The sequence below is a fragment of the Triticum aestivum genome, chromosome 3D (assembly GCF_018294505.1).
Source record: "Triticum aestivum cultivar Chinese Spring chromosome 3D, IWGSC CS RefSeq v2.1, whole genome shotgun sequence".
Taxonomy (NCBI): domain Eukaryota; kingdom Viridiplantae; phylum Streptophyta; class Magnoliopsida; order Poales; family Poaceae; genus Triticum; species Triticum aestivum.
Genome location: NC_057802.1, coordinates 186,802,882 through 186,947,060, shown reverse-complemented (window position 1 = coordinate 186,947,060; position 144,179 = coordinate 186,802,882).

Sequence of the window (144,179 nt, the reverse complement as noted above, 5' to 3'; positions counted from 1 at the left end):
ATGAGTACATACCTTGACAAGTTTTTGAAGTAGTTCAAAATGGAACAGTCAAAGAAGGAGTTCTTGCCTGTGTTGCAAGGTGTGAAGTTGAGTAAAGACTCAAAACCTGACCACGGCATAAAATAGAAAGAGAATGAAAAGTCATTCCCTATGCCTCGGTCATAGGTTCTATAAAGTATGCTATGCTGTGTACCAGACCTATTGTATACCTCATCATGAGTTTGGCAAGAGGGCACAATAGTGATCCAGGAGTGGATCACTGAACAGCGGTCAAAATTATCCTTAGTGGAATAAGGAAATGTTTCTCGGTTATGGAGGTGACAAAGAGTTCGTCGTAAAGAGTTACGTCGATGCAAGCTTTGACACCGATCTGGATGACTCTAAGTCTCGATCTAGATACATATTGAAAGTGGGCGCGATTAGCTAGAGTAGCTCTGTGTAGAGCATTGTAGACATAGAAAATTTGCAAAATACATACGGCTCTGAATGTGGCAGACCCGTTGACTAAACTTCTCTCACAAGCAAAACATGATCACTCTTTGGGTGTTAATCACATAGCGATGTGAACTAGATTATTGACTCTAGTAAACCTTTCAGGTATTAGTCACATGGAGATGTGAACTAATCACATAAAGATGTGAACTATTGGTGTGAAATCATATGACGATGTGAACTAGATTATTGACTCTAGTGCAAGTGGGAGACTGAAGGAAATATGCCCTAGAGGCAATAATAAAGTTGTTATTTATATTTCCTTATATTGATAAATGTTTATTATTCATGCTAGAATTGTATTAACCAAAAACTTAGTACATGTGTGAATACATAGACAAACAGAGTGTCACTAGTATGCCTCTACTTGACTAGCTCGTTAATCAAAGATGGTTAAGTTTCCTAGCCATAGACATGAGTTGTCATTTGATGAACGGGATCACATCATTAGAGAATGATGTGATTGACATGACCCATCCGTAGCTTAGCACTATGATCATTTCGTTTATTGTTATTGCTTTCTTCATGACTTATACGTGTTCCTATGACTATGAGATTATGCAACTCCCGAATACCGGAGGAACACTTAGTGTGCTATCAAACATCACAACATAACTGGGTGATTATAAAGATGCTCTACAGGTGTCTCTGATGGTGTTTGTTGAGTTGGCATAGATTGAGATTAGGATTTGTCACTCCGATTGTCGGAGAGGTTTCTCTGGGCCCTCTCGGTAATGCTCATCAATATGAGCCTTGCAAGCAATGTGAATAATGAGTTAGTTGCGGAATGATGCATTACAGAATGAGTAAAGAGACTTTCCGGTAACGAGATTGAACTAGGTATGATGATACCGACGATCAAATCTCGGGCAAGTAACATACCGATGACAAAGGGAACAACGTATGTTGTTGTGCGGTTTGACCGATAAAGATCTTCATAGAATATGTAGGATCCAATATAAGCATCCATGTTTAGTTGTTGGTTATTGACCGGAGAAGTGTCTCGGTCATGTCTACATAGTTCTCGAACCCGTAGGGTCCGCACGCTTAACGTTCGATGACAATTGGTATTATGAGTTTATGTGATTTGATGTACCGAAGGTTGTTCAGACTCCCGGATGAGATCACAGACATGACGAGGAGTCTCGAAATGGTCGAGAAATAAAGATTTATATATTGGACCATGTTGTTCGGACACCGGAAGTGTTCCAGAGAGTTTCGGATAAAACTGCAGTGCCGGAGGGTTACCGGACCCCCCCCCCCCGGGAAGTTAATGGGCCACCATGGGACTTAGAGGAGAGAGGGCCGGCCAGGAGGTGGCGCGCGCGCCCCAGTCCGAATTGGACAAGGGGTGGTGGCGGCGCCCCCTCCTTCCTTCTCTCCCCTTCCTCCTTCCTCCCGCTCCTTGTTGGTAGGAAAGGGGGGAACCTACTCCTAGTCGGAGTAGGATTCCCCCCCCCCCCCGGGCGCGCCCCTTGAGGCCGGCCGGCCCCCTCCTCCCCTCCTTTGTATACGGGGGAGGAGGGCACCCCATGGACACACAAGTTATTCTCTTAGCCGTGTGCGGTGGCCCCTCCATAGTTTTCCACCTCGGTCATATTGTCGTAGTGCTTAGGCGAAGCCCTGCGTTGGTAACTTCATCATCACCGTCACCACGCCATCGTGCTGACGAAACTCTCCCTCGGACTCAGCTGGATCTAGAGTTCGAGGGGCGTCACCGAGTTGAACGTGTGCAGATCGCGGAGGTGCCGCGCGTTTGGTACTTGATCGGTTGGATCGTGAAGACGTTCGACTACATCAACCGCGTTACTAAACGCTTCCACTTTCGGTCTACAAGGGTACATGGACACACTCTCCCGTCTCGTTGCTATGCATCTCCTAGATAGATCTTGCGTGATCGTTGGAATTTTTTTGAAATACTGCGTTCCCCAACAGTTTTGTGATGGGTTCGATCTTACGGTGCTTGATCCCAGTGACAGAAGGGGAACCGACACGTATGTATCGTTGCTATTAAGGATAACAAGATGGGGTATATTTCTACATAAATAGATCTTGTCTACATCATTCTTATTGCATTCTTATTGCATTACTCCGTTTCTCCATGAACTTAATACACTAGATGCATGCTGGATAGCAGTCGATGTGTGGAGTAAGAGTAGTAGATGTAGGTAGGAGTCGATCTATTTATCTTGGACGTGATGCCTATATAATGATCATTGCCTAGATATCGTCATGATTATTTGAAGTTCTATAAATTGCCCAGCAGTAATTCGTTTACCCACCGTTTGCTATTTTTCTCGAGAGAAGCCACTAGAGAAATCTACGACCCTCGGGTCTCTTCTTTATTATATTTGCCTTCACGATCTATTTTTATTTTCTTTTATTTTCAGATCTATTAAACCAAAAATAAAAAAATACCTTGCTGCAATTTATTCTTATTTATTTTATCTCGCGTTCCCGCGAGATCTAATTATCCAATCTATCATATTTTTATCCCGTTTTCTTGCCAATTTCTGGCGCCATTGCCCGAAAGGAATTGACAACCCCTTTAATACGTCGGGTTGCAAGTATTTGTTATTTGTGTGCAGGTGCTATTCACGTAGTGTTGCGTGGTTCTCCTACTGGTTCGATAACCTTGGTATCATCACTGAGGGAAATACCTACCGTTGCTGTGCTGCATCATCCCTTCCTCTTTGGGGAAATACCGACGTAGTTCAAGCAAACATCACCTCCGCAATTTCAGGGAGTCCCTCATGACGTCATAACGAATTTTGTGCATATCTACTTATCTCGGAAACCGAGGCGCCTTCTGCTCCAAAAGTTACTGCACCCCCTCGATTTTCACACCTGCCATTTACTATTGCCTTTTCCTTATAAACACGGGGTCCTCCTTTTCACTTTTACTTCGTCCCCTCTGCTTCTTCTTCTTCCTCCTCTTGAAGCCTCCTGCGACCGGAGCTCCGCCGCGCCCGTCGACCTTCATCAGCCACCTTGCCCGGGATCACAGCACCACCCCACCTTCGCCGGAGTTAGGCGGTGCATCTCCACCCTATGCTACCACAGCCATGTACTCAAATCTCCCCTTCTCATATTCACATTAGCCCTTCTGAGTTCATAGAGTTCGTCGGTGTTCATCTGTACTTCTCGGTCCTATCTGGAGTTAGATCTTGTAGTTTCTCCGAGATGCCATAGAAATACTGCGGTAGAAGATTCAAGATTAACCTTGCATCTAAATACACTTATATCTTTGCTAAAATCAACGAACAGTTTACCCATTGCTTCTGCCGATGTCCTTAGGTTTAGCAATTATTTTCCTTTTTTGAACCGTCTGTAGATCCATAATTGCAAGTACTTTGGTAGAAACTTGTTATTCCACACTTAGCAAAAACTCAGCAACCTTTAACTTGTTAACTCGCCTTCGTATCTTGGGTGTCTTACCAACGTATTGTAACTCACCTGATCTTTTAGAAACTGCATTTGTTTCTAAATCGGTTCACCATTTAGTGCTACTTATCCATTATGTTGTCTTGTTCATATAACTAAAGTGACGAATCATTATTTCTTAAGTAACCCACCATTTATATTTCCGTAGTCTTCCATCTTATTTAGGTGGCTCAATATGTCAAAAACTACCATTTGCAATTGGGTGCCTTCCCACGTCTCCGAACTCATCTTTAAGGATTATCAAGCTCAAGGTTTTCTGCCGGCTCAGGAAGAGATTGGTTCCCGAGCCGGCCAAGGAGACGACGTTCCTCGACCTGGACAAGGAGAATTCATGGTTTTTGTAGACCATCTCCTTAGAGGCTTCTCTTCGCCCGGGTACAAATTCTTTCGGGACGTCTTAAACTATTTTAACCTTCATCCTCAAGATCTGGGGCCGAACTCCATATCCAACATCTGCCACTTTCAAATCTTATGTGAAGTGTATCTGTAAATAGAGCCTACTGTTGCCCTTTTCAAGGAATACTTCTATATGAACAGTCAAACAGAGTGTGCAAACGACCCGAGCCTAGAATTCGGCGGGATTTCCATCCAGAGACGCAGAGACAGTTGTTTTCCTCCAGCTACCTTACCAAGATATCCTAAGGGATGGATCAAGACTTGGTTTTATTGCAAGAACACCTTCCCAGCTAATGAGAACCCCTTATCGGGTTACAGAGAGGACTGCCTTCCCATGGACTTGGATCTCCTAAGCTGGATCATTGCTAAAGAGCATGCTGAAGCTGCTCCAGTCTACCCAAAACTCAGGGCCTTGCCGGCTAATGGTTTAACAGGGGTTGATCTAACCCGATGCTCGGTTGCATGGAGGATTCTCCCTTTAAGCCCTCAACCCAGCTTAATGTGTGAATATTCAGGCAACTCAACCGACCCTCACGGTACAGCTCTGATGACTTAACCACTAAGGAAGTCAACAAAATTGTAAAGACTCTGCTCGGGGAGACTCAGGAAAACTGCAATAAGACAGGGCTGCTATCGTTCTCCAAGCTTAACCCAGCGCCTCTAGTAACCACACTTTTCTTTCCGGCTTGCAAATCCTTACTTTACTCAGCACTTCATTTTCTGACCTTTCTCAACCATGCAGGCTGACTCTCCTTATGGAATAAGAAGAGGAAAACTCGGGTGGCCAAATCTAAGACCACACTGGCGTGGAAGAAGAATAAACGAGCTGATGTGAATGAGTCGGCAACCGCGGGCGAGTCACCGGAGGCCGACGAACAGTCAAAGGTAGAACTTGACTCCCTTGGTTGTCTCTTTATCGAACTAGCTCACACCTCTTACTCTCAGGGTGACGTCGCAACAATCCTAGCTGAGGATACTGAGATAATTTCCATCTCTTCCGGCTCAGAATCCTTGCCTCCAAAGAAGATAAGGCGGGTCATCCGGAAAGTAAGCTTTGCTCATCCAGATGCTCATTTAGACCCGAACTTTATTTTGAAGAAAACTCGGCATGAGTCGAGGCGCCAAACTCGGAGTGGCGGCTCTAGAGATCTGGTGGCTGGGTTAACTCATGAACCCTCCACTAGTGCAGCGAGCTCCTAAACAAACGGTTTTAACCCTCTCCGCTATGGCATTTGGAACCGTCGCCAAGTGAGTGTGGGCGATAGGGGGGTCCTTCCCACACGACCCAGAAACCATCGGGGATATGCCCTTCTGGCCCACACGTTCGGCAAAATGAGGTCGTGTGCGATTGGCGAGTGCTCAAATATGAAAATACATACAGTAGAGCTAAAAAATACGATTATATGGTGAAATTGTTTCCGGTCGCAAGTACATCCCACACAGTCAGTCCCTGCTAAATGTTTCCGTTCGTATGTACATCCCACACAGTGGCTCCAAGGAAAACGTTTCCGTTCACATGTACATCACACACAATTTTTCCCGTTAAATCGTTTGCGTTATTGAATGTATCACACATGGTCCGTAGAAGAAATTGTGTGGCAAAGGCTACCATCACACACAAGTTTTATGTGGTAAACGTTTGCGCAATGTGGCCTAACACAAACAGTTTTCAAGAGAAAGTCGTGTGTGATTGTTCATTGATTCAACACGGTTTATTCCTAGAAACTGTGTGCATTGCCTGAGGTCATCGCCCACGGTATTTTTTCAACAACCGTTTGCAATAGCAAAACCCAATTAGCAGGCTAATTCACCATTAGCAGGCTAATTATCTGATTATTCATAATCCATTTATTAATCTAATTGACATTTCATATTAAGCACACAATATATTTCATTTTCATAATTAAAATACATCAGAGTACAACATCATATAGCTTCAGCACTCAGCTACCAAATTACACAACTACACCAGGACCAAGTTTCACATGCAACATCTATAACCTTTCGAAATTAGCATCATAGACGATACATAGACAGATGTATCTCATCTGGAAAACTGATGAAGCAGAAGGCAAATATTGAGCCTTCATTGATGTTGAAGGTGATGCGGAGCATCCCTCGACCATCACCATGGACGTCACACCACCACCGCAAGCACCGAGAGGACCAGTGACAAGAGCACGTGCACGCGCCATCGAGAACGAGGTGAACTCCTTCCTCTTTGATCTCCACTCAAATTCATTCGAGAGTTGGGTCCTACCTCAAACGGAAGTATCGTGCATGATTAGGTATCAAGGTGTTGATCATGGAGAGGCTAGCATGAAGACCCGAGCACCTACGGACGAGAAGAAGGAGGAAAGGAGCGAGAAGGATGAAGGAGAAGAGGCACTGGACACTCCGGGTGCCCGGGCACTTTGGCCCCGGAGGCCCGGCCCATCCCTGGCGCTGCTCCTAGCCGGCCTCGGGTGCCCGGCCTACAGCCCCGGTGCCCGGCCTCACTTGGCCCAGCCGTGGCCCAGGCCACCCCCGGGTGCCCGGCCCTGAGGCCCCGGGTGCCCGGCCCCCCTCCAGGCCACAGGCCGCCGGCCCGGGTGCCTGCTACCTCTTGATCACTGCGTTGGTTTTCCCTTGAAGAGGAAAGGGTGATGCAGTAAAGTAGCGTAAGTATTTCCCTCAGTTTTTGAGAACCAAGGTATCAATCCAGTAGGAGATCACGCACGAGTCCCTCGCACCTACACAAACAAATAAGAACCTCGCAACCAACGTGATAAAGGGATTGTCAATCCCTCAACGGTCACTTACGAGAGCGAGATCTGGTAGATATGATAAGATAATATTTTTGATATTTTTATGATAAAGAGAAATAAATATGCAAAGTAAAATAAAAGGCAAAAGCAATAACTAAGTGTTGGAAGATTAATATGATGGAAAATAGACCCGGGGGCCATAGGTTTCACTAGTGGCTTCTCTCAAGAGCATAAGTATTACGGTGGGTGAACAAATTACTGTCGAGCAATTGATAGAATTGAGCATAGTTATGAGAATATGTAGGTATGATCATGTATATAGGAATCACGTCCGTGACAAGTAGACCGACTCCTGCCTGCATCTACTACTATTACTCCACACATCGACCGCTATCCAGCATGCATCTAGAGTATTAAGTTCATAAGAACAGAGTAATGCTTTAAGTAAGATGACATGATGTAGAGGGATAAAGTCATGCAATATGATATAAACCCCATCTTTTTATCCTCGATGGCAACAATACAATACGTGCCTTGCTGCCCCCGCTGTCACTGGGAAAGGACACCGCAAGATTGAACCCAAAGCTAAGCACTTCTCCCATTGCAAGAAAGATCAATCTAGTAGGCCAAACCAAACTGATAATTCGAAGAGACTTGCAAAGATAACCATCATACATAAAAGAATTCAGAGAAGATTCAAATATTATTCATAGATAATCTTGATCATAAACCACAATTCATCGGTCTCAACAAACACACCACAAAAGAAGATTACATCGAATAGATCTCCACGAGAATCGTGGAGAACTTTGTATTGAGATCCAAAGAGAGATAAGAAGCCATCTAGCTAATAACTATGGACCCGAAGGTCTGAGGTAAACTACTCACACATCATCGGAGAGGCTATGGTGTTTATGTAGAAGCCCTCTGTGATCAATGCCCCCTCCGGCGGAGCGCCGGAAAAGGCCCCAAGATGGGATCTCACGGGTACAGAAGGTTGTGGCGGTGGAATAGGTTTTTGGCTCCATATCTGATAGTTTGGGGGTATGTAGGTATATATAGGAGGAAGAAGTACGTCGGTGGAGCAACGTGGGCCCCATGAGGGTGGAGGGCGCGCCCAGGGGGGTAGACGCGCCCCCTGCCTCGTGCTCTCCTGGTTGATTTCCTGACGTAGACTCCAAGTCCTCTAGATCACGTTTGTTCCGAAAATCATGTTCCCGAAGGTTTCATTCCGTTTGGACTCCGTTTGATTATCTTTTTCCGCGAAACACTAAAATAGGCAAAAAAAACAGCAATTTGGGCTGGGCCTCCTGTTAATAGGTTAGTCCCAAAAATAATATAAAAGTGTGTAATAAAGCCCATTAAACATCCAAAACAGAATATAATAGAGCATGGAAAAATAAAAAATTATAGATACGTTGGAGACGTATCAGTGCCCGCACCGTCGGCCCCGGGCGCCCGGCCCCCTCGCCTGGATGCCACCAACCACCCCCGGGTGCCCGGGCTGTCAACCCCCGGGTGCCCGGCCACCTGCTACCACCTCCCGGGTGGAGGCCCTGACCAGTCCGGGTGCCCGGCCAATCTTGCCCCGGGTGCCCGGACGCCTCCGCGTGCCTGCGTGCACTTTTGGGCAATTGACCCTTGTATCCCCCTCTTCCCTCTATTTCGTCCCTAGACTATATATACCCCTTCCCTAGCTCATTAGAGGGGATACCAAAGTATATGAGAGACATTAGAGAGCTTTGCTCCTTGTACCCACTCCTCTAGGAGATCAAGACCTCCTAGGAGAAGATCCCTAGTGGATATCAAGCCCCCATCTTGGGAAGGATCCCCATCATAGGATCATCAAGACCTCTCTCCTCATAGGATTGGGATGAACTAGTACCTTGTATCTTTCCTTTGTTGTCCTTGAATCATTGTGACCTCTTGTGTGTCCTTGGATCTAGCATATGTGTGATTGGATCTAGTCAATTTGAGTGTTTTCCCTCTCTTGTGTTCTTCGTGTTCTTGGGGATTTCACCTCCAATTCGTGAAAGATATCCATCTAGAGTTCCACCCAAAAATATCTTGGCATCATGAGCCATGGTTTCTCATGAAATTGGAGCCCCCCTTCTTGTTCTCTAGCCTAATTTTGTTGTGTTCTTCCCCAATTTCGAAAATTCCCCACCAAAAATAGCCCCAATTTTTTTTGTGATTTGTTGGTTTGATGAGGTTTTGTTGGATTTGATCCATGGAGTTGCTTTGTTTCAAGTGGATCTAGAATTCCCCCATCCATCTGCACCTTTCCCTCCACGAAATCCACCAATTTCTTGCATCTTCCCACGAATTTCCGCCCAAATCCGTCACCCCCGGGTACCCGGACCTCAAACCCTGGGCACCCGGACCCCCCGTGCATCCCCGCTGACCACCCCGGGTGCCCATACCCCGAACCCCCGGGCACCCGCACCCCCGGGCTGTTTGCCCAGGACCACCCCGGGTGCCCGCACCCCGACCACCGGGCACCCGCACCACCCCGAATCAGCCCAACACCATCACAGTTTCGGCCATAACTTTCGCTCCCGGGGTCCGATTTTGACGTTCTTTAGCTCATTGAGTAGCTATTGACATCCCCCATCCATCTAGATAGGTTTCAAAACCATTTCACTCCATCAAAATGTTGTCATTTTGGCATCTTTGCCTAGGCCATCCACCATATCATTCGCAAAACCACCATCTCTTTCCGCAACATAACCCATTTTGATCCATATAGCATTTGTGGTTGCTTGAGAGGTGACTTGAGTCTCCTAAGGCGTTTCGGCTACTTAGGGACGGTTATTTCTTCATCAACCATCACCACCTCTTCTGCATTGCTAACTCCGGAGCCACCAATGCATTCCGCTACCACTATTTGACATTTTCCTTTGAGATTTTGAGTTTGCGGTTTTTTTTCGTTTCCTAGGGTGTTTCGGCTAACTAGGAACGGTTCGACATCGACAACACCGCCACTCACCTTCGACAAGGATTCGATATTGACCACTTCACCATTTTGACACCCTAACCGTAAGCAAGAATGGTAACCTCTATATCATCTTGGTATCGTGGTATCCCATCATTGTACATTCTTGCCATTACATTGTTAACCCCTTAGCCCATCTTGCGTCACTTGCCTATCGAGACTAGCCATTGAGTATTGCTGGCAATGTTACTTGTGCACATTAGTCATCCATACCTTCCATTGCATACATACCATATCATCTTGGTATCATCATATCATCCCTTATGTCACAAGATTGTTCCCGCATATACAAAAGTGCTATCTTGGTTTGTGCTTTTCGCATAGTGGCCATACAAAAAAAACAAAAAAATAAGCTTTTAAGCAAAAAGAAAGCAAAGAAGCTTGTAAGCAAGAGCCATAGCATCACCACATTGCATACCATACTACCATATTGAGCATCTTCGATCATCTTGTGCGAAACACCGGAACATCATACATATATAGCATACTTGGGATAGAAAGTGGATACATTTTGCATCTTATAGGTTGTGCACAAGTGTCGTATCCGCATATTGAGAAATCGTACTAGCGTCTCTCTAGAGTTGTGCAACACGAGCGTTTTCTGTGGATTCCACATTTTGTGCTCATTCCTTGGTTGCATGACCCCATTTATCTATCCGTGTGTGTTTCCGTGTGCCACATATTGCTATTGGTCTACTTGTTTTACTTGCGAATTTGTGAATCTTTTCCAACATTACTGACTCTTGCTAACATTTTGCATCGAATTTTTGTGCCATTATCCTCACCAAGCTCCACCATAGGCCTTACTTGTGTAGGCGTGAGAATTGACAAGATCCGGTACCAATTGTGCTATTTCCTTGATACATTATTCAGTGATCATTGATCCATCTTCAACATTGGAAAGGTACATTTGGTCTAGTTCTTTCCTTTCTTCCACTCACATTTTCACGAATCTTGTGATGGATGGGCAAGGCATTTCATCTTCGGTCTTCCACGACAAGGACGGCGCGAACAACTACATCACCAAAATCCCATCTTCGGACTACAACTAGCAACGCGAGGCATTGAGCGACTCACCGTCGACATTCACCGACGCGAAGCACGGACAAGGGACTACATCGACACCAGGTTGGATGCACAATTGGATGACATCCGACACGTGTGGGCCAACTACAATTCTTCTTCCTCTTCGTCATCTTCAAGGCGGAGACGCTCAAGTCGCAAGTCTTAGGAGCGGCCACAAGATGCAAGTACCACGCGGCACCGTCAAGAAAACCTTCATGAGCACAAGAGAAGACCGCGCGACAAGAACCAACAAGACGGAGCTACGACTGCTACCACGACTACTTTGGCATCTTCACCAAGTGTTATCAAGGCATCTTCGCCTTTGGACGTACGGCATCTTCGCCTACTTCCCACGAGTACGCCTACTTCGACATCATCAAGTCCAAGGCGATCACCTACGAGCGAGGGCGACACTTCCATCTTCAGAAGCCCCTCATGGAAGATGGCCAAGCATGGGAACTTCCCTTCGGTCATGGAGACGAGCTACGAGGTGCCACATCACATGGACCTCATACAAGACAGCGACAAGACGGTCGAGCAAGGGCCATCCCCTTCGACCACGGCGACATATGATGACTTGAGTGACTTGTGCCACCATATTGAGAGTGCGAGTGACTTCACCACTAGCCCCATATATGATGAGTTGCCACAATTCCCATGTGAGGAGAGCCACAAACCCCCACCACTTGAGTGAGATGAGTGACTCCACCATATGTGACGTTGAGTGCACCTATTTTGAGGGAGTGAGTGAACCACCACATAGAGAGAGTGAGGTAGTTGATAGGGCATGTGAGGCCATTTGGATTTCTAACAACTTAACCTCCACCTCTATTGTGTCTTCTCATTTGGTGCTAGGTCACATATATGATGACGCGCCTATCCGCGACGACTTCGTCCTTCCTATGGACAAGACGATGGCCATGGTGGAATATGATGCACCCCCCACATGGTTCCATCAAGTTGATGAAGATGGCCATGACTTGGTCTTCGACACCTCACCTACAACACATGAGTGATGCTCCAAAGGTAACATAGGTGATGGTGCTTCTCTTGTCCCACTAGTGGACTATCTCACCAATGATTGCTTGCATGATGTTGATCCATCTATTCCCATGCTTCATGCTAGTGCGTTTTCCTCATGTCATGACTTACCACTTTATGGTGAATATGATGATGAGCATGTTGAATTGCCTAGTTGTGATGCTATGCTCCATAGGATATCATGTGAAAATTCTTTTGGTCACATCATATTTGACAATCCTTTGAACTTGTCATATGCTATGAGTGAGATCTCCCATATTGCATCATTTCAATCTCAACATAGTAACTATGCATGCCCCATTAAAATATATCCCATTTGCACTTATGGAATAGATGAAGAGATGATGATCATTGGCTTTTGTTTTTCATGCGATGATATTGTCATGCTTCCTTTACATGATTTGCACAATTTATCTACTATGCCATGCCATGATCACATTTTTCCAAATATGCATTGTTTTGGATGTTGTCAATATTCTCCATGTGATGTTTCCATTAATGCTCATGAGGAGACCCCCATAGTTTCCTCATACATATTAGGAGATTTGGATGCATTCCATACTTTGCATGATCCCAGTACTTGTGTGCACCATATGCTCCCCATGAATAAACATGCTAGTGATGTGCCATATACTTGCATTCTCAATTTGTGTCCCCATCGTGTCATACATAACAACTACTCTTTCATGATGGATGACATGTTCATATACCATGTTTCCAATTTCTTTGAGCGATGCTTATCTTGTGCTAACTCTCACGAGCACATACACATCATGATGGATGATGTGTACCTTTACCACGAGCACAATTTCTTTGGTTTGTGCCTCTTTTGTGTAGGTACACATGAATACTTGTCAACCTCGCAATCCCACGACTTGACAAAACGAGCCCTAGAGAGCAATGATGACTTGGGATCCCATGGATTGTCTTTCCCACCGCTCTCTTCACGCAAATACTTCGCGCATTTCTTCTACACGGCACTCACTTGGCTATGGGTTATTGTCCATTACATATTATATGCCCATATTGCCATGTTCACTTTGCATGATATGCTCTTCCCTATGCCTTTGCCATGCATTTGTGACCCATGCTTAGCACTACACATGATGATTGATTCTCGTACTTGTATGTGTATTTGCAAACTTGGTGGAGATATTGCTTGTTATTGCCATGTTCTACCTATGACCCATTTCTATGATGATACTATGATCTTGCTTTGTGTTCGTGCTCGCGATATGTCATGTGCTTTTCCTATATCTATTATTTGCTCACATGACATGATTGCCATGATTTCCTCTAGTGTGTTGCATCTTCGCTCCACTAGTGTGCACGACTTGATTTCTATGCTTTCTCATGTTGCATCCAATTCTTGGATTACTTGCGCCTACCATATGTTTGGTTGCAACAATGTCATTACTTCGCATATGCCATGTCCCATTGCTTGTCACTTGCTTGACTTGATTGCCTCACACATGATGAACAATTGCTCTTTCCATTGTGTTGAGTGCCACACTATTTTCACTATACCATGTGCACATTATGCTCGGATTGTCTTGCACTTACCCCATGTGTTTAGACATCTCCTCTTATTCAGTGTTGTGAATGACTCTTATGCCTACCATAGACCATTCATTGAGAGTCTTATGCATGTTTGCTATGACATTGAGGTAGATGCTTAATTCTTGTCACACATATTTGCATGTCTACCTCACATTTACATGTTTGTTTCCATGACGACCTTGATTGTGCTCAATTTATGTGCTTTCATGCCATGTCACAATCCTTTGTTACACCATATATTATGCTTGATGACGACACTTGTTTGGTGAATCACCTCTTGAATGCTTGGTTTTGCACTAACGCTAACCACATTTGTTTTTCCAAGTGATTGTCGTCCTTACTCCTTTTGAAGGAATCACAAGACGGTGCGACATTGGAGAGTGCCCATTTCGAGCTTCAAGATGACAAGTGCGTGGTGGTCGTCCACTTGTACACGACGACGCCCTCTCTTTCCCATGGTGATGAAGATCATGATCCGTGGACGGATCTCTCCCAAGGGGGGAGATGATGCGGAACATCCCTCGACTATCACCATGGACGTCACACCACCACCGCAAGCACCGAGAGGACCAATGACAAGAGCACGTGCACGTGCCATCGAGAACGAGGTGAACTCCTTCCTCTTCGATCTCCACTCAAATTCATTCGAGAGTTGGGTCCTACCTCAAGCGGAAGTATCATGCATGATTAGGTATCAAGGTGTTGATGATGGAGAGGCTAGCACGAAGATCCGAGCACCTACGGACGAGAAGAAGGAGGAAAGGAGTGAGAAGGATGAAGGAGAAGAGGCACTGGACAATCCGGGTGATCGGGCACTTTGGCCCCGGAGGCCCGGCCCCTCCCTGGCGCTGCTCCCAGCCAGCCCCGGGTGCCCGGCCTACAGCCCCAGGTGCTCGGCCTCACTTGGCCCAGCCACGGCCCAGGCCACCCCTGGGTGCCCGGCCCTGAGGCCCCGGGTGCCGGCCCCCCTCCAGGCCACAGGCCGCTGGCCCGAGTGCCCGCTCCCTCGGCCCCGGGCGCCCGGCCCCCTCGCTTGGACGCCACCAGCCACCCCCGGGTGCCCGGGCTGTCAACCCCCGCGTGCCCGGCCACCTCCTACCACCTCCCGGGTGGAGGCCCTGACTAGTCCGGGTGCCCGGCCAATCTTGCCCCGGGTGCCCGGACCCCTCTGCATGCCTGCGTGCACTTTTGGGCAATTGACCCTTGTATCCCCCTCTTCCCTCTATTTCATCCCTAGACTATATATACCCCTTCCCTAGCTCATTAGAGGGGATAGCAAAGTATATGAGAGACATTAGAGAGATTTGCTCCTTGTACCCACTCCTCTAGGAGATCAAGACCTCCTAGCAGAAGATCCCTAGTGGATATCACGCCCCCATCTTCGGAAGGATCCCCATCATAGGATCATCAAGACCTCTGTCCACATAGGATTGGGATGAACTAGTACCTTGTATCTTTCCTTTGTTGTCCTTGAATCATTGTGACCTCTTGTGTGTTCTTGGATCTAGCATATGTGTGATTTGATCTAGTCAATTTGAGTGTTTTCCCTCTCTTGTGTTCTTCGTGTTCTTGGGGATTTCACCTCCAATTCGTGAAAGATCTCCATCTAGGGTTCCACCCTACAACAAAAGGTCTTTATAACTTTAGGCCAGTGCCTGTGGATGATTGACCGTCCATCCTTCGTCCTCTACAGGAATACTTCAATATTGAACCGTGGGTGTTGTATGAATACCTTCCCCGCCTCCTGACCATACAGGTGGTTTGAGAGGTAATCATCAGTGAACTTCTTTGGAAAGGCCTGAAAACAAGGATGTGCATAAATATCTTCTCTATATTGAAAATGGGGCAAAAGAATAAAAAAGGCAAGGTATAATAGTTAGTACCATCCTGTAGTGAACTGATGCCTTCTTCATTGTGCTAACAAAGATCTTGTTGTTCTTTGTCGCTAAAATCTTTATCCTAACAATCTTTCTGAGTTTCTTGACTTGACTGATATTCATGGACAACTCATTTCCCCATATGCAAAAAGGGTCAAACAGTGGGTCAAAACCTTTGACAACAGGACCTACATGTGCAAGACCAAATTGTAAAAAACCTAAATATTAGAATGGTTCCTGCAATTGCACAATAATGTGCTATTACACAACGGACCATGCACGTGCTAACCTCGATTGTAAACCTCAGTGCTTCCCATTGTTTCCCTACAACACATATAAGGTAGTTAGTCATCAGGTTAAGTAAGGTTTCGCATGCTATCAGTAAAATATGTTGATGAAAAATAAGCACATTGCAGATTCATCAGATTAATTCGAGCCACATAGAAAACCCATTTATCCAAACCAAGCATGATTAAGAACTAGGAAATATAGCACTTGCATATGTTTCTCATGTATTAAGTGCAGCCAAATTCGATTTATTCCTCACATGCACAACAATACAAAATTCTACCTACAACAATTGGACATCGCATTGCAGAATTGAACCAAGCAGTTAACTAAACACCACAACAAATGAACTAAACATTAACTGAGCACCACATTGCACAATATAACATACTCCTAATAGAAGATCAGACAGTTAACCAAACAGTTAACTATAGCCAATTGTAGCAATTGTATTTGTTTCTCATGTATTTACTACAACCAAATTCAATTTATTCCTCACATGGTATACATCAACAGAATGCACCCACAACTATTGAACATCGCATTGCAGAATTGAACCAAACAGTTAACTAAACACCACAACACAAATGAATCGAATGTTAACTAAGCACCACATTGCACAATGTATAACCAAACCAAGGATGCTTGACAACTTGGAAATATAGCAATTGTATTCGTTTCTCATGTATTTTATAAAGATAAATTCGATTTATTTCTCACATGGAAGACAATACAAAATTGCACCCTGAAGAATTGAACATCACATTTGCAGAATTGAACCAAACAGTTAACTGAAGACGACAACTAATTAACAAAACAGTTAATAAGTGAGCACCACACAGCACGACATATAGAACATATACACTAGAGCAACAGATTACATGGTAAAATTAGATGGCACAATTCACTAGAATTTGTGAAGGAAAGGCAAGAGCAGCACACGCAACGGGTAAACCAAGCATGCTTAATCGGCATAGCTAGCAAATGGCAAGGTGCTCCTTCAAGATCTGGGAGTCGGCACGAATGGCAGCCATCGCGACCTCATCCGCGCGTGCGGCCGTGATTTGCTTCTCCGCTGCCAAATGCTCCTGGAGGTCCTGGCTATACTGCGTGCACCATGGCTTAGGCCGGCGCTTATTTGGTGGAGGGTCGGTGATTTGGGTGGAAGGTGTCGCGCTCGCGCCGGCGGTTGGGGCATGTGGGATGTGGAAGGAGGAGGAGGATGGGGGTCGGGTGTGGATTACCTGCTTGGATAGGCGAGGCCGAGGAGCGTGAAGGATGGTCGCCGGCGAGGAGGCGGCGGCGCTGCAAGCAATGAGTGAAGGTTTCAACTTGGAAGGGAAGGCGGAAATAGGGGAAATGTGGCTTTTGGTAAGGGGGAGGGGCGGGGAGGTAGATATTTCCGCGGAAGCCGAAAATTTGGAATCGCTTCAGCCAAAAAACTGGCGTGCAAAGTGTCATCAGACACGGTCCCTTATTCAGAACTGTGTACGATATGTGAACATCACAAATGATTCAGATAGCTTAACCCGTGTGTGTTGAGTTTGAATGTCAAAAATTTTGGTTCGAATTTCCCTGGTTACAGTGGTCATCCACGTCATTGCATAATTTGGGTACACAAAGGAGACTAACTTCTTAATCGAGCAAGTTCAGCAATTAAACAGAGCTAGCTGACCTAAACATTACTCCAACAAATTAAAGATTGATGCTCTTAATTCAACAAAACAAAGAGTACTACTACAGCTAGTGCTCGTCGATCTCCGCCGCCGCCTCCATGTCCAGCTCACGCCCAACGGTCTCCTGGGGAAGGGGCTCCATGACATCAATTGCACCATACTCGGCAAGCATCTCGCCATCCGCGTCCGCCATATCTTTGGAATAGGACGCCATGAGCTGGGCGTGGGCGGCCGCGATCTGGGCTCTGGCGGGCTCCGTTGTGGCAAGGTATGCCGCGCAGGAACGAACGGCTGCTCAAACTCACTCGTCGATTGCCAGCTCTTCGGCCGTGGGTTGCCGACCGTTGTCGGAGAAGCTTCGTTCGATTTGTGCGGTGACCGCCATGAGCTGGGCGTGGACGGCCTCAACATGGTAGTAGGCGGCCTCCATCAGGGCTAAGGCCGCCGCTGCGGAACGGACAACTGTTGTGCCGCTCTCACCAGTTGCTATCCCTGAGGCAGATGCTGCTGCCGCCGCCTGAGAAGCAACAGCGGCCGTTTGGGATGCCTTCGCCGCCCAGACGCAGACTGCGGTCGCCCTCACGAAGCTTGTTAGCACGCGCCTGGCAGCTGCGGCCGCACTCTCGCCGGAGTGGGCCGCCGAAGTTGCCCTCACGACGTGGGTTCACGTCCCCATCTTTCACCGGTGACGAATGAATAGTGAAATGATATTTGGGGAGTGTGCTAGTGTGCTTGACACGCCGGCTGTGGAGTGTAGCTGACGCACCTTCTCTCGTAAGCCACAGGCGTACTATACACCGAAGGTGCTCCTAGATATTTTGTGCTGCATCTCACACGGTTGGTGATAATAAATTGTGTGTGATCTACTTGATTTATCGTCTTGATTTGAATTATGTAATGGGGTCACAACTACAAAGGATGGTGTTTGAATTGTTAGAACTTTTATCTGCAGCGAACATGCAACGATAGGTGTGTCGTCAAAAAATTTGGAATTATTCAGGGTTCGTTTGGACGTTTTTATATATTAACTTGGTTTTGTAGGAATTTCAGGTGCATAATTATAATTTCAACTATATGCACATGCTCTAGTGCATATAAACGGTTGAAAAATCAAATATGTGTCCTTGATTGCATGCTTAGGTCCCATGCAAGAAATGGGAATGAATGTCACACACCCTGCCGCCATCACTCGGCCGCAAACATTGAGATACCTGGTTTTTAAATTCTAGTAAATCTAAAACTCGTTTGAAATTCATGAAACTTGGCATGCTATCATGGAGCGGCATCAACATGCCGTGGTAACAAATTTGTCCCATTCGGGGTAGGTTTGGGTATAAGCTTCTCACAACAAGCGTGATGGTTTCGGTAGGGAACGTGCCACCTTTGGGGACAAAACGATATCTGTTGCCTCTTATTGCTTTCAAAAAAATTAGAGTGTCAACATAGAACAATAGGAGTGTTGTGTTCAATTTTGGAATTTTTTGGGGTTCGTTTGGACATTTTTATACATTAACTGGGTTTTCCAGGCATTTTATGCGCATAATTCAAATTTGAACTACATGCACATGCTCCAGTGCATATAAACTGGTTGAAAAATCAAATATGTGTCCTTGGTTGCATGCTTAGGTCCCATGCAAGAAATGGGAATGAATGACACACACCCTACCACCATCACTCGGCCGCAAACATTGAGATACCTGGTTTTTAAATTCTAGTAAATCCAAAACTCGTTTGAAATTCATGAAACTTGGCATGCTATCGTGGAGCGGCATCAACATGCCGTGGTAAAAAAATTATCTCATTTGGGCCAGGTTTGGGTACAAGCTTCTCACAACAAGCGTGATGGTTTCGGTAGGGAACGTGCCACCTTTGGGGACGAAACGATATCCGTTGCCTCTTATTGCTTTCAAAAAAATTAGAGTATCAACATAGAACAACAGGAGTGTTGTGTTCAATTTTGGAATTTTTCGGGGTTTGTTTGTACATTTTTATACATTAACTGGGTTTTCCAGGCATTTTATGCGCATAATTCAAATTTGAACTACATGCACATGCTCTAGTGCATATAAATTGGTTGAAAAATCAAATCTGTGTCCTTGGGTGCATGTTTAGGTCCCATGCAAGAAATGGGAATGAATTTCAAACACCAGGGCATCGTTGATTGCCGGCAAAACATTGAGATGCCTGGTTTTTAAATTCTAGTAAATCCAAAACTCGTCTGAAATTCATGAAATTTGGCATGTTATAATGGAGCGGCATCAACATGCCGTGGTAAAATTTTTGTCCCATTTGGGGTAGGTTTGGGTATATGCTTCTCACAAACCGGAGCTTCTCACAACAAGCATGATGGTTTTCGGTAGGGAACGTCCCACCTTTGGGGACGAAACGATATCCATTGCCTCTTATTGCTTTCAAAATTTTTCTTGTGTCAACATAGAACAACAGGGGTGTTGTGTGAATTTTTGTGATTTTTTGGGGTTTGTTTGGACATTTTTATGCATTAACTGAGTTTTCAATGCATTTATGTGCATAATTCAAATTTGAACTACATGCACATGCTCCAGTGCATATAAATTGGTTGAAAAATGAAATATGTGTCCTTGGATGCATGCTTAGGTCCCATGCAAGAAATGGGAATGAATTTCAAACACCAGGGCACCGTTGATTGCCGGCAAAACATTGAGATGCCTGGTTTTTAAATTCTAGTGAATCCAAAACTCGTCTGAAATTCATGAAACTTGGCATGCTATCATGGAGCGGCATCAACATGCCGTGGTAATTTTTTGTCCCATTTGGGGCAGGTTTGGGTATATGCTTCTCACAAACCGGAGCTTCTCACAACAAGCATGATGGTTTTCGGTAGGGAGCGTCCCACCTTTGGGGACGAAATGATATCCATTGCCTCTTATTGCTTTCAAATTTTTTCTCGTGTCAACATAGAACAACATGGGTGTTGTGTGAATTTTTGTGATTTTTCGGGGTTCGTTTGGACATTTTATGCATTAACTGAGTTTTCAATCCATTTATGTGCATAATTCAAATTTGAACTACATGCACATGCTCTAGTGCATATAAATTGGTTGAAAAAACAAATATGTGTCCTTGGGTGCATGCTTAGGTCCCATGCAAGAAATGGGAATGAATTTCAAACACCAGGGCACCGTTGATTGCCGGCAAAACATTGAGATGCCTGGTTTTTAAATTCTAGTGAATCCATAACTCGGCTGAAATTCATGAAACTTGGCATGCTATCATGGAGCGGCATCAACATGCTGTGGTAAAAATTTTGTCCCATTTGGGGCAGGTTTTGCTATATGCTTCTCACAAACCGGAGCTTCTCACAAGAAGCATGATGGTTTTCGGTAGGGAACGTCCCACCTTGGGGGACGAAACGATATCCATTGCCTCTTATTGCTTTCAAATTTTTTCTCGTGTCAACATAGAACAACAGGGGTGTTGTGTGAATTTTTGTGATTTTTCGGGGTTCGTTTGGACATTTTTATGCATTAACTGAGTTTTCAATGTATTTATGTGCATAATTAAAATTTGAACTACATGCACATGCTCCAGTGCATATAAATTTGTTGAAAAATCAAATCTGTGTCCTTGGGTGCATGCTTAAGTCCCATGCAAGAAATGGGAATGAATTTCAAACACCAGGGCACCGTTGATTGCCGGCAAAACATTGAGATGCCTTGTTTTTAAATTCTAGTAAATCCAAAACTCGTCTGAAATTCATGAAACTTGGCATGCTATCATGGAATGGCACTCGACATACTGTGGTATTTTTCGTGTCCATTTTGAGGGAATGCACACTCGAATAATGACAGCCAACAAAGGCATTTTGAAAAAATAGCTGCAGGGAGGGAGGGGAAAATGCGACGCTGGACTCGCCGGCCATGAGGGTTTTTATAGCAGGCCGGTAAGCATTGGGATTTTGGGGGATTTCGCCGAGTCAGGCGGGAAGCTTGCGCGGGAACCTGCGAGGTTGCGCGGGAACGGGCTCACCGATGATTCATTGGCGCCACCGTTTGGCCAAAAGAACGCCCCCGCGCACTGCGCATGCTTGCGTTGTAAGCCGTCTGCGGCAGCGGGGTGACAAGACGTGCGAGAGGAGGACGAGAGGACACATACACATACAGTTAATAAAAAAACGTTTGTGATTTAATTACCTACTATACCCCCGTCCTGGTTTATAAGTATGATTTAACTAATAAAATGCGAATGCATGTCGCCAAAGATTATGTCGTTGGAGTCGTATTTGAACATAGTTTCCAGCTATAGAATTTTTGTAACATGCATTAACACTTTTTTGGTTAAATTTAATGTTATATACCAGCAAGCATTTGCCTGCAACACACACAGCGTATTCCATCACAAACAGCTCGGATGGATCAACTGTATGCCACGTATCCCACATGCAACTCTAATCTAATTCGTGCTTGATGTCTCCGACATCGCTCGCACAGTTCGTCTTATTTGCCACGTATCACTGTGTCGTCCTCTGCTCGTGTCCCTAGGCAAGCTCTGCTCACCGTAAGGCGTAGCAGCGCGCTGTGCTCGCCGTTAGGCGCCACAGCACGCTCTGTCGCGTCCATTGGCGCGCTCTGCTCGCGTCCGTCGGTGCGCTCCGCTTGTGGACAACTTTTCCTCGCGCGTTCAACTGCTATATGCATACATATATATGGTTGCTCGCTGTTGAGGCGACCGCGGAGCGCTCTGCTCGCGTCCCTCCACACGCGCTCTGCCAGCGGTTGGGCATGTGCACAATCACGTCGAGGGCCCCATATGCATGCGGTTGTGCCGCGCACGTTGCCACACGATGCAGTTACGTGCGGCACGATGGAGTTACGCGCTGCAAATTAGAACTGCCATCAGGGCCTGCCGATATTCCTGGCCGTTCGGCTTCGCCTTTAATTCCTGCGGCCATTATAACCTTAGTCTCTTCAACCTTTCGATCGCGCCCCACAACACAACAAGCACACCCACGACGACACATAGAGAGGGGATGTCCAGCGGCGCTCAAATGGAGTTCAGCGAGCATAGAGTGGAGACCCACGCGAGGGAGAAAGATATCTTGGTGGTGTACACCATCGACCCGACCGTGGTGGACGACTACATCAACAGCGTTGAGCAGTTGCTTGCTGGAGACAAGTACAAGGTGGTCGGCATCGACCTCCAGTACACCGCCGGTTGTCCCAGCATAGATCAGAAGGTTGCCGTCGCCCAGTTGTGTGTGTGCCATCATGTCCTCATCTACCACTACTGCATGGCCATAGAGCCTTGCGACCGTTTCAACAGGTTTGTCAACAACACTGACTACAAGTTCGCCACGGTGGAAACAACCAACGATGTAAAAGCGCTCAGTGTTACGGGCTTGGCTTGCAAGAGCCTTGTCGAAATCCGTGACCGCTACAGGGTCTGGGGCAGCACGAAGGACTCCCTGGTCGAACTCGCCTCGGCCATCATTGCCCCTACTATGAAAAGATGAAGCAGGATGCCCGGAGAACAAGTCCCGTATCCTGGCACGAGGCCTAGATGCGGAAACTGGATGAACCTCACCTCAAGTTTGCGGCCAAGAGCGTGTACACATGCTACGAGATGCACAGGTGGATCGTTGACATGAGGAAGTGCCTCATTACCCAAATCAACGAGCCCGGATCGAGCCACAAGCAGAGCAAGCATCACAAGAAGTAGATGATGATCAGATGATCAGATGATCGTTTATGCTAGTTAATCATGCATGTAATATATAGTTTACTTTATTGGTGTGTGTAAATGTCATGTGTGTAGTAGCCACCTATGTAATTATGCATGTAATAGTTTACTTTGGTGTGTGCAAATGCCATGGTTGTAGTAGCCACGTATGTAAGTGGATGTTTAATTTGGTTATGCAAGCATGTCCTTATAAGTGTGTGTGTGTGTGTGTGTGTGTTGTTGTTCTGTATGAAATCCCATCGCACAACACACATGTCTTATTAGCAGCAACCGTCTATGTTATTATCGGTATTCACACATATTTCTGATTACAGACCTGTTTGCCGTGTATCACACACATCTTGTTCATTTGAACCGTTTCTGTTCTCACGTGTCAACGCAAATAGTTCATCCGAGTGAACCGCATGCCGTATATCGCACACACCTTCATCTGGCTGCCCTTTTCTTTGGTGTTGCCTAATCACAAACTGTTCATCCGAGTGAAGCGTATGCTATATATCACACACGCCTTCATCTGGCTGCCCATTTCTTTTGTTCCTCCTCACCGCAAACAGTTAATTGAACTGAACCGTATGTCCTTCATCGCACACGCAACTAAAACATGAACCATGTTTGATGCATCATCGCAAACGTTTTATACATTTCTGACGGTTTTCATACAGCACGGTTTGCGATTATTGCATCGCACACAATTTCTCGAAGGGTATCTGATCGTAGTGTCGCGTTAGCAGCATCCTGCAGTAGTGCTCTACTCGCAAGCGGCGTAACGAGGTGCCACATAGTCCAACTCCTTCTTTACCCAAAGTCATCCTTGTCAGGCAGCCACTTAATCCTTCTGATTCCAATTATTAGGAGTCGCCATCGTCTTCAGGAGACTCGTCCTCTACACAGCTGTCAGCTTTAGTTATAAATCCAGGAGACCCGCCCCCACATATTGAAGCAACGACTTGTGAAGCCATGGATATTGATGCTAACCTGGCGGACAATCTTAATCTGCCGAGTCCCATTCTTTCCTCAAGCCCTGTCAGAGCGACTGACGAGATCCCTTCTCATGAGAAGAATAATGAGGATATTGCTATCACCGGGGCGGGTTATAAGGCTCCATAAACCTCCCACGTGCTAACTAAGCACACAGCCAAGGAGGAAATTCCCTTAATTGAGAAGGGTAAGTCAAAACTAGAACTGCCAAATTATGAGGACTTTAGTGCTGATGAATTGCATGTGGGCTATTTAAGCCGCCTGTCTACAAGCCGAGATATGGAGGCCAGCCTGGTTAATATGATGAAGAAGAAGTATGAGGTATGCTCAACCGTCTCTTAATGCAATATGTATCCTTGTGTATCCCCCAAGTCTTAACCATAGGAAATATTGAATTTGTTTAAGACTTAGAGATAAATCTGTAGAGTCTGAAGTATATCCCCCAAGGGTCGGGTTATCATGCGAATGATAAGCCGGTTCTTTTAAATAACTCCTTAGTAAAAGAAATGCCATGTAGCCCCCAAGGGGAGACTCATATTCATGAGATGAGTCTGGTCTTTCAATATTAATATACTTTGAAGAATTGACCTGCAGCCCCCAAGGGTCGGCTCATACTAATGAGATGAGCCGGGTCATCTTGTATTCATTAAGATAGAAAAATGATATGCATTAGCCCCCAAGTGCCAAGTATATTGCTTGTAATCTGCTTGGGACTTCTCTATTGAACTTGAATTGATATAGCCCCCAGGCGCCGGGTTTAATATTATCGCCGGCTTAAGTCAGCATATGTTAACTGTATTATCTCATTATGCAGGAAGCTTTAAGCATAGCCGAGTCAAATGTGACCGGCTTGAGAAAGGATATTGAAGCTGAACAAGCCCTACATACCAAGGTAGAGTCAAGCCTGCAATCTTATTTAGAACAGCTGGAGAAAATCAAGGCGGATTTTGAGATGGCGAAAAAAATCTTTTGAGACAGACAAAGCCACCTAGGTCCAACGAACATAAACCACCGAGAAACAATTGGCTCTAGTTATTGAAGAACTGGCCGGGTAGAAGCATCATATAACCCAAATGACCCAAGCCATATTTGGTAAGCCATCCATCAAGCTTGAAAAAGAAACATTAACTCGCCAGGCGATTTATCCATAACTCACCTCGCGACTCATATATGTCAACTTCCTATGTAGGCGATAGAACTCGCGGCCTTCAGGACATCGTCATGAAGCTGAAAGTTGTATACTCTGTTACGGAGCAGTTTTACACTGGAAGCATGCGGACTTTGAAGGCCGTAATGGGTGAAAAGGACTTGCCACAGTTTATAAAGGATGTGTTGAAGAGGCTGTCAACCATCCCAAAACAAGTCGAAGAAATGAAGAAATCAGACGCCCGATCCGGAGCCACCACCGCCCTGAGCCGGGCTATGGCGTATTCGCCAGAGCTAGATCTGTTAGAACTGGTTGGCGGATTCCTGGAATATAAAGATGATGGGTCTTCATTTTCACAGGAGGACTACACCTGTTGCGTGAAGGAATCATGAGTATTGGCGAGTCAGCTTGTTGAAAATATGGAGCTAAAAAATATCAGCCACCTTACGATGCCAATAACACGAGAGTTGCAGCGCCCATCCTGATATCATGTGCTTTAACTCTGCAATGGCGGAAGAACCTTTTTCCCCTGATGTTAATCCATCTCCTATCCTTCATGATGAAGCCATATTCAAGGCTTTAACGGATGTGGACTGGACTCTGAACAAGTCTCAGATCTGAGAAGCAGAAGAGCCGGTGCAGCATAACCCGAAGGCGTCAACCACTGGGGCCATCAAGGGTTGCAAGAGTAGTTTTAGCTTGCAAAAAACTTTGAATTCTCTAGGCTCGGCTGTAGCCATGTAATAGTTGTAGCAAAACACTTGTTTGCTCTTGTCGTGCCTTCGCGCGCGCTAGCTTTTGTGCGAACACGTATGACCCGGTGGGTTAATAAATGCTTGGACTAATGCATGCTATGTGACCCGCCTTGGGCGTCTTATGCTTAAATATCCAATAGCCATTGCTTGATATCTATGCTTGATAAGTCGCCTGTAGCAACCTGTAAATGCAGAGACTTCTAATATCTGCAAAAAAAATCACAAAGTTATAATTGGTGTGAAATAATCCGGTGAGTTATGTACGGGCAACTTATAGTCGTAATAAACATATATAAAAACACAAAGCTAAATTGATAATTTGGCGACTCATGGTCTTGCTTCGGTGAAGCTGGCATGATAACCTTGCGTTATCCTTGTTTTCCGTAAGCCGGTTCTCACATGACGTAAGTCGCCATTTTAACTTTGACAAGTTTAGGGTCATAAAGATTGACTGTCAAGTATCTGGCAGTTTATAAGTACAGCGACTCACGGTAAAAAAAAGGCCAATACTCATCACAAGCAACCCGGAGTTTTATGACCCGAAGATATATAGTCATTGCCATAATGTGATGAAGAGCAACATATTCCTGTAGATACAGAATGAAAATTGATATATATATACACTTAATAAACAATAAGTTGGCTTTCAAGGCTCGACAAAAAGACCGGCTTTCGAGGCTCAAGTCTTGCTTCAATGAAGCTTGGCATGATAGCCTTGGTTTACCCTTGCTTTCCGTAAGCCGGCTCTCACATGACTTAATACATTGTTTTAACTTCAACAAGTTCAGGGTCATAAAGATTAACATGTCAAGAGTATGGTGGGTCATCTTTTTGAGGTAGCATCAAGCATACAGGTAGGTTTAACCAATAGTGTGGCGTTTTTGCTGGGTCAAGAGGGTGAGATAGCTAAACTCGGTGAGTTGGAAGCCCCCAAGTGACCTTATGATCAATTAATGAAAGACTCATGGACAATATAGGAGATGAAACGATAGAGGCCTCGAGTTTTGGGAGTGCCGACTTTATTACGTTGATCATATAAGATATGTACGTACAATGATTGGAGCCAGTGGCTCAAGTATAGTAAGGCCGAAGATGAGCAATGTTCTAGGGCATGTTTGTCTCCTCCTCAGAGGTACGTGATACGTCTCTGATACGTCTCCAACGTATCTATAATTTATGAAGTATTCATGTTGTTTTATTATCATTCTTGGATGTTTTACAATCATTTTATAGCAACTTTATATCATTTTTGGGACTAACCTATTGACCCAGTGCCCAGTGCCAATTGCTTGTTTTTTACATCGCAGGAAATCAATATCAAACAGAGTCCAAACACCGCGAAACTTTTTCTGGAATTTTAATGGACCAGAAGACTCCCGATGGGCAAGAGCAGCACCTGGGGGTGCCCGGGGGTGGGCACAACCCACCAGGGCACGCCTGGGGGCCCAGGCACGCCTAGGTGGGTCGTGCCCACCTCGGTGGCCTCCCGCACCCCCTCTTTGCCCTATAAATTCCCAAATATTCCAAAAACCCTAGGGGTAAACCTAGATCAGAAGTTCTGCCGCTGCAAGGCGCAGTACATCAGTTTCCTCTTTGGTGCTAAAGAGGCAAGCGCAAACGCGGAGTCCCGAGGAATCAGCCAAAGGTTTCCATTTCCATGCAACAAGACCAAGACCGCCAGGACGGCAGGACGGAGGTCATCGCCGAGCCCACCACGGCGTCACGACTAGAAGCTTTGCAGGCGCAGACCACCTTTCATCAGGATAAGATGTACTAGTTTTCTCCCTTCAAATTTGGCCATTGTGGGATCCCTTCCTGCCTTCATTTTGGGGGAAGAGGACCAAGGACACTATAAATATAGCCTAGCCACCACCATAGAGGGGGATCAGATCCATTCCTCCCTCACCAGCTCACACCGACACAAGAACACACCTCCTGAGGTTGTTCTCCCACTATACTAGTTCATCCTCTGCCCACCTCGAGGCTAATCCACCACCAAGCAGGAGTAGGGTTTTACACCGCAAGGTGCTCCGAACCTGGGTAAATTGCCTTGTCCCATTTCCTTCTTGTCCATCGAGCTAGGCCGTGAGATTGGTGAGTTTGCAGACTAGGGAGGTTGAGTTCTTCGCACGCACCCTAGAGTTCGAATCTATCCAGGGTCTGCGGAGCCCCGAATCCGACATTTGGCACGCCAGGTAGGGGTGCGTCGGAGCCTCTCTTCCTCCGGTCAATCCGCTCCCGTTTTGCCATTTCCACGGCCGATGCTCGTCAATTTTGTGATGAGCGCCGGGCCGCCCTCGCTGCCCCCGTCGCCCAGACAGTGTCTGTAGGCGACGGTGCTCCCCGTCGTTCCCCATCACGTGCGGCCAACGCTGCCACTGGCCCCGCGGCCCATGAGTAGCAGGCTTCGTCGATGCAGCCTTCTGTGCAGTGTGACGGGCGCACCGCCACTCCGTCTCTAACTCTGGCGGCTACTTCATCTTCTCATGCTCGTCGTGGGGCGGCGAACGCACAGGCTGCGCTGCTCATGGCGTGCGAGCTCCTGCGCTATCGCTCGACTGACGGCCTTTACCAGGACTGGCTAGACCGCATCACCGAGCTCGTCAGCGCCACCGAAGAGGCCCCTCCACTGCCCCGTTCGCTTCCTCCCCCACCGCCTCTCGCGGGCGACGTGGCCCACGGTGCACCTCCTCCACCTCCCAGACAAGACGTCGTCCTCGAGCCAAGGCGTGAGGCTCAATGGCGCGACCCGCCGCGCAGGGCGCCGATGCGCGACGAGGAAAGCTGCCAGGTGGTGCAGCGGCCGCAAGGAGAGGCGTGTGCGCTCCCAGCATCGCCATGTCAAGACCGCGTGCCGCCCGAGCCGGTGGTGCGCGAGCGCCAAGATCAGGCTCCACCCCCACGGCGGGCTCCCGTGACCACGGCGGGATGTGGCGCTTTCACTCCGGAGCTGCGCCGCGTCGTATGGCCAGGGAAATTCAAGCCCGACCTGCCTCCACACTACAACGGCACCCCCGACCTTGCCGAGTTCCTGCAGCTCTACGAGTTGAGCATCGAGGTGGCCAGTGGCGATGAGAAGGTGATGGCGAACTGGTTCCCCATAGCCCTCAAGGACGGCGCGCGCTCGTGGCTCCTAAACCTCCCCGCGGGATCGATCTCCTCCTGGGATGAGATGCGAGAGCGTTTCGTCGCCAACTTCTAGGGCACCCACGACTGCCCACCAGCTGCGGGTGACCTACAGCGCATCAAGCAGCAGCCAGGAGAGACCTTGCACAAATACATCCAGCGCTTCAACACCGTTCGCCTCGAGATCACCAAGGTGTCGGATGAGGCCATCATCTCGACGTTCACCGATGGAGTCCGCGACATCAAGATGAAGGAGGAGCTCGCCATACACGAGGACCTATGCACGGCCCTGGAGATGTTCAACATGGCAACCAAGTGTGCGAGAGCTGAGGAAGGTCGCCTCTCTCTCCTGGAGCTTCCGAAGGTTGACCCAGAAGACAAGAAAGCCAAGGCCAAGGATGTGAAGTGCAAGGGGCCGGTTGTGCTCGCGACCGAACCAGAGATGAAGCGCGGCAGCGACCACCCGGAGTCATCCAAGGGCAGCCGTCCGTTCTACGTTGTCCACAATGTGCACAACCACAACACCAATGACTACCAAGAGCTCAGGGCCATCCGTGACGGGTGCATTGGTCGCCGCCCCGAGCGCAATGACCGAGGATATGGCCATGGATGAGGCCGAGGCGGAGGACGCTGGGACAACCGTGACCACCGCCAGGACTGGCGCGATCAGCATCGTGAGGACAGCTAGCAGGGCCAACCTCGCGAGGATCCCTGGATGGATCAGCCTCATGAGAATCGTGCTCAGGGCAACGCTGGCCTCCCTCCGCTGCCGCCACCGCCGAGAAGGAATGATGACCACCACCAAGACGACGGGGCTGGGGGCTTCCAACAGCCTCGTGCCATCACTTGCATCCTAGGCGGCGCTCAGGCCCCTGCCTCTCATTTCATCTTCAAGCAGTTTGCTCATGAGGTGAACGCGGCTTTCCCCAAGCTCGAGGCAACGCGTCCGCTTAGGTGGTCCAAGTACACCATCACCTTCTACTCTGCTGACCAGCTCAAGTGCATGGCCACTGCGGGCGCCCTCCCGATGCTCTTCTCGCCCACCATCAGCAACGTCCTCGTCACCAAGACACTCGCCGATGGCGGCGCGGGGCTCAATGTTCTCTCCATCGATACGTTCAACGGACTCCATGTGCCCTACAACCAGCTTCCGCCTACCAATCCCTTCTCAGGAGTGACCGACAGCTCCACCACACCGATAGGGTAGATCCGCCTCCCTGTCACCTACGCCAAGCGCGACAACTACCATACTGAGCTCATCGACTTCGATGTCGCCCACACTCGCCTCCCATATAATGCCATCCTTGGGTATCCGGCCCTGGCCAAGTTCATGGCCGCTACTCATCATGGCTACAACATCGTCAAGATGCTAGGGAGATGCGGCATCATCACGGTTGCTTGCGATGAGAAGGACGCGGTGTGCTCTCTCGAGCGCACCTACCAGGCGGCGGCGGTCGAGGACCCAGATGATGAGGGCGTTGTCTACCCTCCTGAGGCCATCCCCAAGAAGAAGATGCAGCTGCTCCGCCTAGGATCTCAGAAGGGTGGGACGCCCGATGGCAGCGCCTCAGGACCCGCGCCCATCGACGGGGCGCCTTCCCCTCTCGCATAGGAAGGCGCGCCAAGTGCCCCTCTCAGGCTGGGCTCGGGGGCTCTCCTATGGAGGGCCACCGACCTGGCCGACGTCACGAGGGAGGCACTCGGTCACCATGTGGAGGCGTGCTTCAACGCGCGCTTCCGTGAGGAGGGCGCAGGGCGCGAGGCGCCAGGCGCTCAAGAGTTCATCACCAAGGCAACTGAGGAGCTTCAGGAGGCAAGAGCCATGCGTGGCAAGTGTCGCCCCGCACCACCCGGCGCAGCTCACGCCCCCGATGAGGGCAGCGAGCTGCGCGCCTACGTCAAAATCCCAAGGCTTAACAGGGCCGCATCTCAGGAGCTCTTCTGGCCGTCCCATGTCGGCCGGTGCGAGGGCCCCCCTCACAGCTATGTTCGCATGCCCGGTTTGCTGAACAGGGCTTCCATGCACCAGCGCCACATGCGGGACGTCCTGGCAGCTCATGAGGCTAGGCACCATGCGGTCCTATCGGAGGTGGCGCCGGACCCTCACGAGCCTCCCGGACCTCCAGAGCCTCACGAGGTTGAGGACCTGGGCGACTCGTGAGGACCGACTTCTGCAGCACGCATCTTCAGCTACTTCAACACTTCTTCAGCAAGTGTGCCAGGTGACCCTTTTTGTTTGCTCAGTTGGGGGCGCCCCTCGGGCTGCATCATACCCAAGCCATGTGGGTCCATCCTTGCGGCATGTATCGTTCTTTGCATCTATTAGAACTGGCTTTACCCTCTTCCATGAGTTGCTTTATGATTATCACATGCCTGTTCGGTGCTTCATCGCCCTTCGCGGCCTCCGAGCGTTGCTCACCCGCCACTTGCTCATCCCACAACGGGGTCTACACATGCTGGCACGGCGCTTGTGCTCGGGTCCGTCCCTACTACGTTGACAAATTTGAGAGATCGAGCTCTGGCTCGCGGCCTGCCCTGGCATGTCACCTCACCAGATCCTCAGTGCCTTCATCTTCTTGCGGAAAGATCAGCGGCAGGTCAGCAAGCGCGATTATGTGTTATGTTCTCCTCCTCAAACTAACTCATAGGAACCTCCGGAGCTTAAGTAGGAGCGGCCCCGCAGACCACCCCCTTTTCACGCAATTCGCTTGCACGTTAAAGGGGGGCTCCTGATCATCGCGCCTCAAGAGCTCCTACTGGCTCTCAAGCCCTCGCCCCTGGCCTTGACCACGGCATCGCGACCTGGCATACCAGCGGCGACCGAGCCTTGCTCGAGGGCCGAGACCAGAGGACGTAGAGCACCTAGATAAGCGAGAAAAGGGGGGACCGGCGTGAGCCCTACCTAGAAGCGCCACCGCTAAGACACGGACTGGTGCCACGCAAGGGAATCACCACGAGCTCGCCAAGATAAGTCACCCATACATATCAGCGTGAACCTCACGACCCAGTATTTTGACTCTCGTGATCTCACTTGGGCAAAGCCGCTTTCCTTTTCGGCCTTCAGGGAGCTGCTTGCATGCTAAAGGGGACCTCCTGAGCATAGCGCCTCAGGGGCTCTCACCAGACCTCGGGCCGCTCACCTCCTGGCCTTGACCATGGCATCGCGACCTGGCATACCAGCGATGGCAGAAGCCTGCCTCGGGAGTAGATCCTGTCAGCGTAGATCACTAAGCTACCGCAAGAACGAAAAGGAGCGTTGTGCTGAAGTGAGATACACAGTTGCAATGCCGAACTAGGAAGGATAACATTGAATCAAAAGCATTACAGTTTCTTACATACCCCCATGGGGCTCGTCACAATTCCGCGCAGGGAATACAAAAGGGGGACCTGGAAGAACCGTGGCCGAAGGGCGTCACCAACGACGCCAGACGAACGCCGCTGCCGCGCTGCGGGCGCGGCGAGAGCTCGGCGGCACGTAGTTGTTGTCGTTGGACTCCAGAGAATCGCTAGGCTCAGGAGAGTTGCTGGATCCCAGGGAGTCGCCGCTGCTGCTGGAGGAGCTGCCGGCAAGGCCAAGGGCAAGTTCAGCACCCTTCGTCGCGCCGCGTGGATCACCGCTTCCGGAGCAGCACTCAAAGCGCCGGTCGTCTTCGTCAAAGACCTTGAAGAACAGCGTGGAGGCTCCGTCGTACTCGAAGTGGATGGCGAGGGCCCCCTTCGGACAGCAGGCGCGGGCAATCTCGCCCCATCCTCGAGTCATGAAGATGTTGCCTGGGGGGACGACCTCGACCTCCGCCTCCGTGGCTTGGCTATAGCACCCAGCATGTTGCAGCCATAGCTCGGCGGGCCCCCTTGGCGGTATCTACTCAGCGAAGAACCTCGGGAACCGGATGCACATGTGCGGTGGCATTGCCGCCCAAACCACGAACTCGCGCGATGTGCCTTCGGCGTGAGCTCGAGGGCCGGCCGGCCGTGCAGCCTCGGCCTGTCCTCCGCAACCCCAGACCACGCGGCACTGGGCACTGCCACCCTGTTTAGGGCTCTAGGCGCGGGCGTACCTAGGGATCAGGAAGCCAGGCGGAGGCCGTTCATACCAAGGCCGCGTCACCTCCTGCCCCTTGCCGGCGTCACGGGAGCGACCGAGCCTTTTCTTCGGCGGGAGTGGCCCTGCCTCCTCCCGAGGGGTTTTTCCCTTCTTCGCCGTGGAGAACCTCCTTATCGGTGCCATGGGCACTTCGGCAAAGACGACGACATGAAGAAGAAGAAGGAGCACGCAACAAGAAGATGGAGATGAGCAAGGGGGGCTCCGCCCCTCTCCCCATTTATAGCCAGAGGGAGGCCAACCGCCGGCCTCCATGATCCCCGGTAATGATGGTCTTTCTAAATGCAGCAGACTCTTGTCAAGTCAAACGGTTGCTGAGGCTGCATGGGGAAGCGAAGATGCCCATGTCCCATCAAGCGACACGCGTCGACCGAGGCTGCAGGCGGTTGGGGCCCGCGGCGCTTCACCCTTGCCATTTGGCTTCGCCTCGAAGCCAAGTCCGAGCGCGCCTTGGGCCCGAGGGCTACTGTCGGCATTCTGGGAATGGGGGTACCCAGACTTGCCTGCCTGCAGCCCACAACGTGGCTCCATTGACGGCCTACTAAGGCCACCTTCAACATCAACAACTCAAGGCCCTCGCGAGGGGCCAAGTCTCGTGAGATGGACGACGCCAAGACCTCCAAAAGGAGCGGCCTCCTCAGGCTGGCTCCTGAGGAGTGGAGATTTCTATGCAAGCCCTCACCTCGTGAGGTTCAGATGATGCGAGCAATGACGACCGAGGCCAGGCGGGCGCCAGCGAGCGCAGTACAGCAGTTTCCTCTTTGGTGCTAAAGAGGCAAGCGCAGGCGCGGAGTCCTGAGGAATCAGCCAAAGGTTTCAATTTCCATGCAACAAGACCAAGACCACCAGGACGGCAGGATGGAGGTCATCGCCGAGCCCACCACGGCGTCACGACCAGAAGCTTTGCAGGTGCAGACTGATACGTCTCCATCGTATCTACTTTTCCAAACACTTTTGCCCTTGTTTTGGACTCTAACTTGCATAATATGAATGGAACTAACCCGGACTGACGCTGTTTTCAGCAGAATTGCCATGGTGTTATTTTTGTGCAGAAATAAAAGTTCTCGGAATGACCTGAAAATCAACGGAGATTTTTGTTGGAAATAATAAAAAATACTAGTGAAAGAATCAAGGCCAGGGGCCCACACCCTGTCCACGAGGGTGGGGGCGCGCCCCCTGCCTCTTGGGCCCCTTGGAGCTCCACCGACCTCAACTTCAACTATATATATTCACGTTTGGGGAGAAAAAATCAGAGAGAAGGATTCATCGCGTTTTACGATACAGAGCCGCCTCCAAGCCCTAATCTCTCTCGGGAGGGCTGATCTGGAGTCCGTTCGGGGCTCCGAAGAGGGGAATCCGTCACCATCTTCATCATCAACCATCCTCCATCACCAATTTCATGATGCTCACCGCCGTGCGTGAGTAATTCCATCGTAGGCTTGCTGGACGGTGATGGGTTGGATGAGATTTATCATGTAATCGAGTTAGTTTTGTTAGGGTTTGATCCCTAGTATCCACTATGTTCTGAGATTGATGTTGCTATGACTTTGCTATGCTTAATGCTTGTCACTAGGGCCCGAGTGCCATGATTTCAGATCTGAACCTATTATGTTTTCATGAATATATGTGAGTTCTTGATCCTATCTTGCAAGTCTATAGTCACCTATTATGTGTTATGATCCGGCAACCCCGAAGTGAGAATAATCGGGACCACTCCCGGTGATGACCGTAGTTTGAGGAGTTCATGTATTCACTATGTGTTAATGCTTTGGTCCGGTACTCTATTAAAAGGAGGCCTTAATATCCCTTAGTTTCCAATAGGACCCCGTTGCCACGGGAGGGTAGGACAAAAGATGTCATGCAAGTTCTTTTCCATAAGCACGTATGACTATATTCGGAATACATGCCTACATTACATTGATGAACTGGAGCTAGTTCTGTATCACCCTATGTTATAACTGTTGCATGAATAATCGCACCCGGCATAATTCTCCATCACCAATCCAATGCCTACGAGCTTTTCACATATTGTTCTTCGCTTAGTTACTTTACCGTTGCCACTGTTACAATTACTACAAAACTACTATCGTTACTTTTGCCACTGTTACCGTTACTTCCATACTACCTTGCTACTAAACACTTTGCTGGAGATATTAAGTTATCCAGGTGTGGTTGAATTGACAACTCAACTACTAATACTTGAGAATATTCTTTGACTCCCCTTGTGTCGAATCAATAAATTTGGGTTGAATACACTACCCTCGAAAACTGTTGCGATCCCCTATACTTGTGGGTTATCAAGACTATTTTCTGGCGCCGTTGCTGGGGAGCATAGCTCTATTCTTTGAGTCACTTGGGATTGATATCTGCTGGTCACTTTGAGGAACTTGAAAGACAAGAAAACCAAAATTTATCCCTCAACTACGAGGGGAGGTAAGGAACTGCCATCTAGCTCTGCACTTGATTCACCTTCTGTTTTAAGTAAACTTGCGACACCTAAACCTGCTTCTGCTATTAATTCTGATATGTCGCATGTTGTTGATGATGCCACTTCTGCTATGCATGATACTTATGATGAAACTACTTCTATGCTTGATAATACTGTGCCACTAGGTGAATTTCTGGATGAACAACTTGCTAGGGCTAGAGAGAATGAAATAATTGAAACTGATAATATTGATGAAAGTGATGATGAAGATTCTCCCCCTAGATATGAATTGCCTGTTGTGCCTGAGGGTTATGTTATGGATGAAGAAACTGCTAGAGACTTTCTTGCTTGCAATGATAGGAGTGATCTTAAGAAATTATTAGCTAAGCTCAAAGAAAAATCTCTGAATGCTAGAATGAAATACGATCCTGCTTTTGCTACTTCACCTATCTTTATTACTGATAAGGATTATGATTTCTCTGTTGATCCTGAGATAATTACTTTGGTTGAATCTGATCCTTTGTATGGCTATGAATCTGAAACTGTTGTGGCACATCTTACTAAATTAAATGATATAGCCACCCTGTTCACTAATGATGAGAAAACTCGCTATTACTATATCCTTAAATTATTTCCGTTCTCATTAAAGGGTGATGCTAAAACATGGTTTAATTCTCTTGATCCTGGTTGTGTGCGTAGTCCCCAGGATATGATTTACTACTTCTCTGCTAAATATTTCCCCGCTCGTAAGAAACAAGCTGCTTTAAGGGAAATATATAATTTTGTGCAAATTGAAAAAGAGAGTCTCCCACAAGCTTGGGGGAGGCTTCTCCAATTACTTAATGCTTTGCCTAGTCATCCTCTCAAGAAAAATGAAATACTTGATATCTTTTATAATGGACTAACGGATGCTTCCAGAGACCATCTGGATAGTTGTGCTGGTTGTGTTATCAGGGAAAGAACAGTTGATCAAGCTGAAATTCTATTGAATAATATGTTGACGAATGAAAACAACTGGACACTCCCGGAACCAACTCCTAAGCCAACTCCGAAGAAAAGGGGTATTCTATTTCTCAGTCCTGAAGATATGCAAGAGGCAAAGAAATCTATGAAAGAAAAGGGTATTAAAGCTGAAGATGTTAAGAATTTACCTCCTGTTGAAGAAATACATGGCCTTAATTTACCACCTATCAAAGAAATACATGGTCTTGATAACCTGACACAGGTAGTAAAGGTAAATTCTCTCTATGGATATGATAAAACTGAAATCCCGCCTACTAAGTTTGCTAGCCAATGCTTAGATGGGTTTGATAATTTTATGGTTAAGCAAGAAGATTTCAATGCTTATTTTGGTAGACAATTAAAACGCAATGCTTATATGATTGAACACTTGAGTGATTATATGTCTAGAGTTAAAGGTGAACTTAAACTCATTAGTAAACATGCTTCTACGGTTACCACTCAAGTTGAGCAAATACTTAAAGCCCAGAATGATTTTCTCAATGAATTAAACAATAAGAAAAATGATAATGATGTTGGAGTTGTGACTAGAAGGGGTAAAATGTCTCAAGAACCTTTGTATCCTAAGGGCCACCCTAAGAGAATTGAGCAAGATTCTCAGAGAACTAATGTTGATGCACCTAGTCCTTCTAAGAGGAAGAAAAAGAAAAATGATAGGACTTTGCATGCTTCTAGTGAACCTGTTGTTGACACACCTGAGAATCCCAATGATATTTCTATTTCTGATGCTGAAACACAATCTGGTAATGAACATGAACCTAGTGATAATGTTAATGATGATGTTTATGTTGATGCTCAACCTAGCAATGATAATGATGTAGAGATTGAACCTATTGTTGATCTTGATAACCCACAATCAAAGAATCAATGTTATGGTAAGAGAGACTTTGTTGCTAGGAAGCATGGTAAAGAAAGAGAACCATGGGTTCAGAAGCCCATGCCTTTTCCTCCTAAACCATCCAAGAAAAAGGATGATGAGGATTTTGAGCGTTTTGCTGAAATGATTAGACCTATCTTCTTGCGTATGATTTTGACTGATATGCTTAAAATGAATCCTTATGCTAAGTACATGAAAGATATTGTTATAAATAAAAGAAAGGTAACGGGAGCTGAAATTTCCACCATGCTTGCTAATTATACTTTTAAAGGTGGAATACCAAAGAAACTTGGAGATCCAAGGGTCCCTACTATACCATGCTCCATTAAAAGAAACTATGTTAGAACTGCTTTATGTGATCTTGGAGCCGGTGTTAGTGTTATGTCTCTCTCTTTATATCGTAGACTTGATTTGAATAAGTTGACACCTACTGAAATATCTTTGCAAATGGCCGATAAATCAACTGTTATACCTGTCGGTATTTGTGAGGATGTACCTGTTGTGGTTGCAAATGTTACTATTTTAACGGACTTTGTTATTCTTGATATTCCCGAGGGTGATAGTATGTCGATTATCCTTGGTAGACCCTTTTTGAATACTGCAGGGGCTGTTATTGATTGCAACAAAGGCAATGTCACTTTTCATGTTAATGGTAATGAGCATACGGTACACTTTCCGAGGAAACAACCTCAAGTCCACAGTATCAATTCTATTGGAAAAAATTCCATCGATTACTATTGGAGGTTTTGAATTTCCTCTACCTACTATCAAGAAGAAATATGATATTCTTATTGTTGGGGATGTGCATATCCCCGTTGAGGTAACATAGTGTTATTTGAAATTTCTCCGGTTTCATGTTACTCGAAATGAGTTTGTTAAGAAGACCCGATCAACCTTGTTAGTGGATTCCTTTTGATGAGCATGAGATGGATGAAGTTAGAAGGCACAACCTTCTGTACCCTTCTTTTACTTTCTGTTATTCAGATTAAATAAAGCAAAAATAGTATTTTCTGTTAGTTTTCTGAATTATCCATGCAATAAAAAATACCCCGAAAATAAAAGTTCTCCAAATGCCACGAAATTGAAATATGATTTTTTCTGGAAAATTTGAGAATATCTGGCACTGAGAACACATCAGGGGGAGCAAGCACCTGGCCACGAGGGTCCAGGGCACACCCACACCCCCTGGGCGCGCCCCTGCCTCATGGGCCCATGGTGGCTCCCGTCCACTTATTCCAGCCACCACACACTCCTTCTTCCTCCCAAAAAAATGACCAACCAGCTCAAGCACGAGTTCTATCTCATTTTGCTGCGATTTTTGATCTCCTAGCTCAAAGCTCCACTCACAAAACTGCTTTGGGGATTGTTCTTCGGTATGTGACTCCTCCAATGGTCCAATTAGTTTTTGTTCTAGTGCTTTATTCATTGCAAATTTTTGCTGCTTAGGTGACCCTGTTCTTGAGCTTGCATGTCAAATTTATATGGTCCCAAGTAGTTCTAATGCATGATATAGTCTCTAGGCACTTGTGGGAGTAGTTGCTATCAATTTTGTTGAGTTTGGTTCACTTTTATATTAAGTTACTAAAATTTTCAGAAATTTTTCAAAGGAAGAAATATGTTCAGGAAAATGTACCAAGGTGGTTCTTCAAGGAAGCAAGGACCCAGGCCCGCAATACGTGAGCCGGACCATGAACCACCAAGAGAAGCTCAAGTGCGGCCTTGCGAATGGTCGTCAGAAGATTTCATGGTCCGAGCAGGAATTAAGGAGGAATTTGAGGCATATGTGCGTAACGCTGATTTGGAGGGCTTCGTGTCAGATAAGTGCCTCCAACATTATTACCTTACTGATTCCTTTGTAAGAAGATTTAGATTTTCATCATCACGCAACTCTCCCACGATCATGTTTGATCTTTATGATAAATCCTATACCATGGACCTAGAGGATTTTACTACTGCCTGTAAACTCCCTCAAAGGGGTAGTCCTAGTGAACCTCGCAAATCTGAGTTTAGAGATTTTCTTGCTAGTATCACAGTGGGGGAATCTAGAGAAATAACACAAGCTACCATAGGGAGCACTCATTTCCCTTCTATACATTATTTTGCTCTCTTTATAGGCCAATCCATAAACGGTAAGGATGTGGCTTGCCACATGTGTGTTCCTGACCTCAGTGTTCTCAGGAGTGCTGTATTAGGAGATAAACATTATAATTTGGGAGCTATTGTGGCGCGTAGGTTGCATAATAACAGTATAAATGGAGATTTGTTTGGTGGAATTTATTCAACCCGTTTATCTAATTATCTTGAGATACCTATTCGTGATTATGATAGGGAATTGCCTCCTGCTTATCTAGATTTTAATGCCATGGTTCGCCATCAGTTTGTTGAGGGGAATGAATCGCCTCTCCAGTACCGACTAATCTTTGACAGGCGTCACACTGTCAATATTGTTCTCCCTGCTCCTACTCTCTTTGACTTTCAGGCAAAGGGGAGATATGTCATAACCAGGGAGGAGGCAAATGAGTACGAGAGGAGGACGAGGGCAGCTCGCCTCCAAGCTGCAGCCCACGATGCAATAGCCGCTGCATCTTAGTATGACCCCAGTGACAACTTCGGATATCCGCCAGGCCAGCCGTGGCTATAGACCAACTTAGGCCAAAAGCCTAAGCTTGGGGGAGTACTTATTTCTCACCGACATTACATTCATATTCACACACTCATGCTTGTCGGTGTTCATAATTTTTCACTGTAATATCCATGCTAGTTTATTTTCTTTTTCTCGCTTTCTTCTTGTGTGTTTGAAAAACCTTAAGAAAAAACAAAAAAATTAGTTGTAACTTTTAGCTAGTTTACTTTTCATGCTGTAGTAGTAATAATTAAAAGAAAACCCAAAAAGATTTCCTGTTCTTCTTTTGCTTGTTGGGAGCTTTCCCATGTAAATAGTTTTATTTCTTTTCTTGTTCTTTGGGGTCGAGAGGGGAAGACCATGATGAAAATGTTGAAGTGGCTCTTATATGCATTATTGTTGATTTAACCAAGAGCCCATATTGCCTTGTCTTCTCCTGTTTATTGAATGCTTGCACATTCCAGCTTAGTCCAAAGCATGTGCACTATTATCATTATCATTGTTCGGTCGTGCAAGTGAAAGGCAATTATGACGATATATGATGGACTGATTGAGATGAGAGAAGCTGGTATGAACTCGGCCTCTCTTGTTTTTGTAAATATGATTAGTTCATCGTTCCTGATTCAGCCTATTATGAATAAACATATTTGCAATGACAATTAGGGATTATAGTTGCTTATGCCATGCTTAATTAGCTAGGAGTTTATAATGGTTTACCTTGCGTGCCAACATGCTATTAAAATGGTTGTAATGTGGTATAGTAGGGTGGTATCCTCCTTTGAATGATTCGACTGGCTTGACTTGGTACATGTTCACACATGTAGTTGAAACAAAATCAACATAGCCTCCACAATATTTATGTTCATGGTGGATTATATCCTACTCATGCTTGCACTCAATGTTTATTAATTTTAATGCATGTTCATGACTGTTGTCGCTCTCTAGTTGGTCGCTTCCCAGTCTCTTTCTAGCCTTCACTTGTACTAAGTGGGAATACTGCTTGTGCATCCAATCCCTTAAACCCCGAAGGTATTCCATATGAGTCCACTATACCTTCCTATATGCGGTATCTACCTGCCGTTCCAAGTAAATTTGTATGTGCCAAACTCTAAACCTTCAAATGAAATTCTATTTTGTATGCTCAAATAGCTCATGTATCAACTAGGGTTGTCTGTATCTTCCATGCTAGGCGGGTTATTCTCAAGAGGAGTGGACTCCGCTCCTCACTCACGAGAAAATGGCTGGTCACCGGGATGCCCAGTCCCATGCTCTAAGCAAATCAAATCAAAATAATTGCAAACAAAACTCCCCCGGGACTCTTGTTAGTTGGAGGCACCCGTTGTTTCGGACAAGCCATGGATTGATGTTTGTTGGTGGAGGGGGAGTATAAACTTTACCATTCTGTTTGGGAACTGCCTATAATGTGTGTACCATGGAAGATATCGAGATCTCTCGGTTGTTATGTTGACAATGAAAGTATGCCGCTCAAAATATTATTTATCTCTATTTCAAAATCGAGCTCTGGCACCTCTACAAATCCCTGCTTCCCTCTGCGAAGGGCCTATCCATTTACTTTTATGTTGAGTCATCACCCTCTTATGAAAAAGCACCAGCTAGAGAGCACCGCTGTCATTTGCATCAATTATTATTAATTTATATTGAGTATGACTATGACTGGATCTCTTTTACCATGAATTACAATGTTTAGTTAGTCCTTGATCTTCAAAGGTGCTCTGCATTTATGTTTTGCGGTCTCAGAAAGGGCTAGCGAGATACCATCTTGTTATATCATATTATGATTGTTTTGAGAAAGTGTTGTCATCCGAGATTTATTATTATTTCTCGCTAGTTGATATGCCATTGATATGAGTAAACATGAGACCTAAGTTTTATTGTGAATATGGTTAGTTCATAATCTTTGCTGAAAACTTGAATGCTGGCTTTACATATTTACAACAACAAGAGCAAACAGAGTTTGTAAAAGTTTTTCCTTATCACTTTCAGTTTATCAACTGAATTGCTTGAGGACAAGCAAAGGTTTAAGCTTGGGGGAGTTGATACGCCTCCGTCGTATCTACTTTTCCAAACACTTTTGCCCTTGTTTTGGACTCTAACTTGCATGATTTGAATGGAACTAACCCGGACTGACGCTATTTTCAGCAGAATTGCCATGGTGTTATTTTTGTGCAGAAATAAAAGTTCTCGGAATGACCTGAAAATTAACGGAGATTATTTTTGGAAATAATAAAAAATACTGGCGAAAGAATCAAGGCCAGGGGGCCCACACCCTGTCCATGAGGGTGGGGGGCGCGCCTACCCCCCTGGGCGTGCCCCCTGCCTCGTGGGCCCCCTGGAGCTCCACCGACCTCAACTCCAACTCTATATATTCACGTTCGGGGAGAAAAAATCAGAGAGAAGGATTCATCGTGTTTTACAATACGGAGCCGCCGCCAAGCCCTAATATCTCTCGAGAGGGCTAATCTGGAGTCCGTTCGGGGCTCTGGAAAGGGTAATCCATCGCCATCGTCATCATCAACCATCCTCCATCACCAATTTCATGATGCTCAACGCCATGCGTGAGTAATTCCATCGTAGGCTTGTTGGACGGTGATGGGTTGGATGATATTTATCATGTAATCGAGTTAGTTTTGTTAGGGTTTGATCCCTAGTATCCACTATGTTCTGAGATTGATGTTGCTATGACTTTGTTATGCTTAATGCTTGTCACTAGGGCCCGAGTGCCATGATTTCAGATCTGAACCTATTATGTTTTCATGAATATATGTGAGTTATTGATCCTATCTTGCAAGTCTATAGTCACCTACTATGTGTAATGATCCTATCGATGAGATAGTATGACCCATTGTTGAGGTTCTTGCTAACCACAAAGAGTCCTTCCCAAGGAGGTGAAAGCTTATGCTTGCCTGTCTGATTTTGAATCAAACAGAGCACTAAGTCGCCCTCCTGGAAAGTCCAGCTTCAAATTTTGCGGCTATGATAGAGATGCGGGTCTTGTTGGTAAATTGCCGATCGAGTCGCCGCGAGATTGCATTCTTCTTCCAAGGAATCCAGTGCATTTTGACGCACCATCTCGTTCTCTGCTTTAACGTAAGCCGCCACCCTATGAGAGTCATGACTAATATCACTTGGGAGAACTGCATCTGTGCCATAAACCATGAACAACGGCGTGTAGCTAGTTGATCTGTTGGGGGTAGTCCTTATACTCCAAAGAATGGAAGGTAACTCTTCGACCCAATAACCCGGCGTGCGTTCCAAAGGAACCATGAGCCGAGGCTTGATCCCTCGTAATATCTCCTGGTTAGCATGCTCTGCCTGACCATTGGACTATGGATGAGCCACATATGAGACATCAAGCCGGATGTGTTCCCTTTGACAGAACTCTTCCATAGCGCCCTTAGACAGATTTTTCCCATTACCAATGATGATACTATGAGGATAACCAAAGCGGAAGATCAGTTTTTTCACAAACTGAACCGCTGCCGCTGCCTCACAATTGCTGACCGGCTCTGCTTCAACCCACTTTGTAAACTTGTCAACTGCCACCAAAAGGTGAGTCTTCTTGTCCTTAGACCTCTTGAAGGGCCCTACCATATCAAGCCCCAGACCGCAAATGTCCGGGTAATTGGGATCATCCACAATTCCTGAGCCAGCACATGGGCTTGGCCTGCAAATTTCTGACAACCATCACTACCGGACAATGTCCTCTGCATCAGCGTGAGCCGTCAACCAGAAAAAAACCATGTCGAAAAGCCTTAGCCACGAGAGATCTTGACCCGACATGTTGACCATAGTCTCTTGCATGAATTTCTTGCAAAATTTCTCGGCGTTCATTAGGGGAAACACAGTGTTGAAACACGCCAGTGACACTACATCTGTGTAGCTCGCCATTGACAATTGTCATGGACTTAGACCGCCTTATGATCTGTCGCGCAAAAAGTTCATCTTCTGGCAACTCGCCCCTGGTCAAGTAAGCCAGATAAGATAAAATCCAATCTGGAATAGCACATAGAGCCGCCACCAACTGTCCCTCTAGGCCAGGGATGGCTAAGTCTTCCTCTGAAGGTAACTTGACAGAAGGATTATGCAGCACATCAAGGAACACATTAGGGGGAACCGGCTTACGTTGAGACCCAACCCGCGACAATGCATTAGCCACCTCATTAAGCCACCGATCTATGTGATCCACTTGATAACCTTTAAAGTGACCAGCGATGTTAGTCACTGCTTGACGGTAAGCCACCATGAGTGGGTCTTTAGAATCCCATTTTCCTGAAACTTGCTGTGCCACCAGGTCTGAGTCGCCAAGACATCTAACCCGGCTCAAGTTTATCTCCTTAGCCATACGAAGCCCGTGGAGCAAAGCTTCATACTCAGCTGCATTGTTAGTACAGGGAGACATGAGCCTTAAGACATAACAAAATTTGTCACCTCACGGAGATTCTAAAATAACTCCGGCCCCGGAGCCTTCCAATTGCCTGGACCCATCAAAGTGTATCGTCTAGTACGTATTATATGGATTTTCCTCTGGTGCTTGCAACTCTATCCAGTCGTTTGTGAAATCCACCAACACTTGAGATTTGATGGCGTTTCTGGGCACATATTTCAGATGATGTGGCCCAAGCTCAGTTGCCCACTTAGCAACTCTGCCCGTGGCCACCTTGTTTTGAATAATATCTCCGAGAGGAGCTGAACTGACCACAGTGATTGGATGCCCAAGGAAATAATGCTTCAATTTGTGGCTAGCCGTGAACACCCCAAACACCAATTTATGCCAATGTGGGTATCTTTGTTTGGAATCTGTCAAAACTTCACTGACATAATAAGCCGGTCGCTGGACTAGATACTCTTTGCTAGCCTCCTTGTGCTCCACGACCACTGCCACGCTCACGACCTTATTGTTAGCTGCCACGTACAGGAGCAAAGGCTCTTTGTCAATCAGAGCAGCCAAGATGGGCGGCACAGCCAACTGCTTCTTAAGTGCCTCAAACGCTTCATTAGCAGCATCGCTCCAGACAAAATGGTCAGTCTTTTTGATCATCTTGTATAGGGGAATCGCCTTCTCACCCAGGCGGCATATAAACCGGCTCAGGGCTGCAATACGACCCGCGAGGCGCTGAATATCATTGATACAGGCCGGCTTAGACAGAGAAGGGATTGCCTCTATTTTCTCCGTGTTAGCTTCGATGCCCCTTTGTGAAACCGAAAAACCTAGCAATTTTCCTGCTGGTACACCAAAGACACACTTGGACAGGTTAAGCATCATCTTGTGCACCCGGAGATTGTCAAAGATTTCCTTTAAATCATCAAGCAAGGATTCCTTCTTCCTGGATTTGACCACAATGTCGTCCACATAAGCATAAATGGTGCGTGCAATCTGCCCATCTAAGCAATTTTGGACACAGCGTTGGTAAGTCGCCTGAGCACTCTTAAGCCCAAAAGGCATAGAAACATAAAAAAAGTTCCAAAGGGGGTGATGATGGCTATCTTCTCCTAATCCTCAACTACCATCTTGATCTGATGATAACCGAATAAGCATCCCGGAAACATAAACTCTCACAACCCGCTGGGCAACAATGATCTGGTCAATGCGGGGGAGAGCTAATGGATCAGCTGGACAAGCCTTGTTAAGATCGGTGTAATCAACACACATATCACCAAGTGCAATTTTTTTTAAGCACAAGCACATGGTTAGCCAACCACTAAGGATGAAAGACTTCAATTATGAACCTGGCAGCTAGGAGCCGGGCCACCTCTTCTCCAATAGCCTTATGCCTCTCCTCCTTGAAACGACGGAGCACTACAAAAAAAGACACTTCCATGATGATACGTGTTTGTCACAGTAGGTCACGTTTTCTGTCATGCATGTACATCCATGACAATTTTATGACAGAATCAAGATAGTCATACCTGTGCTGTCGTAGAAGTGTTCCATGACATTACCAAAATTATCATCACGGAAGTGTCCACTTCCATGACGATAAATCGCGCGTCATGGAAGTGCTTTCGTCAAGGGTGCCCGACACGTGGCATCCACCGTAATGGGTCGCCGTTAAGCTATCGGGTCCGGTTTTGGATCCGATAACCTGCTAACAGCTTGGACCAATGAGGATTTTCCACGTGTAAAATTCTCATTGGCCGGAGAAATTACGTGTTGGCTCACCATTGGGACAGATGTCATCCATTCATTGGACAGGAGGCACCTATGATACGTCGACACGTGGCACGGCCCAATAGAGGCCCATTCCGGTGAAAAGGCCGGCCCGTTTGACTTGGTCAAAAGGTAACGGGCTGGCCCACGGAAAGCCTGTTAACGGCCTGTTCGTATATAGCCCATATACGCCCCGCTAACTCACGACTTGTTACGGCCTATCGGAATTAAGCCCAGTAGCTTCATCTGGGCCGTCGAATATGATTCCAGCCCGTTGTAACTTCTGGCCCATGTATGGCCCATGATGTCTTTCGGCCCATATGAGGCCGTTTGTAACTCTTGGCCCATTAACGGCCCGTGGTGAATCTGGCCCGCAATGAACAGTGTACCCCTTTATACCAATTAACAGCCCATTATTCCATTGGGCCATTTCCAACCTGTGTTATCTTTCGGCCTTCTCAGGGCCCATTTATTCTTGGGCTCATTTCCAACATTCGGTTACTTACGGCCCATTATTGGCGTTTTCTGCTTGTGGGCCAAATTCAGCTCGCGGTTATAATCGGCCGTTTGCAGCCTGTTAATCCATTGGGCCATTTTCATAGCGTCATCAAATACGGCCGATTAACGACGGCCCGTTATTGTTGACCCATGAACGGACGATTCCAAATCTAGCCTGTTTACGGCCCATAATGCGGTCTGTTATTGCCCATGTTTGGCCTATCCATCTTACGGCACGTAGAAGGCCCATTGATGCTATGGCCCGTAGAAGGCCATTGTTTCTACGACCCTTATGAGGGAGTCCTGGACTAAGGGGTCCTCGGGCGTTCGGCCTGTTATCTACTGGGCCGGACTAATGGGCTGTGAAGATACGAAGACCGAAGACAATACCCGTGTCCGGATTGGACTCTACTTGGCGTGGAAGGCAAGCTAGGCGACCTATTATGAAGATTTACTCCTATGTAACCGTCCCCATGTAACCCTAGATCTCTCCGGTGTCTATATAAACCGGAGAGCATAGTCCGGATAGGACAGATTCATGACCATATACTCATAGGCTAGACTTCTAGGGTTTAGCCATTACGATCTCGTGGTAGATCAACTCTTGTAACACTCATATTCATCAAGATCAATCAAGCAGGAAGTAGGGTATTACCTCCATAGAGAGGGCCCGAGCCTGGGTAAACATTGTGTCCCCCGTCTCCTGTTACCATCGATCCTAGACGCACAGTTCGGGACCCCCTACCCGAGATCCGCCGGTTTTGACACCGACATTGGTGCTTTCATTGAGAGTTCCACTATGGCGTTGATGAAAGGTTCGATGGCCCCTTCTATCGTCAGTAATGACGTGGTCCAGGGAGAAACCTTCCCCCCGGACAGACCTTTGTATTCGGCGGCTTCGTACTGCGGGCCAACTCGCTCGGCCATCTGGAACAGATCGATAGCTACGCCCCTGGCCATCAGGTCAGATTTGGAAGCCTGAACTACGTCGCGGACATCCGTGGACACTTGATGTTCGACGGATTCGAGACCGCGGCAACCGCTCCCCTTCGCCCCGATGAACATGGCTTAAACCTGTCATCGGGCCGTATCCAGGAGATAACTCCTGTAACAACTCTGGCCTTAGACCCGGAGCAGATCAAGTCATCCGAAGACGGGAAACTCCACCCCATCACGGGGGCTACCGATTCGGCGGTGTCGGGTGGTTGGTGCGACATATGCCAAGGGATGGCTTATCATTGTGGGAGCCAATAGAACGTCGCCGGTGCCTGGAAACGGGATGAGGCGAAGACATGCACGCCGGCGAATCTTACCCAGGTTCGGGGCTCTCCGAGGAGATAACACCCCTAGTCCTGCTCTGCGGGGTCTCCGCATGATCACTAGATCGATAAAGGGTAGCTACAATCGCTCCTAGAGCTGTTGAGGTCAAGGGAGAAGAAGAACGAGGCTAGCTCTTGCTTCTCTCTATCTATGGTGTGTGTGCTATGTGTGGGTGTTAACCTAGAAGCCAACTATGCTCAGAGGCCAACCTAGAAGCGAACCCTTTGCATGGGTGCCCCGGGGGGTTTATGTAGGCCTACCCCCCGGGGGTACAATGGTAATCCGACTGGGAACTGGTCCCAGCCGTCAGTGTCCACGCTCGCCGGCTTCTCCGCCGGCTGCTGGGTCCCGCCGGCTAGTGGGTCCCGCCGGCTGCCGGCTACTTGGTCGACGGCCGGTCCCACCGCCTAGGGTCTTGTCGGCGGCTGCTTACTGTAGCCGCGCCTCTGATGATGAGGGCTTTGTCGAGGTGAGCATGGCTACAGTGGGCCGCCTCGGGGGCTATCACTGTAGCCTCACCTCGTCTTGTCTCCTTAATGGGGCTCCCGCTTCGAGGAAGGGAGTAGCCGGCTTCTGGAGGCCGGCTATAATCTTGGCCGACTAGGAAAAGCCGGGCCCCCTCGCGCCTCTCTCTGGCTGAAGGGGCCCGCAGTCCTCAGGCCGTACAGGAGTGGGTCGCGAATGACGTCGAGGCTAGCGTGGCTACAGTGCCGAGCCGCGCGGGAGACATCCCTCCCGTACGGCCTCCTGTAGCCATGCCCGCCTCGGGCTTCGGGGGTCGTGGGCCGCACTGTGGCCACACCCCGTCAGGTCGCCGTTATGCAGGAGTGGTTGTGGTCTTGGCCGGCTCCTAGGAGTCGGCGTCCTTCTTGGCCGGCTTCTTGGAGTCGGCCACCCCGTAGTCGTCCTGGGGAGGAGTCGGTGAGGCTGGGTCGCCTTCCGGGAGTCGGCTTTAGTGGTAGCCGGCCAGGGAAGGCGGCCCAAATGCTTGGAGTGCTTGAAGGCCCAAAGGCCTGATAAATTTTCCGAAGGGCCAGGGGTAGTCGGTTAGGCTACCCGTGGCCATTTCCTCCGACAGTAGTCCCCGAAGCTGATTGGGCTTCGAGGTGGAGTGGGGTTCAAGAAGCTCGATCAGCTTCCTATCATGACAAGCCGGCAGTTGGGAGCCGGCCTTGGTCAGGCACGCCGCCTTAGTCGAAATCTTCTGGAGTTGGGGAGGGGGGCGGGAACCCGCGGGCACGTGCACCGGGCCGCGGGCCGGCCTCGGGCCGTTGGTGTGCCACGTGGCCGGAAAGCCTGCCAGCCCACGCGCGTGACGGGACGTCGCTGCAGGGAGGGGGCCCGCCACGTCCGCGCCCCGGCCCAAGCGCGGATCCTTTGTATCCTGAAACCGCCCGCATGTTCCGTGCGGCAGTTTCGGCTCGCACTTATGCGTAATAAACGCGAGACGTGGGGGGAGTGGGCGCAGTTAATCCCACGTCTCCCCCCCCCCCCATGTCCGGCCTCTTCGGCCGCGTGAGGCTATAAGTAGGGGGAGGTGGAGGGCGGCAGGCCCTCGCACGCTCCTCCTACTTCCACCGTCTTCTTGCCTTGCTCGTTCTCGCGACAGCGCTTCGCCGCCGAGCTTTTCGTCCGCACGCTCCTCCGCCGCCGTGCTAGCTTCCGCTATGCCTCCCCACGTAGAGTAGCTTGGCGGGGATTGGGACGGCTCCATCGTCCATAACGATCACATCGACTTCCTCCGCGACACCCGGCGTCTGCCTAGCGCGGACAAAGTGGAGGTCCGCCTCGCGCCGGAGAAGGAAATCAGGCCGGCGCCGCGGGAGGGAGAGCGGGTGGTCTTCCGCTCGCACTTCCTGCGCGGCTTCGGCCTGCCAGTGAGCGCCTTCTTCCGCTCCTGGCTGGAATTCTATCAGCTCCAGCCGCACCACCTCACCCCCAACGCGGTGGTGCTGCTGTCGGCCTTCGTCACCCTGTGCGAGGGCTATCTTGGCGTCATCCCCACCCTCGAGCTCTGGGGGGGTTCTTCCAGTCGAAGCTGGGCACGCGCGTGCGGGGCGTGCCGGCTCAGACCGGCGCCTTCATCGCGTCGCGGAAATCAGGCGCCGACAACCCCTTCCCCATCATCACACTGATCCAATCGGTGAAGAAGTGGCAGAAGTCATACTTCTACGTGCGGAGCATCGCTCCCCGGGGCGACTACCTCAACTTGCCGGCCTACGTGGCCGGCCCACCGGCGGGCAGGCTGCCCCAGTGGTCCTTCCGGGCCGTGACGCTGTCGCAGGGAGGAAACGCCGCCATCGCCCGCCTGCGGGTGATGGTCCAGTCGGAGGGCCTGACGGGGCCCGACCTCCTGGCCGCGTTTGTCACGTGTCGTGTCCTTCCGCTCCAGAGCCGGCCTCATCTGATCTGTCAGATGAGCGGCCAGCTCGATCCAAGCCGAATGTGCACCAAGGAGATGCCGCAGCCCGACGCCGCCGACATGGTGAATTACCTCGCCAACTGCCAACTTTCCGAAGACTGGCAATTCGGCAAGGAGCCATACAGCCGCGCCAATCCTCCGCCTACGGTACGCTCCCCTCGTCTCTTTTTCTCTCTCTCTCTCAGCTTTGTCGCCGAGTTCCTCTGGGCCGACTCTAACTCAGTCGGATTGCTCTTTGACAGAGTCCTCTGCTTCGGCCGGCCGACGGGGCAGACGTGGAGCGCCGCTTCGTCCCCGACCAGACCGAACACGACCAGGAGGACCCCGACCTGGGGGCGGTCCATATGGAGGATGCCGTCGAGCCGGCCGGCGGCCAAGCCGGCGGCGAAGCAGGCGGCTCCGGGTTCACCGCTACCTTCGACGACTGGCCGGACAAGGACGAAGCCGAAGCCGTCCCGCATCGCCAGCCGGCATCCGGACGCGGCGCGGGCTCCTCCGGCGCGCAGCCTGCTCGGGGTAGAGGCCAGAAACGTCGCACCACCCAGGGCATGTTCGGTAGCCGGACGAAGAAGCCCAGGGGTGGGGCGGCAGCCACCAGGCGGGAAGAGGCGGCTGCGAAGGCGGCTCGCTTCCGCAAAGTGGTGAAGCAGCCGCAGACTGTGTCGGCGTAAGTTCTCTCTTTCTATGTACTGTCCTTCTTTCTTTCCTTTGGTGGTTCTTGAATCTTCGTCTTCTTTTTCAATGGTCAGAGCTCCGCTGTCACTTGAGCGGCCGCCGGCTCCGTTGTCGAGTCGCCAGGGGGCTCTGGGAGCACCACTCGCCGTGTAGATCCCCGCGCCGCCCTCCTGGAGGCGACGGAAAGGAACACACGGGAGGTGCGGGAGGAGCAGGAAGCGCGGGAGGCGGAGGCACGGAGGGCAGCCGCCGCCCAGGCAGCTCGGGAGGAGGAGGCGGCGAAGGCGCTCGCCGAGGCCGCAGCCAAGGCCCAGGCAGAGGCCGAGGCTGAAGCGGCGGCAGGGGAGGCTTTGATGGTCACCCCCTTGCGCACCATGGCGCCCGGGGACGTGGATCCCTCGCCAGGGGGAGCCAGCAGTTCCCAGCCGGGGCTAGGAGGAAGCGGCGACGATGTCGTCATCTTGGGGGAGGCGCCGGGGCTGACTCCTCCGACTAGGGTGACCCAAGGCCGCCAGCCTAAGCCTGCGCCTGCGCAGTCGGCGGAGGGCGAGCCGGCCGCGGGGGCTGAGGTGGCGGTCCGGGTTCCGCCAAGCCGGCGTGCAGGGAAGGCCGCGTCTGAGCCGCAGAAGGCTGCGTCGGAGCCACAGCCGGCCGTAGGCTCCAGCTTGTCGGCCCGAGACGCGGAGGCGGCCAGCGCTACCTCGGGGTGGACGCCGGGCGGAGGGACAGCCGTGGTGAACGTCGCTGCACAAGACGTCCGGACCCGGCTGCAAAGCCAAGCCACGGCGCTGAGGCAGTTCACCGACGAATTCCTCGCCACGCGGGCAGCCATCCGGGTTAGTATTCCTATCTTGTTCTTTCTTGATCTTGATTTCTCTCGTGGGGGCGCGTCAGCGCACCCACTGGGTGTAGTCCCGGAGTTCCGAGTCGGCTGCTGAGCAGGCGGCTTGGAACTTCTTGAAGATTTTGTCTTTGCGGCTTTTGTTCTCACTTCGGTCTTCTGTCCGTCTTGCAGGACTACCACAACCTCCGAGCAGCCGCCTTCAACTCCCAGGCTCGGGAGCTGACTCAGAAGACCGCCGATCTCACTGAAAACCGAGGTATGTGACTTGATCTTTATCTCATGTGGGGGCGCGTCAGCGCACCCACTGGGTGTAGTCCCCGAGATTCGGGCCGACTGCTGAGCAGTCGGCTCGGATCTTCCTTGATGATTTCTCATTATTCTTCTTCTTCTTCTATCTCTGCAGCGGCCAACGCCAGTCTGAGGGCACAGCTGGGGGAGTCCCAGACTGCTCTTCGTGCCAAGGACGCGGAGCTCGCCGCCTTGGTGCAGGAGCGCGACCGCCTGGTCAAGAAGCTGGCCGACCAGGAGGAAGGTCACAAGGCGGCACTGAAGGCTGCGCAGGATCGCGAAGCCACCCTTCAGGCCGAGTTCGAGACGGAGGCGGCCGGCTGGGCAGAGGCCAGGCAGACTCTGGTCTCCGGCTATGGCCAGATTGAGGACCTGGTTGACGGTAAGTTGTCTACCCCTTCATTCTTTCTTGCCATCTGCCATTTCGGCTTATTTTTCTGATTTCGGCGTTTCTCTTTCGCGCAGAGTACTTCCCTGGCTACTCAACTGCTGCCAACCAGGCCATCGAAGCCCGTCGCCAGGCGAAGAGGCAAGCCGGCTTCGAGATCTCGCCAACCGCCGGCCGCTCGCTGGAAGAACAGCTCCTGGCGATCCAGGCTCGCATCCAGCCGGCTTCAGCGCGCGGGATCGCAGGTCTTGGCCGCCCTCTGGCCCGGCCAAGTGGTCCCTCGCACCCCCAGTCGGACCGCCGACTGGCTGGAGGTGGCAGTCGGCCGCTTCGAGGCTTGGAAGGCGTCAGCAGCTCGCTCCGGCGCCAGGCGGGCGCTGGAGTTCGTCAAGGCCTGGTATCCCGGCCTGAACCTGGACCAGCTGGCTACCTGGCGGCAGCAAGCCGACACGGAGCTGGAGCCGGCGCGGCCGGCCATCATTCGGCGGGCTTCAGCGATCGCCGACTACACCGACACCAACATCTTCGCCCCCGAGGTGGACGACAATGGAGTCGCCCAGCCGGAAGATTGGTTCGGGCTGGACCCGGCGTACGGCGAGGACTCGGCGGAGGAGATCGACTCCAGCGATGAGGGCGAAGAGGAGGAGGAGGAGGGTGAAGACGCCGAGCCAGCTGGTGGAGTAGCCGGCCAGCCTGACCGCGCCTCCAGCACTACGTCGCGTGTGAGTGTGTCTCCTGCCGCGGGAGGTGGTCAAGCCGGGACCAGCTAGGCGGCCACTTCTTCAGCCGGCGAGCCGCCTTCACCGACCAGCTCGGCCTCCATGTCGCGCCTTAGTCTTCTTTCTTTTGTTTTCCTGTCTTGTTACTTTTGAACAATGTTTGGTTAAGTCTGCACAATTCCACCCACTGGGTGTATTCAAACTTAAGTCTGTTGCCGGCCTGTGGGCGGCTTTATGTATATAAGTTATGCAATCGGTCTTTCCTTGTACTTTTGCTTTTTGTCCTTCTGCTTTTTCCTTTGCCGCCCTCCCTTGGCTGCCGCCTCCCTAGTCAAACAGTTGCTCTGCAATCTGTAGCCGGGGAGTGCCTGGCCGATTGGGGAGGGGGAAGTACTTTTAGCTCTGCCGGACTTAAGCTAAGTTTTTTAGGAAGCCAGCCAGCCGGCTGCTTTGATAGCCGGCAGGCATATTTGGATGTCGTCTCTTCGCTATATAGGTTAGTTATTCCTTAGCCGTTTTTCGTGTGGGCGTCCTTTCTGTCTTCTCTCTTGCTAGTCGGACAATCAGTTATTTGAGCTGCGACTTTCAACAAGAGAGGACTTGGGAGCCGGCGCACTACTTTGCTGACTTCGGGAAGAACTTTGAATATAGCTCAAGGCGGCCAGTCCCCGGGCCGACTAGTCGGACCCGGTGCCGGACAGGAATTCAGAATGTAATAATACATTCATGGGTATGATACTCATCATTCATAGATAAATAAAAGGCAGTCCCCGAGTACTGTTCGGGGGGCCTGTTGGTTTGTACTTAATACAAAAGGGGAGCGTGATACATACTGCTTTTCAGCTGTAAAATCGTCTTAGGAGGTTTGCGTTCCATGGTCGCTCCGACTCCTTGCCGGAGTCGTCTCTCTTGCGTGCTCTTGGCTTTTGCGCGTCGATCAAGTAGTAGGAGTCGTTGCCGAGTGCCTTGCTGACGACGAAGGGGCCCTCCCAAGGGGCCGAGAGCTTGTGCTGGCCGGCTGTTCGCTGGATCAGCCGGAGCACAAGGTCGCCCTCTTGGAAGGATCTTGGCTTGACCTTGCGGTTGTAGTAGCGGCGCAGGCCTTGCTGGTAGATGGCGGACCGGCTGAGGGCTAACAGCCGGCCTTCTTCCAGTAGGTCGACGCCGTCTTCTCTTGCTTCTTTGGCTTCCTCCTCCGTGTACATGGTGATCCGAGGCGAGTCGAACTCGATGTCTGTTGGGATGACAGCCTCGGCACCGTACACAAGGAAGAATGGAGTGAAGCCGGTTGACTTGTTGGGTGTAGTGCGCAGACTCCAGAGGACAGCCGGCAGCTCTTCGAGCCAACAGCCGGCCGATCGCTCCAGTGGTACAACCAGTCGGGGCTTGATGCCGGAGAGGATAAGTCCATTTGCTCGCTCGACCTGGCCGTTTGACTGCGGGTGGGCAACGGACGCTAAGTCCAGTCGGATGCCCTGCGTCGCGCAGAAACGTGCCAGTGCGCCTTTGGCGAAGTTCGTGCTGTTGTCGGTGATGATGCTGTGCGGCACGCCGTACCGAGTAGTGATGTCGGTGATGAATGTCACGGCAGTCGGCCCGTTCAGCTTCTTGATGGGCTTGGCTTCGATCCACTTTGTGAACTTGTCCACCGCAACGAGTAGATGTGTCATGCCACCGCGGGCTGTCTTGAAAGGGCCCACCATGTCCAGTCCCAAACGGCAAAAGGCCAGGTGAGGGGAATGGTCTTGAGGGCAGAAGCCGGCAGGTGTTGTTTGGAACTGAAGACTTGACATCCTCTGCAGCTCTTGACTATTTCTTTAGCATCCTCCAAGGCAGTCGGCCAGAAGAACCATGGCGGAAAGCCTTGGCCACGAGGGATCTTGAGGCGGCGTGATGGCCGCATTCGCCTTGGTGGATGTCTTTGAGGATTGCCACTCCTTTTTCTGGCTCAACGCAACGCTGGAAGACTCCGGTGACGCTGCGCTTCACGAGCTCCCTGTTGATTATTGTGTATGCTGCGGCTCGTCGTTGCACTAGTCTTGCTGCGATCTCATCAGCCGGCAGCTCTCTGCTGACTAGGAACTTGAGGATGGGCTGGGCCCATGAGGGAGCTGTGACTTCTTCTGCTGTTAATGTGGCCACCATGACTCGGGTGGGTGGGTTGGGTGTTGCATTGGAGTCGACCACCACTTCTTGTGTCGTTGCAGTCCCCGGGCCGACTGCTGCAGTCCCCGGGCCGGGTTCTGAAGTCCCTGGGCCGGGTGCGACTACGTCAGTCCCCGGGGCAGTCGTCGAAGTCCCCGTGCCGCCTGCGGGATTTCTTGAGCCGGATCCGGCTGTTTCTGGCGCAGGCGGTACGAAGATGGAATCCGACTCTGGAGACGGCTTGATGGACGGCTTGAGGAGGCGCTGGAGGGAGACGCCAGTCGGTATGGCTTGTCGGGTGGAGCCGATCCGTGCTAGGGCATCTGCTTGGTCGTTGTCGGCCCTTGGCACGTGAAGGAACTCGCACCCTTCGAAGTATCCGCTCATCTGCTGGACGAGGAAACGGTAGCTCGCCATGTTTGCGTCCTTGGCGTCCCAGTCGCCAGATGATTGCTGGACCACCAAGTCTGAGTCGCCGTAGCACAGGATCCGGCGTATGCCGAGTTCTTTGGCTAGCCGGAGCCCATGTACGAGCGCCTCGTACTCGGCCACGTTGTTGGAGGCGGCGAAGTGGATCTGCAGCGTGTACTTGAGCTTGTCGCCTTTGGGAGAGGTGAGGACGATGCCGGCTCCCAAGCCGGTGCGCATCTTGGACCCGTCAAAGTGCATCCGCCAATGGGTAGAGTCGGGAGCCGGCGGTAAGTACTGGGTCTCGGCCCAGTCGACGAGGAAGTCGGCCAATGCTTGCGACTTGATGGCGGTGCGGGGTTGATAGAAAATCGTGTAGGGCGCCAAGGCAATGGCCCATTTGGCCACCCGGCCGGATGCATCCCGGCTGCCTATGATCTCGGCGAGCGGGGCAGTGCACACGACCGTGATGGGGTGCTCTTGGAAGTAGGGCTTCAATTTCTTGGCAGCGAAGTACACCCCATAGCACATCTTCTGGTAGTGCGGGTAGTTTTGCTTTGAGCTGGACAGTACTTCGCTGAGATAGTAGACCGGCCTCTGGACCAGCTGGGCTCGGCCTTCCTCCGGGCGCTGGACCACAACAACAGTGCTGACGACTCGGCTTGTCGCGGCGATGTAGAGGAGCATGGGCTCCTTCTCAGTCGGCGCAGCCAGGACAGGCGGAGTGGTCAACATTTTCTTCAACTCATGGAAGGCTTGGTCGGCTTGATCATTCCACTCAAAGTGAGTGGACTTCTTCATGAGTCGGTACAGGGGGAGAGCCTTCTCTCCTAGTCGGCTGATAAAACGGTTCAGGGAGGCTAAGCAGCCAGTGAACTTCTGCACATCTCGCAGCTTGGTGGGAATCTCCATCCTCTCGATGGCCTTGATCTTGACAGGGTTGCACTCAATGCCGCGTTCGGAGACCAGGAAGCCTAGCAGCTGGCCGGCTGGCACTCCGAACACGCACTTCTCGGGGTTAAGCTTGATCTGGAATCGGCGCAAGTTGGCAAATGTTTCCTTCAGGTCTTCCAGCAAGGTACCGCGCTTCTCTGTCTTCACCACAATGTCGTCTACGTAGACGTGGGCATTTCTGCCGAGTTGTTTCAAGAGACATTTCTGCATGCAACGCTGAAAAGTGGCACCGGCGTTTCTCAAGCCGAATGTCATTGTCAGGTAGCAGAAAGCTCCAAAGGGTGTGATGAAGGCAGTCTTCAGGCGGTCAGCCGGGTCCAACTTGATCTGATGATACCCTGAGTATGCATCCAAAAAACTTAACAGCTCGCATCCGGCTGTGGAGTCTATCACTTGGTCAATCCGTGGCAAAGCAAACGGATCCTTTGGGCAGGCCTTGTTCAAACTTGTGTAGTCTATACACATGCGCCACTTGTTATTCTTCTTCAAAACCAGAACTGGATTGGCAAGCCATTCTGGAAAGAACACTTCCATGATGAAGCCGGCTGCAAGGAGCCGGGCTATCTCTTCTCCCACGATTCTTCGCTTCTCTTCTGATAGTCGGCGGAGGGGTTGCTTGACCGGCTTCGCATCAGCTCGGACATGTAATTTGTGCTCGGCGAAATCCTTCGGGACACCCGGCATGTCCTTTGGGGACCATGCAAAGATGTCTCGATTCTCACGGAGGAAGTCGGCGAGCTCGCCTTCCTATTTACTGTCCAAGTTCGCCCCAATCACGGCGAACCTCTCCGGGTGCTCCGGGTCTAGAGGTATCTTCTTTGTCTCTTTTGCAGGCTGGAAGGAGCCCTGCGCATCACAGTCCTTGGGGTTGGGGGACAAGGCCGGCTGCTTGCCGGCCATGGCCACAACCCGCTCCAACATCTTCTTCTCTTCGGCCACCACGAGGGACTCGGCCAGCCGGCTGCTGGCCATGGCACACTCGATGGACTTCTTGTAGTCGCCGGCTACCGTGATGATCCCCTTCGAGCTCGGCATCTTCATCTTCAGGTAGGCGTAGTGGGGCACGGCCATGAACTTGGCCAACGCAGGTCGGCCAAGCAGTGCATGATAGGGGCTCTCCAAATCCACCACCTCGAACCATATTGCTTCCCGGCGAAAGTGATCTTTGTCTCCGAAGAGAACATCCATCTTGATCTTGCCGATTGGAGAGCAAGATAGGCCGGGTACGATACCATGGAAGACGGTGCGGCTCGGCATGAGCTGCTTTGCTTTGATGTTCAGCTTGTCCATGGTATCGCGGTACAGTATGTTGATACTGCTTCCGCCGTCTATCAGGACGCGGGAAAATCTGGCAGCTCGCCTCTCCGTCGCAAGGGTGACGTCCAAGACCATAGCATAGGAGCCAGGCGAAGGCATCACCTCTGGGTGGTCGGCCTGGCTCCAGCTGATGGGCTTTTCCGACCAGTGCATGAACTCGGCGGTGCTAGAGGCGACTGCGTTTACTTCTTGGTGCTGCCGGCGTCGGCTGCGCTTGTCGTCGACTTGACTTGTGAAGACGACGTAGGCGTCGTGCGCTTCGGGGAACTCGTCTTGGATGGCGCCGACTGCCGGCCGGGCCGCCGGCTGCTGGGGAGCTGGAGGCGGCGGGCCGGGAGGCGGAGGCGGCACCATCCCTTCGCCCTTGGTGATGCGGGTGAGCCAGTGGCATTTCCGTGTTGTATGGTTGGACGGCTTCGCGCCGCTGTGGAACTTGCAGGGAGCATCGAGTGCTTGTTCGTAGGAGAAGGACGGCTGCCAGGGCGGCCGGCCACCCTTCTTCTTGGGAGCGGGCCGCTCTTCGGGCTGCTCGTCTTCAATTGTGGCCACCTGCCGACTGGAGGAAGTCGGCATGGGGCCCTTGCGCTTGTGGTCGTTCTGGTAGGGGCGCCGGTTAGGGTCGCCAGCCGGCGTCTTGGGAGCCGGAGCAACTACTTTCCCCGAGGCGTCCACTCGGAGCTCGGTCTTCATGGAGGAGTCGGCAGTGGCATACTTGTCGGCGATGACTAGTAGCTCGTCGAGGGTAGCCGGCTCGTCGCAGAGGAGTCGGTGCTTGAGGAGGGTGCCCTCTCGGCACCCGGCAGTGAAGTACTCGATGGCCTGGACCTCGTGCACTCCCTCGCAGGAGTTGCGGAGCTCGGCCCATCGCGTGAGGTAGTCGCGGGTCGACTCGTTGGGCCCCTGGACGCAGAGGGAGAGCTGGCGAGGCTTGGGAGGCCGCTTGTAGGTGCTGGTGAAGTTGCGGACGAAAACTTCGGTGAAGTCCAGCCAGCTGTTGATGCTGTAGGGCTTGAGGCTGTTGAGCCATGTGCGCGCCGTGCCTTGCAGCATCAAGGGGACGTACTTCACGGCGACGCGCCGATTGCCGTTGGCGATGCTGACGGCTGTGGAGTAGTCGATGAGCCAATCTTCCGGCTTCACCGAGCCGTTGTACTTGGGTGTGTCTCTGGGGAGCGAGAACCCTTTGGGGAAGGGCTCGTCGCGGATGCGGGGGCCAAAGCATGGCGGGCCGACATCGTCTTCTTCTTCTAGCGCCAAGGATCGAGCAAGGCGGTCGATCCTGTGGCGGGCGTCGTTTTCGCCGACTCCTTCTCGGCGGCCGAGTCGGTCGCCAAGAGTCGGATGGGTGACAGGCGGTGGAGTGAGGCGTCTTTCTCTTCGAGGCGGGGGAGGAGGCAGGTTTCCCTGGTGCTCTACAGCTCGAGGGCGGCCATCCGCGTCGCGCTCGATGGTAATGCGAGTCCGGCTGCGGCTGGCAGCCGGCTCCTTGTCTTTCTTCTGGCGCGCGCCGCTCGCAGTCGGCGAGCGGGACGTCGCGGCGTGCTCCCGGCGCGGGGGATGGCTATCAGCTCGGGCGCCGGCTTCGTGCCGTTCTGCAGCCGCGTCGATCAGCTGCTGGATCCGTCTTGTCATGTAGGGGAGCTCATCGGCTCCCAGCCCATTGAGCTCCTCTGCAGCCGCCTGAGCGGCTCGCAGATTCTCGAGCGGGGTGGCGTAGACGGGGCGATCTGCGCCCAGCATGCTGGCAACGGCTGCGCCGCGCTTCTGGACGAAGCCGGCTCGGCTCGGGCCGCTAGGCGGCGGCGTCCCGAAGGCGGCGCGGTCGACTTCGCGCTGGTGGGCCTCGGTGAGGCGTCTCATCGAGGCTATCTTCTTGCCCTCCGCGATGAGGGCAAGGCGGCGTGCCTCCAGGGTCTCGGCGTCGGCGTCGGCCGGGATGGGGACGGAGAGGTCGTGCATCGCCGCTTGCTGAGCGTCGCGGGCGTTCTCGCCCGAGTTGGAGACGTGGCTGATGACCAGCACTTCGGTGACAGCGCTGCTGCCGCTGTCAGCTCGAGGGAGGGGGTCGTCGAAGACCACCACGTCGGAGGGGTAGGCGTCGAGCGACGCGGTGTCGGAGTCGACGAGCATCGGGTCGGTGGAGCCGACCGACTCCATGTCCGCAGCAGGCTCGCTGGAGACGTGAAGTTGGTCGAGGAGGCTGACGAGGCGGCTCTCGGGGTAGTCGGTGCCTGCGTCGGACGCAGGCTCGTCGGAGATGCGAGTCTCGCCGAGCAGATCGGCGAGGCGGCTCGCTGCGCAGGCGTCATCGACGCCTTGCAGCGCGTCGAGGTAAACGCCATCGGGCGCAGCAGGCTGGCTGCGCTTGCGGGGGGAGAAGAGGGTTCCCGTCCAGAACAGGTCTCCGGACGACGGTGCACCTGGCCCCACGGTGGGCGCCAAATGTCGGGTGGTTGGTGCGACATATGCCAAGGGATGGCTTATCATTGTGGGAGCCAATAAAACGTCGCCGGTGCCTGGAAACGGGATGAGGCGAAGACATGCACGCCGGCGAATCTTACCCAGGTTCGGGGCTCTCCGAGGAGATAACACCCCTAGTCCTGCTCTGCGGGGTCTCCGCATGATCACTAGATCGATAAAGGGTAGCTACAATTGCTCCTAGAGCTGTTGAGGTCAAGGGAGAAGAAGAACGAGGCTAGCTCTTGCTTCTCTCTATCTATGGTGTGTGTGCTATGTGTGGGTGTTAACCTAGAAGCCAACTATGCTCAGAGGCACCTAGAAGCAACCCTTTGCATGGGTGCTCCGGGGGGTTTATATAGGCCTACCCCCCGGGGGTACAACGGTAATCCGACTGGGAACTGGTCCCAGCCGTCAGTGTCCACGCTCGCCGGCTTCTCCGCCGGCTGCTGGGTCCCGCCGGCTGTCGGCTACTTGGTCGATAGGCCGGTCCCACCGCCTAGGGTCTTGTCGGCGGCTGCTTACTGTAGCCGCGCCTCTGATGATGAGGGCTTTGTCGAGGTGAGCATGGCTACAGTGGGCCGCCTCGGGGGCTATCACTGTAGCCTCACCTCGTCTTGTCTCCTTAATGGGGCTCCTGCTTCGAGGAAGGGAGTAGCCGGCTTCTGGAGGCCGGCTATACTCTTGGCCGACTAGGAAAAGCCGGGCCCCCTCACGCCTCTCTCTGGCTGAAGGGGCCCGCAGTCCTCAGGCCGTACAGGAGTGGGTCGCGGATGACGTCGAGGCTAGCGTGGCTACAGTGCCGAGCCGCACGGGAGACGTCCCTCCCGTACGGCCTCCTGTAGCCATGCCCGCCTCGGGCTTCGGGGGTCGTGGGCCGCACTGTGGCCACACCCCGTCAGGTCGCCGTTATGTAGGAGTGGTTGTGGTCTTGGCCGGCTCCTAGGAGTCGGCGTCCTTCTTGGCCGGCTTCTTGGAGTCGGCCACCCCGTAGTCGTCCTGGGGAGGAGTCGGTGAGGCTGGGTCGCCTTCCGGGAGTCGGCTTTAGTGGTAGCCGGCCAGGGAAGGCGGCCCAAATGCTTGGAGTGCTTGAAGGCCCAAAGGCCTGATAAATTTTCCGAAGAGCCAGGGGTAGTCGGTTAGGCTACCCGTGGCCATTTCCTCCGACAGGCGGCGTTTAGCCTGCGATTCCACTTTGTATGAACTGCTCATGGAAGACTTGTCTCCGGTTCGAGTTCCGGAACCCTTAGCCGCGGATACGAACTCGATCGGCTATCGTCTTAAGTTCGGCCCATCTTCACGCTCGCCATGGGCGACCTCCTAATCACAAAAAGCCTTCTGCAGCGGCTCATCGCGAAATTTTGGTTCACCTTACGCGGATGATGGAGAAATTTGGCATAGACCGTCGGCCTGACCCTGCTCCGAGACATCGACGGTCTGGACGACGATGAGGGGCAGCCAAAGCTTACTATCCGCTAGACGTGGGGCGACCACTTCCTGGTATGACGTGTGTATGGTAGACACACCCAACAACGATCTCGACGATGACAAGGAGGATCCAGTCGAGGATAAACCTCCTGGTACATAGTCCGAACACCGACGCCCCTGGCGCCACTCTCAGTCACGTCACTCAAGAAAAAACAATGCTAGCACTGGAGGTGATAATACTCCGGACAATGAAGACCCTGTTGAGACAGGATCCGAACAGGAGGACCAGGAAAGCGGGAAGGATAGCCCTGATGAACAAGCCGCATATGGGGACTCGGAGGATAGTAATTATCTTCCACTCTCCGAGGAAGAAGAGAGCCTCAGCAACGAGGAATTCATCGTGCCTGAGGAACCTCTAGAACAGGAGTGCTTTACACGCCGGCTCATAGCCACTTCAAGGAGCCTAAGGAGGAAGCAGCTGCAGCTTCAAGTGAGCCAAGATTTGCTCAACGATAGATGGACCGAGGTCCTGGCCGCCGAAGAATACGGCCTTAGCGGCCCAGACAAAAGCTACCACAATACTAGGTGGCCCCCTCAATGCGATGGCAAGGCTTTGGAGCCCACACCACCATCGAATAAGCCGGTAGGCTGACCACAGTTCAGTCCGAGAAAAGCAGCAGCCCCAGCAGAGCACCATACCAACCCATCCGTATGTCCAAGCAAGAATAAAGAAGCTCGGGGGAACACTCGCGACATCCAACAAGACCCGGAGGGTAGAACAGGACACACAAAACCGACACACATATCGCGGAGACATGCCCCGACCCGTAATAACGGATACCTATTCGGACACAACAAACCCGAGCACGCTCGGTCCAAAAACCGTAAGCGGAGTCCGTCGGAGGTGCTTCACAATGTGGCCCAACATAGAGGAGCCGCACACCCTCTTTGCTTCACCAACAAGGTAATGGAGCATGAATTCCTAGACGGGTTTAAGCCCATCAACATCGAATCATACTATGGAAGAACATATCCCGCAGTATGGATTGAGGACTTCCTCCTCCATATCCACTTGGCCCGCGGAGACGACCTTCATGCCATTAAATACCTGCCTCTCAAGCTTAAGGGGCCAGCACTGTACTGGCTAAACAGTTTGCTAGAAAATTCTATTGGCAGCTGGGAAGACCTGGAAGACGCCTTTCGTGACAACTTCCAAGGAACACATGTCCGGCCACCAGATGCCGATGACTTAAGTCATATTGTCCAACAGCCCGGCGAGTCAGCCAGGGAACTATGGACTAGGTTCTTAGTCAAAAAGAACCAAATTGTCGATTGTCCGGACGCGGAAGCCCTTGCGGCCTTCAAATACAGTGTCCGGGATGAATGGCTAGCACGTCACCTCGGCCAGGAAGGACCTAAATCCATGACAGCCCTTACCGCTCTAATGACTCGCTTTTTGCGGAGAAGACAACTGGCTCGCTCGTAAAAAGCAACAACGCCAGCGACCCGGGCACTTTCGAAATCCGAGACGGCAACGGTAAGCCACAACGAACCAAAGACAACAGTCGCAACAATAATGAAAGATTATGCGACACAACGGTCAACGCCGGATTTCACAATCCAAAACCCGGTCAACGGAAGAAGCCACTAAAGGCAACAAGGATGGACCATCCACCCTTGATAGGATATTGGACCGACCTTGTCAGATTCACGGTCACCCTGATAAGCCAGCTAATCATACCAACAGAAACTATTGGGTCTCAAGCAGGCAGGCAAGCCTAACGCCGAGCACAAGGGGAGGAGGCCACCAAGCGATAAAGAGACGGAGCGGCTCGCCAGCCGAACACCAGGGGCCAAAAACAGTTTCCCTCTGAAGTTCGATCACTCCCGGAATAGAAATAGCAGTTCGGCTTCCGCCACCCACCTACTATACTGGCAAGATTTACACCACGCGTACATCACTACGCACTCAAGATACCATGGGCATCGGCGGAAGCACAATACGGACAACCCTGCAAGCATTCCCGTAACGTTTTTATCTGCTTTCCTTATTTTTCTATATCATCTCTTACAAACAGGTGACCAACAGGGCAGCATCTACAACGGACTCTATCGGAGTTCGGATCCGTACACTCACCTAAGGGGCTACTTCCGTTAAGGATTCCTCTCCCCGAGGACGGGCGGCGCGGACGTGCGACAGGAGGTCCAAAATAACTTTTCATAGACCGCACTCTTTATTCTGAGCCTGTACTATGCCCTATTTTCCTCTATTCCCGACCCCATGCATGTCAAATAGCCGGGTTTGTGGTTTCCTTTATATATATATATACATAAATTTATCATTGGCATATTGCTCCGCTCCCAGTAAACCTCATCCGAACTAATCTTTCATACTCTTTCAACAATGAGTACGGCCTCAACGGCTGCCTTACAGATGCACCTCGGCATACCCTGCGAGGGGCTCGGTATGGGAACGAATGAGTTGCCAGTAAAAGTCCAAACAGCTCTATAGCGTACTTCGGCGTCGCAAGTTTGGCCTTATATGCATCAGCTCCGAATCATTGTCTTTGGTCAATAGTTGGGTTGCCCGGCTCATGTGCTTGCTACCCTACGTTCCGCTCTATCGGCTAGGGTAGTAAAGGGAAAACTACTGCGATTGTGCCCTGGCTTTGACCGGATGAGCGCCTCAGTAAGAAAGCCGAAAACTGACTGTCATGATGCGGCGAGAGCTGGTCAACCACTTGATGAATTATTCGAATCTTTAGCGATTCTCCGTGTCACACGAAGGATCTTTTTCAGATCAAAACATGTAAGGCACAAAAATTATAATACGCCGCATACATACCAGGGGCTATGTTGTAGCCCTGCCATAAAACTCCTATGGCTAAGTGAAAGTGTTAACGCCCTATAGTCCGATTGCCTGGTTTGCCGCATTATCACCTCCTTCATGGACCGAGACGTTGGATAAAGAGTGATTCAATGCTTTTCCGAACACCCCCGTATTTCCTACGAGGGGGCTGAAGCCGACGACTGGAAAACTTTCAGATTACATTAAAACAGCTGCACAGGAGGAATACAAGCTTTTGAGCAAAAGATGAAAACAGATTAACCATAAAGTTGTCTGTTACAACACTTATACACATTACTCGAACATTATGTCTTTCGAGCACTGACCCTCTATCAAGCGGGCGGCCTCTAGGACGTCTTCAAAACACTGCTCCGGTTCCGGACGGTCCTTGCCTTTGGGTGGACTCCTCGCCGCAACATCGATGGCCTTCATCTTCCCCCAGAATGTCTTCACGCGGGCGAAGGCCATCCATGCACCTTCAATGGACGCCGACCGCTTCATAGCGTCGATACGCGCCACCGCATCAACAAGCCGCTGCACCAGGCCGAAGTAACTACTCGGAACAGGTTCAGTCGGCCACAATCGGACTATGACGTTCTTCATGGCAGCGCCGGATATCCTATGCAGCTCAGCCCACTGGGACATCTGTTCATTCAGCAACAGAGGGCGCTTCGACGCGCCAAATTGTGACCAGAAAAGCTTCTCCGTTGCATACCCCTCTTGCGCATGGTAAAATTGCGCCACATCGGAAGAACTCTTCGGCAAGTCCAAAAATTCAGCCGGAGAACTCCAGACCTGGTTCAGCTGAGCATAGTCTGGATCGCCAAACTTAGTCTGAAGCAAAAAGGGCTTACCGGCCGCTATCTCCTTAGCCTGCTGAATCTCTTCTCGAGCTGCCCTAGATTCAGACCGAGCTTCACTCGCCTCTCGTACGGCCTTATCAAGTTCAACCATTTTGGCTTTAATTCTCCTTCTCAAGTAATTCACAGCGGCTGGCAGTATTCTTCAATTCAAGCGCCAGTGCGGATATTTTCTCCTCATTTTGGCATCGAGCTGCTTGTTCGGCTCTTAGATCAGCCAATGCCTTCTCGGCAGCCGCATCACTACATCGGGCCTGCTCCTTGGCTCGGGCTAGCTCCGCCCGAAGAGCTTCAACGGCGGCAGCACCATCTGCACTTATGCACATTTCATATAAAACTCTTTTCGGCGTCAGGCCTAAATTACAAGCACATTGGTGTAAGGAATGCTCGAAATATATACCTTGCGAGTGGTCAAGACGCCTGTTGATCAATGCAATGTCGTCCTCCGCAATATCCAGTTTTGGCTATAGTTCGGCCACCTCAGTATTTCGGAGTAGCCGTAGGAGGGGAGGCAGCCTGTATTCCAAGTTAAATCAAGGTTAGCACCTGAGCATATCTTTTTGATCCTCCGATCGCTTCCTTCGGAAGGCAATCCGAGTCCCAGGGGCTACGGCATATACAACAGGTGCATTCTGTCAATATTATCCAATTGGCAAATTACATCACAAACCTCAAACCTCTTAGAAGTCTCGTGAAGGCCTCGTTCAATCCTCTCTTCGTGGATAGAACCTTTTCGACCACCGTAACCATCAAGGCACGGTGCTCCTCTGAAATGGACGCTTGTCGCAGCATGTCCGTCAGCATTTCCGGTGCTCCGGGATCTTCGGAAACCGCTGCCAGAGTGCGGCATTCCTTTGAAGGAATCTGCTTACTTGCCTCCAGAATCGTCTCCGGCTGTAATAGTTTGGGGCCGTCATTCTTGATTCCCGAACCCTGAGTGACAGAGGCACCACCTTCGAGTAACGCCTTCTTCGTTTCCTGCACTACTTGTCAATCGGAAGGAGGCCTCCGGGATGATACCTCAAGATCATCCGCCCTGTTGGGCGAGGAGGCCGGAGAAGGCGTGTCACTCTCCATCATCTCAGGAGGAAGGTCTCCCGAGGAGGAGGACGATTGAGAAACACCAGGCGTTAACCAGCGAGGATGTACATATGTCGGATGATTACTTCGCTGATAGGAAAAGGAATGAGGTATGGTTTAAAGTGCCCCAGCTTCACTTACGGTTTGGCCAGAGGTTTGTCCTCATCATAAAGCTCTAAGGCAACATCGCTTGCCCGGCCCAAGCCGTCCGACGATGGCTTTTTCCTCTTTTGGAAGGTTTTCCCCTCCCGACCTTCAAAAGCGGCGCTCTTCTTGCACTGAAGGCCCCCTCTACACCTTTGCCCCTAGGCAAAAGGGTTTCGGTTTCCCCGAACACAGCGTCTGAATCGTCCTCAGGGCGTGCATCTCCTTTGGGCTCCCCGCTCTCACCCCCCTCTGCAGACACCTGGTACAGTGTCGGAGTTAACATCCGCGTCAGCAGGGTGGGCGCGGGGTCTTCGGGAAGGGGCGTCGGACACTAGATCAGCACCGCTTTCTTTATCTAGTCATGTATAAGGACGGGTCGTTCAGTATCTTGTCAAGAGATGCGTGAATGAAAGGTGTTTGGAGATTGAATACTTACCGGAGTGTCCGGATGATTGAAGTCAAGGCCAACGTCCTCAGTTGTGTCCGGCCGTTGTTCTCGCTCCCCGAAATATAATCTCCACATCCCTTCGTGCGTAGCACCGAAGAAGTGCTGAAGAGTCCGCCGCCCCTCTGGATTAAACTCCCACATACAGAGAGGCCACCGCTGACACGGCAGGGTCCGGCGGACTAGCATTACTTGAACAACGTTCACGAGTCCGATGCCCTTCTCGGTAAGGCTTCGGATGCGACTTTGCAGAGTCTGCACTTCATTGGCGGACCCCCAGTCTAATCCCCTATTGATCTATGAAGCAAGCTGAGTCGGAGGGCCGGGTCGGAACGCGGGCACAGCTGCCCACTTGGAGCCCCGCGGCTCGTTGACATAAAACCACCCCTGCTGCCATAGGTCGGAAGACTCGGCGAAAGATCCTTCAAACCAAACCGCGCTGGCAAGCTTGCTTATTATAACGCTACCGCACTCTACCTGCTCCTCCTCCATTACCCGCGGCCTCACGTCGAAAGTCTTGAGCCACAAACCAAAGTGCGGAGGAGTCCGGAGGAAGGCCTCACATGTGACGATAACTGTCGAGATGAGGAGGACGGAGTCCGGGGCCAAATCGTGAAAATCTAGCCCATAGTAGAACATGAGCCCCCGAACGAAGGGGTTAAGCGCGAACCCTAACCCATGGAGAAAGTGTGACACAAATACTACCCTCTCGCCGGATTTGGGGGTGGGAATAACCTGCCCCTTGGCAGGAAGCCGATGAAGGATTTCTGGGGTCAGATACCTCGCCACACGGAGCCTCGCAATATCCTCCTCTGTGATAGAAGAGGCCACCCACCGGCCTGAACGGCTGGGCCCGGACATGATTGGAGCTGGTGGTGATTGAAACTCGAGGGATAGAACTCGAGGTGGCTGGGGTTGAGGAAGAAGCAAGCGCGGAAGAGAAAGACAAGTTTGGGTCCCTATATAAAGGCCCAGAATATCGAGTGCCCCCTCCCGAGTCTCGAAACTTACCTATCCTCAAAGAGTTGTACCCTGGGGATGGTTGGGTTACCCACACCTGCGTTCTTGAAAATCCCGTGAATAGGAGGCACGATCTCTGCTTTGACAGGACGTGCCAATAAAACCGCTCCCCGAGACGTGGGGCGACGGGCTAGCCAACGGTTGGAAATAATAACCAGGTGGGCATGACACAATGTCATAAACCGTTGTGAGCAGATTGGACTCGTGGAGTATTGTATTTTGTGCAATTACATACACAGGTCCGGATATATTTACTACATCCCAAGACTATCTTGGAGTTCGGAAAAAGGGGAACCCGCCTTGCAATGCCGAAGACAATCTGCGCGCCGGACTCCTCGTCATTGAAGCCAGGTTCAGGGGCTACTGAGGGAGTCCTGGACTAAGGGGTCCTCGGGCATCCGGCCTGTTATCTACTGGGACGGACTAATGGGCTGTGAAGATACGAAGAGCGAAGACAATACCCGTGTCCGGATTGGACTCTACTTGGTGTGGAAGGCAAGCTAGGCGACCTATTATGAATATTTCCTCCTATGTAATCGACCCCATGTAACCCTAGATCTCTCCGGTGTCTATATAAACCAGAGAGCATAGTCCGAATAGGACAGATTCATGACCATATACTCATAGGCTAGACTTCTAGGGTTGAGCCATTACGATCTCGTGGTAGATCAACTCTTGTAACACTCATATTCATCAAGATCAATCAAGCAGGAAGTAGGGTATTACCTCCATAGAGAGGGCCTGAACCTGGGTAAACATTGTGTCCCCCGTCTCCTGTTACCATCGATCCTAGACGCACAGTTCGGGACCCCCTACCCGAGATCCACCAGTTTTGACACCGACACCTTAGAAGGCCCATTGTTTCTACAGCCCGTACAAGGCCCATGGTAACTACAGTAAATATGTAGCCAATGGTTATTGTGGCCTAGTTTTAAAAAAATAGGTTATTGCATCCAGTAGCAACCGCGGAAAAAGAACTGCACTGACTACAAGCAAACAAATAAACAGGACAACAACAAGCAACTTACGCTAGGCTATCACGGCTATTACACATATTACATCCACCGGGCATCAAAGTTCGCCACCAGTACAAATATAGGGAACAAAGCAGCATATCATATACACCGGTTCTCAAAGCTGGCGACCAGTGCAAATAAACGCCGTAGCAAAACAAGTCCAGAACTGAAACCACTTCAGAAGATCTCAAGAAACAATATCATGGGTACCCATAATGCTGGCAAGATGCTTAGCAAGCTTATTAACTTTCTCTTATTTGGCGCTTAAATCCTCCAGCACTTGCTGTTGCACCAGGAAGTATGCATCTGAATTCTGCAGGGACTTCCTCAGTCCTTCGTTTTCCTATCGCATAACATCTGATCGATGTCTTTCAACTTGAAGTTGAGACTCAAGAAGCCGAACTGATTCAGGCAGCGAGTTCGAAGAGCTGGTGCCAGCAGTAGTAGCCAGTAACTCGAACACTACATCAAGACAAGACTTTGGGGTTGTCTCAGTGTCTTCAATATAGTTTTTATCAACTTTCTTGGAGACCAACAGGGATGTCTCACTATCTTGAACCTTATCTGCATTACTTCCTTTACCATTGCATAACGGGGTACTCTTCTCCAATATTTTATCCTCGTTCTAAAAGACAAACAAACAAACACATCACAGGTTTACAATGTAATATATGAAACTCATTTTGGTAAACCAGTTCAGTAGTAAGGTGGACATGATAACAACATGAAACAAACATATATCTATGTAGTATGGTCACTGTATGGTCTATATCATTCTAGTTTATGTTGCCAAATCAAGATAGATACAGTTCGAATCATATCTATTTAAGACAAAGCAGCATAGACAGAATATAAGTGTGGGAAACTACACATCAATAACAACACTTGTAATGTGCATGGCATGAGAACATAACTATTTATTCAATTGAAACTGAAATTAACATAGAGCAAGTTACAACAGCAAACACGTTAAAGAAACATGTTTAAAACATACCTGTTGCGCCATTGGAGTTTCAATTGCATCCTTCAAATTTGAAATTAGTTGGTATGAGTAAATACAGTGATGCAAGAGCAAAGTAGTATGAATCATAGCTACGGAACCTGACCAGAGAACAATTCTTCTTCTGCTTTAAGCATTGACTTGGGGTTCGGAGTGGTGGTCCTCGTGCTTTGGGCACTGCAGTTGCCTTACTAACTGCTGGTGTTCGGGTGCTCTGTGGTGGAGACGGTGCTGTGTCAACTGGAACTGGGTTACTATCTGCTGGGGTTGGGGTTAGAAGGGGTGTAGCTCGTTCTCTGTCCAACTGGGTAGGGGTACAATCTGCGTGAGTCTGGGTTATGTGTGGTGGGGCTGGTTCTTGGGCAAGTACAACCGTGGTTCTATCTGCATCGACAGGTAGCACGATCTTTTCTGAAGACCGTGTTTTTACTCCCAAAATTGCCATCACCCCTCCAATTTAAATGGCTGATAAACAAGAAACGTAATTGAATGTATAGACATTGTAAGAGACAGGTGCAATGGATAGTAGGGAAGAAAACAGGGCATGAAATAATTCACATTTATGTTGTCTAACCAAACAGAATAGCAAGACATAATTTCACATATATGATGGCTAATTAAACAGGATAGCATGACACAATTTCACATGTATGATGGCTAACTAAACATGATAGAATGACATACTTAAAAATATGATGACTATGTAAACAGGATGACATGATATAACTATACGATGTGTCTATTAAAGTGGTTGGCATGCCATAAATCACAAACATGTTGTCGATGGAAACATGATGGCATGATATAATTCACGGATAGAATGACATAATTCAAAATATGATGACTATGTAAACAGGATGAGATGATATAACTATATTATGTCTTCAGAAAATGGGTTGGCATGCCATAATTCAGATACTCTTGGCATGATATAATTCAAATATACAATTTATATACTAAGCAAGTGAGCAGAGGGCAATCACATATATGATGTGTCAACTAAGGAGATGGCATTCAATATTGTGTATGTGATGTAAAAACTAAGCATTGCAATACAACATATGCATGATATGAGTAATATAACCCTGCCAAGTTTGAGCATACACCTCAGGGGGATAATAGGACTGGTCATCTGCCTCTAAATCCTCCTCTAAAGAGCTATCTGTAACCAGCAAGATATCTGCTTCAGCAGGTAGCATTGTCTGCTCTGAAGACCTTGTTTTCACTCCAGATTTCTCCATCACCAATTCAAATGGCCGATGCACAGGAAGAGCAGTTGAATATACAAACATTATCGACAAATGCAACGAGAAATACAAAAAAAGGACAGCATGATATAATTCAAATATATGATGCTTGGCTAAACAACATGGCATTGCATAATTCACATATATAATGCCTTGCAACAAGATAGCATTGCATAATTCACATATATAATGTCTTGCAACAAGATGGCATCGCATAATTCAAATATATGGTAATTAGACACTAAACAGGTGGCATTCACACAAAGCATGTCTAAACTAAGCAAATGACATAGCAATGCAAGATACCATACGCATGATATGAGCAACATAACCCTGCCAAGTTAGAGCATGCACCTCGGGGAGGGGGGAATAGGACTGGTCATCTATCTCTGAATCCTCCTCTGAGGAGCTATCCGTAACCAGCAAGACATGAGCTTCATCAGATAGCATTGTCTGCTCTGAAGACCTTGTTTCCACTTTAGATTTTTCGATGACCGTGCCGAATGGCTGATGCACAAGAAGAGTAATTGAATGTACTAATTTTTTTGACAAATTTAACACGTAATAAAAAAATTATGGCATGATATAATTCACATATAAGATGACTGGCTAACCAGGGTGGCATTGCAAAATTCACATATATGATGCCTGGCTAAACAAGATGGCTTTGCATGATTCACATATACGATAAAGAAACTAAACAGATGGCATTGACACAAAGCATGTCTAAACTAAGAAGATGATATATTTGATGTATACAGTAAGCAATGCAAGGCACCATATGCATGATATTACCAACATCAGCATGCCAAGTTAGAGCGAAGACCTCAGGGGGTAAATAGGAGTGGTCTTCTCCTTCTGAATCCCCCTCAGAACAATTATCTTCCTCTTGATTACGATCCAAAATGGGTGGACGGGGGGCTGCCTTTGCGCCCACCATGGAGCGACGTCTGCATGAAATTTTATTGCCACGCAAGGCTTGTCTCTTTTGCTCTACATGTTCAGTTCCATTGTGTACAATAACTGACATGCATAGGAATAAAACATAGTGAGATTATGTAAGGAGTGCATGCACAATTCCAGAGTGATGGTAGCAAACTGTGGATAGACCCAAAACCAATGATGGCAGGCAGATAATAGCTTTAGTTAAAAAATAAAGACAATGGCTCCTTTAATGTTTGCTTGCACCCAACATGAAACTCATAGTAGACACCCGAGATTAACCAGATAGTAGACAGATAGTACTGATTGCTGCCCCAATATGTACCCCACAACCATTTAAAAACTCAAGTTTAAGCATTAGTTTGGACCTGACTCGGAGTCTAATAGGTGAACATGACGATAAAGTAGCATGTCATCATATTAAGCGATGCATAACGTAAGCAGACACAGAAAAGTGCGACCTCTCTTGCGGACCCGTGTAGTCCTCAAGGTCATCTGCTCAGTTGATGATGGTAATGCAGTTGCCGTGGGTGCCGGCGGCGGGGAAGAAGATCTGAGGCGGCGAAATACAGTCTGGAGAGCGGATCCCTGCTGTGGTGAACCCTTTCATCGTTGGAGCAGCTGAGCTGGGGTGGAACACAGCGCAGCAGGAGCAGGACAAACCACACAAGGTTTTCTTTGATACATATCTGTAACAGAAGTAATTGTGTAAGGGCTTGTTTGAATTTGAGGATTCTAACAATGCAGGGATAGGAAATAGACAGGAATAGGATAAGAATGCACGTGCGAAACAGAGAATTTAAAAACACAGGATTTCTGCCAATCTGGGTGTTTGATTCACAAGAATTGGAAGATCACAGGATGCAAAGAAGCATGGTGAGATTAAGTCAAACCACAAGTGTACAACCTCTTTGGCGAAGCCATGTCGATTTCAGCGTGATTGGGTTGGTCGGTGAGGATGCTCTGGCTGACTTGGCTGTCGGAGGAGGGGAAGAAGATCTTAGGCGTCTAGAGATGGAGGCCGGGGTACTGCTCCACTGTGATGGAGGGTTTCGTCATTGGAGCAGCTCCGGTGAGTTGTACCACGCCGAGGCTGAAGCAGGACAAGAGAGACAACGTTAACCTGAGTGGAATTCTAATAGCATCTCCAATAGATGACGTAAAATACATAACCACAAAGTGCTAGATGTAAAATACATCAGCCGCTCATCTCTGAACTTAATTGTCGAAACTGAATTTAACTGTCGAAACTAATTTTTTGTCAAAACTGAATTTTACTGTCGAAACTGAACGCACTAGTAGCAGAAAAGCAGTAGCAGCAGCAGCAGCGCGTGCGAGAGCCAGCTGGTCGTGTAGCAGCATCAGGTGAGGCTACCCTGAGCCGCTAGCCACCACCGGCCAAACAGCCGCCCCCGCCGCCCGCGGCCGGCAGTGCACCGCCCCGCCCGCCCCGAAAGCGCTCCCCACCGCCGGTCCGCCACCGGCCCGGCCATCCCTCTAGCCCCCCCCCCCCCCCGTGCCAAGCTTTTTCTCCGACGATCCCCACGCCACCGCCCCACCACTGCCGGCAACCACCGCCCCCACCCTGAACCCTAAGATAGATACTGGGGTACCTCTCCGGCGAGCCCCCCTCCCTGCTGCGACTGAAGTGTAGCTAAATCGAAGTAGCATCGCCAACAAGAGCAAGAGCGAGAGCAGCAGCGCGAGCAAGAGCAAGAGCAATAGCAAGAGCAGACCAAGCAGGGGACCGAGAGCAAGAGCAGCGCAACAACGTGAGCGAGAGCTAAAGCAGCAGCAGCTCCTACTGATGTGGACGTCGCCGCCGAGGGAGCGACGCTGTGGAGGAAGTGGCCGGCGACGCCGTCGTGGATGGAGCCGCGCCGTGTCGGCTCAGGGCCGAGCGCCGGCAGCACCGTGAGATCGAATCAAGAAGAAAATGCGGCGATTAGTGTACAACCTCTTTGGTGGCACCGATTAGGCCTCAGCTTCATCTGAGGAAACGGTGATGATGATGCTCTTCCGGTGGTGCAGGTGAAGACGGCGGTGTGGGAATGGAGGTGGCACGAAAGACGAGGGAAACGTCGGGGCAGCTCCTTGGAGGTGGAGGACGGGGTGGATGAACCGGCGGGACGACGAGATTGACGACGGATCCTCATCCGGTACGGTGGATGAGGGACGTCGAGGTGTTGCTTTGGACGACGTCGTCGGGGAAGAGGCTCCGGCTGGGTGGCGGACGAAGGAGGGTGTGGGGCTTCGCGAGGTTTCGCGGCCTCGGTGTATGAATGGGTGGGCGGATGGGATGGGAGTGGGGAACCATGGCTTAGGGGCGCGCTTGTCCGAAATGTGGGGTAAGTTACGAAAGTACCCCCACCGATTTGAGCTAGGCGGTTCTTTTGGTTCAGGGGTATCACGGGCATTTCGCGTGTCGGGATTTCACAGGAGGTGGGAGTTTCCGCGCGCGTTGTAATTTTGGAATAGTAAGGCGTGGGTTGAGATGGAAGGAGTTGTCGGATCACAACGAGACAAAGATATATCTTAAATATTTCGGGAAAACAAGGCGCGGGTTGAAGAGGTGGGAGGTTCGCAGCACGATAGACAGAGACGCTAGCTTGAAATTTCGGCATAACAAGGCGCGGCTTGAAATTTCGGGAGAACAAGCTTAACGTGTACAAAAAAAAGACAATTCGCACCTCATCACTAGAGAGAGCCATGTCCCATTTTGCTATATTACTAGAAATGCATTAAAATACAACAAAAAAAACTAAAAAAAATCGGGACAACAAACATAATGTATACAGTACCAAAACAATTTGCACTTCCCTCAACAATAAAAAAACAATGTGTGTTGTCTAGCATATGGACTAAATTTGAGTACATTTTCCCTGTTTTAATGGGATTGTACTTGGGTTAGTTATACAACCATCTAAATATTATCTTCACAACACAAGACATGAATATAGGAGAAGTAAATTCCTATATAAATACGAACTACATGTACGTACGATCTCAAATTCAAATATATGTATCCATTTTATGTTGAATTCAAATCATAGTACATGTATGCTCTAGCTAGATGCTCGGAATCTAAACCATGTATGATATACTACCTACAATGTGTTTAACAAGCACAACACACACAAACACCATTTAGACTAGTAGGGTACACGTGCATTGCACGCATGACATTTGGCAACCAAATTATGAATAAATACCACATTATAGCATGTAAGCTTTGAGTCATATATGCATGATGTAGATGTTCGTTTAATTCTTATTGTTCATTTCATTCAAAATCATCTAGTTTTCATAAGAAAGCTAATCTATTTTAAGGTTCATGGAATTGTGCGTTGTAAGGCATAAAGTAAAAACAAATAATGGCAAATCATGTAGAAAAACATTTGGGCAATTCTGATACGGAAGATTCTAGAACAAAGAAGAAGTGCTTGTGTTTTGAGGTTTGTGCATTATGCTTAAGTTCAACCATGGAGTCTACTAGATTATACATGTGGCAAAATCTAGTGGAATCTATATGATATCCAACGACCAGTAGTGCTCAAATTTGCCATCTCTGCACCATCGGATTGGCCTCATCCAACGACCATCTTTCAAAGCTTACATGCTATATATTACATTTTATATTTTTTATATAGATATATAGCACGTAGATATATTTGCTATGTAGTGTTCAAAGCTTATATAGCTAGGTATGTCATAGTTTCCCACACAAACCGATCAATCTATATATCTAGTGAGGTCTCACCCTCTTTCCCACGTCCACATCGATCAATCTATACCTCTCTATATAGGATTACATAGATAATACACACACATTAATTATATATCCAACGTCCCCCTCTCATCATCCATGCCTTCCGCTTCATCTCTCAGACGCGAGCACAGTGGCGAAGACAGGGGGCAGCAAGGGCCCTGCCCCCCCTAACATCACTATATATCAAGGCTAATATGAATGTGATCATTAGACAATTGCTGGTAAAATGGTTTAAGTTGATGAATTGGCCTTCCTCGTAAAGGATTAGCAATGCTTGGCCCCCTAGATCATTTATTTTTCATGGCTCCGCCACTGCGCGCAACGACGCACATTCTCGCCCCCTCTCTTTAAATATCGATCTCGCACTTGTGCACTCCTTCATAGTCTCCCTCTACTTGGCCCCTCGCACCATCTACTAGCCCCCACCAGATTTTGCCACATGTACAATCTAGCAGACTCCATGGTTGAACTTAAGCATAATGCACAAACCTCAAAACACAAGTGCTTCTCCTTTGTTCTAGAATCTTCCATATCATAACTGCTCAAACTTTTTTTCTAGTTGAATTGCCATTATTTGTTTTTACTTTATGCTTTACAACGCACAATTCCATGAATCATAAAATAGATTAAGGGCTTCTTTGATTCAAAGGATTCTCAAAGGAATTTTGGAGGATTCTAATCCTTCGGATTTTTTCCTATCTTGGTTGTTTGTTTCGTAGGATTGTAAACCATAGGAATTTTTTCATAGGATTCATTTGCACTAGATTTCATAGGAAACATCCCATCCACTCAAACCTCTTTGAAAGAATCCTGCGTTTTTTCTATGCACAATCAAACACTCGTACAATCCTGTAGGATTCAAGATGACACTCCACTCTAATCCCATGTTTTTCCTATTCCCGCGTTTTGGAAATCCTACAAATCAAAGAGGCCATAGCTTTTTTATAAAAACTAATTTATTTTGAATGAGATGAACTATAAGAATTAAACAAAGGTCTACATCAGGCATATATGACTCAAAACTTACATGCTATAGTGTGGTAGTTATTCATAATTTGGTTGCCAAATCTGATGCGTGCAATGCACGTGTACCTTACTAGTACTTCGAGTATGTGCAAAACACGTAAATTATGATTCCAATGGCACGCTACACAGTGTCTCTCTTACAGTTCATGAAGCCACGTGGCACATGTGGAGTTGTTGTCGCGACCTCCTTTGTGTGGATTGATCACAGTGACGTGTTGCTTGTTCCAGAAGAATGTACTCGTCCTCTCTGAGCCACACTGGTGGTACATGCACGAAGCGAAGATGTTCACGCACGACACGCACGCACTCATTCCCTCGCACGCACACGCAGGTACACGGGGGGGAGGGGGCGCATTTTTGTACGAAGATCCACCCCATGTGATAATTTGATGCGTGTAAAGTACTTCACTGCATTTATGGTCAACTAATACAGCACATGCAAATTGAGTGGACGCGAGGGCGGAAGAAATACATTACTACTCCACTGCGCGCATGCGAGTAGTTAAATCATGGGTTGCTAATACTTCCATTGGTCTCCTTTGTATTTTGTGCCAATTTTTTGACCATATTAAGTAACATAATTGATAAGCACATTTCCTATTGATAATTTGGCACTCAAATATACCACATATTGTGATCTGACCATCGATCCTTGCTATGAACTGTTGCATATTTGAATGGAAATCATATAAAGGGATCATTTACTTGCGACTTGTTTCTTTTGCAGAAAAATGCGCAAAGGCACTATAATCGTCAAGATTTCTACTATGTGGCTAACGAGAAGAGAGAAGGGCATGAAAGAAATACGTCAAGGACTCGTGTGTGACGACAAGAAGTAACCAGAGGGGCTAGCTAAAGAAGTGGGAGGACCTTCTTGTGAAGTAAGAAGAGAAGGAGAAGGGCCAAAGAGCAAAAGTGGCAGATCAGGGTGGGGATCAAAATCCTAGCGCTGCCCCATTCCCAAATCGGGCCTAGCATCTCCATCTCTCTCCCTCACCCCTCCTCCACCTCCGGCCGCCGCCACGGCCAGGCCGGCGTGGTGGTGCGCCTCCGCCACCCATCCATCTATCCATCACCAGCGCCCCTCACCACCAGCGCCCATCTCGCCTGCCATACCCGCGCGCCTCCACCCGCTGGTGATTCTCCTTGCCGCTCCCTTCGCCTACCTCGCTGTTGTTCTTCTTCCCGATGTCCTCCCTGCTGCCCTTCTGCTCCTCCTCTGCTTCCCATCTCCTAGCGCCTCAACCTGCTGCTCCTTCCCTTTCCTCACGTTCTTGCTGCTGCTCCTTCTTCTCTTGCCTCGCTGCTCCTCCTCTACCTCTGAACTCCTCCTTGCTGTTGCTCCTCACGTGTGCCATCTAGCTGCTGCCCTTGATCTCCCCTCAATCTTTTCTCTTGCTGCTGCTGATGCCCTCAATCTCCTGCTGCTTTTCTTCTTCTTCTATCCCCAAAACTGCTGCTGCTCCCTCTCTCCACGTCCCTGCTGATGCTCCTCACGCGTGCCATGTAGCAGGTTTATCTAATCCTCTTGATGACATGCGTCCGTATAATTTCTTTGCTACTACCTTGCATTACATGATACCATCACTTAAGATTGATTTGAAAACTAATTTGCTTGGATATGATGATACATACACTGTTGGTGGCATTGCTCTCATTCCTGATAATGACACTTATTTTCCTTATGCTAGTCCTATGCTTAATGAAACATATCATTCCCATGCTAGTCTTGAGCTTAATGATAAATTTCATCCTCATGTTAGTGTCTACCTTGCTGATTTCTACCATCCTAAACATGTGCTTTATAGCTATGCTTATGTAATTGGATACTCGATTGATGACTTGGAGGGCATTATCCCTAGCACTTGCATTGTCTCTTTTGTTGAGTGCCTTTTCAGGTTTATGCTTTTGCACGGTTCACTACATGCTGACCAGGTTCAAGGTGACATTCCTTGGGACCCCGGTGGATTCACGGAATGGTGACGAGGAGAAGCAAGGGGCACACATGAAGAAGAGTGAAGCTGGAGCATGCATGAGGATAGAGAAGCAAAAAGAGAAGAGCTGCAGTTTAGAGAGTGTCGAGCGAGTGCTACTTCCTATATAAACCCGGTGAGCTGTTTCATGTCCCCAATCTGAATATGTCATCCATTGGTACATGTTGAAATCATTTGATATTTGGGTTGCTTAAGCCATTTCTTAAATGCTGTCCCACTGAATTTCATTTGACATATTGTGCTTGATGTGAACATGTGAACTGATTGTGGAATGCCTAGTAAACTAGTGATCTATAGCTTGTTCTATTACTGAAAGTAGTGAAGGCTATTAGTTTTGAGTGCTCAAATCCCTAGCACACTAGAAAACTTAATTATTTTCTGCTCTTACCTTGATGCACCTAGATCATTAAGTGTCAGATGCTGAGTTTGTGCCTAATGTGTTCCCATTCACAGCAATCACTCACCACTATGGACTAGCATGCTATGTTCCCTGGATCGGTAGTATGTGAACCAGACCTGGATGAGTGATGATTCTTGTTTCATTTTTGTATTCATTTGTTAAATAAGTAATAATGAATAAATAATTATCTGATCTACCTAACAGTAGCATGTCATGTTCCCTGGATCGGTGGCTTGTGAAATCTGGTTGGATCGGATAGGAGTGAATTATATTAAGAAAATGTAATTGTCGAACCAGGTGTATACCATGTTCTTGGGATCGGCGGTATGTTCCTTTGGGGAGACAAACTAAAAAAAACTAATAATTGGTCGAGCCAGGTGTATACCATGTTCTCGGGATCGGTGGTATGTTCCTTTGGTGAGACTGATAAAATATTATCATCACTTCCTTCAAATTTAATAAGTGGTTCAACCACAATGTTATATTTCTGCAAATAAATTCAAGTTCCTTTTGTTCTCAGGATCATGCTCTCTTTAGGAACCTTTTGGCAGAGTCAGCATTTGAACTTGCTAATCTTCGTTTATCATTGCAAAAGTTTAGAATGGTCGAGTTTACTTGTATCCTATTGCTTTGTAGCACTCCTAACCATTAATTTTCACTAGCAAAGGTCAAAGCAAGCATTGTTTGGAGATCTGATTTACTAGTGCATCCTTTAGTCAGTTTACTGTTCACTATCTTGCCTTTATCATATTCCTTTACTTGAGGACAAGTAAAGATTTAAGTGTGGGGGAACTTGATAAGCACATTTCCTATTCATAATTTGGCACTCAAATATACCACATATTGTGATCTGACCATCGATCCTTGCTATGAACTGTTGCATATTTGAATGGAAATCATATAAAGGGATCATTTACTTGTGACTTGTTTCTTTTGCAGAAAAGTGCGCAAAGGCACTATAATCGTCAAGATTTCTACTATGTGGCTAACGAGAATAGAGAAGGGCATGAAACAAATACGTCAAGGACTTGTGTGTGATGACAAGAAGTAACCAGAGGGGCTAGCTAAAGAAGTGGGAGGACCTTCTTGTGAAGTAAGAAGAGAAGGAGAAGGGCCAAAGAGCAAAAGTGGCAGATCAGGGAGGGGATCAAAATCCCTAGCGCTGCCCCATTCCCAAATCGGGCCTGGCATCTCCATCTCTCTCCCTCACCCCTCCTTCTCCACCTCCGGCCGCCGCCACGGCCAGGCCGGCGTGGTGGTGCGCCTCCGCCACCCATCCATCTATCCATCACCAGCGCCCCTCACCACCAGCGCCCATCTCGCCTGCCATACCCGCGCGCCTCCACCCGCTGCTGATTCTCCTGGCCGCTCCCTTCGCCTACCTCGTTGTTGTTCTTCTTCCCGACGTCCTCCCTGCTGCCCTTCTGCTCCTCCTCTACTTCCCCTCTCTGAGCGCCTCAACCTGCTGCTCCTTCCCTCTCCTCACGTTCTTGCTGCTACTCCTTCTCTTGCCTCGCTGCTGCTCCTCTACCTCTGAACTTCTCCTTGCTGTTGCTCCTCACTTGTGCCATCTAGCTGCTGCCCCTGATCTCCCCTTAATCCTTTCTCTTGCTGCTGCTGATGCCCTCAATCTCCTGCTGCTTTTCTTCTTCTTCTATCCCCAAAACTGCTGCTGCTCCCTCTCTCCACGTCCCTGCTGCTTTTCTTCTTCTTCTCTCCCCAAAACTGCTGCTGCTCCCTCTCTCCACGTCCCTGCTGCTTCTCTTTCTTCAATCTTGCTGCTGCTTATCTCTCTCTCTGAATTTTCTGTAATAGGAGATGTGTAGTACTTGTAAGGTTCAGATTTGATAAGAGCTTGCAACCTGTTAATTGTCAGTTCAGATTTGTGCTTGTTTAGTAGTACTATTCAGTTGATTTATTAGTACTAGTACACTTGCTTGCTTTGTCCTGCTCATAATTGTACTGCTTGCTTCAGAAGATTTGGTCTGTAGTTCTTGTGTCCTCAAGTACCTGTGGTATATAAATATATGTTCTGTTGTGAAACATTTATGTTCTTGTCCCGTTATCTTTGTTCTTCTCCCTGTCTTGTTATTTGATTGTGTAGTAAGTGGTAGATGATCTTGTCCCACTTTAAGTGGGAAAACTTGCTTTATTTTCTTTTGTCTTGCAATATCAAAAACCTTTTCGTCTGGTCTAGCTTTAGCCGAGCATAGTCCGTCACCTAGTCCCTGTGGAGAACACGACACTCGCAGTTTTGGGCGTAAAAACCCCATTATACTTTCGATCGATCATAAATTGAGTGGACGTGAGGGCAGAAGAAATACATTACTACTCCACTGCGCGCATGCGAGTAGTTAAATCATGGGTTGCTAGTATTTCCATTGGTCTTCTTTGTATTTTGTGCCAATTTTTGACCATATTAAGTAACATAATATTTATGCATGTCATAAAAAGTGGCATAAAAAAAGGGGGCCAATAAACCAGGACGCGGGCAGCATGATCAATTTTTGCCAGGGCTACTGTTGGTGGCCTTTGTATTTAAATATGGACGGAGTGGAGTAGTACTATCTTTATCTTAGCCTCGTAGGGCTCTCCCAGCGCCTAGGCTCGCCTCCCTGCCTTGCCCACCAGAAGTCTCCATCACGTAATACTTTACGGTCGGTCGCACCAACAGACTGTCGGTCGGACCCGCGTCTCACCGAAGGGACACGCATCGGCTTGGTCTGACATGTACGACCAGTTACATCACTGACTTGTGCGACCGCATTTGAGCAGTGTAGTACTCCCTCGATCTCAGTTTACAAGTCTTGCATGTGTACCTAGGTCGTTAATTTGACCAACTTAATAAGAGGCATACATTACGAAAAATATATCATTACAAACTTCAAATATTTTTTTTTATGATATTTTTTTATGTTAAACAATTTATTTTATATAAGTTATATTGACGACCTAGATACACGTGCAAGCCTTGTAAACTGAGATGGAGGGAGTACTTGAAATTTATGTTCCACTAAACTCATCGGGAGCCGTTTCGGGCCTCGAAACCAAAACCATCAATTAATCTTTACCTTGTTCCCATCACATTCCAAAGTACTAGTGCTACAATTAAGTGCAAGCCTGCTCACACCTACTAGTACGTACCAAACCTGAACGTGTTCCCACTATGCAGGTTTTAGTACTAGTGCTAGTACTTAGGTTATAAAAAGGGGAACTACCTAACCGAAAAACGGGAACTACCTAATCTCTACCTTCCTCCACATAAGTCCTTCGTCCGTCCTTGCCATGGCCGGTATGCAGAGCTCTAGGTCGAGAATTACTTGTAACAAGGGAGCGGCAACCAAGGCTGCGGAAAAAAAGAGAGGGCTCGCCGCCACGCAGAGACCTCGAAAGATCTCTCACAGGCAGGCGATGGCTCCCAGGAGCGCCCTAGCCGCGGAGGCGAACATGCCGAGCTGGCGGCGCTGGAGTCGTTATCCCTCGACGACATGCCCGATCAGCTCAATAAGCACCTCAATAAGCAGAAGGAGTTCATCCACGGCTTGGTGGAGTTGCTGAAGGAGAGTCTCGACGACATGCCCGCTGAGCTCAATGAGCAGGGGGAGTTGACTGCCGGCTTGGTGATGCTGCTGAAGAAGAGCATTGCCTCGGAGAAGAAGGCGACCAACGAAATCCTGTAACTTTAGGAGGACAAGGCGAAGCTCTGCCACGAGCTCGACTTGCTGAAGGAGGAGAATGCCGGCTGGAAGAAGCTGCATGAGAATAGTAGTTCCTCATTGAAGATGCTGCAGGCCCTTGTCATGGAACAGAAGGAGGAGTTTGCGAAGCTCCACATCGAGCACTTGACTGCTGTCAAGGTACGTAATGCGGCCGTGGAACAGATGATGAAGGCTCGCGTCGAGAAATCCCGCGTCATGGACAGAATGAAGAAGATGGCGGAGGAGACACGCAAGGAGATGGAGGTCGTGGAGGCGATGAAGAAGCAGTTACGACTTCGCAGCCAGCAACCCTTCATGTAGTAGAGAGCAGCGCCCAGACTTGTGTGTGCGTCTTCCTTCTTTTTTTGGGTGATAATCTTCCTTCGGGTGTTTCGCCGCGCGTGTCACGTTCTCTGCGAGGCATGAATAGAACAATACTAACAATGAGATGACTAGCAAATTAGATCATTTTTATCGCCATATGGCACTGGGCTGCCGTGTTTCGTGCTCCTCCGTCGTACTACTCCAGTGGAAAACTTGAGTATACCGCACGGTTCTTTGCTCCTCCTCAGGTTGTCGGCTCATTTATACAAGCAGTCAAATCACAAGGCCCCGCCTTCCAGCAGTAATGAGCTGTCAAATCACAAAGGCCCTCGCCTCTCTTCAAACCGACCAAGCTAGACTGCCCCGCCCTCTAGTCTTTTAAAAATGAATACTTTTGTACAGTAGTAGTATCAATGGATTGCGCCATGGAGGAAAACTAACAACATGAAATTAAAGAAAAAAGGTGGTACATATAGAGAGCGCTCGTCGCCAAATTATGCATATAGTACTATTAAAAAAGCTAGTACATGCTTAAACGGGGTGCTAAATTATATTAAAGAAATTAGCATACCTATTTAATTCTTGGGTTCTTATTATTTATGCCACTAATTGTGTATCACTACTCAGTTTTGCCATTAGAAGTTACAACTACTCAAAAATGCCATCGATCCATGAGATGCCCGCTCAAAAATGCAATTAGATATCTAAAAAATGCCACTGTTAAGTTAGATGTTTTCTCAAAAATGCCATTAGAAATTGTTATTTTCATGTAAAACCCGTTGACCATGTTATATGACAAAAATAAGCCAATTTCACAATGATAAGTGTGGCCCCGCTTGTCAGGACTAACCAAGCGAATAATTTTTACAGGAAAATAAGAACGTGCTACCTCTTGAGCATGCGTTGGTTTTTCCCTTGAAGAGGAAAGGGTGATGCAGCAAAGTAGTGTAAGTATTTACCCCAGTTTTTGAGAACCAAGGTATCAATCCAGTAGGAGGCCACACGCAAGTCCCTCGTACCTACACAAACAAATAAGAACCTTGCAACCAACGCGATAAAGGGGTTGTCAATCCCTTCTGATAGAGATGATAAGATAACATTTTTGGTATTTTTTATGATAAAGATTAAAAAAAATTGCAAAATAAACGGCGCCAGAAATAGCTCGTTGACGGGAGATTAATATGATGGAAAATAGACCCGACGGCCATAGGTTTCACTAGTGGCTTCTCTCAAGATAGCATAAGTATTACGGTGGGTGAACAAATTACTGTCGAGCAATTGATAGAAAAGTGCATAATTATGAGAATATCTAGGCATGATCATGTATATAGGCATCACGTCCGTGACAAGTAGACCGACTCCTGCCTGCATCTACTACTATTACTCCACACATCGACCGCTATCCAGCATGCATCTAGAGTATTAAGTTCATAAGAACAGAGTAACGCATTAGGTAAGATGACATGATGTAGAGGGATAAACTCAAGCAATATGATATAAACCCCATCTTTTTATCCTCGATGGCAACAATACAATACGTGTCGTTTCCCCTACTGTCACTGGGATCGAGCACCGCATGATTGAACCCAAAGCTAAGCACTTCTCCCATTGCAAGAAAGATCAATCTACTAGGCCAAACCAAACTGATAATTCGAAGAGACTTGCAACGATAACCAATCATACATAAAAGAATTCAGGGAAGATTCAAATATTGTTCATAGATAATCTTGATCATAAACCCACAATTCATCGGATCTCGACAAACACACCGCAAAAAGAGTTACATCGAATAGATCTCCAAGAAGATCGAGGAGAACTTTGTATTGAGATCCAAACAGAGAGAAGAAGCCATCTAGCTAATAACTATGGACCCGAAGGTCTGTAGTAAACTACTCACACATCATCGGAGAGGCTATGGTGTTGATGTAGAAGCCCTCCGTGATCAATGCCCCCTCCGGCAGAGCGCCGGAAAAGGCCCCAAGATAGGATCTCACAAGTACAGAAGGTTGCGGCGGTGGAATTAGATTTTCGTGGTGCTCCTTGATGGTTTCGGGGTACGTAGGTATATATAGGAGGAAGAAGTAGGTCGGTGGAGCCACGAGGGGCCCACGAGGGTGGAGGGCGTGCCCAGTGTCAGTGTCAAAACCGGTGGATCTCGGGTAGGGGTCCCGAACTGTGCGTCTAGGATCGATGGTAACAGGAGATGGGGGACACGATGTTTACCCAGGTTCGGGCCCTCTCTATGGAGGTAATACCCTACTTCCTGCTTGACTGATCTTGATGAATATGAGTGTTACAAGAGTTGATCTACCACGAGATCGTAATGGCTAAACCCTAAAAGTCTAGCCTATGTGAATACGGCAATGAGTATCTCTCCTATCCGGACTATGCTCTCCGGTTTATATAGACACCGGAGAGATCTAGGGTTACATGGGGTCGGTTACATAAGAAGGAATCTTCACAGTTGGTCGCCTAGCTTGCCTTCCACGCCAAGGAAAGTCCAATCCGGACACGGGTATAGTCTTCGACCTTCGTATCTTCACAGCCCATCAGTCCGGCCCAATAAATAACAGGCCGGACGCCCGAGGACCCCTTAGTCCAGGACTCCCTCAGTAGCCCCTGAACCTGGCTTCAATGACGAGGAGTCCGACGCGCAGATTGTCTTCGGCATTGCAAGGCGGGTTCCCCTTTTTCCGAACTCCAAGATAGTCTTCGGATGCGATGATTGTATGCAGACCTGTTACACACACCATGCACAATCGCAGAGAGAATATATATTTTTACACGAGTTCCATCCGCTGACAACTTTGCAGCACGACATTACGTCCGACCGGTCATAATTCCAAACCGTTTTTATGTTCGATGCCCCACGTCCCGAGACGCAGTTGCCATGGGCACGTCTTATCAAAGCAGAGATTGTGTTCCCTTATCGCGGGATTCTCATCAATGCGGGCATGGGTAACCCAACCGTGTCATTTATACAACCCTTGGGAATAGGCGAATCTTAAGGCGAGTGAGGAGGCGTTTAATATTTGCTGCCTTTATAAGGGGATAAGGGTTCCCTCTTCCTCTTCTCATGTTCTCTCTCCGTCTCCGCCTTTCCAATCTCGAGCTCCAGCGCCCGAGTTCTCATCTCCTTTCCGCTCAAGCAACCATGTCCGGATCCGGTGGTCAGGGCAAGTGGATGGTCTCCTCCGTCAAGGAGGAGGACATTACTGAGCTTCGGGCGGCTGGATATTTGGCGAAGGAGATCGACCATCGTCTGCCGGCCGAGGGACAAATCATCCCCACGCTGAAGCCCACCGAGAGGGTAGTGTTCATCCCCCATTTCTTCCACGGGCTAGGGTTTCCGCTCCACCCTTTCGTCCGCGGGCTAATGTATTATTACGGGATAGATTTCCATGATCTGTCCCCGAATTCCTTCCTCAACATCTCGGCGTTTATCGTCGTGTGTGAGGCCTTCCTCCGCATCCAACCACACTTCGGGCTGTGGCTCAAAGTCTTCAACATGAAGCCGAAGGTGGTGGATGGCCAGCACGCGGAGTGCGGAGGAACCATGGTGAGTAAGCCGTCCAACGTCTCCTGGCCCAAGGGCACTTTTGTGGACACAGTAAAGGAATGGCAGAAGCAATGGTTCTATATCACTGAACCTCGCGGCCCCACCTGGGCCGCAGCTGCCGAATTCCGCTCCGGCGCTCCTATGCGACTCACCTCCTGGGTCGAGAAGAGTCCGGATGGTGTTCACCTAACGAGCTGATAGCGCTGCAGATGCGCATTCACAGCATAGTGACTAAGAATGTCAAGCTCGTCAATGTAATCCAGGTGATGTTAATTCGCCGGATTCTTCCGTGCCAGCGCCGAAGCCGCCCTCTGTGGGAGTTCAATTCGAAGAAGCTCTAGACCTTGGTAAGGCTCTTCGAGACTACTCACGAAGGCGGATGGAAGTTGCTTTTTAAGGGCAACGAGAAGCCACCGGCCACGGATTCAGACCGGGGTGATGATTGTAAACACCCTGCCAGCGAGGTATGTTATTTTTGATGTACCCCAACTTAATTGTTTCGAGGATGATGTATGATCCTTTACTACTGCTTTTTCAGGACTAGATGGAGAGGGCGAAGCGGATCCAGTGTCCGGCCCCGCTGCCTGAAGAACCAGTCATCCCGTGTCTAGCGAAGATGCTGGTGCCGGCGCCATATAAGGCGCCGGAGAAGAAGGCCAAGAAGAAGTCAAAGGGGGCCAAGAGTGGCCTCCGTCGCAAGGGCACTTCGGACGTGACGTCCGAAGACGACGAAGCTCATTCCTCTGTCCCTGAGGACAATGACGAGGAAGAGGAGGACGAAGAGAACAATCCTCCCCCTGAGGAGAGGAAGAAGAAGAGGGCGGCTTCAGCGCATCTGGAGGCAGAAACGCCCAAGAAGGGGAAGGGCGTCCCAGTGGTCAACACCGCGTGGGACGTTGACAATAGTCCGGAACTACGCCCCCACACCAAACCCCCGGCCGCATCGTAAGTGACACGGCTCACTCGTGCGCACATCCGGCCCTTTCTCTCCATTATCTTGACATAGTTAACTGTACTATTGCAGTCCGGCCCGCGACCTACTCCAACGATCCTCGTCTGGAGGTTCGTTGGCTCTGTCGGAGATGGCGAGCATGTCGCCACCGCCTGCTTATTCCCCCGGGGCCAGGGATGACACCGAAGTGTTGTCCCGGAGGGCCACTCCGAACCGGGGAGGAGCCCAGGACGCTGTCCGGGAGGCGCCACGAGGCGAAGCCTCCACTGCCAGACACATGGGGGAGACGATCCCCATGGAGACTGGCGAAGAGGGCTGCATCCAGTTTGGCCCTCACCCGAATACAATTCCGGAGACCCATATGGCTTCGGAGTCGGGCGAGTAGCCCCCTTTGAAGGAGGGGGTGCGCCACTTCCGCCGGTGGTCCCTGTCCATCCAGGGACACCGGATAACCTGATGGAGGCGCTACGAGGCGCCTCCGTTATGGAGGAGCACCGTGTCCTTATGGGCGCGGTGATCGAGAGGGTTCAGTCCGCCAAGAGTGGACTGAACGAAGCCTGCAGCAACCTGTTGACAGGTTTCGAGGTAAGTGACATAGAAAGAGAAAAAACCCATGTAGTCAGTAGCCCCTGAGACACTGTCCGGTGTTCGGCGAGAAGAACCGGACAGAGGATCAATCTTCTATTGTAGGAGACTAACGTAATATGTATGCATAAGCAGGCGTCGCTGTTGGCCGCAACCTCTCATGCTGCCAAGATCTCTGAACTGAAGCAGAGGCTGGAGCAGACCGAGAACAAGCTCGGCGAGGTTAAAATTCGGCTTCAGGAGAAGCAAGGTGGGTAACGACTTGATGTGTGTTTGGAAAGCATAGGCGCTCTATATTGACTGTAGTGTCGTAATTGCAGGAGCCACGACCGAGGTCGAGGCCCTGAGGAAGGCCTTGGGAGAGGCCGAGGAGAAGGTTGTCCAGCAGCAGGCCGCCCGTAAGAAGCTCAAGGCCCGGGTCAAAGAAGTCCAGCAGGAGCTCCAAGATGCGGTGAAAAAATGTGAGACCTTGGAGAATGATGCGTCGGCTCAAGAGGCCGAACTCACCAAGGCTCGTCAGAGCGCGGAGACCGCACGGAATGAGGCCCAGGCCGCCCTCCAGGAGATCCAAGAGGCCAAGAAGATCACGGCGGGTCAGGCATTTAAGATGCAAAGCAAGTATCCGGAGAAGCGGTGCCTTTTACTAACCCGGGTTTGAAGTTCCCCAGGGGCTTTTGCGGATTTACCCCGTAGTGCATCAGACGCCGTGGAGTTCTACGGGGCCGAAGGAGGGGGTTCGACGGAAAAACTATTCTGGTCGCAATATGCGGCCCCGGAACTTCCCGTGTCCTTCACCGATCAGTTGAAACAGCTGATGGAGCTGCATAGTGATGACCCACAAGTATAGGGAATCTATCGTAGTCCTTTCGATAAGTAAGAGTGTCGAACCCAACGAGGAGCAGAAGGAAATGATAAGCGGTTTTCAGCAAGGTATTCTCTGCAAGCACTGAAATTATAGGTAACAGATAGTTTTGTGATAGGATAATTTGTAACGAGCAACAAGTAAAAAAGTAAATAAAGTGCAGCAAGGTGGCACAATCCTTTTTGTAGCAAAGGACAAGCCTGGACAATTTCTTATATAGAGAAAAGCGCTCCCGAGGACACATGGGAATTATCATCAAGCTAGTTTCCATCACGTTCATATGATTCGCGTTCGGTACTTTGATAATTTGATATGTGGGTGGACCGGTACTTGGGTGCTATCCTTACTTGGACAAGCATCCCAATTATGATTAACTCCTATTGCAAGCATCCGCAACTACAAAAGAAGTATTAAGGTAAAACTAACCATAGCATTAAACATATGGATCCAAATCAGTCCCTTACGAAGCAACGCATAAACTAGGGTTTAAGCTTCTGTCACTCTAGCAACCCATCATCTACTTATTACTTCCCAATGCCTTCCTCTAGGCCCAAACAATGATGAAGTGTCATGTAGTCGACGTTCACATAACACCACTAGAGGAGAGACAACATACATCTCATCAAAATATCGAACGAATACCAAATTCACATGACTACTAATAGCAAGACTTCTCCCATGTCCTCAGGAACAAACTTAACTACTCACAAAGCATATTCATGTTCATAATCAGAGGAGTATTAATATGCATAAAGGATCTGAACATATGATCTTTCACCAAATAAACCAACTGGCATCAACTACAAGGAGTAATCAACAGTACTAGCAACCTACAGGTACCAATCCCAGACTTAGAGACAAGAATTGGATACAAGAGATGAACTAGGGTTTGAGAAGAGATGATGCTGGTGAAGATGTTGATGGAGATTGGCCAACTACCGATGAGAGGAGCGTTGGTGATGACGATGGCGATGATTTCCCCCTCCCGGAGGGAAGTGTCACCGGCAGAACAGCTGCGCTGGAGCCCTAGATTGGTTCTGCCAAGGTTCCGCCTCGTGGCGGTGGAGTCTCGTCCCGAAAGCTTGCTTATGATTTTTGTTCGGACGAAAGACTTCATATAGAAGAAGATGGCCACCGGAGGGCCACCAGGGGGCCCACAAGGCAGGGGGCACGCCCAGGGGGGTAGGGCGCGCCCCCACCCTCATGGCCAGGGTGTGGGCCCCCTCTAGTATTTCCTTCGCTCAGTATTTTTTATTATTTCCAAAAACAACTTCCGTGGAGTTTCAGGACTTTTGGAGTTGTGCAGAATAGGTCTCTAATATTTGCTCCTTTTCCAGCCCAGAATTCCAGCTGCGGGCATTCTCCCTCCTTATGTAAACCTTGTAAAATAAGAGAGATTTGGCATAAGTATTGTGACATAATGTGTAATAATAGCCCATAATGCAATAAATATCGATATAAAAGCATGATGCAAAATGGACGTATCACCTCCCCCAAGCTTAGACCTCGCTTGTCCTCAAGCGGAAGCCGATAACGATAAATATGTCCACATGTTTAGAGGTAGAGGTGTCGATAAAATAAAATACGGACATGAGGGCATCATGATCATTCTTATAACAGCAACATATATAGATATTGTCATACGATTTCTTATGCTCAAGTAATAATCTATTCACAATGCAAAGTATGAATCAGAAACTTCATTGAGAACCAACAAACTATAATCTCAGTCATTAAGGCAATTGCAATTTATCATAACATCAGAAAGAGTCTATGTCAGAGCTTTTCATCAAGTCCACATACTCAAATATCATTTAATCTTTCACAATTGCTAACACTCACGCAATACTTGTGGTTATGGAGTTTTAATCGGACACAGAGAAAGATAGGGGCTTATAGTTTCGCCTCCCAACCTTTTACCTCAAGGGCAATGTCAACAATAATAGTTCATGCTAACTTACATCCAATTAGATATATATATCAGGGTCTTTCCAACACACTGTGCTCGCCAAAGGATAAAATGTAAAAAGGAAATGTGAAGATCACCATGACTCTTGCATAAGGGTAAGAGATAAAAGTAAAAGATAGGCCCTTTGCATAGGGAAGCAGAGGTTGCCATGCGCTTTCAGAGTTGGATGCACAAAATCTTAATTCGAAAGAACGTCACTTTATATTGCCACTTGTGATATGGACCTTTATTATACAGTCCATCGCTTTTATTTCTTCCACATCACAAGATCGTATAAAGCTTATTTCATCCACACCAATTAATCATACATATTTAGAGAGCAATTTTTATTGCTTGCACCGATGACAACTTACTTGAAGGATCTTACTCAATCCATAGGTAGATATGGTGGACTCTCATGGCAAAACTGGGTTTAAGGGTATTTGGAAGCACAAGTAGTATCTCTACTTGGTGCAAAGAATTTGGCTAGCATGAGGGGGAAAGGCAAGCTCAACATGTTGGATGATCCATGACAATATACTTTATTTCAGATATAAGAAAACATAACCCATTACATTGTCTTCCTTGTCCAACATCAACTCTTTAGCATGTCATATTTTAATGAGTGCTCACAATCATAAAAGATGTCCAAGATAGTATATTTATATGTGAAACCTCTCTTTCTTTATTACTTCCTATTAATTGCAACGATGACCAAAGCTATGTTTGTCAACTCTCAACAATTTTTAATCATCATACTCTTTATATGTGAAGTCATTACTCTCCATAAGATCAATATGATCTCTTGGTTTCTTTTTATTCTTTTTCTCTTTTCTTTTATTCACTCAAGATCATAGCAAGATAATCAAGCCCTTGACTCAACACTAATCTTGATTATATAGCTCACGGACTCGATTACATAGAGGGATCATAAAGCAAAACTCAAAACTAGATCATACCAAAAACTTTTATTCTACTAGATCAAGATATTACTAAAAAGGATGGAACTAAGAAAAAACGGTAAAGATAGGATGTGATGGTGATACGATACCGGGGCACCTCCCCCAAGCTTGGCAGTTGCCAAGGGGAGTGCCCATAACCATGTGATTATGTCTCCTTCCTCGGAAGTGGTGATGGTGTTGTTGATGAAGTAGGCTTGTCGTCCATCTTCCAAGGCATAGGCTCACCATCATAGAAGGATGATCGAGTCTCCGAGATCCTCAAATCTGTAGCCAAACTCATTCTCTTGAATCTATATTCATACAAACAGTTTTGGTTTTGCAGGTCATAGATTTGGGCTTGGAGGTGCTCGATTTTCTCGTGAAGCTTAAAGATGGCCTCCCCAATGTCCTTGGCATCCAGCTTGTGGTTGTTGGTGAACTCCGTGATCATTATGTGATTGGAGTCAAGTCCACGCTCCACCATCTCCTGGCACTTGAAAACTTGTTGCTCCATTGCCTCGAGCCTTGTCTCCACGCTTCCGGTCCTCCTTGGTCCCTCGACATCGCGGATGTGCAGCAACCCATCACGCATCTCAATGGTTTGAGGGTGTTGCAGCACCTCCGCGAGGTAGGGGTTGATGACCTTCTCGAAGAAATTGTCCTTGGGGGCGCTTGGAGACGTCATGATGATCTAGATCTGTCAGGAAAACAGCTCGAAACGAAAACAAAGGATATTTGCGTGATACAGGAGTCAAAACCTTCGGGAGATTATATAATGAATTTTTACCGACCGAAAGAAGTATCGTGCAAGAAAACGGAGTCCGAAGAGCGCACGAGGTGCCCACAAGGCAGGGGGCGCGCCCAGGGGGGTAGGGCGCGCCCTCCACCCTCGTGGAGCCCCCGTGTCCTTCCCGGACTACTTATTTTGCTATTTTCCTGAATATTCCAAAATGGAGAAAAATTGCCATTAGAACTGTTTTGGAGTCGGTTTACTTACCGTACCACATACCTATTCCTTTTCGGAGTCTGAAACGTTCTGGGAAGTGTCCCTTATGTATTCCTCCGGTGTTACAGTTTTGATAACATTAGTTTCAACATTTATAGGATTACCTGAGATATAATGTTTGATTCTTTGACCGTTCACCACCTTCGGATTTGTGCCTTCGAAGTTGTTGATTTTTATGGCACCGGAACGATTGACCTCCTCGATAACGTAAGGACCTTCCCATTTAGAGAGAAGTTTTCCTGCAAAAAATCTTAAACAAGAGTTGTATAGCAATACATAATCACCTACATTAAACTCACGCTTTTGTATTCTTTTGTCATGCCATCTTTTAACTTTTTCTTTAAACAACTTGGCATTCTCATAGGCTTGGGTTCTCCATTCATAAAGTGAGCTAATGTCAAATAACCTCTTCTCACCGGCAAGTTTGAAATCATAGTTGAGCTCTTTAATAGCCCAATATGCCTTATGTTCTAGTTCGAGAGGTAAGTGACATGCTTTTCCATAAACCATTTTATACGAAGACATACCCATAGGATTTTTATATGCAGTTCTATAAGCCCATAGTGCATCATCAAGTTTCTTGGACCAATTCTTTCTAGACCTATTAACAGTCTTTTGCAAAATTAATTTGAGTTCTCTATTACTCAATTCTACTTGACCACTAGACTGTGGGTGATAAGGGGATGCAATTCTATGATTAACGTCATATTTAGCAAGCATTTTACGGAAAGCACCATGAATAAAATGTGAACCATCAGCAGTCATTAAATATCTAGGGACTCCAAACCTCGGAAAAATAACTTCTTTAAGCATCTTAATAGAAGTGTTATGATCAACACTACTAGTTGGAATAGCTTCTACCCACTTAGTAACGTAATCAACAACAACTAAAATATGTGTATATCCATTAGAGGCAGGAAACGGTCCCATATAATCAAAGCCCCAAACATCAAATGGTTCAATAACAAGTGAATAATTCATAGGCATTTCTTGACATCTACTAATATTACCAATTCTTTGACATTCATCGTGAGATAAGACAAACTTACGAGCATCCTTGAAGAGAGTAGGCCAATAAAAACCGGATTGCAATACCTTATGTGCAGTCCTATCTCTAGCGTGGTGTCCTCCATAAGCCTCGAAGTGACACTTGCGTAGGATCTGTTCATGTTCATGCTCAAGTACACAACATCTAATAACACCATCTACTCCTTCTTTATAAAGATGTGGGTCATCCCAAAAGTAATGTCTCAAATCATAGAAAAACTTTTTCTTTTGCTGGTATGTGAAACTAGGTGGTATGAATTTAGCAACAATGTAATTAGCATAATCAACATACCATGGAGCAGTACGAGAAGCATTTATGGCATTTAATTGTTCATCAGGAAAGCTATCATCAATAGGTAGTGGGTCATCGAGAACTTTTTCTAACCTAGACAAGTTGTCTGCAACGGGGTTCTCAGCTCCCTTTCTATCAATAATATGCAAATCAAATTCTTGTAGCAAGAGAACCCATCTAATAAGTCTAGGTTTAGCATCTTTCTTTTCCATAAGATATTTAATAGCAGCATGATCCGTGTGAATAGTTACTTTAGAATCAACAATATAAGGTCTGAACTTATCACAAGCAAATACAACTACTAAAATTCTTTTTCAGTAATAGCATAATTTCTCTGGGCATTGTCTAGAGTTTTACTCGCATATTGAATAACATTTAATTTCTTATCAACTATTTGCCCTAGAACATCACTTACAGCATAATCACTAGCATCACACATAATTTCAAAAGGTAAATTCCAATCAGGTGGCTGAACAATAGGTGCCGAAATTAATGCTTTCTTAAGTATTTCAAATGCTTCTACACAATCATCATCAAAGACAAATGGTATATCTTTTTGTAATAGATTGGTCAGAGGCCGAGAGATTTTTGAGAAGTCCTTAATGAACCTCCTATAAAAACTGGCGTGACCAAGGAAACTTCTTATACCTTTGATGTCTTTGGGACACGACATCTTCTCAATAGCATCAACTTTAGCTTTATCAACTTCAATACCTCCTTCAGAAATTTTATGCCCCAAGACAATACCTTCATTAACCATAAAGTGGCACTTCTCCCAATTCAAGACAAGATTAGTTTCTTCACATCTATGCAAAACTCGATCAAGGTTGCTCAAGCAATCATCAAAAGAGGATCCATAGACGGAGAAATCGTCCATGAAAACCTCACAAATCTTTTCACAAAAATTAGAGAATATAGCCATCATGCATCTTTGAAAGGTAGAAGGTGCATTACATAAACCAAAAGGCATACGTCTATAAGCAAAAGTACCGATAGGACAAGTAAATGTGGTCTTAGCTTGATCATCAGCTGACACAGGTATTTGAGAGAAACCAGAATAACCATCTAGAAAGCAAAAGTGTGTATGTTTGGATAGTCTTTCTAGCATTTGATCAATAAAAGGTAAGGGGTAATGATCCTTTTTAGTAGATTTATTTAATTTGCGAAAATCAATTACCATCCTATAACCTGTAATAATTCTTTGCGGAATCAATTCATCTTTATCATAGGAACGACAGTAATACATCCCTTCTTAGGGACACAATGGACAGGACTTACCCACTGACTATCAGCAACGGGATAAATTATACCTGCCTCAAGGAGCTTTAATATTTCCTTTCTTACCACTTCTTTCATCTTAGGATTCAGGCGTCGTTGGTGATCAATAACTGGTTTGGCATATTTCTCCAAATTTATTTTGTGTTGGCATAGAGTGGGACTAATGCCCTTAAGATCATCAAGAGTATATCCAATAGCAGCACGGTGCTTCTTCAGAGTTTTCAATAATTTTTCTTCCTCCTTATCTGAAAGGTTAGAACTAATAATAACAGGATATATATATTCTTTTCATCAAGATAAGCATATTTAAGAGTATCAGGCAATGGTTTAAGTTCAAACACGGGATCACCCTTGGGTGGAGGAGGATCCCCTAAGATTTCAACAGGCAAGTTGTGTTTCAGAATAGGTCCCTGTTTAAAGAACACTTCATCTATTTCCCTTCTTTCATTCATAAACATATCATTTTCATGGTCTAGCAAATATTGTTCTAAAGGATCACTAGGAGGCACGGCAATAGAAGCAAGACCAATAATTTCATCTTTACTAGGCAATTCCTCTTCACGGTGTTGTCTACGAAATTTAGAAAAGTTAAACTCATGAGACATATCACCTAGACCAATAGTAACAACATCCTTTTCGCAGTCTATCTTAGCATTAACAGTATTTAAGAAGGGTCTACCAAATATAATGGGACAAAAGCTATCTTGTGGGGAACCAAGAACAAGAAAATCAACAGGATATTTAGTTTTCCCACACAAGACTTCAACATCTCTAACAATCCCAATTGGTGAAATAGTATCTCTATTGGCAAGTTTAATTGTGGCATCAATTTCTTCTAACTCAGTAGGTGCAATATCATGCATAATTTCTTTGTATAAGTCAATAGGTATTGCACTAGCACTAGCACCCATGTCACATAAGCCATGATAACAATGATGTCCTATTTTAACAGAAATAACAGGCATGCCTACCACAGGTCTATGTTTATCTTTAGCACAAGGTTTAGCAATTCTAGCAGTCTCATTACAGAAATAAATAACATGCCCATCAATTTTATCAGCCAAGAGATCTTTAACAATAACAATATTAGGTTCAAATTTAACTTGCTCAGGAGGTGTATAGGTTCTAATATTTCTTTTACGAACCACATTTGAAGCTTTAGCGTGATCCTTTATTGTAACAGGGAAAGGTGTTTTCTCTACATAAGCAGTAGGAACAATAGGATCATTATAAGTGATAGTCTTTTCTTCAACTTTAATAGGTGCAACTACTTTTACTTCTATGGGAGGATGATATTTAAACCACTTCTCCTTAGGGAGATCAACGTGAGCAGCAAAAGATTCACAGAAAGAAGCTACTATCTCAGAGTCAAGTCCATATTTAGTGTTGAATTTACGGAAAACATCGGTCTCCATAAAAGATTTAACACAATCAAACTTAGGTGTTATACCTGACTCCTTACCTTCGTCGAGGTCCCAATCTTCAGAGTTGCGTTTAATTCTTTCCAATGAATCCCATTTGAATTCAATAGTCTTCATCATAAAAGAACCAGTACAAGAAGTATCGAGCATGGTGCGATTGTTGTCAGAAAGCCGAGCATAAATTTTTTGAATAATCATTTCTCTTGAGAGCTCATGATTGGGGCATGAATATAACATTGACTTAAGCCTCCCCCAAGCTTGAGCGATGCTTTCTCCTTCGCGAGGCCAAAAATTATATATATAATTACGATCATGATGAACAAGATGCATAGGATAAAACTTCTGATGAAATTCCAATTTCAATCGTTTGTAGTTCCATGATCCCATATCATCACATAGCCTATACCATGTCAATGCATCTCCCTTCAAAGATAAAGGGAAGACCTTCTTCTTGATAACATCATCGGGCATACCTGCAAGCTTAAATAATCCACAAACTTCATCCACATATATTAGGTGCTCATCAGGGTGTAATGTTCCATCTCCTGCAAAAGGATTAGCTAGCAGTTTCTCTATCATACCCGAAGGAATTTCAAAGTAGACATTTTCATTTTCAGTAGGTTCAGTAGGTTGAGGAGAAACTCTTTGCTCTACTGGTCGAGGTGAAGATACCGCGAACAAGCCCCTCAGAGGATTACTTTCCATAGTAACAAGTGGCAGTAAATTTCAGCACACTATATAAATTTTTCCTTACCAAATTCCACCTACCAAAGGCGCTTCACTCCCCGGCAACGGCGCCAGAAAAGAGTCTTGATGACCCACAAGTATAGGGGATCTATCGTAGTCCTTTCGATAAGTAAGAGTGTCGAACCCAACGAGGAGCAGAAGGAAATGATAAGCGGTTTTCAGCAAGGTATTCTCTGCAAGCACTGAAATTATAGGTAATAGATAGTTTTGTGATAAGATAATTTGTAACGAGCAACAAGTAAAAAAGTAAATAAAGTGCAGCAAGGTGGCCCAATCCTTTTTGTAGCAAAGGACAAGCCTGGACAATTCTTATATAGAGAAAAGCGCTCCCGAGGACACATGGGAATTATCGTCAAGCTAGTTTTCATCACGTTCATATGATTCGCGTTCGGTACTTTGATAATTTGATATGTGGGTGGACCGGTGCTTGGGTGCTGTCCTTACTTGGACAAGCATCCCACTTATGATTAACTCCTATTGCAAGCATCCGCAACTACAAAAGAAGTATTAAGGTAAACCTAACCATAGCATGAAACATATGGATCCAAATCAGCCCCTTACGAAGCAACGCATAAACTAGGGTTTAAGCTTCTGTCACTCTAGCAACCCATCATCTACTTATTACTTCCCAATGCCTTCCTCTAGGCCCAAACAATGGTGAAGTGTCATGTAGTCGACGTTCACATAACACCACTAGAGGAGAGACAACATACATCTCATCAAAATATCGAACGAATACCAAATTCACATGACTACTAATAGCAAGACTTCTCCCATGTCCTCAGGAACAAACTTAACTACTCACAAAGCATATTCATGTTCATAATCAGAGGAGTATTAATATGCATAAAGGATCTGAACATATGATCTTTCACCAAATAAACCAACTGGCATCAACTACAAGGAGTAATCAACAGTACTAGCAACCTACAGGTACCAACCCCAGACTTAGAGACAAGAATTGGATACAAGAGATGAACTAGGGTTTGAGAAGAGATGATGCTGGTGAAGATGTTGATGGAGATTGGCCAACTACCGATGAGAGGAGCGTTGGTGATGACGATGGCGATGATTTCCCCCTCTCGGAGGGAAGTGTCACCGGCAGAACAGCTGCGCTGGAGCCCTAGATTGGTTCTGCCAAGGTTCCGCCTCGTGGCGGTGGAGTCTCGTCCCGAAAGCTTGCTTATGATTTTTCTTCGGACGAAAGACTTCATATAGAAGAAGATGGCCACCGGAGGGCCACCAGGGGGCCCACAAGGCAGGGGGGCACGCCCAGGGGGGTAGGGCGCGCCCCCACCCTCATGGCCAGGGTGTGGGCCCCCTCTAGTATTTCCTTCGCTCAGTATTTTTTATTATTTCCAAAAACAACTTCCGTGGAGTTTCAGGGCTTTTGGAGTTGTGCAGAATAGGTCTCTAATATTTGCTCCTTTTCCAGCCCAGAATTCCAGCTGCGGGCATTCTCCCTCCTTATGTAAACCTTGTAAAATAAGAGAGATTTGGCATAAGTATTGTGACATAATGTGTAATAATAGCCCATAATGCAATAAATATCGATATAAAAGCATGATGCAAAATGGACGTATCACCTCCCCCAAGCTTAGACCTCGCTTGTCCTCAAGCGGAAGCCGATAACGATAAATATGTCCACATGTTTAGAGGTAGAGGTGTCGATAAAATAAAATACGGACATGAGGGCATCATGATCATTCTTATAACAGCAACATATATAGATATTGTCATACGATTTCTTATGCTCAAGTAATAATCTATTCACAATGCAAAGTATGAATCAGAAACTTCATTGAGAACCAACAAACTATAATCTCAGTCATTGAGGCAATTGCAATTTATCATAACATCAGAAAGAGTCTATGTCAGAGCTTTTCATCAAGTCCACATACTCAAATATCATTTAATCTTTCACAATTGCTAACACTCACGCAATACTTGTGGTTATGGAGTTTTAATCGGACACAGAGAAAGATAGGGGCTTATAGTTTCGCCTCCCAACCTTTTACCTCAAGGGCAATGTCAACAATAATAGTTCATGCTAACTTACATCCAATTAGATATATATATCAGGGTCTTTCCAACACACTGTGCTCGCCAAAGGATAAAATGTAAAAAGGAAAGGTGAAGATCACCATGACTCTTGCATAAGGGTAAGAGATAAAAGTAAAAGATAGGCCCTTTGCATAGGGAAGCAGAGGTTGCCATGCGCTTTCAGAGTTGGATGCACAAAATCTTAATGCGAAAGAACGTCACTTTATATTGCCACTTGTGATATGGACCTTTATTATGCAGTCCATCGCTTTTATTTCTTCCACATCACAAGATCGTATAAAGCTTATTTCATCCACACCAATTAATCATACATATTTAGAGAGCAATTTTTATTGCTTGCACCGATGACGACTTACTTGAAGGATCTTACTCAATCCATAGGTAGATATGGTGGACTCTCATGGCAAAACTGGGTTTAAGGGTATTTGGAAGCACAAGTAGTATCTCTACTTGGTGCATCCCACTTATGATTAACTCCTATTGCAAGCATCCACAACTACAAAATAAGTACTCCCTCCGTCCGGAAATACTTGTCGGAGAAATGCCTAAAAATGAATGTATCTAGAACTAAAACATATCTAGATACATTCATTCCTTCGACGAGTATTTCCGGACGGAGGGAGTATTAAGGTAAACCTAACCAAAGCATGAAACATATGGATCCAAATCAGCCCCTTACGAAGCAACGCATAAACTAGGGTTTAAGCTTCTGTCACTCTAGCAACCCATCATCTACTTATTACTTCCCAATGCCTTCCTCTAGGCCCAAACAATGGTGAAGTGTCATGTAGTCGACGTTCACATAACACCACTAGAGGAGAGACAACATACATCTCATCAAAATATCGAACGAATACCAAATTCACATGACTACTAATAGCAAGACTTCTCCCATGTCCTCAGGAACAAACGTAACTACTCACAAAGCGTATTCATGTTCATAATCAGAGGAGTATTAATATGCATAAAGGATCTGAACATATGATCTTTCACCAAATAAACCAACTAGCATCAACTACAAGGAGTAATCAACACTACTAGCAACCTACAGGTACCAATCCCAGACTTAGAGACAAGAATTGGATACAAGAGATGAACTGGGGTTTGAGAAGAGATGGTGCTGGTGAAGATGTTGATGGAGATTGGCCCCCTCCCGATGAGAGGAGCGTTGGTGATGACGGTGGCGATGATTTCTCCCTCCCGGAGGGAAGTGTCCCCGGCAGAACAGCTCCGCCGGAGCCCTAAATTGGTCTGCCAAGGCTCCGCCTCGTGGCGGCGGAGTCTCGTCCCGAAAGCTTGCTTATGATTTTTCTTCGGACGAAAGACTTCATATAGCAGAAGATGGCCACCGGAGGGCCACCAACGGGCCCACAAGGCAGGGGGCGCGCCCAGGGGGTAGGACGCGCCCCCACCCTTGTGGCCAGGGTGTGGGCCCCCTCTGGTATTTCCTTCGCTCAGTATCTTTTATTATTTCCAAAAACAACTTCCGTGGAGTTTCAGGACTTCTGGAGTTGTGCAGAATAGGTCTCTAATATTTGCTCCTTTTCCAGCCCAGAATTCCAGCTGCTGGAATTCTCCCTCCTTATGTAAACCTTGTAAAATAAGAGAGATTAGGCATAAGTATTGTGACATAATGTGTAATAACAGCCCATAATGCAATAAATATCGATATAAAAGCATGATGCAAAATGGACGTATCACATAGGGGGGACGAACTAGCCATGAAGGATTTGATAATCCGGCTATGGCCAGCTGAAGCTATGCCTGGCAGCTACTTCGGACTCGTGAGGCGGATGGTGAACGCCTGTCCTCGGCTGGACGTCATCAAGTGCTCTGCCTGTATTGAAGGTGCCCGCATGGCCTTCGCCCGTTGCAAGATGTGGTGGGCGAAGATGAATGCCGTTCAAGTGGCTAGTGGGCCGCCGGAGGGCAAGGAGCACCGCACACCCGAGCGGTATTTTGCGGATGTCATAGAAGGGTCTCGACTTGCAGCGGTTGAGTGCGGGCAGGACATTATTTTCGAATGAAAACATTTGTGTAGCCTTTGCCTTGTATTATGAAAACAAAGCCTGTTTTTTAATGTAATTTAGTTATGCTTTAATTGTTTCCTCCTGTGCGGCCGTGTTGTATGCAATTTGAGGGTTGGCCAGTCGTCGGCTTCTGCCCTCGCGTAGGTAGTACGGAGGTGTTCGGGATGGAATCTAAACAATCTTGATCCAATTATATGGTCCTTGAAGGAGTTGTTTAGTGCAACGAACAAGGCAATCAGACTATACAGCTTAAACGCCCTCACTTAGCCATAGGATTTTTGTAATAAAGCATGGGCGCAGCCCCTGGTCCAAGCCAGGTTGCTGTCAGCATCTGATCGAGAAGTGCCGATCCTTCGCATAACGCGGAAAAAAAATCTCCAACGATTTTTGTAACCCTCGAATAGCTGACCGGCTCTCGCCGTATCATGATAGTCAGTTTTCGGCTTTCTCTACTGAGGTGCTCATCCGGTCAAGGCCAGGGCACAATCGCAGTAGTTCTCCCTTTACTACCCTAGCCGATAGAGTGGAATGTAGGGTAGCAAGCACAGGAGCCGGGCAACCCAACTATTGACCAAAGACATGATTCGGAGCCAATGCATATAATGCTAAATTCGGGGTGCCGAACTTATATATAAGAAGTGTTCGGACTTAGCTGCCGTATTGTGGGGCGATAAGTAGCCCCTGGCGAATATGAGACGTACAAAAGAGTACCGATGCGGCCGATAAGCAGACCAAAATAAAATGAAGTAAGAAGCAAAAAACCAGAGAAACTGGGCCACAAACCATTTTTATTATAACTGGATGGATACGTCAAGGCATATCTTGTACAGATGGTGCGATAAGTACCCAGGCTATTTAACATGCCGGAATTGATAGGGCGCAGCGTGCGAGTCCTAAGAAATATAAGTACCGTCAAGAAGAACGTATAGAGGTTACCCTACACACCTGTGTTGCTTGCCTCCTTTGTATGCCGATCCTTTAAAGGGACTGGTGATCAGGCCCGTGGGAAAAGGAACCTGAAACAAAAAGGAAAAAAGTGAAAGTATGTGTGTCCGGGATCGGTCTAGCCGAACTATGGAACTCGGGTTAGCTTGTGCCTCCGTCGATGTCCATGGGTTTTTGAGTGCGTAATTATGTACGGGTGGTGCGAATGCCACTACTTCCTCGGGACTGGGACGGAGGCCGAATTGCTAATCGAGCTCTTGACGAGCCACATTGTCCTGCTACAGTGTAGTCCGGAACCTCTTAATGATGTCCAGGGGCTCGACAGCCGTACTATGGTGCTGCTTGAGAAGGCCACTCTGTACCTCTGCTACTAGGGCGGCGGTGTGCTCCTCTATTCGGAGGGAGCGCTCCGTATTGCCAGTTATGATGCCGCATGGACCGGGCATCTTGAGCTTGAGATAAGCATAGTGTGGCACTGCGTTGAATCTAGCAAACACGGTTCGTCCGAGCAGTGCGTGGTAGCCGCTGCGGAAGGGGACGATATCGAAGATTAACTCTTCGCTTCGGAAGTTGTCCGGAGAACCGAAGACCACTTCCAGCGTGATTGATCCCGTACAGCGGGCCTCTACACCTGGTATGACTCCTTTAAAGGTAGTATTTGTTGGTTTGATTTGTGAGGGGGTTAATGCCCATCTTCTGCACTGTGTCCTGATAGATTAGGTTGAGGCTGCTACCACTATCCATCAGGACTCGTGTTAGGTGAAACCCGTCAATAATTGGGTCAAGGACTAGTGCGGCTGAACCGCCGTGGCGGATACTAGTTGGGTGGTCTCGACGGTCGAAGGTGATCGGGAATGATGACCACGGACTGAATTTGGGGGCGGCTGGCTCTACCGCGTAGACGTCCCTAAGTGCTCGCTTGTGCTCCTTTTTGGGGATGTGCGTTGCGTATATCATGTTCACCTTTTTGACTTGAGGGGGGAATTTCTTTTGTCCCCCGGTGTTCGGCTATCGGGGCTCTTCGTCCTCGTCCTCACTTTGTGATCCCTTTTCTTTGTTTTCAGCATTTAACTTGCCAGCCTGTTTGAAGACCCAACAATCCCTGTTGGTATGATTGGCTTGCTTATCCGGGGTGCCGTGTATCTGGCACGGACGGTCGAGTATGCGGTCCAGGCTGGAAGGTCCTTCGTTGTTTCTTTTGTAGGGCTTCTTTCGTTGGCCGGACTTGGAGCCACTGAATCCGGCATTGACTGTGGTGTCATCGGTGTTGTCGCCATTGCTTCGGCGTTTGTGTCTGTTGCGCCGGAGCTTGTCGGTGCTGTTTTTGGCCTCAGTGGGGCCTGCCTTGCTGGCTGTGTTTTTGCTACGCGCCAGCCAGCTGTCCTCTCCCGCTCAAAAGCGGGTCATGAGTGCCGTGAGGGCTGCCATAGACTTCGGCTTTTCTTGGCCGAGGTGGCGTGCTAGCCATTCGTCACGGATGCTGTGTTTGAAGGCTGCTAGGGCCTCGGCATCCGGACAATCAACGATCCGGTTCTTTTTGGTTAGGAACCTAGTCCAGAAGTTTCTGGCTGATTCTCCAGGTTGTTGAACTATGTGGCTTAAGTCATCGGCGTCTGGTGGCCGGACATAAGTTCCTTGGAAGTTATCAAGGAAAGCCTCTTCCAAGTCCTCCTAGCTGCCGATGGAATTCTCAGGCAGGCTATTTAACCAGTGTTGAGCTGGTCCTTTGAGCTTTAATGGGAGGTATTTGATGGCGTGGAGGTCATCTCCTCGAGCCATATGGATATGGAGAATAAAATCCTCGATCCATACTGCAGGATCGGTTGTGCCGTCGTATGATTCAATGTTGACAGGCTTGAACCCCTTGGGGAATTCATGATCCAGCACCTCGTCAGTAAAGCAGAGAGGGTGTGCGGCGCCTCTATAGTGGGCCGCGTCGCGGCGTAACTCTGATGGAGTCCGTCTGCGGCATTCGGCCCGGGCGTGGTTAGGTTTGTCACATCCGAATAGGTAGCCGTCGTCGTGCCTCGAGGCACGTCCTCGCGATCCGTAGATCGATCTTGTATGTCCTGCTCTACTGTCTAGGGTCTGCCGGAGGTCGTACGTGTGACTCCGAACTCTTCAGTTTCTATTTTTATGGGGTGGTGGGGCAGGCTGTTGTTCAGCCTGAGTTGCCGCTTTATCCTGACCGCGGGGTGGCCGGTCGGCCGCCCTGTCTCGACCACGTGGTAGTCATTCCGTGTTACGCGAGGGAGATGTGTGCTCTGGTGCCTCCTCATCAAATTGAGGTAGCAGTCTGCGTTTCGGGTAGCTATTGGCTGGGCGCTTGAGGTCGTATTCTTCAGCTGTCAGGACATCAGTCCATCTGTCGACGAGCAGATCTTGTTCAGCTTGAAGCTTCTATTGTTTCTTTTTCAGGCTCTTTGCAGTGGCTATGAGCTGAAGCTTAAAGCGCTCCTGCTCCAGAGGATCCTCTGGCACGATGAAGTCTTCGTTGCCTAGGCTTGTCTCCTCCTCGGAGGGTGGACGGTAACTATCGTCCTCCGAGTCATCTTCTATGGCCTGTTCATCAGGGTTGTCTTGCCTTTTGTCATGTTCCTCCTGTTCGGATGTAGCTCCGACAGGGTCTTCGTTGTTTTCGGCGTCGCCCGGAGTACTATTTTCTCCAGTGCCAGTATTGCTATCTTTTGAGCGACGAGGCTTAGAGCGGCGTTTGGGGCGCCGACGCTTGGAGTGTGTCTCAGAGGGTTTATTCGTGTCTGGCTCTTCTTTGTCGTCGCCAGATCCTTTAGGTGTATCAACCATGTACACGTCGTACGAGGAGGTGGCCGTCCAACGTCCAGTAAATGGCGGGTCTTGGCCTTGCTCCTTGTTGGCATCGTCGTCCATATCGTCGATGTCTTCGGAGCCATAGTCAAGTACGTCGGTTAAGTCATCGACGGTGGCTATGAAGTGGGTGGCGGGTGGGAAGCAAAATTCCTCGTCATCCGTTTCTAGCTCGAACCGAACATAGTTCGGCTGTGAGTCTTCCCCCAAGGACAAGTTCTTTAAAGAGTTTAGTACGTCACCCAAAGGTGAATGCTGGAAGATGTCTGCGGCGCTAAATTCGAAAATCGATAACAGATCCAGCTCGGTGTCCGCAGGCGCACGTGATCCGGAACGTATAGCCGGAGACGAGTCCGGAGTCCCATTGACGCGCTTGTTGCAGGATGTCCAGTCCGTGTGCGGCTCCAACACCGTGGACTTTGTGGCCTCGGAGGGCATGATTTTCTTTGGTTCTGAAGCCGTTGCAGCAACATGATCCATCTCCTGGACGTAATCCGATAATAGATTTAAGTCATGTTCATCGGAGCGCGGGGGAGCAATTGCCGCGGTCTCAAATCCATTGAAGATCAAGTCTCCACGGCTATCCGCGACGTAATTCAAGCTTCCAAATCTGACCTGATGGCCAGGGGCGTAGCTATCGACCTGCTCCAGATGGCCAAGCGAGTTGGCCCGCAGTACGAAGTCGCCGAACACAAAGATTTGTCCGGGGAGGAAGGTTTCTCCCTGGACGACATCATTACTGACGATCGAAGGGGCCATCGAGTCCTTTGCCAATGGCACAGTGGAACTCTCAATGAAAGCACCAATGTCGGTGTCAAAACCGACGGATCTCGGGTAGGGGGTCCCGAACTGTGCGTCTAGGATCAATGGTAACAGGAGACGGGGGACACGATGTTTACCCAGGTTCGGGCCCTCTCTATGGAGGTAATACCCTACTTCCTGCTTGACTGATCTTGATGAATATGAGTGTTACAAGAGTTGATCTACCACGAGATCGTAATGGCTAAACACTAAAAGTCTAGCCTATGTGAATACGGCAATGAGTATCTCTCCTATCCGGACTATGCTCTCCGGTTTATATAGACACCGGAGAGATCTAGGGTTACATGGGGTCGGTTACATAAGAAGGAATCTTCACAGTTGGTTGCCTAGCTTGCCTTCCCCGCCAAGGAAAGTCCAATCCGGACACGGGTATAGTCTTTGGCCTTCGTATCTTCACAGCCCATCACTCCGGCCCAATGAATAACAGGTCGGACGCCCGAGGACCCCTTAGTCCAGGACTCCCTCACCCAGGGGGGGTAGGCGCGCCCCCTGCCTCGTGGCCTCCTCGTATGTTTCTTGACGTCCACTCCAAGTCCTCTGGATCACGTTTGTTCCAAAAATAAATCTCCCGAAGATTTCATTCCGTTTGGACTCCGTTCGATATTCCTTTTCTGCGAAACACTGAAATAGGCAAAAAAAACAGCAATTTGCACTGGGCCTTGGGTTAATAGGTCAGTCCCAAAAAAATATAAAAGTGTATAAATAAGCCCATTAAACATCCAAAACAGAATATATAATAACATGGAGCAATCAAAAATTATAGATACGTTGGAGACGTATCAAGCATCCCCAAGGTTAATTCCTGCTCCTCCTCGAGTAGGTAAATGATAAAAACAGAATTTTTGATGTGGAATGCTACTTAGCATATTCTTCAATGTATTTCTCTTTATTGTGGCATGAATGTTCAGATCCGAAATATTCAAGATAAAAGTTTAATATTGACATGAAAATAATAATACTTCAAGCATACTAACAAAGCAATCATGTCTTCTAAAAATAACATGGCCAAAGAAAGTTATCCCTACAAAATCATATAGTCTGGCTATGCTCTATCTTCACCACACAAAGTATTTAAATCATGCACAACCCCGGTGACAAGCCAAGCAATTGTTTCATACTTTTGATGTTCTCAAACTTTTTCAATCTTCACGCAATATATGAGCGTGAGCCATGGACATAGCACTATGGGTGGAATAGAATGGTGGTTGTGGAGAAGACAAAAAGGAGAAGATAGTCTCACATCAACTAGGCGTATCAATGGGCTATGGAGATGCCCATCAATAGATATCAATTTGAGTGAGTAGGGATTGCCATGCAACGGATGCACTAGAGCTATAAGTGTATGAAAGCACAACAAAAGAAACTAAGTGGGTGTGCATCCAACTCACTTGCTCACGAAGACCTAGGGCATTTTGAGGAAGCCCATCATTGGAATATACAAGCCAAGTTCTATAATGTAAAGTTCCCACTTAGTATATGAAAGTGACAAAATAAGAGACTCTCTATCATGAAGATCATGGTGCTACTTTGAAGCACAAGTGTGGTAAAAGGATAGTAACATTGTCCCTTCTCTCTTTTTCTCTCATTTTTTTATTTGGGCCTTCCCTCTTATTTTTCCTTTTTGGCCTCTTTTCTTTCTATCTTTTTTCGTCCGGAGTCTCATCCCGACTTATGGCGGAATCATAGTCTCCATCATCCTTTCCTCACATGGGACAATGCTCTAAATGATCATCACACTTTTATTTACTTACAACTCAAGAATTACAACTCGATACTTAGAACAAAATATGACTCTATGTGAATGCCTCCGGCGGTGTACCGGGATATGCAATGAATCAAGAGTGACATGTATGAAATAATTATGATGGTGGCTTTGCCACAAATACGAAGTCAACTACATGATCATGCAAAGCAATATGACAATGATGAAGTGTGTCATACTAAATGGAATGGTGGTAAGTTGCATGGCAATATATCTAGGAATGGCTATGGAAATGCCATAATAGGTAGGTATGGTGGCTGTTTTGAGGAAGGTATATGGTGGGTGTATGATACCGGCGAAAGGTGCGCGGTATTTAGAGAGGCTAGCAATGGTGGAAGGATGAGAGTGCGTATAATCCATGGACTCAACATTAGTCATAAAGAACTCACATACTTATTGCAAAAGTCTATTAGTTATCGAGACAAAGTACTACGCGCAAGCTCCTAGGGGGATAGATTGGTAGGAAAAGACCATCGCTCGTCCCTGACCGCCACTCATAAGGAAGACAATCAATAAATAAATCATGCTCCGACTTCATCACATAACGGTTCACCATACGTGCATGCTACGGGAATCACAAACTTTAGAACAAGTATTTCTCAAATTCACAACTACTCAACTAGCATGAATCTAATATCACCATCTTCATATTTGAAAACAATTATCAAGTATCAAACTTCTCTTAGTATTCAATGCACTTTATAGTTTTTATCTTGGATGCCTATCATATTAGGAAGAATTTTATAACCAAAGCAAACTACCATGCTGTTCTAAAGGAATCTCAAAATAATATAAGTGAAGCATGAGAGATCAATAATTTCTATAAAATATAACCACCACCGTGCTCTAAAAGATATAAGTGAAGCACTAGAGCAAAATTGTTTAGCTCAAAAGATATAAGTGAAGCACATAGAGTATTCTAATAAATTCCGAATAATGTGTGTCTCTCTCAAAAGGTGTGTACAACAAGGATGATTGTGGTGAGATAAAAAGCAAAGACTCAAATCATACAAGACGCTCCAAGCAAAACACATATCATGTGGTGAATAAAAATATAGCTCCAAGTAAAGTTACCGATGGACGAAGACAAAAGAGGGGATGCCTTCCGGGGCATGCCCAAGCTTAGGATTTTTGGGTTGTCCTTAGATTTTACCTTGGGGTGCCTTGGGAATCCCCAAGCTTAGGCTCTTGCCACTCCTTGTTCCATAATCCATCAAATCTTTACCCAAAACTTGAAAACTTCACAACACAAAACTTAACAGAAAATCTCGTGAGCTCCGTTAGCGAAAGAAAACAAAACAACACTTCAAGGTACTGTAATGAACTCATTATTTATTTATATTGGTGTTAAACCTACTGTATTCCAACTTTTCTATGGTTCATAAACTCCATTACTAGCCATAGATTCATCAAAATAAGCAAACAACACACGAAAAACAGAATCTGTCAAAAACAGAACAGTCTGTAGTAATCTGTAACTAACACAAACTTCTGGAACTCCAAAAATTCTAAAATAAATTTCTGGCGTGAGGAATTTATCTATTAATCATCTGCAAAAAGAATCAACTAAATATCACTCTCCAGTAAAAAGTTGTAGCTAATCTCGTGAGCGCTAAAGTTTCTGTTTTTTACAGCAAGATCGCAAAGACTTTCCCCAAGTCTTCCCAAAGGTTCTACTTGGCACAAACACTAATTAAAACACAAAACCACATCTAAACAGAAGCTAGATGGATTATTTATTCCTAAACAGAACCTAAAAGCAAAAAACTAAAATAAAATTGGGTTGCCTCCCAACAAGCGCTATCGTTTAACGCCCCTAGCTAGGAATAAAGGCAAGGATAGATCTAGGTGTTATCATCTTTGGCATGCAATCCATAAGTGGCTCTCATAATAGATTCATAAGGTAATTTGATTTTATTTCTAGGAAAGTGTTCCATGCCTTTCCTTAACGGAAATTGGAATCTAATATTTCCTTCCTTCATATCAATAATTGCACCAATCGTTCTAAGGAAAGGTCTACCAAGAATAATAGGACATGAAGGATTGCAATCTATATCAAGAACAATGAAATCTACGGGCACATAATTCCTATTTGCAACAATAAGAACATCATTAATTCTTCCCATAGGTTTCTTAATGGTGGAATCCGCAAGGTGCAAGTTTAAAGAACAGTCATCAAATTCACGGAAACCTAACATATCACACAAAGTTTTTGGAATCGTGGAAACACTAGTACCCAAATCATACAAAGCATAGCATTCATGATCTTTAATTTTAATTTTAATAGTAGGTTCCCACTCATCATAAAGTTTTCTAGGGATAGAAAGTTCCAATTCAAGCTTTTCTTCATAAGATTGCATTAAAGCATCAACGATATGTTTGGTAAAAGCCTTATTTTGACTATAAGCATGCGGAGAATTTAGCACGGATTGCAACAAGGAAATACAGCCTATTAAAGAACAATTATCATAATTAAATTTCTTGAAATCCAGAATAGTGGGTTCATTGCTATGTAAAGTTTTGACCTCTTCAATCCCACTTTTACCAAATTTTGCATCAAGATCTAAAAACTCTGAAACATTGGGACGCCTTTTAACTAAAGTTGACTCATCTCCAGTCCCATCATTATCAAGATTAATATTGCAAAACAAAGATTTGATAGGAGACACATCAATCACTTTTAGATCTTCATCCTTATTATCAAGAAAACTAGAAGAACACGCTTTTACAAAGCAATCTTTCTTAGCATGCATCCTAGCGGTTCTTTCTTTGCACAATGGAAATTTTCATGGCTTTGAGAGACTCATTGATATCATGCTTAGGTGGAATAGATCTAAGTTTCAAAGAATCAACATCAAGAGAAATTCTATCCACGTTCCTAGCGAACTCATCAATCTTACGCAATTTTTCTTCAAGCAAAGCATAAATTCTTTAACACTAGTCTCAAAATCAGAGGGCAACTTATTAAAATTTCCATAAGAGTTGTTGTAGGAATTACCATAATTATTAGAGGAATTACTAGGATATGGCCTAGGATTAAAGTTTCCTCTATAAGCGTTCTTACCAAAATTGTTCCTACCAACAAAATTCACATCCATAGGTTCATTATTATTCTCAATCAAAGTAGACAAAGGCATATCATTGGGATTAGAAGAAACACTCTTATTAGCAAACAATTTAATAAGTTCATCCATCTTTCCACTCAAAACATTAATCTCTTCAATTGCATGCACCTTTTTACTAGTAGACCTTTCAGTGTGCCATTGAGAATAATTAACCATAATATTATCTAGGAGTTTAGTAGCTTCACCTAAAGTGATTTCCATAAAAGTGCCTCCCGCAGCCGAATCTAAAAGATTTCTAGAAGAAAAATTCAATCCGGCATAATTTTTTTGTATAATCATCCATAAATTCAAACCATGTGTAGGGCAATTACGTATCATTAATTTCATCCTCTCCCAAGCTTGTGCAACATTTTCAATAATCAAGTTGCTTAAAATTCATAATATTGTTTCTAAGAGAGATGATCTTAGTGGGAGGAAAATACTTAGAGATAAAAGCATCTTTGCACTTATTCCAAGAATCAATACTATTTTTAGGCAAAGACGAAAACCAAGTTTTAGCACGATATCTAAGAGAAAAAGGAAATAGCTTCAATTTAACAATATCATTGTCCACATCTTTCTTCGTTTGCATATCACACAAATCAACAAAGCTATTTAGATGGGTAGCGACATCTTCACTAGGAAGGCCGGCGAATTGATCTTTCATGACAAGATTCAGCAAAGCAGCATTAATTTCACAAGATTCAACATCGGTAATAGGAGCAATCGGAGTGCTAAGAAAATCATTGTTGTTGGCATTGGCAAAGTCACACAATTTACTATTATCGTGAGCCATCGTGACAAGCAAGCAATCCAACACACAAGCAAACAAGAAGCAAGCGAAAAAGAGGCGAACAGAAAAAGAGGGCAAATAAAACGGCAAAGGTGAAGTGGGGGAGAGGAAAACGAGAGGCAAATGGCAAATAATGTAATGCGAGGGATAAGAGTTTGTGATGGGTACTTGGTATGTCTTGACTTGTGCATGGACTCCCCGACAACGGCGCCAGAAATCCTTCCTGCTACCTCTTGAGCATGCGTTGGTTTTTTCCTTGAAGAGGAAAGGGTGATGCAGCAAAGTAGCGTAAGTATTTCCCTCAGTTTTTGAGAACCAAGGTATCAATCCAGTAGGAGGCCACAGGCAAGTCCCTCGTACCTACACAAACAAATAAGAACCTTGCAACCAACGCGATAAAGGGGTTGTCAATCCCTTCACGGCCACTTGCAAAAGTGAGATTTGATAGAGATGATAAGATAATATTTTTGGTATTTTTTATGATAAAGATTAAAAGTAAAGATTACAAAATAAACGGCGCCAGAAATAGCTCGTTGACGAGAGATTAGTATGATGGAAAATAGACCCGGGGCCATAGGTTTCACTGGTGGCTTCTCTCAAGATAGCATAAGTATTACGGTGGGTGAACAAATTACTGTCGAGCAATTGATAGAAAAGTGCATAAATATGAGAATATCTAGGCATGATAATGTATATAGGCATCACGTCCGTGACAAGTAGACCGACTCCTGCCTGCATCTACTACTATTACTCCACACATCGACCCTATCCAGCATGCATCTAGAGTATTAAGTTCATAAGAACAGAGTAACGCATTAGGTAAGATGACATGATGTAGATGGATAAACTCAAGCAATATGATATAAACCCCATCTTTTTATCCTCGATGGCAACAATGCAATACGTGTCGTTTCCCCTACTGTCACTGGGATCGAGCATCTCATGATTGAACCCAAAGCTAAGCACTTCCCCCATTGCAAGAAATATCAATCTAGTAGGCCAAACCAAACTGATAATTCGAAGATACTTGCAAAGATAACCAATCATACATAAAAGAATTCATGGAAGATTCAAATATTGTTCATAGATAATCTTGATCATAAACCCACAATTCATCGGATCTCGACAAACACACCGCAAAAAGAGTTACATCGAATAGATCTCCAAGAAGATCAAGGAGAACTTTGTATTGAGATCCAAAGAGAGAGAAGAAGCCATCTAGCTAATAACTATGGACCCGAAGGTCTGTGGTAAACTACTCACACATCATCGGAGAGGCTATGGTGTTGATGTAGAAGCCCTCCGTGATCCATGCCCCCTCCGGCAGAGCGCCGGAAAAGGCCCCAAGATGGGATCTCATGGGTACAAAAGGTTGCGTCGATGGAATTAGGTTTTCGTGGTGCTCCTTGATGGTTTCGGGGTACGTAGGTATATATAGGAGGAAGAAGTAGGTCGGTGGAGCCACGAGGGGCCCACGAGGGTGGAGGGCGCGCCGAAGGGGGTAGGTGCGCCCCCTACCTCGTGGCCTCCTTGTATGTTTCTTGACGTCCACTCGAAGTCCTCTGGATCACGTTTGTTCCAAAAATAACTCTCCCGAAGGTTTCATTCCGTTTGGACTCCGTTTGATATTCCTTTTCTGCGAAACACTGAAATTGGCAAAAAAACAGCAATTTGCACTGGGCCTTGGGTTAATAGGTTAGTCTCGAAAATAATATAAAAGTGTATAAATAAGCCCATTAAACATCCAAAATAGAATATATAATAGCATGGAGCAATCAAAAATTATAGATACGTTGGAGACGTATCAGAACGCTTTTGGGATCAGGTAGGCCCCACACTTTATTTTACTGTAGTGAGATAGAGGGAGAGCTGGCATGTTGGTCCATCGGTATTTATGTCATTATAAAATGGCCAAAGAGATTTGAGGCACAATAATGGTGTCCAACACAACACACCCCTCAAATAAAACTAAGCACCCTGAAATTCTTTGACAACTAAACTGCTGGCTATATGATGTTGGCCATATATATTTTACGTATATAATGTGAAGAAACGAGTGTTAGTACTATACCAACTAAAAGATGAACTTTAAGAAATACTAGTATGTACGTACTGAAGAGTTAAAGTAATGAGAAGGAACATAACATAGTCCTGCTAGGGGCTCAGCACAACACACCCCTCAAATAAAACTAAGCACACCTGAAATTAAACTAAGCAACTAATTCGGTAGACACTGCATTAGAACCACCATGAGCAATGACACTGCCACCTTACTCGGACTGCTCGTCCATGTGCTCGACTTCGTCCTTGTCCCTCTTCCTCTTGGGCGATACTTCTTTGCTTGAACCGCACACTTGGCTCTTGCTCTTCATCCAACACTTGTAGATGTTGAAACAAAGGTAGCCATCCATTGCAGCGTAGTGGATGTGGTCTATATCTAGTGCATTCCACTCCCATGCATGATGAAACTTGAACGGAGGTTTCTTCAGTGTATCGTACGATGAACCATGGCTCCTGCCAGGGTCAACATTGAAGGCTGATCACGGGAAGGCACCAGCCCTTTCTTCTGGAGGTCAATGGGGTTGCCTACAACGAGGCCTATCCGACCCAGGATTCCCTTGTCGTTCCTAAAGTCTACAGTAACAAATTTGACTAGGCCGCCCTTGAGGAACTTCTTAAATTCCTCGCACTCAATGTCGGCATGGCATGTGTGGTAGACCAAGCATAAGTCATGCACGCAAACCTGGATCACGGCGGGCTTCTTCTTCTCTTCCTCCTTTAGATTCTTCTCGCTTCCCAGGACTGTGGTGTACTCAACATCTAGCCCAACGACCCACTCATCATTTGAGATTTCGAACATGCGTCTGAAGCGAGCAAGGCATCCTTTCACCGTTGCGTAAGAACGGGTGTAGATGACGTCGAACTCATCGCCGATGATGGTTCTAACCTTGTACTCACCGCCGATCATGGAGATTTGGGACGCCATGGATTTGGGAGGAGGGTTAGGATTAGTGCAACTGTCGTAATGTGAAAGGACGGGACGACTAGGAGCGAACTGCCGTAATGTTAAAGGACGTCCGGGGACGAGTACGAGCAAGAACTACCAGCGTTTTTTGTAAAAATGCTGAGTGGGGCATGCGAACGGCAGGGTAGTGGCTTGCCTGGTGGATAAATGAATTCATGCACAGTACTATGGGGGGCCCAATTAGATGTCATGTCTACTCGACGGCCAATTAAATGGCTTTCGATGTCATGTCAAGCGTCGGGAAAATTACAGGTGATACGAAGCTTTCCATTCTCCCATGATACGGGCTCCGAGAGCCCTTGGATTTGAGATCGAACGGTTGCATGGCGTGATTCTAGACCTATGGGTGAATATCCTATCCTGGAGGGTTATTCTGCAAATTTTCAGTAACTTAGCATGCGACCATTCGATCTCAGATCCAAGGGCTGCCAGCAGCCCGTATCATGGTCGCGCCTACCACGACCGTCGCCTCGCTCGCGCAGTCACGCCCTTGGAGATTTAACACGGTGCGTTAGGCTATCTGATGTTGGCTTGTCATACATAGTCATCACTTATACAACAAGGTTAGTATAAGGTTGGCTATAAGAGTATTTTTTTACTTCTCTCTATCTCTTTCTTCGTAGTATTTATTGCATTTGACAAGGAGTGACCTCTTCCAATGAAATGGTAGTCTCAAGTCATTAAAAGCATGCACACCCCCACATCTCTTATTGGTTGATATGTCAAGAAACAAGAAACGATGTATGCACCGCGCCTAAGTGTTTTGGGATTATTTGGTTTTCATAAGATGACTTGCACACCTAGACGGAGGGAGTAATTAACTTGCCACACCAGACTTTATGCCTATGTGGCAGGCTTAGCACCTGTACGAGCAAGTACGATAGTGGGCTATAAGCCCGCTTACATGGCATTTTTTCATATGTGGAGGAAAGAGCCAAGGAAAAAGTGGAGGAGTGGGCTCTCATGCAAGAGCCAGCCTCTACATGGTGGAGCATTGGGAGAGGCACCTGTATACCATGGAGGTGGTCAGGAATCGGGAGACTCACGCCGGTCGTAGCGCCGCAGCTAAAATGATAAAATGGCAAGTCAAATCACGGGGCCCCACCTATCCAGAAGTAACTCGTTGTCAAATCACACAGCCTTACGTTTGCAGCAGCATACTCCCTCATCTTCTCATGTCTCTGTCGAACCGACTAGGCGGAACTGCCCCGCCTACCGCGCGGGAAAAGCCCCGCCCTCGACTTTTAAATAGTACAGTATACTAATATTGTATCCATGGATTGCGCCATGGAGCAAAGCCTCAAGAAAATGGCGGTACACATGTACGGAGTATACAACACACCCGTCGCATTCGCGTGGCACCCCAAACGGTCGGTCGGTCTGGCACGCCGCTCTCCGAATGGAACGCGGGTCATATTGAGTTTGCACACACATGTTGTCTCCTTTGGGCAGTGAGGTTATGGTTTCTTGTCATGTGGCATTTTTTCGTGTTATATGTTATAATCCAGTGCTTCAGTTGAAAATGACGACAACTGCGCCTCCGGGGCACGTGCATGAAGACTTCTGGACAGTCATTGACGAGGTCAAGCCGGCTCCGGTAGACAAAAGAAAACTAGTAATCCACTATATAGGTAGGAGCCTCCGCGCTTACTTGCTAGTGTTGCTCTCTTCACACTGTCTCATCCTCTCCAGATCTAAACATGACAGCGGTGGCCACACTCTCTCTCTCTGCTCATCGCTGGTCACAGATCCAGCCGGATCCCCTCCACCGGGGAAGGTGAGAAGGTGCAACGTTCACGCGGTCGTCCTCGGCGATGGCTCTTACCAACTGCCGGCACATCCCGATCAGCGTGCCTTGCCGTTCTCTCCCAAGCACCGCTGGCTAGGGAGGGCCTCCGACCCCTTCTTCCTCGCTGCCGTAGTGTGGGCAGATCCGGCCTCCCGCCGCCCACCTATCGACATCCCGGCGACCCTCAGGTATAACTTCCTTCGAAAGCGGCCTTGCTCTACTTCCCGAGCTCCTGACGTCGCTGCATTTGTATCTTTTACTATTTCCCAGGCCCCCTCGTAGATAGGATCGATCGGCTGTTCGAAAGCCACCTAAATTTTGACTGTTAAGAGGTAAAAGTAGTTCATGCACTTGGATCTAGTACTACTTGGTTCAAACAAGAAAGAAAGGGGGTGGGGTGGGGGAAGATCTGTTACCTGAACCTAGGACTTGGTCGAAAGAGGAAATAATGGGGGCGAAAAGTAGCGGAGACTGGCTATCCAACTGGTCTCTTGGTCTAATAGGGAAATAAAGGGAAATGCAGTACAAACTCAATATAAACCCGATTTATTGGTTGAAAAAGGAAAGATATCATGTTCTGATGTTTGTTGCCCCGAGCCACTCTTATGTAATGCCACTGGTAAAATGTAGCAGTCGCACTGTTAAAAGTAAAGACACGTTAAACCAATGTTGTTTTCAATGTAATGCCTCCAATAATATGAATCAATGGCACTTTTTTCCATGTCCTGCTAAATTTCCCATTAAGATAAGTTGCTTCTTTTCGTTAGAAATGCAACTGTCCTGGTCCACCTACTCTCCCATGCCCAAATACCAACTCTGTAGCAGCTGTTAATGTAATGTTGCTGGTAAAATGAAGCAACGACACTATTAAAGTAATGTCATATTCAACGGTTGTCATAGTTAATACTAATGCCCACACTAATATCTAGCAATGCTGCTGCTTTAGAAATTGCTACTGTCCTTGTAGGATTGCCATTCAGATAAGGAACATGCTTCTTTTTCATTTGATGTATATTTCGTCACTTGTTTGTCACCCTCCTTTCCACCTTTTTTGTGCAAACAAAGACATACATTTCACGCTTGATCTTAGTTGAACTGCACAAATGATATCCAAATTAAGGTTGAACATTCCAGGAGCTTCACAACCAACCTTGATGTTGCCCAATTTTATGGCAACTAATGAAGATGAAGCTCTGTGGGTTTCGTTTTCTGATGGAAATGGAACTGGGGCTGAAGCCCTTTTCTTAAAAAAAATGAAGAAGCTGCTAGCTCATGGGACATTGCTTCATGTTAGATGAACTGCACCAAAAGGTCCCATGAATTGAATCATCCATGTTGGTGACTGGTGTCATCCCTTCTACGATGGCGTTGACTGCAGATATGGCTCCCATCACGAGGTATGTGGATTTTTGGTCTGACCGTTTGCCAAAGATCCTGCATGTTGAGTCTGCTCTTGTGCTACTGTTTTGGCACTGCCATGATAAAGCAGTATTGTTATTATTTTGTACCTTAATCTAGTGGCACTATTAATTTGAGGCAATGTTTTGGCACCGCTAGTGCCACAGATTTTTTTTATATATCAAAAGAGGGGGTTTCCTCGGATTTCATTAAAGAAACCCTACCATAGAGAACCATTATCCGACAACATCTCAGTGTAAACGGGCAATTATGCAACTACTACTAGACCGGACTGAGTACTAGCAGGAGACAAGTGTCGGTGTCAAAACCGGCGGATCTCGGGTAGGGGGTCCCGAACTGTGTGTCTAAGGTCGATGGTAACAGGAGACAGGGGACACGATGTTTACCCAGGTTAGGGCCCTCTCTATGGAGGTAATACCCTACTTCCTGCTTGATTGATCTTGATGAATATGAGTATTACAAGAGTTGATCTACCACGAGATCGTAATGGCTAAACCCTAGAAGTCTAGCCTGTATGACTATGATAATGAATCTCCCTCCTCCGGGCTAAGTCCTCCGGTTTATATAGACACCGGGAGGATCTAGGGTTACACAGGGTCGGGTACAAGGAAAGGAATCTACATATTTGGTCGCCAAGCTTTCCTTCCATGCCAAGGAGAGTCCCATCCGGACACGGGTGCAGTCTTCGGTCTTCGTATTCTTCACAGCCCATCAGTCCGGCCCATGGCTAACAGGCCGGACGCCCGAGGACCCCTTAGTCTAGGACTCCCTCAGTAGCCCCTGAACCTGGCATCAATGACAAGGTATCCGGCGCGTAGATCTGTATTCAGCATTGCAAGACGGGTTCCTCCTTCCGAACTCCAAGATAGTCTTCGGACGTATTGAACATGTCCGGACCTGTAACATAAGTTTTGTATACTTCCACAGAGGGAACAATAATTTATAAATCCAATCCACCGACAACTGTACATATCCCGAGGCCACGTCACCGTCGGGACATTATTTTAAACCCGTTGTTAGCCCCAGATTTCGAGGCGCGGCTTTATTGGCACGTCTTATCCAAGCTGCGTTCGTGTCCCCTTATTAAGGGATTCTTATCAACACGGACGTGGGTAACCCAACCGTCTCTCGGGTACAACTCCTTGGGAATAGGCAAGTTTTAAGGCCCAAGAGGAGGCGTTCGATACAACCTCTATATAAAGGGGTGCAGACCCGTCTTTCTATTCCACGCTTGCTTCTTCCTCAGCCTCCGCTACCTCGAGCTCTAACACCCAAGTTTTGATCGCCACAATCCTCAGTCATGTCTGGATCCAGCCTCCAAGGCTGGTGGGTGGCTTCTTCTGTTACAGAAGAGGATATTGCAAAGCTTAGGGCGACAAGATATCTGACCGTAGAAATCCTTCATCGGCTCCCTGCCAAAGGGCAGGTTATCCCTACCCCCAGATCCGGCGAGAGGGTCGTGTTTGTCTCCCACTTCCTCCAAGGGTTAGGATTCACCCTCAATCCCTTTGTCCGTGGGCTCATGTTCTATTACGGGCTGGATTTTCACGATCTACCCCCGAACTCTGTCCTTCTCATCTCGGCGTTCATCGTCACGTGTGAGGCCTTCCTTCGGATCCCTCCACACTTCGGCTTGTGGCTCAAGACCTTCAATGTGAAGCCGCAGGTGATAGAGGGGAAGCAGTCAGAGTGCGGTGGTGCCAAAGTGAGCAAGCTTAATAACGCTCTTTGGCTAAAAGAACCCTTCACAGAATCTTCCGACTTATGGCAGCGGGAGTGGTTCTATATCACCGAGCCCCGTGGTTCCAAGTGGCCAGTTACTCGTGCGTTTCGATCCAGCCCTCCGATTCAGCTCGCATCATGGATTAATAAGGGGTTGGACTGGTGATCAATTGATGAGGTGCGGACTCTTCAGAGTCGCATCAGGAGCCTCGTCGAGAGGGACATTGATCTTATCAATGTTGTTCAAGTAATGCTGGTCCGTCAGACCCTGCCGTGCCAGAGGCGACCTCTCCGCTTGTGGGAATTTAATCCCGAAGGGTCGCGGACACTTCAACACTTCTTTGGCACTAAGCACAAAGGGATGTGGAAAATATTCTTCGGGAAACGAAAGTAGTGGCCGGATACTACCGAAGACATCGGCCTTGACTGCAACCATCCGGACACCACGGTAAGTACCCGTCTGCCGAACACCTCATAATCAGGTATCCTGTGGTAAGTCACTAAGAAAACCATCTCTTTCTAGGGCTAGATAAAGGAAGCGGAACGGATTAGGTGTCCAGCCCCTCTTCCCGAAGACTCAGCGGACCCCGTGCTAGCAAGGATGCTGGCACCGGCACCGTATCAGGCGCCGGCGGAGGAGGGCAAGGTGGAGAGTGGGAAGACCCGGGATGGCCTTCGTTCCAGGGGTAAATCAGACACCGAGTCCGGGGAAATCGATATTTCTTCGCCCAAAGACAAAGGCGAAGGAGAAGCAAGCATCCCTTCTCCATACAGGAAGAAAAGGGCCGCCTCCGAAGGTTGGGAGGAACTGACTCCCAAGAGGGGCAAGATGCCGTCGTCGGGCCGCTCGGGACTGGAAGGCGACACCATTGAGCAGCTCCGTTGTGAGGACAGGCCTTCAACCAAATCGTAAGTAAATCCGGGGTGCTTCAATCACATCTCGTTCCTTTCCTGTCACCGGAGTGACACGTAATATCCATGTGTGTCTTAACAGTTCGGCGCAGAGTGTTCCTGAGCGATCCTCTTCTTCGGGGGATCTTCTCCCAGAGATGATGGAAAGCGAGACGCCTTCCCCGGCCTCCTCGCCCAATAAGGCGGACGGCTCCGAAGTGTCGTCTCAGAGGGTTTTTCCTGATCAACAAGCGGCGTGAGGGATGAAGGAGGCAGTACCTGAAGGTGAGCCTTCGATGATCCGGGATTCGGGGGCCAACAATGAAGGCCCCGGGCTATCCGGTTTTCAACCAGCGGTGATTCTGGAGATGAGTAAACCAGTTCCTTCAAAGGATGGTTGTGCTCCTGTAGCGGCTTCCGGAGATCCAGCGGCGCCGGATATGTTGAGGGATATGCTGCGAAAAGCATCTGTCTCGGAGGAACAGCGTACCTTGATGGGTACGGTGGTTGAGAGGATTCTGTCCGCGAATAGCGGATTGAATGAAGCCTTCATGATCCTGCTAAGAGGCTTCAAGGTTTGTGATGTAATATTTTCAACTATATTTTATTTGCAACATGCACCTGTGTATAGGTAGTAGCCCCTGAGACTCGGGTTGGCTTCCAATGGGAGGTGATTAGAGGATAAAAAAGATATGCTCAGGGAATAATCTGGTTAATTGGAACACAGGCTGTGCCGCCCCTGACGACTGCCCGGACGACAGAAGTTGCGAGCTGCAGGGAAAGCTCGATGTGGCAGGGGATGATATTGCGTTAATCAATAGGCGTCTTGACGAGTCGCAAGGTATGTATTCGGAGCAGTCATTACACATACGTGTTTATAATATAAGCGTGACGCTGAAAATTGCATACTGGTATGGTTGCAGAAGGTGCCGCCGCCGTTGAGATTCTTCGGGCGGATCTAGCCCAGGCCAAGGAGCAGGCCCGATTAGGTAATGCGGCTGCTGAAAAGGCATCAGCTGAGTTAAAGGCCGAACAGGCTGTTCGGTGCCAAGACGAGGAGAAAATATCCATGATGGCGCTCGAACTTAAAAATGCCGCTAGCCGCTGTGAATTCCTTGAGAAGGAGAATAAAGCCAAGACGGCTGATCTTGACAAGGCCTTGCGAGAGGCAAAAGAAGCGCGGTCCGAATCTGGAGCGGCTCGTGAGGAGATCCGGCAAGCTGGGGAGATTGCAGCTGGTAAGCCCTTTTTATTACAGACTAAATTCGGCGATCCGAATTATGCTCACCTTAACCAAGTGTGGAGCTCTCCGGACGTGTTTTTGGACTTGCCCAAGAGCTCTTCTGATGCAGCGCAGTTTTACCAAGCGCAAGAGGGATATGCAACGGAGAAGCTTTTCTGGTCACTGTTTGGTGCATCAAAACACCCTCTTCTGCTGAATGAACAAATGTCCCAATGGGCCGAGCTTCATAGGATATCCGGCGCTGCCATGAAAAACGTCATACTCCAGCAGTGGCCGACTAAGCCTATTCCGAATAGCTACTTCGGCTTGGTGCAGCGGCTTGCTAATGCGGTGCCGCGTATCGACGCTGTGAAGCGGCCGGCGTGCATTGAAGGTGCACGGATGGCCTTTGCCCGTGTCAAGACATACTGGGGGAAGATGAAGGCCATCGATGTTGCAGCGAAGGGTCCGCCCAAGGGCAAGGACCGTCACGCACCAGAGCATTATTTTGAGGATGTCTTAGAGGCTGCCTACTTGATAGAGGGTCAATGTTCGAAAGACATAATATTCGAGTGAAGTGTATCCAAATTGTAAAAGACAATTTTTATAACCAGTCTATATTTTAGTTTTGCCTAAAAGGCTTTTGTTCCTCCTGTGCGGCCGTTTGTATATGATCTGAAAGTTTTCCAGTCGTCGGCTTCAGCCCCCTCGTAGGAAATACGGGGGTGTTCGGAAAAGCATATGAGCACTCTTGACCTAACGTCTTGGTCCGTGAAGGAGGTGTGAATGCGGTGAACGAGGCAATCGGACTATAGGGCGTTAACACTTTCACTTAGCCATAGGCGTTTTATAGGGGGGCTATGATATAGCCCCTGGTATGTGTACGGCTTATTCCAGTATGGTGTGTTACATATATGACCTAAAGAAAAAGGACCTTCGTATAATACGGAGAGAATCGCGAAAGATTCCAATAAGTCATCGAGTGGTTGACCAGCTCTCGCAGCATCATGACAGTCGGTTTTTGGTTTTCTCTACCGAGGTGCTTGACCAGATGAACCGGAAGCACAATCGCAGTAGTTCTCCCTTTACTACCCTAGACAATAGAGCAGAATGTAAGGTAGCAAGCACATGAGCTAGGCAACCCAACCATTGACCCAAGACATGATTCGGAGCTGATGCATATAAGGCCAAACTCACGACGCAGAAGTACGCTATAAAGCTGTTCAGACTTTGTCGGCAACTCACTTGTTCCCATACCGAGCCCCTGGCAGGTTATGCCGAGGTATGTCTGTGAAACAACCATAGGAGCCAAATTCGTTTTTGAAAAAGAAACGAATGATGAATGCGGGTTATGTTTACTGGGACCTGAGTGATATGCCAATCGTTTATATAGATAACAAAGCCACACCCTGGCTATTTTACATGCCAAGGGTCGGGGGCTGAGGATAAAGGCACCTTACAGACTCGAAATACTGAGCGCGGTCTACAAAAAGTTATTTTGGACCTCCTGTCGCACGTCTGCGCCGCCTGTCCTCGGTTAGGGTACTCCTTGACAGAAATAGCCCCCTAGGTGAGTGTACTGATCCGAACTCCGCTAGAGTCCGTTACATGTTTAGCCTTTGCGTCACCTGTAATAAAGGAAAATGAAAAAATTAAAGAGTAATTAGAAAAAAGGTTACTGTCGGAGTAAATGACCACGGGTAGCCTAACCGACTCCCCCTGGCTCTTCAAAAATTATCGGGCCGATCGAGCCTTCAAGCACCCAAAGCACAGGGCCGCCTTCCCCTGGCCGGCTATCTCACAGGCCAACTACTGGAAGGCGGCCCGACCCTAAAACCCTCCCGAAGAGAGCCACAAGAAGGCCGACTCCATGATACCGGCCACAAGAGGGCCGGCTCCCGGCAAGCGGCCAAGATTGCACCCTCAAGGACTGCACCCACATAACGGTGACGAGACGGGGCATGGCTACAGTAAAGCCTGCCACCCCCGAATCCCGGAGCACGCATGGCCACAGTGCGCCGTACGGGTCGGCCATCCCCCGTCCGGCGCGGCACTGTTGCCATGTTGACCATGACGCCACCCACGACAGGCTGTTAGTACGGCCGCGGGCGGCGGGTCCCTTCAGCCAGCGAGACGCTCGAAGGCGGCCAAGCCTCCCCCAGTCGGCCTGGGGTGTAGTCGACTCCCAATAGCCGGCTACCTCACTCCCTTGAAGTATGTGCATCATTAAGGAGACAAGACGAGGTAAGGCTACAGTGAGAGCCCGCCAGACGGCGGCACTGTAGCCATGCTTACCTCAGCAAATCCCTCGTCATCAGGGGCGAGGCTACAGTAACCAGCCGCCGGCAAGACCCCAGGCGGTGGGGATGGCCTGTCGGCCAAGAGGCCGGCAGCCGGCGGGACCCACCAGTCGGCGGGCCCCAGCGGCCGACGGAGAAGCCGGCGAATACAGACACTGACGGCTAGGACCCGCGTCCAGCCGGATTACCATTGTACCCCTGGGGGGTAGGCCTATATAAACCCCCCGGGGCACCCATGCAAAGGGTTGATCTCTTAGAGTTTTAGACACCACATAGAGAGAAGAGGAGAGCTAGCCTTGCCCTTCTTCTCCCTCTAGCCAAACAGCTCAAGGAGCCACTTGTAGCCACTTGTGTTGATCTAGTGATCATGCGGAGACCCCGCAGAGCAGGACTAGGGGTGTTATCTCCACGGAGAGCCCCGAACCTGGGTAAGATTCGCCGGCGTGCATGTCTTCGCCTTATCCCGTTTCCAGGCACCGACGATGTCTTACTGGCTCCCACAATGATAAGCCACCCGCTGGCATATGTCGCACCTACCACCGGACATTTGGCGCCCACTGTGGGGCCAGGTGCACCGTCGTCCGGAGACCTGTTCTGGACGGGAAGCCTTTTCCTTCCCAGCGAGCGTAGCCAGCCCGGCACGCCCGATGGCGCTTGCCCCAACGCGCTGCAAGGCGTCGACGATGCCTGCGCGACTAGCTGCCTCGCCGATCTTCTTGGCGAGGCTCGCATCTCCGACGAGCCTGCGTCCGACGCGGGCACAGACTGCCCCGAGAGCCGCCTCGTCAGCCTCCTCGACCAGCTTCACGTCTCCAGCGAGCCTGCTGTGGATTCGGAGTCGGTCAGCTCCACCGACCCGATGCTTGTCGACTCCGACACGGCATCGCTTGACGCCTTCCCCACCAACGTGGTGATCATCGACGACCCTCTTCCTCGAGCCGACAGTGGCGGCAGCATTGTCACTGAGGTGCTGGTCATCAGCCACGGCGCCGCCTCAGGCGAGAACGCCCACGACCCCCTACAAGTGGCGCTACACGACCTGTCTGCCCCCATCCCAGCCGACGCCGACGCCGAGACACTGGAGGCACGCCACCTCGCCCTCATCGCGGAGGGCCAGAAGATAGCATCCATGAGACGCCTCACTGAGGCTCACCAACGCGAAGTCGACCGCGCCGCCTTTGGTACGCCGCCTCCTGGTGGGTCGAGCCGAGCCGGCATCGTCAAGAAGCGCGGCGCGACCATCGCCAGCATGCTGGGAGCAGACCGCCTAGTCTACGCCACCCCACTCGAGAACCTGTGTGCCGCTCAGGCGGCCGTAGACGAGCTGAACGGGCTGGAGGCCGATGAGCTCCCCTACATGACTAGACGCATCCAGCAGCTGATCAACGCGGCCGCGGAGCGGCCTGAAGCCAGCGCCCGCGCTGAAAGTCCTCCCCCATGCCGAGAGCATGGTGCGACATCCCGGACGCCGACTGCGGGCGGCGCCTGCGCGAGAAAAGACAAGGAGCCGGCTGCTAGCCGCAGTCGGACTCGGCTCACCATCGAGCGCGACGCAGAAGGCCGCCCCCGAGCTGTGGAACGACGAGGCAATCCGCCTCCTCCCCCGCATCGTGGGGAGAGATATCCCACCCCGCCGCTTGTTACGCATCCGACTCTCGGCGGCCGACTAGGCCACCGCAAAGGAGTCGGCGAGAATGACGCCCGCCACCGGATCGACCGCCTAGCGCGATCCCTGGCGCTAGAAGAAGAAGATGATGTCGGCCCGCCTTGCTTTGCCCCCCGCATCTGCGACGAGCCCTTCCCCAAAGGGTTCTCACTCCCAAGAGACACGCCAAAATACAATGGCTCCGTGAAGCCGGAAGACTGGTTGATCGATTACTCCACTGCAGTCCGCATAGCAAACGACAACAGGCGCGTTGCCGTGAAGTACGTCCCGCTCATGCTTCAAGGCATGACACGCACCTGGTTGAACAGACTCAAGCCCTACAGCGTCAACAGCTGGCTAGACTTCACGGAAGTCTTCATCCTTAATTTCACAAGCACATACAAGCGGCCTCCCAAGCCCCGCCAGCTCTCCTTGTGCGTCCAAGGGCCCAGTGAATCAACTCGCGACTACCTCACGCGTTGGGCCGAGCTCCGCAACTCCTGCGAAGGGGTGCACGAGGTTCAAGCCATAGAGTACTTCACCGTCGGGTGCCGAGAGGGCACCCTCCTCAAGCACCGGCTCCTCTGCGACGAGCCGACTACCCTCGACGAGCTGCTGATCATAGCAGACAAGTATGCCACGGCCGACTCTTCAATGAAGACTGAGCTTCGAGTGGATGCCTCTGGAAAGGTGCTTGCTCCGGCTTCCAAGACGCCGGCTGGGGACTCCAATCGACGCCCGTACCCAAACGACAACAAGCGCAAGGCCCCTATGCCGCCTTCCACCAGTCGGCAAGTAGCCACAGTCGAAGACGAACATCCTGAAGGGCGGCCCATTCCCAAGAAGCAGAAGGCCGACAGGCCGGCTTGGTAGCCGGCTTTCTCCTACGAGCAAACCCTTGATGCCCCCTGCAAGTTCCACAGCGGCGCGAAGCCGTCCAACCACACGACTCGGAAGTGTCATTGGCTCACGCGAATCTCCAAAGGCGAAGGGCTGGTGCCGCCCCCACCTGCTGGCCAGCCACCTCCAGCCCCTCAGCAGCCGGCTGCTCGACCAGCAGTCGGAGCCATTCAAGACGGGTTCCCGGACAAGCATGCCGCCTACGTCGTCATTACAAGCCAAACTGAAGACAGGCGCAGTCGGCGCCGACAACACCAAGAGGTCAACGCGGTCGCCTCTAACAACCCAGAGTTTATGCATTGGTCTGAGAAGCCTATCGGCCGGAGCCGGGCCGATCACCCAGAGGTGATGCCGTCTCCCGGCTCTTATGCATTGGTGTTGGATGCCACCCTCGCGACAGAAAGGCGAGCTGCCCGTTTCTCCCGTGTACTGATTGACGGTGGGAGCAGCATCAACATACTGTACCGTGACACCATGGAGAAGCTGAACATCAAGACGAAGCAACTCATGCCAAGCCGGACTGTGTTCCATGGCATCGTACCCGGCCTGTCCTGCTCACCAATCGGCAAGATCAAGATAGATGTTCTCTTCGGAGAGAAGGATCACTTCCGCCGAGAAGCAGTCTGGTTTGAAGTGGTGGATCTAGAGAGCCCTTACCACGCGTTGCTTGGCCGACCTGCCCTGGCCAATTTCATGGCCGTGCCCCACTACGCCTACCTCAAGATGAAGATGCTAAGTTCAAAGGGGATCATCACCATAGCCGGAGACTACAAGAAATCCTCTGAGTGTGCTGCAGCCAGCAGCCGGTTGGCCGAGTCCCTCGTGATTGCCGAAGAAAAAAAGATGCTGGACCGAGTCGTGGGAATGGCCGGCAAGCAGCCGGCCCTGTCCCCTGACTCCAAGGAATATGATGCTCAAGGCTCCTTCCAGCCGGCCAAGGAAACAAAGAAGATACCTCTGGACCCAGAGAACCCGGAGAGGTTTGCCGTCATTGGAGCAAACCTAGACAGCAAATAGGAAGGCGAGCTCGTCGATTTCCTCCGTGAGAATCGGGACATCTTTGCATGGTCCCCAAAGGACATGCCGGGTGTTCCGAAGGATTTCGCCGAGCACAAGCTACACGTCCGAGCAGACGCAAAACTAGTCAAACAACCTCTCCGCCAACTGTCGGAGGAAAATAGAAGGATTGTAGGAGAAGAGATAGCCTGGCTTTTGGCAGCCGGCTTCATTATGAAGGTGTTTTCGCCAGAATGGCTTGCCAACCCGGTCCTTGTATTGAAGAAAAACAATAAATGGCGCATGTGTATAGATTATACCAGCCTCAACAAAGCCTGCCCCAAAGATCTGTTTGCCTTACCTCGAATCGATCAAGTGATAGACTCCACAGCCGGATGCGAGCTGTTGAGTTTCTTGGATGCTTACTCAGGCTACCATCAGATCAAGTTGGATCCAGCCGACCGCCTGAAGAACGCCTTCATCACACCATTCGGAGCTTTCGGCTACCTGACTATGACATTCGGCTTGAGAAATGCCGGTGCCACTTTTCAGCGTTGCATGCAGAAATGCCTCCTCAAGCAACTCGGCAGAAATGCCCACGTCTATGTAGATGATATTGTGGTGAAGACGGAGAAGCGCGGCACCCTACTGGAAGACCATAGAGAAACATTTGACAACTTGCGCCGGTTTCAGATCAAGCTCAACCCTGAGAAATGCGTGTTCAGAGTACCAGCCGGCCAGCTTCTAGGCTTCTTGGTCTTCGAACGCGGCATCGAGTGCAACCCAGTGAAGATCAAGGCCATAGAGAGAATGGAGATTCCTACCAAGCTGCGAGACGTCCAAAAGTTTACCGGGTGCTTGGCCTCCCTGAACCGCTTCATCAGCCGGCTAGGAGAGAAGGCTCTCCCCCTGTACCGACTCATGAAAAAGTCCACCCACTTCGAGTGGAACGACCAAGCAGACCAAGCTTTTCACGAGTTGAAGAAGATGCTGACTACGCCACCTGTCTTGGCGGCGCCAACTGAGAAAGAGCCCATGCTCCTTTACATTGTCGCGACTAGCCGAGTGGTCAGCACAGTTATCGTGGTCCAACGCCCAGAAGAAGGCCGGACTCAGTTAGTCCAGAGGCCGGTGTATTATTTGAGCGAAGTACTGTCCACCTCGAAGCAAAAATACCCGCACTACCAGAAGATGTGCTATGGAGTATACTTTGCCGCTAAGAAGCTGAAGCCCTACTTTCAAGAGCATCCCATCACGGTCGTACGTACTGCCCCGCTTGCCGAGATCATAGGCAGCCGGGATGCATCCGGCCGGGTGGCCAAGTGGGCCATTGCGCTGGCTCCTTACATGATCTTGTACCAGCCTCGCACCGCCATCAAGTCCCAAGCATTGGCTGACTTCCTTGTCGACTGGGCCGAGACCCAGTACCTACCGCCGGCTCCCGACTCCACTCATTGGCGGATGCACTTCGATGGATCCAAGATGCGCACTGCCTTGGGAGCCGGCATCGTCCTCACCTCTCCCAAGGGCGACAAACTCAGATACACATTGCAAATTCATTTTGCCGCCTCCAACAACGTGGCCGAGTACGAGGCGCTCATACATGGGCTCCGGCTAGCCAAAGAGCTCGGCATCCGCCGGATCCTGTGCTATGGCGACTCGGATTTGGTAGTCCAACAATCATCTGGGGACTGGGACGCCAAGGACGCAAACATGGTGAGCTACCGATTCCTCGTTCAACAAATCAGCGGATACTTTGAAGGATGCGAGTTCCTCCACGTGCCACAGGCCGACAACGAGCAAGCAGATGCCCTGGCACAAATCGGATCCACCCGACAAGCTATACCAACCGGCGTCTCTCTCCAACGCCTCCTCAAACCGTCTGTCAAGCAGTCTCCAGAATCAGACTCCATCTTCGTATCGCCTGACCCTGATGCAGTCGGATCCGACTTGGGGAACCCAGCAGGCGGCTCGGGGACTTCGACAGGCGGCTCGGGGACTGCCATAGTCGCACCCGGCTCGGGGACTTCAGAACCCGGCCTGGGGACTACAGCAGTTGGCCCGGGGACTACAACGACACAACAGGCGGTGGCCGACTCCAACTCTTCACCACCCAACCCACCCACCCTGGTCGCAGTAGCCGTATTGGCAATAGAAGAAGTCACAGCTCCATCATGGGCCCAAGCCATCCTCAACTTCCTGGTAAACAGAGAGCTGCCGACTGACGAGATCTCGGCAAGACAAGTTCAACGCCGAGCCGGAGCATACACAATAGTAAAAAGAGAACTCGTTAGGCGCATCGTCACTAGAGTCTTCTAGCGCTGCGTCGAGCCAGAGAAGGGCATAGCAATCCTCAAGGACATCCACCAAGGCGAATGCGGCCACCACGCGGCCTCAAGATCACTTATCGCCAAAGCTTTCCGCCATGGGTTCTTCTGGCCGACTGCTTTGGAAGACGCCAAGGAATTAGTCAAATACTGCAAAGGGTGCCAAGTCTTCAACTCCAAGCAACACCTGCCGGCTTCTGCACTCAAGACCATCCCCCTCACCTGGCCCTTTGCCGTCTGGGGACTGGACATGGTGGTCCCATTCAAGACGGCGCGCAGCGGCATGACACATCTGCTTGTCGCCGTGGACAAATTCACCAAGTGGATTGAAGCGAAGCCAATCAAAGAGCTGAATGGGCCGACTGCCGTGACATTCATCGCAGATATCACCACCCGGTATGGCGTACCACACAGCATCATCACCGACAATGGCTCGAATTTTGCCAAAGGAGCACTGGCACGTTTCTGTGCGACACAGGGCATCCGACTGGACTTAGCGTCCATTGCCCACCCGCAGTCAAACTGCCAAGTCGAGCGAGCAAACGGCCTCATCCTCTCCGGCATCAAGCCCCGACTGGTCGTACCACTAGAGCGTTCGGCCGGCTGCTGGCTCGACGAGCTGCCGGCCGTCCTCTGGAGTCTGCGTACTACCCCGAACAAGTCAACCGGCTTCACCCCTTTCTTCCTTGTATATGGTGCCGAGGCTGTCATCCCAACTGACATTGAGTTCGACTCACCTCGGGTCACCATGTACACGGAGGCGGAGGCCAAGGAAGCGCGAGAAGATGGCATTGACCTGCTGGAAGAGGGCCGGCTGTTAGCACTCAGCCGGTCCGCCATCTACCAGCAGGGTTTGCGCCGTTACCACAACCGGAAGGTCAAGCCAAGATCCTTCCAAGAAAGCGATCTTGTGCTCCGGCTGATCCAGCGAACAGCCGGCCAACACAAGCTCTCGGCCCCTTGGGAAGGCCCCTTCATCATCAGGAAGGCCCTAGGCAACGATTCCTACTACCTGATCGACTCACAGAAGCCGAAGGCACGCAAGAGAGATGATTCCGGCAAGGAGTCGGAACGACCATGGAATGCCAATCTCCTCCGAAGATTTTACAATTAAATGCAGTACGTACCACACTACCTTTTGTATTAAGTACAAGACAACGGGCCCCTCGAGGAGCACTCGGGGACTACCCTCTTTTATCTATGTATGATGAGTGTCATACCTATGAATGTATTACTACATTTGTTTTCCTGTCCGGCACCGGGTTCGATCAGTCGACCCGGGGACTTGCCGCCTTGAGTTATATTAAAGTTCTACCTGCAGTCAGACAAGTAGTGTGCCGACACCCAAGCCCTCTCTTGTTGAAAGTCGCAGCTCGAAGAATCGACTGTCCGACTGACAAGAGTCAAAGGCAGGAAAGGATGCCCACACGAAAAACGGCTAAGGACTAACGAACTTATATAACACAAGCCGGCCTCCCACCCCGACAACCGGCTGTCAGAACAGCCGGCTGGCCGGCTTCCCATTCACCTTGCTACAATATAAGAAAGCTAGAGTACTTGCCCTCCCAAAACGGCCAAGCCCTTCCCCAGCCACAGACTGTAGTGCAGCTGTCCGGCTGGGAAGGCGGCGGCCAAGGGAGGGCGGCAAAGGAAACAGCCAAAAGGATGAAAAGCAAATACAATCGGAAGCCAAGCACATGCATGATTATATTTACACAAAAGGCCTTCGAAAGGCCGGCATTCAACATAGTTTGAATACACCCCCAGTGGGTGGAACTGCGCAAACTTGACAAATATTGTTCAAAGAGTAATAAACAGGAAAGCAAAGGTGGCGGATCAGGCCAAAGGTGCAACAGGCGAGCCAGGCAGGTCAGTGGAGATGGGAGTGCTGGCTGGAGGAGTGGCTGGCTAGCGAGTCTCGGCTTGACAGCACCGGCTGCAGGCGGCGCGCTCACACGCGCCTCGTTGCTGGAGGCACGATCAAGCTGAGGCTGGCCGGTTGCTCCACCGTCTGGCACGTCGTCTTAACCATCCTGTCCCTCCTCCTCTTCGCCCTCGTCACTGGAGTCGATCTCCTCCGCCGAGTCTTCACCATCCGCTGGGTTCAGCCCAAACCACTCCTCGGGCTGAGCAACGCCGTCATCATTCACCTCAGGGGCAAAGGCACTGGTGTCGGTGTAGTCGGCGATCGCCGAGGCGCGCTGGATGATAGCCGGCCGCACCGCCTCCAGCTCCTCGTTGGCCTCCTGCCACCAGGTGGTCAGCTGGGCCAAATCCAGCCCTGGATACCAAGCTCGAACGAACTCTAGCGCCCGCCTGGCGCCTGACCGAGCTGCAGAAGCCTTCCAGGCCTCAAAGCGGCCAACCGCTACCTCCAGCCAGTCGGCAGTCCGACTGGGGGTACGGGGAACCACCTCGCCGGGCCAGAGGGTGGCCAGCACTTGCGCCCCAACGCGCTGAAGACAGCGGAGCATGTGGTGAGCCGGCTGGTGGCAGGCTTGGATCGCTAGAAGCTGCTCCTCAAGCGACCGGCGAGCACCCGGCGCGATCTCAGCTCCAGCCTGCCTTTGCGCATCGCGGTGGGCCTCGATGACTTGGCTGGCGGCAACTGAGTAACCAGGGAAGTACTCTGCACAAGTAAGAAAGGAAGAGAAAAAAAACACAAAGTCAGAAAATGGACCAAATGGCAGGCGGCAAGCAAAGGGACGAAGAAGAAGGCGGCCTACCGTCAACCAAATCTTCGATCTGGCCGTAGCCGGCGCTCAGCGCTTGCCTTGCCTCAGCCCAGCTCGCCGCCTTGGTCTCGTATTCAGCTTGGAGGGTGGCCTCGCTATCCCACCGCCTTCAGGGCCGCCTTATGGCTCTCCTCCTGGTTGGCCAGCTTCTTGACCAAGCGGTCACGCTCCTGAGCCAAGGCGTTGCACTCGGCTTCCTTGGCACGAAGGGCGGTCTGGGCCCCACCCAACTGCTCCCTCAGGTCGGCATTGGCCTCTGCAGATATGGTAAAGAAGAAAAAAGCAATAAGAAAGAAGTCGTCAGGAAAGATCCGGCCCGACTACTCAGCAGTCGGCCCGAATCTCGGGGACAACACCCAGTGGGTGCGCTGACGCGCCCCCACGTGAGATAAAAGATGATGCACTTACTTTGGCTCTCAGTCAGATCAATGGTCTTCTGGTTCAGCTCCCGGGCCTGGGAGTTGAAGGTAGCCGCGCGGAGGTTATGACAGTCCTGCAAATAGGACAGAGGAGCGAATAAGAACAAGATAGCAAACGAAGTCTACTAAAAGTTCCAAGCCGCCTGCTCAGCAGCGGACTCGGAACTCGGGGACTACACCCAGTGGGTGTGCTGACGCGCCCCCACGGAAGAAATCAAGAACAAGAAACAAAAAAGCAGGAAGACTCACCCGAATGGCCGTTCACGTCGCGAGGAACTCTTGAGTATACTGCTTCAGCACGGTGGCCTGGGATTGAAGCCGGTTCCGGACTTCTTGCGCTGCCACGTTCAGCACGGCCGTCCCACCACCCGGCGTCCACCCCGGCGAGCTGGCGCTGGCCGTCTCCAGATCCTGGGCCGACGAGCTAGAGCCCGCGGCCTTTTGCGGGTCCGGCGCCGAGGTCGCCTTCCCTACGCGTTGGCGCGATGGCGACCGGACCACAAGGTCTGCCCTCACAGCCGGCTCGCCTCCAGCCGGTTGCACGGGCGGCGCGCTAGGCCGGCTGCCTTGGTCCGCCCCAGTCGGCGATGGCGGTGCCGCCTCCCTCTCTAGGACGACGACGTCGCCCTCCTCCCTCTCCATCATCGGCTGGTTGCCACCAGTTTCCTCCGGCGAGGGCACCGGGATCTCGGGCGCCACAGCGCGAAGGGTGACGACAAGCTGCAGAGGCCGGTTACGCAGGGCCTCCGCTGCCCTCTCTGCCGCTGCAGCCTCCGCCTGAGCCTTGGCCGCTGCGTCGGCTTGTGCCTCCGCCGACTCCTCCGTCGTCTCCTGCGCTGCCTTGGCAGCCGCCGCCCTCAGCTCCTCCGCCTCCCGCTCCTCTCGCGCCTCCCGCGCATTCCGCTCCGTCGCCGCTTGAAGCTCGGCACGGGGGTCCACGCGGCGGGCACTTGCAGATCCTCCCGCCGCTCCAACCACGGAGGCGGCAGCGGTCCGCTCAAGAGAAAGCGGAACCCTGTTTTTTAAGTCAAGACAAGGCCTCAGAAGAATATCAACAAAAAAGAAGAAGGAATATGTGAGAGAATTGACACTTACGCCGAAACCATTTGAGGCTGCTTCACCACCTTGCGGAAGCGGGCAGCCTTCGCGGCTGCCTCGTCCCGCTTGGTCGCCGCCGCCGCGCTCTTGGGCTTCTTCGGCCGACTGCGGAATAGGCTCGGCGCGGCCCGGCGCTTCTGCGCGCCACCTCGGACAGCCGGCGCGGCAGATGAACCCGCGCCATGATGATCGGACGCCGGCTGGTGGCGCGGGATGACTTCCGCCTCGTCATCATCCGGCCAGTCGTCGAAGCTGGCTCCAAGCCCGGAGCCGCCTGCCTCGCCGCCTCCCCAAAGGTGTCGTCGTCCAGAGCGGCCGCCCCCAAGTCGGGGTCGTCCAAGTCATGCGTCGTCTGGTCGGGAAGATATTGGCGCTCCACCCTGGCTGCCGGTCGAAGGAGGGGGATCTGTCAAGACAAACTGACTGGTCAGAGTCGGCCAAGAGTAACTTGGTGACAAAAGTAAAGAAGAGAAGAAAAAGAAAGCTTACCATAGGTGGGGGATTTTCACGGGAGTACGGCTCCTTGCCAAACTGCCACTCGTCGGTGAGCTTGCCGTTCGCAAGGTAGTTCACCAGGTGAGATACCTCTGCATGAGGCATCTCCTTGGTACACAGCCGACTCGGATCGAGTTGGCCGCTCATTTGACAAATCATATGAGGGCGGCCTTGGAGCGGGAGCACCCGGCGCGCCATGAAGGCGGCCAGCAGGTCGGGCCCGGTTAGGCCCTCCGACTGGACCAATACCCGGAGTCGCGCGACGGCGGTGGCTCCAGCAGGCGCAACGTTTTGGCCCGATAGGACCATTGGGGCCGCCTCCCAGCCGGCGAGCCGGCTACATAAGCTGGCAAGTTGACGAAGTCGCCTTGCGAAGTGATGTTCTTCACGTAGAAATAGGACTGCTGCCAGAGCTTCACCGACTGGATCAGCGTGATGGGAGGAAAGGGATTGTCGGCCACCGGCCTCCGCATCGCGATGAAGGCGCCGCTCTGAGCCGGGACGCCCCTCATGGCGGTGCCGAGCTTGGACTGGAAGAATTCCCCCCAGAGCTCGAGGGTGGGAAGGACGCCGAGGAAGCCCTCACACAAAGTGACGAAGGCAGATAGCAGCACCACCGTGTTTGGAGTGAGGTGGTGCGGCTGGAGCTGGTAGAACTCGAGGAAGGAACGGAAGAAGCCGCTCGCAGGCAGGCCGAGGCCGCGCAGGCAGTGCGAGCGGAAGATTACCCGCTCGCCCTCCTCTAGCGCCGGCGAGATCAACCTCTCCAGCGCGAGACAGACCCGCACATGATCCCTGCCGAGCAACCGCCGCGTCTTGCGGAGGAAGTCGATGTGGTCCTCGTGGACGTTGGAGCCGTCCCAGTCTCCGCCGCGCGACATGAGGGCAAGAAGCCGATGAAAAAGGCGCGGCGACAGCGAAAGCATGGCCCCGCGGCGGCGAAGCTGCGGGGTAGTGCAATGACTGGAGGGGCGGCGAGACGGTGAGGGGCTAGAGCGATGGAGAGGAGGAAGAAGAAGATGGCGGAGCGAGGGCGAGCATGCGAGCGTCTACCGCTCCTCCTCCTCCCCCTATTTATAGCCTCGTGCGGCGAAGCCGAGGAGGCGAGGCGTAGGGGGGACGTGGGATTAACTGCGCCCACTCCCCCACGTCCCGTGATTATTGCGCCCTAACGGCGTGCGGAAACTGCCGTTAGAAGGCGAATGGCCCGTTTTGGGCCACAGAAGATCCACACCTAGGCCGAGGTGTGGAAGTGGCGGGCCCCGGCCTGCGGCGGTGTCCCGTCGCGCACGTGGGCTGGCAGGCTCTTCCGGCCGGAGGGCGCCATGTGGCGCGCGGGAGGCAAGTGGCTGGCCCGCAACATGGCGTGCGCGCCAGCTGGTTCCCGCCTTCAGACTTCAAAGCCTCACCAAGACGGCGCACCTGATCAAAGCCGGCTCCTAGCTGCTGGCTCTTCAAGATAGGAAGCTGATTGAGCTTCTCGTCCTCCTTTCAGCCACGAAGCCCAACCAGCTTCGGGGACTACTGTCGGAGTAAATGACCACGGGTAGCCTAACCGACTCCCCCTGGCTCTTCAAAAATTATCGGGCCGATCGAGCCTTCAAGCACCCAAAGCACAGGGCCGCCTTCCCCTGGCCGGCTATCTCACAGGCCGACTACTGGAAGGCGGCCCGGCCCTAAAACCCTCCCGAAGAGAGCCACAAGAAGGCCGACTCCACGATACCAGCCACCAGAGGGCCGGCTCCCGGCAAGCGGCCAAGATTGCACCCTCAAGGACTGCACCCACATAACGGTGACGAGAAGGGGCATGGCTACAGTACAGCCTGCCACCCCCGAATCCCGGAGCACGCATGGCCACAGTGCGTCGTACGGGTCGGCCATCCCCCGTCCGGCGCGACACTGTTGCCATGTTGACCATGACGCCACCCACGACAGGCTGTCAGTACGGCCCGCGGGCGGCGGGCCCCTTCAGCCAGAGAGACGCTCAAAGGCGGCCAAGCCTCCCCCAGTCGGCATGGGGTGTAGCCGGCTCCCAATAGCCGGCTACCTCACTCCCTCGAAGTATGTGCATCATTAAGGAGACAAGACGAGGTAAGGCTACAGTGAGAGCCAGCCAGACGGCGGCACTGTAGCCATGCTTACCTCGGCAAAGCCCTCATCATCAGGGGCGAGGATACAGTAACCAGCCGCCGGCAAGACCCCCAGGCGGTGTGGCCGGTCTGTTGGCCAAGAGGCCGGCAGCCGGCAGGACCCACCAGTCAGCGGGCCCCAGCGGCCGGCGGAGAAGCCGACGAATACAGACACTGACGGCTAGGACCCGCGTCCAGCCGGATTACCATTGTACCCCTGGGGGGGTAGGCCTATATAAACCCCTCGGGGCACCCATGCAAAGGGTTGATCTCTTAGAGTTTTAGACACTACATAGAGAGAAGAGGAGAGCTAGCCTTGCCCTTCTTCTCCCTCTAGCCAAACAGCTCAAGGAGCCACTTGTGTTGATCTAGTGATCATGCGGAGACCCCGCAGAGCAGGACTAGGGGTGTTGTCTCCACGGAGAGCCCCGAACCTGGGTAAGATTCGCCGGCATGCATGTCTTCGCCTTATCCCGTTTCCAGGCACCGGCGATGTCTTACTGGCTCCCACAATGATAAGCCACCCGTTGGCATATGTCGCACCTACCACCCGACAGTTACGGGAGTGCTTGCAGGCTCGTCCGTGTTGTGCTTCCACTGATGCCCAGGGTATCTCAAGTGCATAATTATGTATGCGTGGTACCGATTTCACAGATGTATGAGCTGGGCGGCGGAAGCCGAACTGCTATCTCTGCTGCGGAATTGGCCGATCCTGTTGAATGGAGACCGGTGGCTTAAAGGCTGATAGGGTGTGCGGTTTAATAAGACTGCTTTGTACTGAAGTTGCCGCAGTATGATCTTCAGTCTGGAGGGAGTGCTTCTCCTGCTCCCTTGTAGAGTTCTGTGTCGCATATATCATGTTCGTTGTTTGTAATTTGGGGGAAATTGCTTCTGACCCCCGGTATTTGGTTGATGAGTCTCTTCGTCGTCCCTATCGCCAGGCGGCCTCTGTCGGTGTCAAAACCGGCGGATCTCGGGTAGGGGGTCCCGAACTGTGTGTCTAGGATCGATGGTAACAGGAGACGGGGGACACGATGTTTACCCAGGTTCGGGCCCTCTCTATGGAGGTAATACCCTACTTCCTGCTTGATTGATCTTGATGAATATGAGTGTTACAAGAGTTGATCTACCACGAGATCGTGATGGCTAAACCCTAGGAGTCTAGCCTATGTGAATATGGTAATGAGTATCTCTATCTGGACTACGCTCTCCGGTTTATATAGACATCGGAGAGATCTAGGGTTACATGAAGTCGGTTACATTAGGGGGAATCTACATAGTCGGTTGCCAAGCTTGCCTTCCACGCCAAGTAGAGTCCAATCAGGACATGAGTACAATCTTCGGTCTTCATGTCTTCACAGCCCATCAGTCCAGCCCACGGATAACAGGCCGAACGCCCGAGGACCCCTTAGTCCAGGACTCCCTCAGTAGCCCCGAACCAGGCTTCAACGACGAGGTGTTCGGCGCACAAATTGTCTTCGGTGTTGCAAGGCGGGTTCCTTCTCCAGGTAATATATTCGGCCGTTGATCCAATATCGCTCCCCTCGGCTTCTGTGCACTAATAACTTCGTCTTCCACGTGTCGAGCGAATGCGGAGAGTCAGGGTATTTTTGCGAATAACACCCCGTCCACGCGAGGCAGAGCGCCTATTTAAAGATACTGGTGTTGGGGAACGTAGTAATTTCAAAAAATTTCCTACGCACACGCATGATCATGGTGATGCATAGCAACGAGAGGGGAGAGTGTTGTCCACGTACCCTCGTAGACTGAAAGCGGAAGCGTTAACACAACGTGGTTGATGTAGTCGTATGTCTTCACGATCCGACCGATCAAGTACCGAACGTACGGCACCTCCGAGTTCAGCACACGTTCAGCTCGATGACGTCCCTCGAACTCCGATCCAGCCGAGTGTTGAGGGAGAGTTTCTTCAGCACGACGGCGTGGTGACAATGTTGATGTTCTACCGACGCAGGGCTTCGCCTAAGCACCGCTACAATATTATCGAGGTGTAATATGGTGGAGGGGGCACCGCACACGGCTAAGAGATCAATGATCAATTGTTGTGTCTATGGGGTGACCCCCTGCCCCCGTATATGAAGGAGCAGGGGGGAGGCGGCCGGCCTAGGAGGAGGGCGCGCCAAGGGGGGAGTCCTACTCCCACCGGGAGTAGGACTCCTTCTTTCCTTGTTGGAGTAGGAAAAGGGAAGGGAGAAGGAGAAAGAAGGAAGGGGGCGCCCCCCTTCCCTAGTCCAATTCGGACTGGTCCATGGGGAGGGGTGCGGCCACCCTTTGGGGCCTTTCTCTCCTTTCTCGTATTGCCCATTAAGGCCCAATACGAATTCCCGTAACTCTCCAGTACTCCGAAAAATACCCGAATCACTCGGAACCTTTCCGAAGTCCGAATATAGTCGTCCAATATATCGATCTTTACGTCTCGGCCATTTCGAGACTCCTCGTCATGTCCCCGATCTCATCCGGGACTCCGAAATCCTTCGGTACATCAAAACACATAAACTGATAATATAACCGTCATCGTAACGTTAAGCGTGCGGACCCTACGGGTTCGAGAACTATGTAGACATGACCGAGACACCTCTCCGGTCAATAACCAATAGCGGAACCTGGATGCTCATATCGGCTCCCACATATTCTACGAAGATCTTTATCGGTCAAACCGCATAACAACATACGTTGTTCCCTTTGTCATCGGTATGTTACTTGCCCGAGATTCGATCGTCGGTATCTCAATACCTAGTTCAATCTCGTTACCGGCAAGTCTCTTTACTCGTTCCGTAATACATCATCCCGCAACTAACTCATTAGTTACAATGCTTGCAAGGCTTATAGTGATGTGCATTACCGAGTGGGCCCAGAGATACCTCTCCGACAATCGGAGTGACAAATCCTAATCTCGAAATACGCCAACCCAACAAGTACCTTTGGAGACACCTGTAGAGCACCTTTATAATCACCCAGTTATGTTGTGACGTTTGGTAGCACACAAAGTGTTCCTCCGGTAAACGGGAGTTGCATAATCTCATAGTCATAGGAACATGTATAAGTCATGAAGAAAGCAATAGCAACATATTAAACGATCGAGTGCTAAGCTAACGGAATGGGTCAAGTCAATCACATCATTCTCCTAATGATGTGATCCCGTTAATCAAATGACAACTCATGTCTATGGCTAGAAAACATAACCATCTTTGATCAACGAGCTAGTCAAGTAGAGGCATACTAGTGGCACTCTGTTTGTCTATGTATTCACACATGTATTATGTTTCCGGTTAATACAATTCTAGCATGAATAATAAATATTTATCATGATATAAGGAAATTAATTATAACTTTATTATTGCCTCTAGGGCATATTTCCTTCAACTGGATCTTAGATCCAGGCGACACTGTGCCGAGAAAATCCTCGGAGACTGCCAGGAGAAACCATTCCATCATGGCTAGCATTCCCAGCTCCTCCTCCCGTTTCGGCCCAAAGAGAAGCGAGTGGGAGAAGTGCTCTGTGACTCATAGTCAACTAGCAAAGTTGCAAACACAGGGATTTCTTCCTCCCGCGGATCTGGTCCCTGTCCGAGCGGGGTCGTCCTCCTTCAATGGCGTGACTCAGGCGGAGGACTTCCCCAATCCATCCGGGGGAGCTTGTGTGCTTCGTCCCCTACCTGCTAAGAGGCGTTGGATTTCCCGTCCATCCGTCCCCTACCTGCTAAGGGGCTTCTGGAATATTATGGCCTCCAGCTGCATAACTTCACTCCCGCCTCTATCCTGCACATCGCAGGTTATGTCGCTCTATGCGAGTTATTTCTGGGTGTTGAAGCCCATTTTGAACTATGGAGAAAATTGTTCTGTCTTGTCCCGCGCAACCACGAGGGGTCAATATTTGAAGTGGGCGGGGCCGAAGTGTGGCGCATCGCCGATACCGGATACCTGTCCGGCACACCAAGGAGGGCAGGCAAGGAATGGCCTTTCGAATGGTTCCACATCGAGGACGTTGCTCTTCCCGACCCAGTTCGAAAGGGTCTCCCTGAATTTGCAAGCGTCCCGCTAAAGAAACACCATAGTTGGCGTCCTCGGAGTCTTGAAGAGGATGACAATGCGGAGGTTCATCAGGTCCTGGGCAAGATAAAGACACTCGCCCAGTCCGGATTGACAATGGTTGAGGTAGTGGCGATCTCCCTAGTACGAGGGGTTCAGCCGCTTCAATATAGAGGGCTCCCTATGTGGCACTACAACGGGGAGGACGACGCCTCCCACTGTGGTCGGAAAGGTCCGGACACCCCTGCCGCTCTAGCCAAGATACTGGCCGAGCTGTTCAAAGGGGAGGAAGAGGAATTTCTTCGCATCAATCGCACAGATGGATATTCTATGTATAATCCTCTCAGTTGGGTAAGCCCCAATCCTTCTGCTCTACTCATTCTGCCTCCCGGATTACCTTTGATAAATTTCTAATTCGCTTATGACAGCATTGGCGAAAAATCACCGAGGGGTTTCACAGCCCCGCCCCACAGCCTGAGAACCACAACCGGGAGCTGGATCCTGGGTTTGAAGAAGATCCGGATATATTCGTGGTACTCGCGGAAGGGGTGTTTTACCAGGCGAGCTATGATGGCACGGAAGTGGCCATTATCGCCGACTACCCTGGTCTTCTTCCTGCTTCCCACGTAAGTCATTAAGAGAAAATCTCACACGCAAGAGCTCCCTCGCACTGCCTCACCCATCGCACTGTCTCGTGCTCGACAGGGGAGGCGTTCGGCGCGTCACGCTACTCCGAGGGTGGCTCCAAAGAGAGCGTCTCTGGCGCCGAGCAAGGCTTCCAAAAGGAAGGTCGGTGAAGACACGACCGGTCCCTCGTCAAAGAGGTAAGGATTTGAAGGTATACTTTAGTAGTCACATCCAACTGTAACTTGTACGTTTGTTTGGTACCAGGAAAAAGGTTCACCGGACTAAGCCCGAGGGTCCGGCTAGCCGTATTCCCAGCGCCCGGGTTTTAGACCCCGTTGGAGAGGCGGAAGCCGATATAGGAACAGTGTCGGACTGTCCTTCAGATGAGGGTTCGGAGAATATGTCCGTTACCAACTCGGAAGTGGAGAGCGCCATGAATCATCGGCGCTGTAGGGCTATTTTACGAGACCCGGAGTTCTCGGAAGAGGCATTCAATGCCTTCAGTTCGGCTGATGCATACATCCAAGCTGCTCGAAACGGGCTTAGTACAGCCACAAAGCAGCATTCAACAGACGTGCGGGTAAGTTTTCTTTGTCCGAATAGGATAGCCATATGCCAATAGCCCCCGGGACTGAAAGCAGTTGGTACAACTGATTTAAGGACCGTTGTATCACTAGGTTCTTACAGAGAAGAACAACCTGCTAATCCAAGAGCTGGAACAGTGTCGGGCGCAGCTAAATGCTGCTACCGCCGAACTGGAAAACTTCAAGAAGCTGTCCACTGGTAACGTTCCCCTCCATCGAGGAACAATAATTGTATACCAACTGTGCTAATACTGCCACTGATCGCATAATAGGGTCACCTGATCAACTTGAGAAGAAGTTGAAGATCGCCCAAGAGGGAGAAAGAGAGGCAAAGAGGCAACACGCCACAGGCGAGCATGTGCTGACCCGCGTCAGGGACGAGAAAAACAAGCTACAGGATTCCAACACTACGTTGGGTGAAGAGTTGAAAGATGTGCGGGCCCAGCTAGCCGACTCCATGAAGGAGAACAAGAAGCTGTGGGGCGGCATATTCAGTATGTTTCCGAACTTGTTTTTTTTAGTAGTTCGGAGATAAGTGGAACTGATATAGCTATGCTTGCAGGTATATTGACAGGCCGTCCTGAAGAGGAGGTGTCCGGATCAGCAAGTGATCTGCTGCAAA